The following is a 136,648-nucleotide window of genomic DNA, read 5'->3' on the forward strand; positions in this document are numbered from 1 at the left end:
AATCAACCCTTCAAGATATATTCCTATCCGTGTCAGCCTCCTAAATGTACCTGACTCAACTTTATTTTTCGACACATCCATGCAGCGCGAAGTGCGTGGAATCCCGGACCACCTACGCTCTATGGAAATCCCAAAAATATTTTCAAGTAAGTTCAGGCATATTAACTCTGAGAAAATGTTTTACACGGACGGATCGCGAATGGAAGAAGCGACAGGGTTTGGTATGTTCAACAATAATGTTTCGGCCTCATTCAAGCTTCAAGAACCTGCATCTGTTTATATAGCAGAGTTAGCAGCAGTTCATTATAGCTTGAATGTAATCGTCACATTATCTCCAAACCATTATTTCCTCTTCACAGATAGTCTGAGTGCAATTGAAGCCATTCGCTCAAACGCTGCTGGCAAAAATGAACCGTTTTTCTTGGGTAAAATAAAACAGTGTCTGAACGACATATTGAATAATAATTATCTAATCACAATAGTTTGGGTTCCGGCTCATTGCTCCATTCCAGGCAATGAAAGAGCCGATATTTTAGCCAAACGTGGTGCTATTGAGGGTGAAATTTATGAGAGACCGATTGCTTTCAACGAATTCTATAGCGCGTCTCGCCAAAGAACACTTGCCAGCTGGCAAGCTTCTTGGGATAAAGATGATCTGGGTCGGTGGATGCACTCAATTATTCCTAAAATATCGACAAAGGCATGGTTCAGGGGACTGGATGTGAGTAGAGATTTCATTCGTGTGATGTCCAGACTCATGTCCAATCACTACACGTTAGATGCACATCTCCTTCGAATTGGACTTTCCGAGACTAATCATTGTGCTTGCGGCGAAGGTTACCGCGATATTGACCATGTTGTTTGGACATGCGTGGAGTTTCGTGATGTCAGATCTCAACTAATAAATTCCTTGCGTACCCAAGGTAGACTATCCAATGTCCCAGTTCGCGACATTCTTGCTTGTCGTGACCTTCCATACATGAAACTTCTTTATCATTTCATTAAATCCATTGGAGTTCCAATTTAAATTTTATTTTATGTTAAACTGTTTTCTCTTCCATGAGTTCAACCAATAGCCAACTATAGGATATTGAATATAAGTGGTGAACTGATACAAACAATCCTGAAATAGTTATAAGATCATGTACAAAATAAATGTATTTTATTTAATGTAATTTAAAATAGCAACTCGCTTGATAAAAACAGTGTTTAGATTAACTAATGAGTACCAACATACTAATATGATATTCGAAATGTATTAGGTTTAAACTACTATGTATTGTGGATGCCACGGCGAAGAAAAACTTATGTATATTGCCTATGAAATAAACGTATTTATGAAAAAAAAAAAAAAACTTTTGACATACAAGTTTGTCTAACTTATAAAATAATCATCAGATCTATAAACAAAAACTTGTTTTAATCCACCTGTACTAAGGAGTGTATCGATAAGTAGTTAGCAACATTCAAACAGCGAAAACTGTATAACAGGATTCTACAGAATGAAGACGGATGCATCCTGATCGACGACGAAACCTACGCCAAGGAAGACTCTCGAGCGCTGCCTGGACCGCAATATTGTACGAAATCGGTGTACCAGGACCTGGACGACGCTGACACCACGGTGGCGATGGAAAAGTTTGGGCAGAAGGTGTTGGTCTGGCAAGCAATTTGTACCTGTGGTTTGTGGCCGTCGATTTTCTTCACGAAGGGCACAATTAACGCCAAGGTGTACGAAGAAGAATGTTTGAAGAAGAGAATGCTGCCACTGTACAGGAAGCATAAGGCTCCTCCTCTCTTCTGGCCGGCTTTGACTTCAGCCCACTACGCCAACTCCGTTCTACAGTGGTTGTCAAAAAATAATGTACAATTCCTGGAAAAGGACATCAATCCACCTAACTACCCTGATCTTCGGCCAATTAAAAGGTATTGGGCAATTGTCAAGCGGCACTTTCGGAAGGAAGGTACAGTGTCCCAAAACATACAGGAGTTAAAAAAACTGGACAGCTGCCACCAGGAAAGTCACAAAAGTAACTGTGCAGAATTTAATGAAGAATGTCAAGTCCAAAGTGCGAGCGTTTCACAGAAACTAATATTTTCTTCAATATAATCATTGAAATGCATAAAAATGTAATTTTTCTACAATATATCGAAAACTGATGTCAAAATATGTTTTTTTTCGCTTTTTTATTCAATAATCAATGTTGCTAACTACTTTCGATACACTCCTTAATAATACTGTGGCATTCTTGAAAATAATTTTCCTCGATTCTTAAAAGAATAACCGAAAGCGGTTTTTTGACCGTCTACTGATAAAAACTATCGATTGGAGAAGATTTCAGGTCGAATTAGAGAACTTTTTACGGTATTTCGCCCTTTTCAGCGATGGTATACAATTTTTAACACACTTTATCCTATATTTCCGGATCCGGATGAAATTCAGGAATCACGTATGAAACCATAGGACTTTTCATTTGAACATAAATTTGTGAAAATCTGTCGCGCCATCTATGAGAAAAGTTGGAACACATATTTTCATTTTTTTGCACATTGTACCCCATAACTCCGGAACCTGAAGTCGGATCCAAATAATATTCAGGAATTTTATATGGGAATATTCTATACCTGTTTTGATACCTAAAACGTGATTAATCCACCTAGCAGTGAGATGGTACCATCTTTTATCAATCCGCATATGTTTTTTGCATGGATATTCTGAGGTGTTTTAATTCTCATGACATTATTCTAATTATCGTCGTTTTAAACGGCAAATGAAGATTTTAATCACTTATTACCCTGTAATGTCGAAACTGCAAATCGTATCGAACTTCAATCTTAACGTGTGACAATCGATTGAACATTCCATGAGATGTCGAAGTAAGTTCCACTTTAGAGTTTTTCGTTTCAGGAACTAGCATAACCCAAAATGATTCGAATGGCCATAAATTAATACGCCAAACAATTTACATCTTATATATCGGTATGAATTTTAAAAATCACCTGTAATTCCAGAATCGGATAAAACTCACCTATTTGTATGGGACCTTAAGTCCTTTAATTTGAATTTTTGTTTTTGAATTTTGCTTGTTGGATAGCTATTACCTTGTGGAATCTAAGTATAGAAACATATTCCGTTTTCAAGGTCAAGTGTGACAGATACTGTCAAAAAACTAAAAATTTTGACATAAAACTTCGTATAACTCAAAAAGTAAACATCCGATCTCAAAACCATTCAATAGCGTTCAGGGTGACGGGGAGACCTTTCATTTGCGACTAGTTGGATCAAAATCGGTCCAGCCATCTCTGAGATCTCGACCTCTTAGTTGGCAACACACATACACACACACACACACACGGATATTTGTTCAGTTCGTCGAGCTGAATCGATTGGTATATGACATTCGGCCCTCAGGGCCTCTGATAATTTTTCTAAAGTTTGAGCGAATTCTATTCCTATTTTTTATATATATAAAAAAAAGGAAAAAAGAAATGTAAGGCCAAATATCATCGAAATAAAAATGAATTCTGTAACTTTCAGTAGAACTTTCGCCAATTTATTGCCAAAAAAACCACTACATTTTAGGCCTCGAGAGACCGCATACCTTTAAATACCTTCTCAAGATCAAATACTGCCAGTAGCAAATTTGACGAAATCCAACAGCGGGCATGCCTCATTAGAATGGAATTCATGCTGGATTATGGATAAGTATAGTGCAGTAGGGTAAGGGACGTATTTTGGTCTGACGCTTATAGTTTTCCTTTCCAATCGAGTAAGTATGTTATACCAAATTCTTCTCACCTTACTATTTTATTGATCACGTGATCGAGAATCTATGAATTGCCATTCAACAAAGATAGCATATAGTTTCTATAAGATAAGCCGAATAAAGCTGTTTATGTGATGATGACAACCGTTACCCTATACATACAATTAGTAACAGTAAACCTGTCGAACAGTTAATGATTTATTGAAACTTAAAATTGATATTCGCTACCAGCCAATCGACCAAACGGTTACCGAGCTATCGATGCTAATGAGTATCACGGACTAACCGAGGCGCACAATCACTTTCCATCATAACAAACACGACCTACCTGTCGATGGGTCAGTTAGCCTTCATCACAGCTGGGTTATGGTCTTAATTCCTAAACCATGAAAAAATTCGAATATGCAAGCACACTCCACTTCTCCCACAGTGGAGTCTTACTGATTTACGCTTAACAATAATCAATCAAATCTAGACTGATCTTGATTTTTTTTTCAACCAAGTTCACCTGTCATCCGGAAGGAAGAAGAAGTTTAAAAAACATGCTGCTGACAAACATGTCTCAACGAGGACAATCGGTTGATCTACTCGGAATCACGCGATGGTGTTTATTCATGGGGTTATTTTGTGTAATCATTAAGAAATTACACGCTCATTCAATGTTACTCTCAAGTGAGTAATTTGTACTCAGTTTCAGAGCTAATAAAAGTCATTTTCATTGACTGAAAAGTAGACAAAAATGACAAGAAATTACTGTCACTCTCAGCTTCGCTTGCAAACTATGAGAACGAAATCCATGTCGAGTCAATGACATAAGCGGGACAGTAGTTTCAAAATTGTGTTTTTTCTCTCATTTGCCCTTTCAGTCATTTGCAGTTTTCAGTGAAAAACCCATACTATGCAGTGTCGATATTCAACCAAAGCTGTGAGAATTGAAAACGACAGAAAAAGGTTTCACAATAAGTTTTAACTGTTGGTGCTCGAATTTGTAGTAGTTTTGGTTTCCAAAGAAGTTCTGGGATGTGATTACTTCGATTTGCCATATTTAAATCACTTTTTATAGCCAAGCGTCACATATTTTCAATACATCGATGAAAGAATGAGAATTGAAATTGGTTTGGTTTCGTCTTGTCACAGAGGAAAGAGTGACGTTGACAATTAAGACTGAGTTACTTCTTCTCAGTTTTTAAATTGACAACAAGTTTTACTCACAGTGCTTTGAAAATGTTGTGTGAAAATTTACGTTCACTGAACTTTTTCCTTTGTCGGAGGCGGAACCAGATTATAAGGGCACATTATCGAAATGGTTACTATACACCTTAAAGCAATTCGTGCAGATTGAAGACGGTAAGAAAGTTAATTTATTTTATTTATTTTTTCTGTATAAAAATACATCAGAACATTTCTACGAATGCTGTACAAAATGCCAGTACATGGGCAACGTAGGAAGGCAGACGGATCTTTTCCAATGACCGATGAACAGGTAGCGGCTTCCTTCATTCGTTGGATAGAAGTAAGTTAGTATTTGTTTAAGGCAAAGAATTCCTTATTCAATTCGAATGAAATTGAGTAATATTTACTAACTCGAGCTAATTTTCCCATTTGTAGCACTGAGTAAATATTACTCAGAATTTGACAAATACCATATTTATTAAAAAGTGAGTAAACAAGCTTTACTCACTATAGAGTAGTTCCACTTTCAACGAAAGTGAGTGAAAGTGTACTCACGTTAGAGTAACATTGAACGAGCGTGTAGCATATGATTTGAACTCAACAAACAAAACTTTTCTCTGGTATACGGTATCGCAGACTATAGAGCGATTCCACGCCAAATCTTCCGGAAATGGCAAAATTCTTGCACGACCCTCTTGGCTCTTTCGATTATTGTGATGAGATTAAAAAGATTTTGTTTTATTTCACTACTCTGTTTGAAAGTTGAAAGTTTCGGGTATCATTTTATGCAAAGAGTTGAGTGATAAACGTGGAAACCGGTTGGGAATTAATAGAAGAGAAAGTAAAAAAATAAAATAAATCGACTTTTTAACCGAGGCCCGGACTCAGCTCGACGAACTGAGCAAATGTCTGTGTGTGTATGTATCCGTGTGTGTATGTAACAAAAATATGCACTCACTTTTCTCAGAGATGGCTGAACTGATTTTCATAAAACAAAGATTCAATTGAAAGGTCTCATAGTCCCTTAGCCTGCTATTGAATTTCATTCCGATCCGACTTCTTGTTCCGGAGATATAGGATGATATGTACCAAAAAAGTGAAAAAAATATGCACTCACTTTTTTCAGAGATGGCTGAACCGATTTTCACAAACTTATAAGTTTGAAAGAAAAGTCTTACAGTTTCATACGGAATTCCTTAATTTGTTGTGGATACTACTTTCGGTTCCGGAACTACAGGGTAAACAGGTTTTATAGAGTTTGTGAGATTAGATCCGAACAAATTATCCTATTTCTATTCAATAAACAGTTGTTTTTGCGAATTTCACGATTATATTTATGATGTAATGAGTAATATGAGAAAGGCATCATTAAACCACTAGGTGGATTAAACTAGGTTTTTTAATTTTATATCACAAAGAACGTCAAGTTACAAGAAAACTAATTAATGTTTTAGAAAGTTGGAGAAATGATAAATAAAAAAGTTTCCCGCGGCTAAACTTTTTAACAATTTTAGATAAACGAGTCATTTTCAGTGATAAATGAGGAACTAAATCGAGAAATTTGATATATCATGAGAATACGCCTTTTTTTAAATTAGTCTGGGTTCTTCATCGCCAAATTTATTATTTTTGTAATCTTCATGAAATTTTGAAAAAAAAAAATTCTTTGACATCAAAACGATGCGAGCAGCTGTTTTCGAGATATTTTGAAAACAAAATCGAAGAAAAATCGATGGTTTAGGGGCTGTCCATAAAAGACGTCACACTTTTTTTTGACGATTTTTGACTCCCCATCCCCCCTTTGTCACAAATTGTCACAGAAGCAAAGACCCTCCACCCCCCCCTATGTCACATGTCACGAATTAAAAATAAATAAAATTCATCTCAATTCATTCTCAATATGTATGACAAACCATACAAATATGAGGGAAAAATCGATTTATTACATGCTGTCATTAGATTAAAAAATATCCCTAAAACTACAAAATCATCGGAATTATTTTATTAATATTTATTATAAAAATAACAAAAGTATTTGGTTGGAATTGATGAAACATTTAAATCATCTGTTTTATTCCTTCTAGGGGTACACAGATATATTATTGTTTTAGGTAAAGAATAATATTTCCTTAGTGTAGTGCATAACTTAAGTTAAACCGTTTGAAGGCATCTTTTTTACTCATATTAGGCAAAATTTATTAATTTCGCTAATTTACTCGCTCCTCCGTGCACTTTTGCTGATCACAACAGAAATGATTTCCTGCATCATTCATTTCCGAATTTACAAGAAGAAGCTTTTACATCAACAAATACACGTTTTTCTATAGAATGTAAACGTTTATTGTGGGGTTTTTTTTTCCGAAAATAGGACAAAGCAGTAATATAATTAAGTATTTCAAAAATGCGCTCATTGAAGATATTGGACGTCACATTCCAAAAACCTCCCCCCTTCCCCCTGTCACAAAAGGTCACGTTTTATGAAACACCCCCCTCCCCCTAGCGGCGTGACGTCTTTTATGCACAGCCCCTTATAAAAACACACATCTATCTATCTATCTTCTATCTATATATATAAAAATGCAGAGATCATTCTTTGTAATCGCATCACGTAAGAACGGATGGACGGATTGAGATGCTTTTTTTTTGTTTGATCAGTTTTTACCCCCACCGGGTTCGTACATCAAAAAAATTAGGAAAACTTACCGGAAAAGTGGGAAAAACCAATAAAGTTATTTTGTATGGACAATGGAATTTTCCACTGAAAAAGTCGCCAATGATTGCTAGATCATTGATAGGTGTTTGGCGCATAACGAGTTGCATAAGTGTTTGGCCGTCGAAGAAAGGAATACTAGATCGTTGAAAGAATCTTTTGGCGCGCAACGAGTAGATTTGGGTGGAGATTTTACATGCATGATTGATTCGTCATTTGGAAACACGTGCTTATCGTGGGTATCAAAATCATTACTTGCCAAATGACTGTTTTAGCTATACCGTAAACAGAAGCACAAGTTCTAATGTAATTTACCAGTAGATGTAGTTAGATGAATTATGTTGGCCATCGTGGGCGTGAGTTGAACAAATAAAATTATGTAACGATTTTTTTACGTATCAATGATAGGATTCTGCTGTTGAAATAATGAGTTCAGATGAAAATATTTTCCTTGCATTTAGCATGCTGAAGTTTGTTCAGCCGATTCGGGTGTGAGTTTTCAAGAGTGGTTTACTTCAAAACGGATGGTATTCATGACATTTGTAAGCTGCTTAAGTCAAATCATTTCATTTTCCGAACTTTGGATTATTTGACGAATTACCATATGGGAATCGTGAATATCATATCTGAAGGAGAAATCGTGGCATGTAAGAACCATTAGTTGTGAGATCTGCTGTTTTATACATTGGCAACGATAACGATAAGAAGAATACTGGTATAATCACTCCTCATGTTCACTCCGCTAGAACAGAATATTGATTCTCAGGACTGAATACTAAGACGAAACGATGTGGTGGCTCGACGAATGAGAGACCTTTTGATACAATTCTTGAACGAATCCAGCGTTCATGTCAAAGTTAATGGGCACAATATTTAAGAAAAAGGGTAATTTGAACTTTCGAATGTCCAAGTATTTTTCATTTTATCGCTAATTCGTTAATCGAAAATTGATCCTGTCATTATCCTGCTACGAACATTCATCAAACACGACTAAATAATATCACTAGCGGTGAAGCAAGTTATGGACAACCGTTCAAAATTAGTTTATTACTTTCGATAATCCCTAAGAATTTGCTATTAAATTAAACGTCTTCAGTACAAATAAGTCTTAACATTCAATGACAAACAACCATCCCCGAGGGCTGCTTTTGGAAAGTATTGTGGGGTCAATTTAAAGTATTTATCTTGGTCATCTCTTTTTCATCCATCTGTTGATTTGTTTATTTGTTTATTTAGGAGCAAGGGAAAAGCCTGCTGGAGCTGAGATTTTGGTTCTCCTTCTCCAGCCGGCATAAAACCTTCTCATCTTTTGTATCAACAGATAACATTTGACCAAATGATACATAACGAAATCTTTAGTTACCCTTATTTAAACTATACAAAGCTAACTAACAACTATTCATATCGTCTAATTATGTAAATAAAACTAGCGGGAAAAGATTCGGAGATAACGGGTTTTAATGGTGTTACGAGATAAATTGAAATCAAATTCATCAGATCAAGTATTGAATACGCGGGGCACATACTCGAAAACGGTTCATTGAAGCCATAGTTCATAGTTCTAGCACGAGGAATTCTGAGAAAGGGATTAAACCGCAAATTACGCCGAAGAATGTCAAAACTTAGCTGTTGTAGGAGATCTCCACTATCAATTCGACATTGGATGTGGTCCGCGACGAAAACAGCTTTTTGTGTGGACACGGCGGACAGATAGCAAATCGAAGTGTATGAGCCTACAACGATTTTCGTAGCTTGGAAGATTAAATGGATCTCTCCAGGGCAGGCGACGCAAAGCAAAACGAATGAACTTGCGCTGAACAGTTTCAATGCGCAGCTTATCAGTTTGGTAATATGGTGCCCAAACAACAACAACAGCATACTCCAGTGTAGAACGAACTAGAGCGCAATATAACGATTTCAGGCAGTATATGTTATTGAAATTTTTTGAGATGCGAAAGATGAATCCTAGAATCTTCAATGCTTTAGAGGTTATATGTGATCTTTGAAACTAAGTTTTGAATCCAATAACACTCCTAGATCCTTATTTGATGTCTCCCCTTTTTGGTACAGCTTGCGAAATAGTGTAATCATACATGATCGTGGTTCGTTTACGAGAGAAGGAGATAACGAAACATTTGAAGGCGTTTATAACCATTCTGTTGACGTTGCACCAGTTAAAAAATACATCCAACTGTGACTGCAAGAAGTTTGAGTCTTTCAGATATTTGATGAGATGAAACAGCTTGAAATCGTAGGCGAATGATAGCTTCATGCATTGCATGCGAAATTTAGATCATTTAGATATAGCAGAAATATGAATAGTCCTAGATGGCTTCCCTGAGGAATGCCAGAGCTGGACGATGAATGATGGAGTAACGCAGTCGCCAATTTTCACGGTCATACTACGACCAGTCAGATATGATTCAATCAAATCCATCATCCCACATGTCAAATCTTTAGTTTGAGAGAGATATACAATCTCTGTTCAATACACTGACTCGAAGGATGAGATGGCAATTGGTGCATTTGTTTAGTTTTTGCGTAACAAAAGCATTGAACATATCCACAATAATTCATGATGTTGGATATGAATTTGTCGTAATTCGTTTATTGTAAGCCAAGTTCACTTCAGTAAAATAATGGAAAGAAACATTAACGTTTGACAACTCTGCTGTCCGAAAACACAAATTTAAACAAATAATTTCAGGCGAGACGAAGTTCGACGGGCCAGCTAGTATTTTATAAATTAGGAGTGGTTATCCATTAGCAATACCAAAGCGGACTGTATTCAAGTTGCAAAGTACGATATAGAAGATATAATTTGCGCAAAATTATAAGACAAATATCATTTTGCAAACCAACTTTATTATTTCCAATCGGCACCTATACTCATTACAGTTTTCATGTTTTGAATATCTTAATAATAATAGATTTTAACTTTAACTAACCATTAAGCTTTATCATTTGCAGTTTTATATATAATATGATAGCTCGTTTCTGTGTCTGTTGAAAATAATTTTTCAGCAATCTTATTTTCTGGTACTGGAATGAAGCAATGATATTTTTGTGTACCTTGAATCATTTTTGTTTGTTGATCAATATCTTTCCATTCTATAGCACCATCGTCATATTCCTCTTGTAACAATGAAAACGTGCAGAGTAATTGTGTCATGCTTCAAGACTTCGGATGTTATAACGAACCTCATATTTTTAATCCTGTTCTTTATAATATATTACAAATAGATTGTTGCTTGATCATTGTTCCAATGATGACTTCGAACAGCATCTTGAAGAACAAATCAATTATTCTCGGAAAAATCACAAATGACAACCACTTCTTCTTCAGTTAATGAAGATTTTGTGTCTTTCAAACATTGAGATTGTTTTTTTTATATAGCCATAAGTTACAAGTGTTAAATATACTACAGAATCATCAACTGGTTGGGATTCCTAGATTGCATCTATCAGTAGTCATTAGTGTTTACAGACCTCTTCGAATCGTTGAAAAGTTTTCCTTAGACTTGAAAGAAAAAGCCGTTTCTGAACTAATTCATGTCCACCATTAGTTCTGATAGAAACGTAATCTCGTTGTCTTGGCGTAGTTCTGTTTATATCATCGTCGTTGAAAAAATGTAGCCACATTTTTTTGTTAGGAACGGCCAACACTCCTTGCTCCTTAACCAGTTCTTTTACCAGTGAGACCGTGTATTTATTCACATTAAATTTTTTCAGCGCCATTGAAACAGACCACGAGTTGGGTAAAATTGAGAGGAACCCTATTTTGTCATCTCTTGAATAATCTGGTTCGGTTGATTTCGCCTGTAATTTATCAATGATTTCATAGAATGCTGCGCCTTAGTTTTCACTGAATACTGACGATAGTTGTCAGATCTGAGGGTTCAAACTGCTATAAGAGATACATTAATTCTAGAAATACCTTCATTACATACCTCAACATTTTGATTCCTCAAATCATCCGTTAGATCACTGTGTTGATGTTGAGACGAGTGAAAAGCTGCTGATAGTATTTCTTCTAAATCATATCTCGATGTAGTTAGCGGTAATTCTTCTAAACTATTTTCCGATGTTGCTGTTGTATAATCTGGCATCTCGTTGTCGCTGGAAGCTATAGTTGTGCTCGGAGAAAATGATCTTAGTTCCGGTATGAAGTTTTTGACTGCTGTTTCCGATACTTCCGGAACCGGAAACTGAAATTTTAATCAAGATCCAAAACCGAAAAAAGGCTAAGACCATTCAAGAAGAAGTCAATTCCTTATAAATGGTTGATAATATTTTCTAGTTAGCCGATCTTGTAAGTTGATGGCAATAAAAGCTATGTTTAAAAAACTGAAAACTAAAACGGAATCAGCACATTTGCAAAATGGATCTTGTTGACAGCACACCAATCCAAATCCATCTTGAAGTAGTGGCAGCTGATCAAATCGTACCATTGGAAAAATCGAACCTAGCACAAATGACTGTTTCGAGAGTATTTTTTTAAAGCGGCTATACTTTTCTATGCACTTTGTTCAATTTGCTAGTACCAATTTTTCGACTTGATCATTTGTTGCTCACTCTTCTCACTCTCGTTTTTCACCGAATTTGTTTTGATCCGTTGAACAGCTTGGTCATGCGCCATCCACTACATTGCATGGCGGAATTGTGCACATTACCTCATTACACCTTTTTATGGCCAGATCCGTAAACCGTTTCGGATGCATCATCGCAAAATATTTCCCACTTTTTTTTCCTTCAGAGCTTGCTCGCGGTTAATGGCAAGCGCAATTTTTTGGCACAACGCGCGAAGAAAGTAACAATTACCTTCATGGAAGGGAAGATGGAGTTGTATAGCCACTCCTAATAAAAGTGCTAAAACAAGAAGAATCTAAATTTTTTTTGGTATTTAGTTAAATAATTGATTTTATAGTTTCAATCACATTTATTGTCGAAATATATTGTTTTTAGATAAGTGATCATGAAAACTAAGGAGTTTTTATTTCACATTCGATTCAATGTTCAATAATTGCTTTGATTGTTGTATCGAAAATTTCGATGACATTCAAGCGTTTAATGTTTCAAGTGAATACTCCCAACAATATTCAATAAGGTTCATTGCTTCATGTTTGCATTTGTACACGTAACTTTTTCCTTCTGATTTTCTTACCCTGTTTTCCCCTAATCGCAATGTTTCATTGCGTAACAAGATATACATTGTACGTTACGTACACGGCATGGACCAGAAGCGACTCAGCGGAATCGTGACTCAGCGGAATTTCGAATGTTTCCTACATTCGTCCGACAACCGTAAAGAAAGGCATGATCTTCCCGGGTTGGGCTGAACTTTGCCTTTATGGTCAGCTGATAGTTCAGGGAGGACTAGCTGGTTTCAATGTCGCATACGGCAAATTGTGAAGTGAAGCCGATTAATACCCGTCTGATTACGGTGCAGACTGACTGATCCTTGCGTGAATGATTATGCAGTAAAGAGAGTAATGCAAGAAAGAGATAAATCACTTATTTTAAATATTGAAAGTGGTAGTGAAGGATTAATAATGAGCAACGTTGCGTTTTAAATGAAAACCATATTGAAGGACATATTAAAAAGATTCCAAAGAGAAGCCAAGTAAAATACCACCATATTGACGTAATGTCATAGCTTGCTATAGAGAATCTCACTGATCAAGAATGATTGAATGATCACAGCAGGCATGGATAACAAAAATAGTACACTGTGTTCTGCTTTAGTCTAACATTCGTGGTAATATGAAAGTATAATCGAATCCATTAATTTGGCCCCATGAAAAACCCTCGCCTCTCAACTTTGCATAGTGGGCTGAACGAAACGAAACCGCCTTTCGATCTGTACTTCAAAATTAACGGGATGTTTTTTTTTGCGGGCCGTAATAATCCGTAAGAGAAAGTGAACAATGGTAGGCTTTCGCTTTCTGTTCGGAGCGGGCGAAAAAGGAAAAATAAAACAAAGAAAATTCTTCATTTACAAGTTTCATCCTATGAAATTATTTTTCTTATCATATTGGGAGCACTTATTTTCTCGAAATTCAAAACTTTGACAGCAAATGGTTACAAGTTTAATATTCAAAGTATTGCTATCCACTGCTGTTATCTAACTTTATGGGAATTCATGGATTCCATTTTTGAAAACTTCGACCGGTTTGGTCGCAATGGAATGAACCCATTTTCTGATGGGGACGGGTATAGCGTGATGGGTAAGTCGATGTCTTTCCCGCAGCCCACCTTGGTTCGATTCCCAACCCCGCACATAGGCTCAGAAAGTTTTTCTGGCCTGAAGAGGTGAATGACCTTAATGTTAAAACCTTTATAAGCGCAACAAAAAAGTGCTAGTTGGTCAGGTCAAGCTGCATCGATTGATACATAGTAATAGTAATCGGAAGGAGCAATGTCTGAGCTATATGCGGGTGGAATAGGACTTCCCGTTTGAGCAATTCTAAGTATGTTTTACCGGCTGTGCAACATGTGGGCAAGCATTGTCATGTAGCAAAGTTACTTTGTCGTGTCTATCGGTGTATGGTGGCCCTTTTTTTTGCAATGCTCAGGCCACTCAAGTCTCTTTTCATGCGGTTACTGTTTTGTGTTACTTTTTTAAAACGGATTTTCAAGGTTATGCGGTTTTTTATGCAAAACTTCAAAATTATGCGGTATTTTCATTCGAATTTTCAAAATTATGATTTTTTATACCAATTTTCAAGTTATACGTTTTTTTGTACGAATTTTCAATGTTATACGTTTTTTCTTTAATTTTTCATGCGGTACTTATCCCTCGTATAAAAAATACTTGAGTGTATTTTGAACGACCGTCGATTATGATGCATGGTCGGGGTATCCATACGTTGCTCGACGTATTATCGGATTATCCCGATGAACCAAGTTTTCATCGTCATTAACAATTCGATGCGAAAAAACTTTCCTTTTGTGCCGTTGAAGCACTTGTTCGCTCGCGGAGAAAAACGGTGTTTCATGTCCATAGGCTTCAACTCATACGGCACCCAATTGTTTACCCTTCGGAACATTCCCATTGTTATTAAACATTAGCAAACGGCTGGCTGAGTAAATTCGAGTGATTTTGTAAGTCTTTTCTGAGTTTGCCTCGGGTCTTGATTGATTGATTCCTCCAATTCTTTATCTACAAACTTTAGTGGCGCTTACCGCTTTTAAATTGAAAATGCGATGAATTTTGACGGCAGTTTTCGTCATATTGAAATAATAGAAAACTCCTTGCAAAATCATTTTATTCGTCACAAAACTCGACATTTTCATGGTAAAACTACAAGGATCAGCCCCATGGGGTTGTTCGAGCCATTGATGTGGAACAATGCAATCAAAATTTCTAGTGCTCCAATTCAAGCTTCAGATCGTTTTATGGCACTTTTTGTCTTGCTGTCTAGCAACAACCTACCTCTAGCATGCTACGCGTAGAACTGAAACGTTAGCTATAATTTCGCTTCTATTTATAGATTCGCGTGCTTCCAACAGCTTCGCTTTTGAATCGATGGACCAATCAGAGCGATGCTTTCCCTTTGATATATCGCTTACTCCTTCAAAACCGTCGTCTATGGCAGGGAAATCCGATATGCCGGAGATTTTTAGCAGACAAAATTGGACACTGTTCGCTACAAATGAAAATTTCAATCATTTGTATTTGAAAATACGTGGTTTGATACATTCAAATCGAAACTAAGAAATATTTCCAATCAAATTATGAAATAGTATTAATAATTGATACAAAATATACTGAGCTGTCTACGTGTATTTTTCGTTGAGTTTTTGATTTGCACCCCTATATTGAAAATAAAGATGTGTTCCACATAAAAGAAATGTTGTTTATTTTCGGCTTTATGACACGTACTTGTGCGACAGTTGTTTTTCAACGCAAGTTCTGTATTGTAATGATAACAGAATTTATATGTAATGATATTGTCTCACCCTATCAGGATTCAGAACAAATTTGCGTCCTTTTGATGCACACTTAGGAAAAATCCAAAAAATCAATTTCACTCGACACAAGATCTTATAAACCTGTAAGTTTACCATGTATTAATTTCAGTCGCGTAAAATTAAAATAAGACCAAATTTTACACAATGAGACATAAGTTTACGTTCTCTGTAGTTAAAATGTACGGTTTCGTAATGAATATACGTTGCATGTAATTCATTGATGCTAGCGAAAGAAATGGTTGTTTGCATTAATGAAAAAAAAAAGTTTCATTTGTAAAGATATTTTTGCTTTTCTTAGCAACATTAAGGTCTATCCACACTATGCTGATCCGACCGATCCGAGCTCTCCTAAACCGACTTTTTTATGCGGATTGATTAAAATCGAATCGGTCTAGTGAGAATAGACCTTTACACGGATTTACCCAAACGATTACTCGAAATGTATGATTTTCGTGCTTATATAAACACACTTAGAAAAAGTCGTATATACACAGTTCGAGAAAATCTTGTGATTTTACATCTTTTAAGATGCACATAAATGGAGCGTTGTATTTCACACAAATTTATATTCACGAACATGTGAAATCATGTGATTTGAAAATAAAATGACTTGAATTGAATGAAATAAAAAACTAGGGATCGATAGCAACAGCGCGACTTGAACCAAGAACCATCAGATCACAAAGCACGCCAGTTAATCGACTGAACCACAGAAGGCCATATCTGATTGATGAATAAATAATTCTCGATGAACATTAGAAAAGGTCCCAAGTGCAAATGACAGTTTCTCTTGGTTTACATTCTCTTTCAATTATTACGGCAAATTCCAGTAATTTCCAACAAATTCTACAGTGCATATCGAAAGTTTATGGTTTTTACTATTATCCTATGTGAAGTGTTAGATGGAAAGATTGCTGATTGGACTGTAATACTCGAAAGAGAAAGTAAACAAAGAGAAACTGTCATTTGCACTTAGGACCTTTTCTCGTGTTTGTCTTCAATTGATTCATATAAATTCATACAGCGTCACTTGGTAGCCGTGTGTAAATTACATTCGGATCCTGTAAAACTCTGTACGAGTGGAATATTGCGTCGTTTGAAAAGTTAAGTAGTTATAGATTGTATCGTTTGTAGAATTATATCAGCTGTAATTCTCATTTTTTTCTGTTTATTTACGTCTTTTTAGATGCACATAAAAGAAGTGCCGCAATCTAGTTATATCATTACATTCCCTGCTAATTTAGCTGAAGTTTACATCGAAAAAGACACAACATTCAAGTGTAAGTTTCATTTTTTCTAAGAGTGTAGATGAAACATGCGACCTGTTTACAGTTCTTAAGAAATCAAAGTGTGATCAGAGATAGCCTCTATTAGACGTTTAATTTCTCGCTACTGTTGTCCTTAGCGTGTTGCATTTGATTTGGGTCCACTTATTGGAAGTATTTTGAGAAAGTATTCTTTGATGAATTCCGTGAACTTCGATGTTTGGTTCATATTCATTTATATACGTACACAGCGAAAATACACTCTTAGAAAAAATTAATTTTATCTTCGACGTAAATTCAAGCATGCCGTAATTTCTTCGGTGATGACACAATATTACATCTATTAAACCATGATTATCACAAGTGCATTCGTGACATCATCTTTCATAACTTAATAAATGAAAGTGTATTTTCTAAGCGAGTTCATTGGTTGGAAAGTGCATTATTGATATCATATTTAGATTTAAAGCTATACAATATTTAGCTCCGAACGATTGGGGTTTTAAGTGAAAGTGTGTTATTTCGATTATTTGTTTATTTGCTTCCGTGTTCAGGAAGCATCACAAGTTTCATGGAAAGAGTGGTAAGTTAACTAGTATACCTCTGAGAACAATGTTGTTTGGAATACCATCTGATTATACATGTTAGCAGTTGATGATTCCAGTGAGTTTCTTTCACTTCAGTTTCAATAGCTACCAATGATTGAATGCGTGGAACTAATTGACTTTTATAGTTTTGATCTCATTCTGAAAGTGTCAATTTGTCTAATCTCAAGGTTGTTGGTATAAGTATGATTTGGTGATGTGCGTCTGATTTCATACAAGTGAGCAAAATACAGATGGGGTCGATAAAAAAAACAATAGATTTCATTAATCAATTCAAGAACATTAACATTTAATGCCTTGTTTGCTGCCGACTGCAACACTTCAGTCATTCCTCTTGTTCCACTTCTCCGTCTGTTTGCGTGATTGATCATCGCGTCACTCATTGGCTCAAAAATTGATTTGCTTCCGAAATATTGACATATCAAATAATTTACCACTACGGTAGAGTAGACAGGGTGGCACATTTTGGCAATAAACCGTGGCGTGCGATTTGCACAGGCGGATGGCGCCGCCACCTTTTTTGCCAGTTTTCTCCTCTTTGTCCGAATCAAAAATCAAAGAAGGCTGGTGAACTGTGCGTCCAGGCGGGGCAGTTCGCTGGTCAGTCTGTGTTGTTCGCGCGAACGGATTACAAGTGAAACGTAGCAGGGTCCGTTGGCTCCGGCATATCGATCAATTTTGCATGCATTCGTGTACCGGTTGATTGACAGTAAACACAAATGAAGCTAACTTTTACTTTACTTGTTGGGTCCTATGCGTGAGGCTTCTAACTAGGTCTAGCATCTATTGGAGGAAACGAGTTTTCGAATTTCGGGTAATTATTTATAGCTTTGTAATTAAATAGTAGAGAAAAGTTAGTGTGAAAATCAACCGTTTTCAAAAAAGAATTGTAGCTAATAGAGTGTGGGTTTGTGTTTGAGAATATACTGCGACTTGAATAATGAATTTATATTTGAATATTAAAAAAATTGTTTTGACCGAATAAAGTGACTAGCAAAATTTGACAAGTATATTGCAAGCAAAGATCGAAAGATATCTGGCGTGTAAAAATGTAGGTTTGGGTCCCCGATTGGAACGGCCCTCCGTGAGTGATGGTGATGAATTTGCGGAAGAAAAGGAAGGAAACAGAGAGAAGTGAATGTTGTGGCAAACGGGATGGAAAAAGGATGACCGGAAAGAGAAAGTACGCGAGCTTGTCATAGTTGGACAAGATTCTGCAGATGAGAAAGATATCCTCCCAAGTAGCACAAGTTATTACATTTCAATAACAGTAACTTATACACGGAAAGACCAAAATCAGCATCTGGCGAAAAAACTAGTTGATTTTCTGATTTTTTGAGCCAACTAAAAAAATCTTACTTTTGCAAATTTAGATTTTTTAATTCTAATTCCCTAGATAAAAATGAAATATTTGTTGAAATGGTTATTTTTTTAGTTGAATTCACCAATTAAACTTGCTGTCATTTCTTAGCTGAGGCACACTTCATATCCATTCAACTAATTTTTTAGTTGAATTAGAAAAATAAAACTTTGTTTTCAACCAACATTAATTTTTGAATTGGCTTCTGCAATTTGCGGCTATATGGCACTCTGTCACCGAGAAAATGTTAACACCGTAATGACTACTAGCCACTAGATGGCACACTACTACCGAAAAAAATTTCAGTCCCGGTTGTCTTCTCTATATTGGCAGGTATGAATACGATGTTGTATTGGAGAAAAAGACATAAATGAAACATAAACTTCTTTTTAAAATTTTTCTTCTTAATCGCTGTTTTCTTCATTCGACCTCGCAAAATCGACTCTCTCACTGAAAATTTTGAGCACTCAGAAAACAAAAACCGAATACAAGTAGTACACCGGACGGCGTAGCCCGGAAGGTTGAAAGATACAAAAAACATCATTTGACATATACAGTTAGAGTGCAACATTCGAAACTCACTTCGCTGTTCCGCGTAAATACATTATTACGCACAATGCACACTTTCCACTTAGAGTTTACGTCATTTTTACAAATCGGTTTAGAAATTTATATATGGATATTTCTTAACTTATGCGAAAAACATCTAAACAATTTGGAAGCCGTTTCAACAAAACTGTCCTCATTTGCTTTTTAATGGATTGTTTTGCTTTAACACTTCTCATGAATTTTTGGCTAGTAAACTTTCTAATAAAACCCATTTCATTTTTGTTTTCTTTGTGCTGTCCTTCAGTAATGATGGTGATAGATAATTAGAAACGAATTTTCTGATTTTAATAACAAAATTAGTTGTCAATGAGAATTTCGTGTTGGATTGAAATATTGCTGATTTGTGTCCAGGATATTCGCCAACTAAACACATTCTCTAAAAATAAGAGTTTATTTTGTTTTTTATGAGCAAATTACAGATGCTACTTGGGCTGCCACTGAATCCCGCACATACCTATTAAGGACTAAAAAGACTAACGCAAGTGCACTTCGAGTAGATGTTTGGCTGGAACCGTTATTATACACCAGAGAACAACATGATTACCCGACTATGCACAGTGGTTGAGAAGCCCAATTTTACACTCTTAATTGATACACGTTGTAAACGTGATTTTCGAGCTACAGTATCTTCAGCAATGTTACTCAAAATGATAGCCTAAAAGTGAGATAAATATATTATTTTAGGTCACGGTTAACATAGGGGCTAAGTAGATTCGACCAATTTGTGCAGAAAGTCACTTCAAACAAATTTGCAGAAGTGACTATCCCGTAACATAAGTGAAATTCATGATACAAAGTATTTTCTGAAAAGGGTCTCCTAAACCAAGCTTTTGTAAGAAAACTTATATAGGTATTTTTAATTTCTATGAAAATTTCATGTTATACAAAGTTATTTATCATTAAAACTACACAACTTATTCAAATATACTATGCTCTAACATTTCAGTTTAATGAAAGAGAGCGATTTTTCATATTTTTCACATAATTCTAACTAATTAATCATCAAAAGGCAGAAAAAGATGCAGATGAAACCACTTACATATAAAACTACTTCAAAAGAGATTTCATACCGTGACTGAACTACTTGTCTGTGATCGTCTTTGGAGAGATATGATCTTCTCAAATATCCTTGTCCTTGCCAACCTATGGGACTATGAGATTTTTTATTTTATGAGTGACATTATTTGACACATACTCACATACATACATACATACACACACACAGAGACATTGCCCAGCTCGATGAACTGTGTCGAATGACATAAAACACTTGGTCCTACGGGCCACAATTTTCACCAGTCAATTTTTCAAGTTGAAGCATAAACCTTCTGTATGAGAAAGGTAATAAGTGTAGATTTACAAATTTAAGTACTTTTCGCATAAAAATATAGATATAAATTTGGCAACCCTGCACGCTACACGAAATTGAACAAAGCACGCTGCGAACGGAGCAATCCCGAATGTACCGACGCGTGTCAGTTTTGCATCGTCATTTTGAATGACGATTTGAATGTTTTGACACTCATCGCCCTATAATTTCGGAACCGGAGGTCGGATCTGGACAAAACTGCACAGTATATTTTAAGACAACGAGAGCAATAATTTGAATCATGATTCATGAAAACCGGCTTAACCGTTGCTGAGAAATCGAAGAGAGTTCCGTTTTTGGAGCATTTTTTTCACTATTATCGGTGCTTTCGGAAGCGGAAACCGGGGATTAGTAGTCCCAAAGTAGTTTTATATATTCACTAACAAATATGATCTGCCAACTAGATGAATTTAGCAGTAAGTTTTATAGAAATGTGCACGTCATTTCGCCATCGCTTGTGAAGCAATATACTCATGGAATTGAAATGTTTCACTAATTGCACTGTAATACCAGAAACAGAAGTCCGTTCTGGATCAACTTTTCGGCTACTTTTTAAATAATTTCAAGACCTTTTATTTGCCTCTTAGTTTGTGAAAATCGGCCCATAAATTTCCGAGAAAATCGACATTTTTTCATAAATTTGCACATATTTCCTTGTAACTCCGGAACCGGAAGTCGGATCCAAATGAAATTCAGGAAAATTGGATAAGACCTTTCATTTTTTTTTTCCATAAATACGTTTATTTCTTAAGGCAGTTTACATAAGTTTTTCTTCGCCGTAGCATCACTTTTACATAATATTCTTATCCTAATTTAATTCTAACATAGTCACAACGTTTTGAATTTATTAAAACATATTCTCTTATAGCTTAAATATCATCTTAGGTAACTCGTCATTAATTATGAAATCTACTCGGAAATATTATTTGAACCAAATGATTAACTTCTATAAATTATAAAATAAGCTGTTATTTTCAGACATTTTGTTGATAATTTCATAAACTGTTTCGAGTTTGTTTGTATCATTACATAATTTTTATTCTAATTTAGCTATTGGTTGAACTCATGGACGCAGCTGGGATCAGAACTAAGTCTTAAAAGGGGCCTTTATTAAATTGAAACTCCAATTTTCTTTATGAAATGATAAATAAGTTTCATGTATGAAAGGTCACGACAAGCAAGAATGTCTCGAACTGGGATATTGGATAGTTTACCTTGGGTACGCAAAGAATTTATTAGTTGAGATCTGACATCACGATACTCCACGCATGTCCAAACGACATGATCAATATCCCGATAACCTTCTCCGCAAGCACAATGATTAGTCTCGGAGAGCCCAATTCGAAGGAGATGTGCATCTAACGTGTAGTGATTGGACATGAGTCTGGACATCACACGAATGAAATCCCTACTCACATCCAGTCCCCTGAACCATGCCTTTGTCGATATTTTCGGAATAATTGAGTGCATCCACCGACCCAGATCATCTCTATCCCAAGATGCTTGCCAGCTGGCAAGTGTTCTTTGGCGAGACGAACTATAGAATTCGTTGAAAGCAATCGGTCGCTCATAAATTTCGCCCTCAATAGCACCACGTTTGGCTAAATTATCGGCTCTTTCATTGCCTGGAATGGAGCAATGAGCCGGGACCCAGACTATAGTGATTAGATAATTATTATTCAATATGTCGTTCAGACACTGTTTTATTTTACCCAAAAAAAACGGTTCGTTTTTGCCAGCAGCGATTGAGCGAATGGCTTCAATTGCACTCAGACTATCTGTGAAGAGGAAATAATGGTTTGGAGATAATGTGACGATTACACTCAAACTATAATGAACTGCTGCTAGCTCTGCTATATAAACAGATGCAGGTTCTTGAAGCCTAAATGAGGCCGAAACATTATTGTTGAACATACCAAACCCTGTCGCTTCTTCAATTCGCGATCCGTCCGTGTAAAACATTTTCTCAGAGTCAATATGCCTGAACTTACTTGAAAATATTTTTGGGATTTCCGTCGAGCGTAGATGATCCGGGATTCCACGCACTTCACGCTGCATGGATGTATCGAATAATAAAGTTGAGTCAGGGGCACTTAGGATGCTGACACGGATAGGAATATATCTTGAAGGGTTGATTTCCTGTGACATATGGTTAAAATATACTGTCATAAATTTTGTTTGAGATCGAAGCTCGACTAGTCGTTCGAAATTATTAATTACCATGGGATTCAGCACCTCACATCTTATTAGCAGGCGTGATGAAAGCTCCCAAAATCGATCTTTTAATGGAAGAACTCCCGCCAGAACTTCAAGACTCATTGTATGTGTCGAGTGCATGCAGCCTAAGGCAATTCGCAAACAACGGTACTGAATTCGCTCAAGTTTGATAAAATGAGAGTTTGCAGCGGAACGAAAACAAACGCATCCATATTCCATCACTGAAAGTATCGTTGTTTGATACAATTTTATTAGATCTTGCGGATGAGAACCCCACCAAGATCCTGTTATTGTTCGAAGAAAATTTATCCTTTGTTGGCATTTCGTTATCAGATACCTAATGTGTTCTCCCCACGTGCATTTGAAATCAAACCACACCCCAAGGTATTTGAAAGTCAAAACCTGTTGGATCATTCTTCCCATCATATGGAGCTGAAGCTGCGCGGGATCATGCTTTCTTGAAAATACGACTAACTCTGTTTTCTCCGCAGAGAATTCGATACCAAGATGAACAGCCCAAACGGACAAGTTATCTAAGGTATCTTGCAATGGTTTATGCAGATCAATAGCTTTGGGCCCAGTAACTGAAACCACGCCATCATCTGCCAATTGCCTTAGTGTACATGGGGTTACTAGACAGCTGTCAATGTCATTCACGTAAAAATTATAGAGGAGCGGACTGAGGCATGAGCCTTGAGGGAGACCCATGTAGCTAATTCTGAATGTTGCCAAATCGCCATGTGAAAAATACATGCACTTCTCTGACAAAAGGTTGTGCAAATAATTATTTATAACCGCTGGAAGTCCATGTTGGTGGAGCTTGTCTGAAAGAACATCAATGGAAACTGAACCAAATGCTCCTTTAATGTCTAAAAATACAGATGCCATTTGTTGCTTTTGAGCGAAGGCAATTTGGATGTCAGACGAAAGTAATGCAAGGCAATCATTCGTCCCTTTATTTCTACTGAAGCCAAACTGAGTATCTGACAACAAACCGTTCGTCTCGACCCAAGTGTCGAGACGTCGTAGAATAATTTTTTCGAACAATTTTCTGATGCAGGACAACATCGCAATGGGTCTATATGAGTTGTGATTGGAAGCTGGTTTCCCCGGCTTTTGAATGGCGATAACTTTCACTTGTCTCCAGTCAGGCGGAACAATATTTTGCTCAAGAAACTTGTTGAACAATTCCAACAAACGTCTTTTTGCGAGGTCGGGCAGATTCTTCACCAAGTTGAATTTAATTCTGTCCAACCCAGGGGCGTTATTGTTACAAGACAAGAGTGCTATAGAAAATTCCATCATTGAAAATGGGTTATTAATAAAACCATTATTTGGAGGAGATTCCCGTATAATGCTTTGCGTAGGAACAGAATCTGGGCAAACTTTCCTAGCAAAGTCAAATATCCATCGGTTCGAGTATTCATCACTCTCATTGCCCACGTTACGATTCCTCATTCGTCTGGCCGTATTCCAAAGAGTGCTCATTGAGGTTTCTCTTGACAAACCTTCGACAAAATGTCTCCAATAGCTACATTTTTTGGCTCGAAGTATGCTCTTGTACTTGGTTTCTAAAACCATAAGTTTTTCAAAATTCTGAGGAGTTCCTCCTCCCCGTTTTAGAAACGACTTGCAAGCATTTTGTTTTGCGAGTTTAGCCTCTGAGCACTCTTTGTCCCACCAGGGGTTGGGAGGCCTTCTGTTAGTCGTTGGCCCAAGAAAGCGTTTAGTTTGGGATTGTTCTGCTGCCTCCAGAATCGAACAAATGAGGAAGTCATATTCTTCAAGTGGAGGGAGCTCTTCCATTGAATTCAAAATACTAGAGATTCTACTTTGGTATTTAATCCAGTCGATATTTTTTGTCAAATCATATGGAATACTAGCTGAATTAGCAATACATTTGTTACAGCTAATTGAGATGATGATTGGTAAATGATCGCTACCGTGTAAATCAGGCAATATTTTCCAGGTGCAATCTAGTCGAATTGATGTTGAGCAAAGAGATAGATCTAATGCACTTGGGCGTGCAGGAGGTCTTGGGATCCGTGTCATGCTACCCATATTTAATACCGTCATGCTAAAATTGTCACAAATGTTTTGTATTAAAGATGATCTGCTATCATTGTAAACGGAACCCCACATCATTCCGTGCGAATTTAAATCCCCCAGAATCAATCGTGGAACAGGAAGGGCTTCAACCATTTCATTAAGCTGTCGCTGTCCAACTTGTGCTTTTGGAGGAATATAAACCGAAGCTATGCAAATATCTTTGCCTTTAATGTTTATTTGGCAAGCAACAACTTCTATACTAGAAGTTGAAGGGATGTTTAATCTATAGAAGGAACAGCATTTCTTAATTCCCAAAAGCACTCCACCATACGGAGAGTCTCTATCGAGACGTATAATGTTAAAATCATTAAAATTTAAAGCTATGTTTGAAGTAAGCCATGTTTCGCATAAAGCAAATACATCACATTTTTGACTATGCAATAAAATTTTAAATGAATCAAGTTTTGGCATGATGCTTCGACAATTCCACTGCAGGACAGTGATTGTATCATTTGCGGCGGGTGATAAATTATCCATCAAAAGATTCAAAACCTGAGACAATTGGCCATTGAGCTGATAACTGCTTCAAAAAATTTCTAGCTATTGGAAGGAATGCCATTATGAGGGTCTTTAAGGGTTCAGATATATTGAATGCTGAGAAAATCCATTCAACAATTTCCGAAAACTTCAGTAATCCTGTTGGTGGCTGTGAAATGGAGCCCACAGGATTATTACCTTTTTCTGTGCTAGATCCTGGATTGGTTTGTGAATTTGACAAACCAGGAGGCACAGTCTTTGGTTTTGACTTTTTTTGTTTAACACGGGGATCTTTTTTTGAAGATGAAACTTTAGGTGTCTTTTTTGGTAATTTGGAAGAAGACTTCTTTCTCTTAACTGACCCTTGGGTAGTGAAAAACGAATTACCTTCACTATTTCCGTCAGAGTCAGAGTCCTCTGTTTCCTCTAGATTTGAAAACCCGTTTTCGGTTTCCAAAGGGGGGACATCAATGACCGTTTTAAGCATTTCTGCATATGTGCGCTTAGACCGTGCTTTTAAAGAAAGCTTAATTTTGTCTTTATGCACTTTAAATGCAGTGCATACTGAAATATCCTCATGAGGACTTTCCCCACAATAAATACATTTTTCAATTTCCTTGTTGCAATCATTATCTTTATGAGGTCCTTCACACTTAATACATTTTGGTTTATTGCTACAGTAAGTAGCTGTGTGTCCGAATTTTTTGCAGTTCGTACAATTCATTACATTTGGAACAAAAAGCCGAACAGGGAGGCGAATTTTATCGACATAGACATGGGACGGCAACGCAGACCCGGCAAATGTCACTCGAAACGAGTCTGATGGGCGATAAACTTTTTTTTCCTCTTCATGAACTACTGAGTACAGTTGTTTGCACTCCAGTATTTTCACACCCTCAAGCATAGAGTTCTTGAAACACCCAACACCATGCTTGAGTAAATCATCTACCGAAAGACTCGCTTCGGTAACAACACCGTCAATTTCGACATCTTTGGATGGTATGTAAACTTTATACTCTTTAATGAAATGTTCCGAAGAGACAATATCATTCGCGTGTTTCAAATTATTTACCACAACACGAATTTTATCGTTATTTACTTTTATGATCTCTTTGATTGAAGAGTATCGTGATGTCAAACCTTTAGAAATTTGGTAAATGTTTAATGGCTTTGATATACGTCTAAAAAAGACTATCCAAGGCCCAGAAGAGCTCTCCTGATATTTTTTCGTTCGTGGGGGTATAGGATTCATGCTAGGATTTACGTCCATGGATTCATCCATCACATTAAAATTTTTAATCAAACTTTAAACTAAAAAATGAAACCAACACTACACAGTACTCAATCAAAAGGAAAAGAAAAAACTTCTACCTTGAAATTGTTGTCTATCTCCGTTGCACTGCCGTGTAGATCCTCGTTGCTCTAGATGTTCTTGTTGGATGTATCTGGACGTTGATACAATGCTGAAGCTCACTGTAGCGATAGAATATGATGTGATGCTACTGCTACCTGACATCCAGCACCACTCGAATTCCGATTTGCTTTCGTCTTCGCCAGCTGTAACCAGCGCAGGTCACCGGTGTATACCTGCGTGTTGTATGGCAGTGGAAAGACCGAGTTGTCTTGTCTCCTTCTTCCTTGTGCTCCGCACCGATATGCTTCTGCACCGAAGTGCCTTTGCACCGGTGTGCTTTTGCACTCTCCTGCTTCTGTGTGCCTTTGCACTCTTCTTCTTCAATGTGCCTTTGCACTCTCCTGCTCAGCACTTGTGGCTGTATATTGTGGCCTGGGTAGAGCTTGGGAAACGCCCTTTGTTGTTTCCTTCACCAGCTTGGCCCAGCACTAGGGCTCTCTTATGCAGCACGATTTTACGTTTTAACGGCTGCTGCCAACAGGTTTCTACCTGTAGTTCAACCGTTGTCGTATTTAACGCGTGTAAACTAATCAGCGTTATTAAACTGTACGCTTCTATACACAACCTTCTCGGTTGAACGGCTATTACTGAATGATTCCTTTCATTTGTTTTTATGTTTCTGGAAATCGGTTCACCCATCTCTGAGAATCGGGTGTGACTATTTTTTCCCCTATTTTTGTGCATATCACCCTGTAATTTCGGTATTAGCGTGGAAGTCGGATCGGGATAAAATTGTATAATATGACCTTTCATTTGATTATGAGTTTGTGATAATCGATTCAGCCATATCTGAGAAAATTGAGTGACATTATTTGTCACATACACACATATATACTTACACACACACACACACATACATTTTGTGATCTCTGCGAACTGAGTCGAATGATATATGACACTCGGCCGTCTGCGCTTGGAGGTGAAGTCGATTTGCACAGTGGTTGCATAACCTTACTATATGAGAAAGGCAAACACGTTTGATACGAAGCTGACAGTGTCAAAACTAAATAAAATAGAGGTCAAATTCGGGGCAAAATAAACGACAATAATAATAAGACACTAAATTGTACTAGATGGCCGGAGAGAGAAAGTTCGCGAGCTTGCCATAGTTGGACATGATTCTGCAGATGAGAAAGATACCCTGCCACTGGATCCCGCTCATACAAGACGAACGCAAGTGTACTTCGAGTACATGTTTGGCTGGATTCGTTATTATACACCAGAGAACAACATGATTACCCGACAATGCACAGTGGTTCAGAAGCCCAATTTTATGCTTTTAACACGTTGTAAACGTGATTTTTGAACCACATAATGTGGATTGATTTTCAATTTGACATTTGGTTTAAGAAAAGTTTCTGTCACAATGGTAATATGAATTTTGTGAACTTTGAGGAAATTATAAAATTCATCTTCAAATTCAATTCAGCGAATGGCATTGAAGGGATATTGGTAGGTAGACTGCCATTAGAAGAAGATGATTTGGCCGATCTACCTATTAATAAATTGTTTTCGTTAGAAGATGAACTGCAAGGCGGTCCTGTGTTTTGATTATTTACATTAGAAGAGTTAAATGGTAGATTTCCACCTGTTACACTAGCGTAACTGACATTAGAAGAATATGATGACGATCTATCTGTCAATAAATTGTTTTCGTTAGAAAACGAATTTTAAGGCGTACCGTTTGTTTTAAATTCGAAGAAATAAGTGCCTTAGAAGAATTAGGCGTGGCATTTGTAACGGTTTTTTGATTTTCAGGTATGTTCTGTAAATTTAAGGTCGTTGATTTGACTTGTTGTCTAAGCGAACGAGCGTTTAAAATTTTCTCCCTGACAGGACATTTCAATTAATGGGATTTATGATTTCCGTCGCAAATTGAACATGCAAATTAATCAGTGGTTTCATTCATTGGACAAACGTCTTTCGGATGCGATTTACCACAATTCAAACACCGTATATCCATATGACAATTTTTGATTCCATGGCCGAAGCCTTGGCAACGACGACATTGCGTTAAGTTTGCAATACGATTATGCCGTTTATAATGTTCCCAATGAATTTTAATGTGGGAAATGAAACGTACTTTTTCTAAAATTTTCAAATTGTTTACGTCACTTCGATTGAAGTGTATTAGGTAAAGTTCATTGGAAATTCCAGAGCGTGGTGTAGAAGTATCACTCGCTCTTTTTTCATAAGTATTACTTGGGAAGGGGCAAAACCAAGCAATTCTTTTAGTTCATTTTCAATTTCATCAGTACTTTGATCATTTGATAAGTCTTTCAAGACTGCATTGAAGGGCCTGTCTGATTTTATATCATATGGATAAAATGTATGAAGTTTCTCGGACAAATATCGGATAAGACGTTCGTAATCTTCCAATCCATCAACCAAGACTCGACATTCTCCTCTTCGTCCGATTTGAAATGGGACTTTTACTTCCGGGAGAAAAGTAGAAAGCTCAATTCGGAATGCTTTGAAGTCGGAAATCATCACCGTCACTGGTGGCATAGATTGATGTTTCTTCCCAGAACGACAAGCGTCCACTTTGGGAATTTTTGAAGAATTTTCTTCTATGTCGCTACAATCGGATTCAGGAAGAATCTCGAAAATATTGTTAGACGGCATAGGATCAACGGAAGGGAAATCCGTCCGTTGTCTTTTATTTTTACATTCAGATTCTATAAGATCGTGAATGTTATTAGAAAAATGTTGAATAACGGATTGTGATTTATTCCGTATTGAATTATTTTTAGCCTTAGGCTTGTTGCCTTTCCGATTGGACGCAGGCATTTTTGAAATGAAAGAAATTTTAAATTAAATTAACTAGGCTAAATTAGTCTTCGGTTAGACTCCTGGTTTGGAAAAGTCTTGATAAAGACTGATTTTGTGGTAGTCTTAATAAAGACTGATTAGTTTGAAGAATAGTTCTTTGAATAGCTAGCCTTAAGAAAGGCTTATTAATTTCTTAGTCTTGAAAAAGACTGATAATATTAGAATATCACTCTTTGAATTGCCTTGAGATAGGCTGACTAATTGATAGTCTTTAAAAAGACCGTTAGTGATTCAGGTAGCCTTGAAAAAGACTGAAGCCTTGAATCAATGAAACTCTAGGTAGCCAGAAAAAATTTCTAGGAGCCAAGAGCAACACCGACTTACCATGTTTTTTTTATCCTTCCCTTCCCATCAGAAAAAGGATGAGAAGCCACGGCAAGGCACAAATCTCCAAATAACTAGGGAAACGTGCTACTTGAGCCAATTAATTCTGATCACTTATCATGCATTGTTTTTAACAAAAAAAAACTCATCCTACCAGCACTAGGATGTTGCTAGTTATTGTCACAGACAACGTATTCGGGATAATGAAATGTTTGACTGAATGGCACTAACCCTTCTGGGTCTGAACTGTACACAAATTGTTTACTTTTATGTAGTTTCGGTTGTGATTATTTCCTCATATCCCAGCCAATGCACTGTAGATTCCGACAAGCTTAAAATTAATATGTGCATATATTGGTTGAATGTCGTTGAAGTCAAATCCTTTTTAATTATCTTGATTATTATTATTGAGCAAATTTTGCATTTTAAATACTCCACTCAAAGGTAATCTGCAAAAAATGAATAACTTGCAGCCGTTAATAATTTAAGCTTTTCTAATTAATGTTTGTAGCGGACCACTGTGCAAAACAACGTGATGTGAAAGGCATCCAATGAAGGGCAACGTTAAGCCTTATTCAAATCGTGATGGAAAAAGTTGGACAAAATAAATTAATCCCGTTATTTATCTATTCACGATTGTGCTTCTGTGCTCTAAAGATGTAGTTAGCTAAGTTGAGTTCTTTCACGAGTTTCTGATTGATGTCCAGTGTTCCCATAGCCAAATTCAGACCTGTTAGCTCGAAGTGTTTCTTCGTTTAATGCACGGGCTCATACTGTAGGAAGACTAATCTAAGCTACCCATTATAAACCAGGGGTTCTCGAATTTGAACCAAATAATCTGGTGTCATCAATTCTATCAGTATGAATCTTTATATAATTTTTATCCCAAACGAAATTACACCAAACCTCAGTTTACGCGCCTTATATATTTATTCCTCAATTACGGTTAATTCTTAAGGAAATTTACATAAGTTTTTCTTCGCCGTAGCATCACTTTTACATAGAATTCTAATCGTAATATAATACTAATATAGTCACAACGATTTGAGTTTAATAAAACATATTTCTCTTATTTTTAAATATCATATTATTTGAACAAAACGATTAACTGCTATAAATTATAAAATAAGCTGAAATTTTTATACATTTTGTGGTTGATTTCATAACCTATTTCGAGTTTATTTCAGCACATCATTTTTTTTTTAAATTTTGCTATTGGATGAACTAATGGACGCAGTAGGAGTCAGAGCTAAGTCTCAAAAGGGTTAAATTAAAATTATTAAATTGAAACTTCAATTGTTTTTATGAAATGACAAAGAAGTACCTTGTATGGAAGGTCACGAAAAGCAAGAATGTCTCTAACTGGGACATTGGATGGTCTACCTTGGGTACGCAACGCGCCTTACCTTCGTTTCGATTTTTAGCAAGTACCTGCTGGGCCGCCATGTTTTTGTGACCATCATCTTTTCCGCAAAGACGAAAATAACGTAGAAGTATGTAAACATAAATAAAAAAAATTTCATGCTATATATCTGTGATTTGTTGAAACAAAGTTAATTTTTATATGTTTTATTGTGATATCGTTATGAAACGGGCGGTGCCAAATTGCAATACTGACTTTCACAATCGATGAAGTGTTGTATTTGTTTACTTTGCTCTCACTGACTTGCTAGCTTTGAAGGCCCCGAAGGACCGACGTGTTGGTTACTATAGCACTGGCTAGAGCGCTTTATTGTTGCCACCGGGCTTATTTTTAGCGGATTGTTATTGATAACATAATTAATGTATACATTCACGTTGTAATAACATCATTTGATCCCATTTCTTAATTTTTTTAATGATTTCCCAAGTAGATAACCAATTTCCAAGAATTAACTGTTCATCAGGGATATTTGTCTATTAAAAATAGATATAAAATAATAAAAATAGATAAGGTTAACTATTTATTCGAAAAAATACCAGTGTATCTTCCCATACTACCAATGGTTTCGAAAATAGGATTCTTAGAAATATTTTGCTTACTTTTCCTTGGCATTTCTGGGAACTACAGGTTTGAAAAATAAGTAACACGTTGAAACTAGTATGAACTATCATCTAAGGAGTGTATCGAAAAGTAGTTAGCAACATTGGTTATCGAATAAAAAAGCGAAAAAAAAACATAAAATAATAAAAAAACGAAAACAAACATCATTTTGACATCAGTTTTCGATATATTGTAGAAAAATTACATTTTTATGCATTTCACTGATTATATTGAAGAAAATCCTAGTTTCTGTGAAACGCTCGCACTTTGGACTTGACATTCTTCATTAAATTCTGCGCAGCTACTTTTGTGACTTTCCTGGTGGCAGCAGTCCAGTTTTTTTTTAACTCCTGCATGTTTTGGAACACTGTACCTTCCTTCCGAAAGTGCCGCTTGACAATCGCCCAATACTTTTCAATTGGCCGAAGATCCGGACAGTTCGGTGGGTTGATGTCCTTTTCCACGAATTGTACATTATTTTTTGACAACCACTGTAGAACGGAGTTGTCGTAGTGGGCTGAAACCAAAGTCGGCCAGAAGAGAGGAGGAGCCTTATGCTTTCTGTACAGATGCAGCATTCTCTTCTTCAAACATTCTTCCTCGTACACCTTGGCGTACCGAACCGACGATCGCAAACCCCAGGTACAAATTGCTTGCCAGACCAACACCTTCTGCCCAAACTTTTCTATCGCCACCGTGGTGTCAGCGTCGTCCAGGTCCTGGTACACCGATTTCGTGTAATATTGCGGTCCGGGCAGCGCTCAAGAGTCTTCCTTGGCGTAGGTTTCGTTGTCGATCAGGATGCATCCGTCTTTATTCTGTAGAATCCGGTTATACAGTTTTCTCGCTCTTGTTTTGGCCTGAACTTGCTGTACCAGGGACTTTTTCGGCACCTTCTGTTTCTTGTACGTTTTTAGGGAGAACCGAACTTTGATCCGTTGAATCATCCCGAAGCTGGTGTTGAACTGCTTGGCCAATTTCCTACCGGATCGGGGCAAATTCTTCATGGAAAGGGCCTTACCGAACTTCTCGATATTATTTTTGACACTGGTGTGGTGCACTTTCACCCGTTTTGCAATTTCGTTGTACGTGACACCACTTTCTGAGCACCAAGTGTGCAGAATTTTCTTTCGCGTTTCCGGATCAATTGGACTCATCATTGAAACGATAAACCGTACCGAAACCAATCGATTGCGCAGCTGTTATTGACATTTAAACAAACATGTCACCACAAAACACGTTGCAAAAAAATTAAGCCATTTCAGAGTAATAACTGTTTGAATGTTGCTAACTACTTATCGATACACTCTTTAGTGTTCTAATATAATCGGAAATTCTTCCGATAATTTGTGGTGTTGTTCGGATTAATGAGATAGATATAGTTGCTATAGCACTAACCTACAATCCGCTGAACAGCGCAACGAAGATTCTCGTAAAATAAGAAAAAATGTTTCATGACCCCCTTGCTCCCTGTTAAGGACACTCCTCTGAAAATGTCCTTATAACCATCTCTGAAAAGCAAAAAGTTCCTGTGCCAAGTTTGGTAGCAAGTAGTGTCAGAGTTATGCCGTTACACCCCCCCCCCCCTTTTAAAGGCACTTGATACATCCACTCTCCATATAATCATATCTAAGGTAAATTAAATGTTTCTATGGTCTTCACAAAATTACGTTTCGTCTTGGACTAATCAGTGCGTGGCAGTCTATGCGTGTATTTAAATATGTGTGTATGTGACAATTAATGTCACTCAGATTCAAATAAAAGATCTTATGGTCCAATAGATCGCTACCGAATTTTATCCTAATCCGACATCCTGTTCCGGAAAAATTTTCATTTTCATTTTCATGAGTATTTCTTCACAAGTGATGGCGAAAGAAGATGCGAATTTTTATAAAATTTACTGGTAATTTCATGTAGTTGGCAGACCTTTTTTTATTTAAAAGATAATTTTATTCAGGCCTATTTGCGTACAACCTTTACGTGCCCGATTGAGCTGGGGTTTTAGATAAAATTTGTTTTGTATTGGATCTCGTTGTCACCCTTTTCTAGGGGGAGAGGAGCTTCCATTTCCCTCCTGCGAGGATTGAGGGGCAGTTTGTTCGTAGTTCGTCTCATCATCCATTGCCGCATCGATGGTATTTTTGTCGATTTCCGTCTTCTTTTCGTTGCTAGTTGCTGTAGCTGCACCTTGTTGTACATTGGTTGCAATTGCTGGTTGGTTGGAGGGTAAGTTGTTAAATGCAGCTGGTGTACTTTGTTCTATAGGGGATGATGTGGATTCTTTGAAGGGGATGCTTCATTGTTGTTAGTGGCTATCACAGGTGTACTGGGGTTGCTTGGGGTTGGTGTGAAGGAAGCACCGTTGTCCTTTGGTGTAGTTGTCTCCTTGTCCAGTTTATCACATGGCTTACCGTAGTGAACAGCTTTTTGGCAATATTGACATGTGGCCATCTGATTGTCATAGGTGCACGGAATTCTTGTATCCTGTCCGAAAGTCACATAAGAAGGTACAGGCCTCCTCGAGCGCATGCGTAACAAACGTACGCCATTTAGAATACCGGGGAAAAAGTTCTTCCACTTTTTTTCGATAGAGTGAATCTCTCCGTATTGGGACATAGTTTTGCGAATATAAGGATCGATGACGCTTGAGGGAAGATCATGCACACGCACTTCTATAGCACTATCTTCCATATATACTGGAATGTTGTACTTAATGTTCTCGTGCTCCACAAAATGAACATTGTTATTGTCTTTTGCGAATTGAATTGCATCCAACTCTTTATAGAACTTGATGTAAACAACATTATTCGTCTTATTGCATTGAAATAAATGCACACGTTGAATGTCAAGATGCATTTGCACCCAAAGCAAACCTTGAAGTTCTCGTATCGAAGGTCGAATTTTGCACTGCCTGGAGTCAACAACAATTGTATTCTTTCGTGTCGGCGGTAGCTTTTGTTCGTTTGGTTCACTCATTTCGAGGTCGTTCTATTGTTCACTACACAATACTGTACTTAGTTCCTTCCGTCCCGAACGTAAGCGGTTTTGTTTTATCGACTGACTTGGATGAGATGTGAAAGCGAACTGTTGGCAGACCTTGTTCGGAACTCACTTCGATTTCTCAGCAAAATTTAACCGATTTTCACAAATCATGATTCAAATTAAAGCTCTCTTTGTCTTAAACCAGTGATTCCTGAACAGGTGATTTCCAAACTAATCCTTCAGCTCATTTTCAGTGGGTAGTAAACTCAAAATTGTTAACTGGTGGGCAATGAGTCGCAAATAGTGGGCTTCGATACTTAAAAAATCCTTCTGAGGAAGGCGATGAGTTAAATGTATTCCTGACAAATTTATGTACACATGTAGGTAATATATCATTGCGAAAAGCAATTCCGAAAACGAAAGTACGAAGATGAAAATTTAAGTTCTGTTACTACCAATAATTATTCAAACAAGAATGAGTGTAAATAGTTTCAATTTTTTATTGGAAATTCATATCCTGTTTATATTCTAATCTGAATTCATACAAAATATAGAAAAAAGCTTGGTATACAGACCCAGAATTCTTCTTCCCGGTTCAGAATTTAGGTTCAGATCTAAAATTTCTGTCCGGAATTCAGACCCAGAATATAGGCCTGGGCTAGGAACTCAAGTCCAAGACACACGAAAACTATAAAAGACTGTCCCAGAAAGTATAGACGCACTTTGATTTCGCTGTAAATAATTCACAAGTGTTAGATATTCAAATTTTATTCGATATACTGATAATATTAGACTACAACAACAGAATATTATTCTCAACATTTGCTACTTAGCCATTGTATACTAGCTGGTGCACCTTCTTGCGAACGTTCCTCATTAAATTCCGTACAGACTTCTTGGCGACAAGTTTTGAAACTTTTTTCCAATCTTTTTCGAACTGTTGAATGGTTTCGGCTGCCGAGACATGTTTCCTAAGATGTGCCTTCGTTAATGCTCAAAATTTCTCAATTGGTCGAAGTTGTGGGCAATTTGGTGGATTCATGTCTTTTGGGACGAAAGTGACATTTTTGGTAGTAAAAGTAGTACTCTACCGTTGATTTCGAGTAGTGGCAAGAAGCAAGATCTAGCCAGAAGACAACAGGATCCTTGTGGCTTCGAATCATGGGTAGAAGTCGTTTTTGTAAACATTCCTTGATGTATATTTCGCTGTTCATTGAAGCAGTGGTGATGAAGGGTTTCGAAATCATACCGCAGCTACAAGTTGCTTGCCAGACCATAGCTTTCTTACCAAATTTTTCGACTTCAATTGATGTCTCGGACTGGTTTAACACTTGCCCTTCTCGCGCCGTATAATATTGTGGTCCCAAGGATTTGTAATCGAGTTTCATGTAGGTTTCGTCGTCCATGATTATGCAGTTCAAATTTCCAGCAAGAATCGTATTGTACAGCTTTCGAACCCTCGGCCTGATCGATGCTTCTTGTTTCGGACTACGTTTTGGTTGTTTCTGCTTCTTATAGGTTCGAAGATTCAAACGTTCTTTAGCACGAAGAACATTTGACTTCGAAGTGCCCACTTTTTTGGCCACATCCCGTACTGAAACCTCCTGCTTTTGCTCGAACGCCTTCAGTATACGTTTATCCAACTGAGGTTTAGCAGGACCTTTTTTTCGACTCGTTTTCGGTTTATTGTCAAAGGTGTTATACTCACCAAACTTCCTGATTGCATTTCGCACGGCTTTTTCACTTACTCCTTCCCTTTTTGCTATCTTTCTCAGTGACAGTCCGCGTTCTGTGCACCATTTGTACACAATTTTTCGACGTTGTTCTGCTGAAAGTCCACGCATTTCGAAACAAACTAATGAAAACGAATAAACAACTGCACAAGTGGTTAGAGAAGAGTGTAAACAATAGAACGCAGCCATAAAAATTGACAGATTCTGAACCATTGCGAAATGGCAGCGGTTTTTGGTTGCGTCCATACTTTCTGGGACAGTCTTTACCGATCGCGAGTAATCGTGACCACGCTCTTATGTTACAGGCTGTAGCTATCGGTTGGTTTTCGCAACGTTATGATAACGGAAATGAAACCTAGAAAACTTTTGTTGTATTGAATATGGCGATAACTAAAAACACTCGAAAACGAATATATCTAAAAGATTCCCTTCTATTTTAGAATTTGTAACAAAAAATTGTATAAACGATCGACGTCATTCTGTACAGAGCTATCTTTCCCTTCTACCTTGTATGCTCTGTATCTCATTAAGCTAACTATAACTTTCTATCTCCGCTGATAGTCAGATAGTTTCCAATCGATCCGTTAACCATGGTAAACTTGGCATCCAACAGCACCGCCATCATTACCGCGGTGGGTAAGCCGAATGCACGTGGAACACCGCAGTTGGAAATGGTTCAAACAATCACCGCAAAATACCCGACATTTCGAAACCTTGCTCTCAAAACTGGGTACCTTTGGTTGGCAGGAAAACGACGAGACGATGGCGCCGAAGGTTTGTGGCGAATTCACGATACGCTGTACGATTTAACGGAGTTTGCTGATCGACATCCCGGCGGTGCCGATTGGATCCGACTGACACAGGTGAATTCCGTCGAAAAACTTTAGGGTGATAATTTCAATCGAGAATCTTAAATTTCAGGGTACAGACATAACGGAAGCATTCGAAACTCAACACGTTCGAAACCATGCAGAACAGTTGTTACCGGCATACGAAATTCGCCGGGCGCAGGTTCCACGGAATGTTCGGCTGACGTTCAGTGAGCAAGGATTTTACCGAACTTTGAAGCGACGTGTCGCTGACCGATTGAGTGATTTGGATCAACGGCCTGCGAGAATTTCGGAATTTATTCAGGACTCATTGTTGGTCACTACCTTTGCCCTCGCATTCGCGGCCGTTCAGTTGGGTAGCTATTTGGTAGTGGCTGCATGTGGGCTGTTCCTCGCTTGGACAATCATTTGTGCACACAATTTTTTCCACCGAAGAGACAACTGGCGGATGTTGATTTTCAATTTAACCTTTTTCAGCTACAGGTCTGCTAAGCATTGTTGATCAATTGAGAAGAACGCAAACTAGAACAAAACCCATTTATATTCACAGGGAATGGCGAATATCGCACGTGATTTCGCATCACTTGTATACGAATTCTATTTTGGATTTAGAAATATCTTACTTTGAACCGTTTCTGTGCTGGTTACCCGACGCTTCCCAGAAAAACCACTTTCAGCGTTTTGGAGCATGGATCTACGAACCGCTCATTTATGTTGTTATGTTTTTCTATGAGCTTGGAAAACGGTAGGTCTGATATAAATTATCGTAAAAATTTGAAACGAATTTAATTTTCCTTTTTATTTAGCTTGATCGATACGCTGTACTACAGAAGTAATACATTCTATGTGGAAGATCTGATTGGTTTCGTGTTGCCAGTTTTTATGTACGTCACGGGTTCCAGTAGCTTGAAAACGGTGCTGACCATGTGGTTTTTCATTGTTTTGCTAGCAAGTTTTGCATTCGGAACTATTAGCATAAATGCGGCTCATCATCATCCGGAAAGTGTCCACTCAGGAGATTTGATTCCGTAGGTTTTCAATTGTCGAATAGCATTGCAAATCATTGTTACCCTAGCAGTAATTGTTTTACAGTAAGGACATCGATTTCGGAATATATCAGCTAGCAACGATCATCGACTGTTCCGAATCGAAAGGTTCTCAGTTTAAGTCGCTTACCAGATTTGGGGATCATTGTTTGCATCATCTATTTCCGACTTTAGATCAGGGGCTACTGCCCCAGTTGTATCCAGTATTCTACGAAACATGTTCCGAATTTCAACTGAAATATCGAGAGTTCCCCTGGTGGCGATTGATTATTGGCCAGTTTCAGCAACTGGCTCGTATCGAACCGATGACCTACGTACCGTCGAAGATGTCATCCAGTCATTAGTATTCTTGTAGTCCGAAACGTCTATGTACATAACAACAATCGTAAAACCTCATGTTAATGTTTTGGAATGCCTCAAAATTAGGGATAAAACATTTATTCCATTTTACTGTAGTATGTTTGGAACACAAAAAAGGCTGTGGTGTTATAATCTTAGAAAATACGTTTTAACATAAAATAAAAAAAACACAAACAAAATATCGTTCGGTGTATTATTAGTAATTGCAAACCTGTTTGGGCTTAGCTCTTGGTATAATGCCGCTTCTCTTTTACAGTCGTCTTATGCAAAAAATGCATTGTTTCGATCTTCAGGAAGTACGTCAGTGTTTTGATATCGTCAATGGACCGGTCACAAACCGCGTACTCAAAAATTTGGTCCACCCTTCTCCGAAAGTCCACATAGACGTTTCACAAAACATGAAGAAAATAATTCCAAATCTATTTCCTGAGACAAGCACTGATGAAAATAAAATGATCTAGGAAAATTTTAACCAAATGTTGATGTAGGTACATTCCGAGAACACTCCAAAATTCGGGATTTGTACTTAGCCTATTGTTGATTATGTGTTATATTAAATGTGATGTAGCGCAAATAAATGTATGTAAAGACTGTCCCAGAAAGTATGAACGCACTTTGATTTCGCTGTAAATAATTCACAAGTGTTAGATATTCAAATTTTATTCGTTATACTGATAATATTAGACTACAACAACAGAATATTATTTGCTACTTAGCCATTGTAGACTAGCTGGCGAACCTTCTTGCGAACGTTTCTCATTAAATTCCGTACAGATTTCTTGGCGACAAGTTTTGACACTTTTTTCCAATCTTTTTCGAACTGTTGAATGGTTTCGGCTGCCGAGACATGTTTCCTAAGATGTGCCTTCGTGAATGCCCAAAATTGCTCAATTGGTCGAAGTTGTGGGCAATTTGGTGGATTCATGTCTTTTGGGACAAAAGTGACATTTTTGGTAATATACCATTCTACCGTTCATTTCGAGTAGTGGCAAGAAGCAAGATCTGGCCAGAAGACAACAGGATCCTTGTGGCTTCGAATCATGGGTAGAAGTCGTTTTTTGTAAACATTACTTGATGTATATTTCGCTGTTCATTGAAGCAGTGGTGATGAAGGGTTTCGAAATCTTACCGCAGCTACAAATTGCTTTCCAGACCATTTTTTTCATAAATACGTTTATTTCTTAAGGCAGTTTACATAAGTTTTTCTTCGCCGTAGCATCACTTTAACATAATATTCTTATCCTAAATTAATTCTAACATAGTCACAACGTTTTGAATTTATTAAAACATATTCTCTTATTACTTAAATATCATCTTAGGTAACTCATTAATTATGAAATCTACTCGGAAATATTATTTGAACCAAACGATTAACTTCTATAAATTATAAAATAAGCTGTTATTTTCAGACATTTTGTTGATAATTTCATAAACTGTTTCGAGTTTGTTTGTATCATTACATAATTTTTATACTAATTTAGCTATTGGTTGAACTCATGGACACAGCTGGATTCAGAACTAAGTCTTAAAAGGGGCCTTTATTAAATTGAAACTCCAATTTTCTTTATGAAATGATAAATAAGTTTCATGTATGAAAGGTCACGATAAGCAAAAATGTCTCGAACTGGGACATTGGATAGTCTACCTTGGGTACGCAAAGAATTTATTAGTTGAGATCTGACATCACGATACTCCACGCATGTCCAAACGACATGGTCAATATCGCGGTAACCTTCGCCATAAGCACAATGATTAGTCTCGGAAAGTCCAATTCGAAGGAGATGTGCATCTAACGTGTAGTGATTGGACATGAGTCTGGACATCACACGAATGAAATCCCTACTCACATCCACTCCCCTGTGTGATATTCCTATAGAAAACTCTAATCAAAAACAGCACTACCAATCAACCACATCTTTATTCCTCCTGTTCTCATATCCACACCCCCAATCCCCTGACCTCTCACTCGACACTCAGGATCCCACATCCTCCATTTACAACAAATAAAAACAATATCTATCTCGTAGTCCTGCACATGTGAAGATAACGCCTCGGACGCTTTCTATCTCTGACACCACGTCTGGGGATAACTTCTTCATTGGTGTATGATTTAACCGAATTATCTAACTCATTAGATGCACGCGGCTCATGCTGCTTCTTTTCCGCAAAGTTTCCTGACTCAGTTGACTTTGCTCCCGTTAATACTGGATTGTCGTCCCGCTTGACATATTTCTTCAACATCTTGACATTACGCTCATACACTTTATTGTTTGTCATATCCATTAAAGTTGCTCTACCAGCTCCAGACAGGTTTATCACTTTATGTATCGCATTTTTATAAACTGAATCTGCTTTATCCTTTTTTTGTTGCATCACTAACACCATATCTCCTACCTGAAATTCATTCGCATGTGCCCGTCGTTTCTTGTCTTCCTTTTCATTCCGCTGATATTTTGAAATACGGTCACGATCCCGTAGCTCTTCATCTAGTAATTGTGCAGAATTAACTTTGATATTGGGCAAAAAACTTCTTACGACTCTTCCGAACATCAATTCTGCTGGAGGAATTTTTGTTACATGGTGCGGCCAGGTATTATATGCGGCAACATACTCAGCCAGTGCCTCCTTCCAATTCTGTCTCGTGAGTCTGGCTATAGCAATAGTTTTGTTTATACCTTGCATGCTTCGTTCAACAAGGCCATTTTCGGTGGGATTAAGTGGCGTACTATGTATTAGTTTGATACCCCAAATATTATTCAACCACGACTGTAAATCCGAGCTATTGAATGGGGGCCCATTATCGGCTTTCAAAGTCTTAGGGACGTGGTAAGTATTGAAAATACGCTGTAGAACTCGTTTCACCGCTTCTGAATCGGTTTTCTCCATCGGTATTGCCACGAGGAATCTTGAATAATTGTCTACAAGGACTAACGCCTTCCAATTCATAGTATCCGAACATGAAGCGAAATCCATGGAAACGTACTCCCACGGATTATTAGGGAGATCTGTCAAAGTAATTGGCGTCGGCTTACTGCTAGAAATGACGAGTTGACATTCAGGACAACTTCTTACGAAGTCTTCTACATCGCGGTCCATACTAGGCCACCATATTCCCTGCCTCAAGAAGAACTTCATTGTGGACATCCCTGGATGGCAACGATGAGCTAGAATCAAGGCCCGTCTACGTAGAGTAGCAGGTAACACTAGCTTCTCTTGCTTTAAAAGAATGCTATTTTGAACATACATATCGCGTTGGAATGGTTGAAACTTGGCAATATTTGCAGGCCATTTTTCATTTTTGTTTAGCCATTGAACAACGGTCTGAAGCTCCTCATCTTTTATTGATTCTTCCTGAACTTGTACTGTGGTTAAAGCTAACATTTGCTCATTGATGCTGTTTATGTTTGTATGAACAAAACATAATTCATGTGGTTCTTTTTCCATTCCAAATTGCATATCATCACGTCGCCCTCCAATTCGAGATGCTGCGTCAGCAATATTATCCCTTCCTGAAACATGCTCGAAATCGTAGAAAAAATGGTCCATCCTCATAAACCAACTTTCTGCACGTGACATAATCCTTTTGCCTACATCCTTCCTTTGTTTTCCTTTAATCATAAACATAAGCGCTTCACTATCTGATCGCAACGTAAATTTGCGTCCCAACAAATAATACGTAAATTTTTCCATGGCCCAAACAATTGCAAGGGCTTCACGATGCAGTTGTGGATAGCGACTCTCCACATCGGTTAAACTTTTCGAGGCACATGCTATTATTCGGCGCTCACACGAGCCTGTGTCCTCTTGAGTCAGTACAGCGCCAAGCCCCCAGGGAGAGGCATCTGTATAAAGTATTGTTCGATCATCACTCTTAAAGTATCCTCGTTTTATCAAATCATTCTCCGTCGCCGCTTTTAAATCATCAAACGCGATCTGTTGTAACTGGGTCCATTCAAACTTACTATTCTGGCGAAGTAAATCACGTAAAGGCTTAGACATGTGAGAAAAATTTTTAATAAATGGGCTGATAAACGTAAGCATGCCCAGAAAACTTTTAACTTCGGAGGAATCCTTAGGTTTCTCAAAACACATTATATCCGAAATTTTCTTTTGCGCAGGTAATATTCCACCTCCGTCCAGAGTAAATCCAACAAAATCTATAGTTCTTTGATTATATGATGACTTTGATTCATTTATCGTTAAATTATGACTACTAAGCACGGATTTAACTTCACTGACCTTCCTTTGAAGTTCTTGCAAAGATGTCGCGAACACAAGAATATCATCAAGGTAAACAATGATTCCTTGGCAATTCCTCAATATCATTTCCATCGTGCGCTGAAATAGCTCTGGGGCACATGAAAGTCCAAAAGGTAGTCTCGTGAAGCGCATTAAACCATTGGCGGTCATAAAAGTAGTAATATGACGGACATCTTTGTGTAACCCCACATGAAAATATGCGTCTTTTAGATCCAATTTCGAAAAGAACATTTCACCTTTGTTCTGTGGAATATCTGTCCATATCTTCTCCAACGATGGCATCGGGTATGGCTCACGAACTATAGCCTTATTGACTTCTCGATAATCGATCACAATACGGAAATCTTTTGTACCTTTTGGCACCAACACCATTGGCGACACAAACGTAATAATGTAATTCTCTTTATCGGCCCTTTCAATAATTCCTCTTTTTTCCATGCTTGCAAGTCTCTCATTGATCGCGTGTTCAAAAGCTTTTGGAATGTTATAACGGATTATTTGCTTCGGAATAACCGAAACGTCTATCTTAAATCGTACTTCTTCAACGGCTAGCTTTGGGAACTCACTATCGTTTGCATTATGCATATGGTTGGAGACTTGCATTTCGCATGAATTAACATTTTCCTCCCGAAAATTCGGATATCCTATTCGGATTAAATTTAACTTTTCAGACGTTGAATATCCAAGTAGAGACAGCTTTGTTCCATTTACTACGAAAAATTTTGCCAATACTTTTACTCCTTCTTGTCCTTTGATCGCTATGTATGCGTTAAATGAACACAATACGTCCAAAGGCTGCGAATTGGCATAACCTCTCAATACTTCCTCAGGCTGAACGGTAAGATCACGAATAATGGTGTGACAGTTACTTTTAATCATCTGTCACCCTTGATTCGTTATTGTGTTCACAGTGGCTCCGGAATCTATCAAAAATTTGATATTTTCGGACCCAATTATACAAGTCGAGGATCACAGTTAGAGTCAAAAGCTATCGATGCTGAATTACTACGCCCTGCGATCATCTGCGGAAACAAAAAAAGAAAAACTCTAGGTAACGAACAGATTTATTGTTTATTTCTTCCACGCAAAATATAACAAAATTACTCTATTCAAAATAGTTTACAAAGGCTCCATGAATACCTGATTAATTCTCTCAGTTTCCTTTTTAGTATTCTTGTACTCATCTATTTTAGAGCTGCTTACTGACGAACGACAAAACTCCGCGTAATGTCCGATTTTGCTGCATTTAAAACATCTTACTCTAAAAGCAATGCACTGTCTCGGCCCGTGCCAGCGGCCGCATCGTGAACAATTACCCTTATTATCCTTATTGAGGTACCAGTTTTTACGATCGCGTAGATACTTCACATCAGTCCCGTTTGAAGTTGAATGATATGGCGTAGAATGAGATTTCTTGTAAGCCGAATTCTTCACTTGCAAAGAACATATCGGTTTCCACTCTGATTCCTGCGCACTAGCACTCGAAGCCTCAATCTCACGTCGCTTAGTCGATCTGTTACACGTTTCCTCTATTTCTCTTTTTATATAATCAAGGTGTTTACCATGGCTAATTATTCTGTCAACATTGTTTTCAAAAATATCCGACATTTCATAAAGTTTGTCAGTAATTTCCGGAACCGATCTTCTTAACATCGCTTGAATCAGTTCTTCTTTTCGCTGTTCTTCTGTAAACTCACAGAAATGGGACTGAGACTCCAATCGTAAAACCCAGTCCGCAAATGCCTCATCCGATTTCATTTTCATGTCACGGAACTTCATTCGCTCTTTTGTAGCATCGCACATTTCGTGAAAATATTCATTTAAAGTAGAAATAATAGTATTGTATACATTTTCTGCTCCTTTAACAATTCCACTTGAAATTCGTTTCTCCTGCATCTCGATAATACCGAGTAGATAACTGCCGGCAAAGATTTTTAATCCCGTTAGTCTAGTGGTCGCGTCCACCGGAGGTTTAACCGAAACGATTCGTTCAAACTGATCCCGAAAACGGATCCATTCAGCTTTACGTTTATGTGTAGGCAAGGATTCGTCGAATTTATGCAATGGCCATGATCCTGATAACCATTCCGTCCTGCGTTTTCTACCGCCAGCTAATTTTTCCTTCACATCCGAAATGGTCAAATATGGAACAGAGCTTTCTGCGCCACCGTCAGTACCAATGTCACTTTCATGCCAGTATCCGCTCATTCTTTTCGAAATAAATCAGAAGCGCTTGGCAAAATGGCGTTCAATGAATTTTCTTAATTGACAAACGGCTGCTCCAAAAGTAATTTAATTGTTGTACATCAATACATATATGACGGGTAACTCACGCTCTTGTATACCGTGCTAGCATCTTGACAGTCGTTTTCTAGGCAGTGCTGGCAGATATATTATGTTTATTTTATTTATTTTTTTTTTATATATAAATATTTTCTCGAAAAATTTTTTTTTCTGAAACTAAATTACTTGTTACTCTGCTAATTATTTAAATTTGCCTTTGAGATTTATTCGCTGCAATCTATCCATTAGTTATGGGTTTAAACCCCAACCGCAACCGTTTTGTAAAATGTTTGGCAAAGAACTTGAACTCCACTCAAACAACAATATTGACCATGAGCTTAACTCGGTGCAATGTATCATATGTTGGCCATGGGCTTAACCCGACGCAACAGTAATTCTATTTTTTTTTTTTTTTTTAACAATGACCATGAGCTCAACTCGGTGCAATGTATTATATATTGGCCATGGGCTTAACCCGACGCAACAGTAATTCTATTTTTTTCCAATGACCATGAGCTTAACTCGGTGCAATGTATCATATGTTGGCCATGGGCTCAACCCGACGCAACAAATGTTTGGTAATGAGCAAAACTCTACTCAAACTTGAATCCATTTTTTTTTTGGCAACCCAGTTTCTCTATTTTTTTTTTTTTTTTTTTTTAGATGCATTAATTTTTTTTTTTTTACCACATATTTTAATACAAACCTAGAACATCTCGCCAAAAGAAAGCTATTGTGAAATAATGTTCATAAATACCTTAATTTCGGATTCAACGATCATGGCAGGATCGCCAATGTGATATTCCTATAGAAAACTCTAATCAAAAACAGCACTACCAATCAACCACATCTTTATTCCTCCTGTTCTCATATCCACACCCCCAATCCCCTGACCTCTCACTCGACACTCAGGATCCCACACCCTGAACCATGCCTTTGTCGATATTTTCGGAATAATTGAGTGCATCCACCGACCCAGATCATCTTTATCCCAAGAAGCTTGCCAGCTAGCAAGTGTTCTTTGGCGAGACGAGCTATAGAATTCGTTGAAAGCAATCGGTCTCTCATAAATTTCACCCTCAATAGCACCACGTTTGGCTAAAATATCGGCTCTTTCATTGCCTGGAATGGAGCAATGAGCCGGGACCCAGACTATAGTGATTAGATAATTATTGTTCAATATGTCGTTCAGGCGCTGTTTTATTTTGCCCAGGAAAAACGGTTCAGTCTTGGCAGTCATGTTTGAGCGAATGGCTTCAATTGCACTCAGACTATCTGTGAAGAGGAAATAATGGTTTGGAGATAATGTGACGATTACACTCCAACTATAATGAACTGCTGCTAGCTCTGCTATATAAACAGATGCAGGTTCTTGAAGCCTAAATGAGGCCGAAACATTATTGTTGAACATACCAAACCCTGTCGCTTCTTCAATTCGCGATCCGTCCGTGTAAAACATTTTTTCAGAGTCAATATGCCTGAACTTACTTGAAAATATTTTTGGGATTTCCGTCGAGCGTAGATGATCCGGGATGCCACGCACTTCGCGCTGCATGGATGTATCAAAAAATAAAGTTGAGTCAGGGGCACTTAGGATGCTGACACGGATAGGAATATATCTTGAAGGGTTGATTTCCTGTGACATATGGTTAAACTATACTGTCATGAATTTTGTTTGAGATCGAAGCTCGAGCTTTCCAGACCATAGCTTTCTTACCAAATTATTCGACTAATGGTGTGGTCCCGGCAAGGATTTGTAATCGAGTTTTACGTAGGTTTCGTCGCCCATGATTATGCAGTTCACATTTCCAGCAAGAATCGTATTGTACAGCTTTCAAACCCTCGGCCTGATCGATGCTTCTTGTTTTGGACTACGTTTTGGTTGTTTCTGCTTCTTATAGGTTCGAAGATTCAAACGTTCTTTAGCACGAAGAACATTTGACTTCAAAGTGCCCACTTTTTTGGCCACAGCCCGAACTGAAACCTCCTTCTTTTGATCGAACGCCTTCAGTATACGTTTATCCAACTGAAGGTTAGCAGGACCTTTTTTTCGACCCGTTTTCGGTTTATCCTCAAAGGTGTTATCCTCACCGAATTTCCTGATTGCATATCGCACGGTTTTTTTTTCACTTACTCCTTCCATTTTTGCTATCTTTCTCAGTGACAGTCCGCGTTCTGTGCGCCATTTGTACACAATTTTTCGACGTTGTTCTGCTGAAAGTCCACGCATTTCGAAACATACTAATGAAAACGAATAAACAACTGTACAATTGGTTAGAGAAGAGTGCAAACAACAGGACGCAGCCATAAAAATTGACAGATTCTGAACCATTGCGAAATGGCAGCGGTTTTTGGTTGCGTCCATACTTTCTGGGACAGTCTTTACTCACATCCAGTCCCTGAAACCATGCCTTTGTCGATATTTTAGGAATAATTGAGTGCATCCACCGACCCAGATCATCTCTATCCCAAGAAGCTTGACAGCTGGCAAGTGTTCTTTGGCGAGTCGCGCTATAGAAATCGTTGAAAGCAATCGGTCGCTCATAAATTTCACTTTCAATAGCTCCACGTTTGGCTAAAATATCGGCTCTTTCATTGCCTGGAATGGAGCAATAAACCGGGACCAAACTATTGTGATTTGATCATTATTATTCAATATGTCGTTCAGACACTGTTTTATTTTGTCCAAGAAAAACGGTTCATTTTTGCCAGCAGCGTTTGAGCGAATGGCTTCAATTGCACTCAGACTATCTGTGAAGAGAAAATAATGGTTTGGAGATAATGTGACGATTACACTCAAGCTATAATGAACTGCTGCTAACTCTGCTATATAAACAGATGCAGGTTCTTCAAGCCTAAATGAAACCGAAACATTATTGTTGAATATACCAAACCCAGTAGCCTCTTCAATTCGTGATCCGTCCGTATAAAACATTTTCTCAGAGTCAATATGTCTGAACTTACTTGAAAATATTTTTGGGATTTCCATCGAGCGTAGGTGTTCCGGGATTCCACACACTTCGCGCTGCATGGATGTGTCGAAAAATAAAGTTGAGTCAGGGACATTTAGGAGGCTGACACGGATAGGAATATATCTTGAAGGGTTGATTTACTGTGACATATGGTTAAAATATACTGTCATAAATTTTGTTTGAGATCGAAGCTCGACTAGTCGTTCGAATTTATTAATTACCATGGGATTCAGCACCTCACATCTTATTAGCAGGCGTGATGAAAGCTCCCAAAATCGATTTTTTAATGGAAGAACTCCCGCCAGAACTTCAAGACTCATTGTATGTGTCGAATGCATGCAGCCTAAAGCAATTCGCAAACAACGATACTGAATTCGATCAAGTTTGATAATATGAGAGTTTGCAGCGGAACGAAAGCAAACGCATCCATATTCCATCACTGAAAGTATCGTTGTCTGATACAATTTTATTAAGTCTTCCGGATGAGCACCCCACCAATATCCTGTTATTATTCGAAGAAAATTTACTCTTTGTTGGCATTTTGTTATCAGATACCTAATGTGTTCTCCCCACGTGCATTTGAAATCAAACCACACCCCAAGGTATTTGAAAGTCAAAACCTGTTGGATCATTCTTCCCATCATATGAAGCTGAAGCTGCGCGGGATCATGCTTTCTTGAAAAGACGACCAGCTCTGTTTTCTCCGCAGAGAATTCGATACCCAGATGAACATCCCAAACGGACAAGTTATCTAAGGTCCAGTAACTGAAACCACGCCAACATCTGCCAATTGTCTTAGTGTGCAGGGGGTTACGAGACAGCTGTCAATGTCATTCACATAAAAATTATAAAGGAGCGGACTGAGGCATGAGCCTTGCGGTAGACCCATGAAGCTAATTCTGAATGTTTCCAAATCGCCATGTGAAAAATGCATGCGTTTCTCTGACAAAAGGTTGTGCAAATAATTATTTATAAGAGTCCATGTTGGTGGAGCTTGTCTGAAAGAACATCAAGGAAAACTGAATCAAATGCTCCTTTAATGTCTAAAAATACAGATGCCATTTGTTGCTTTTGAGCGAAGGCAATTTGGATGTCAGACGAAAGTAATGCAAGGCAATCATTCGTCCCTTTATTTCTACGGAAGCCAAACTGAGTATCTGACAACAAACCGTTCGTCTCGACCCAAGTGTCGAGACCTCGAAGAATTATGCTTTCGAACAATTTTCTGATGCAGGACAACATTGCAATGGGTCTATATGAGTTGTGATTGGAAGCTGATTTCCCCGGCTTTTGAATGGCGATAACTTTCACTTGCCTCCAGTCAGGTGGAACAATATTTTGCTCAAGAAACTTGTTGAACAATTCCAACAAACGTCTTTTTACGAGGTCGAGCAGATTCTTCACCAAGTTGAATTTAATTCTGTCCAACCCAGGAGCGTTATTGTTACAAGACAAGAGTGCTGTAGAAAATTCCATAATTGAAAATGGGTTATTAATAAAACCATTATTTGGAGAAGACTCCCCAAAACGCTATGCGTAGGAACAGAATCAGGGCAAACGAGTTTTCCTCACTCTCATTTCCCACGTTACGATTCCTCATTCGGCCGTATTCCAAAGAGTGCTTATTGAGGTTTCTCTTGACAAACCTTCGACAAAATGTCTCCAATAGCTACATTTCTTGGTCCGAAGTATGCTCTTGTACTTGGTTTCTAATGTCAAGAATTTTTAAAATTCTGAGGAGTTCCTCCTCCTCGTTTTAAAAACGTCTTGAAAGCATTTTGATTCGCGTGTTTAGCATCTGAGCACTCTTTGTCCCACCAAGGGTTTGGAGGCCTTCTGTTAGACGATGGGCCAAGAAATCGTTTAGTTTGGACTTGTTCTGCGACCTCCAGAATCGAACAAACGAGGAAGTCACATTCTTCAAGTGGGGGAGCTCTTCCATTGAAGTTAAGACACTTGAAATATTACTTTGGTATTTAATCCAGTCGATATTTTTTGTCAAATCATATGGAATATTAACTGAATTAGCAATGCCTTTGTTACTGCTAATTGAGATAATGATTGGTAAATGATCGCTACCGTGTAAATCAGGCAATATTTTCCAGGTGCAATCTAGTCGAGTTGAAATCGAGCAAAGAGATAAATCTAATGCATTTGGACGTGCAGGAGGTCTTGGAATCCGTGTCATGCTACCCATATTTAGTACCGTCATGCTAAAATTGTCGCAAATATTATATATAAAAGATGATCTGCTATCATTGTAAACGGAACCCCACATCATTCCGTGCGAATTGAAATCTTCTAAAATCAAACGTGGAGCAGGAAGGGCTTCGACAATTTCATTAGGCTGTCGTTGTCCAACTTGAGCTCTTGGAGGAATATATACCGAAGCAATGCAAATGTCCTTTCCTTTAATATTTATTTGACAAGCAACAACTTCTATACTAGAAGTCGAAGGAATGTTTAATCTATAAAAGGAATAACATTTCTTAATTCCTAAAAGCACTCCACCATACGGGGAGTCTCTATCGAGACGTATAGTGTTAAAGTCATTAAAATTTAAGGCTATGTTTGATGTAAGCCATGTTTCACACAAAGCAAATACATCACATTTTTGACTATGCAACAAAACTTTAAATGAATCAAGTTTTGGCATGATGCTTCGACAATTCCACTGCAGCACAGTGATTGAATCATTTGCGGCGGATGATAAATTATCCATCAAATGATACAAAACCTGAAAGAACTGACCATTGAACTGATAACTGTTTCAAAAAAGCTGTAGCTGTTGGAAGGAATGCCGTTATGATAGTCTTTAGAGGTTCAGAAATATTGAATGCTGCGAAAATCCATTCTACAATTTCCGAAAACTTCAGTAATCCTGATGGTGACTGTGAAACGGAGCCCACTGGATTATTGTCTTTTCTTGTGCTAGTTCCTGGATTGGTTTGTGAATTTGACAAACCAGGAGGCACAGTTAAGCTCTGGGCTTATAAGGAAAGATAATTAATTTTGTTGTTATCGTATTTAGTGCAATTTTCCGTTTTGTCAGATAATCATTAAAAGAGAAAGCAACAGATATGTTAGTTGAATAGGTAAAGTTCTAGTTGAAACAGTCAGAACATGAAACAACAATTGAAATATGGCATTTGATTAATCTCAGAGACCCCGAAGTAAATCCGATTTGTTTATTATTATCTTACTATTTGCCCATGTTTACTCGAATTTATTAAATCTCTGATTTCGCGCTGTTTCATTTTTCTTCGTCAACGCCGCTGATTGAAGATCTTTGCGATATGTGGAACAACGCCATGTCGATACTATTAGTAAACCCTTCAGCAAAACGATATTACCCAAGAACTTACATCTGCCAGCAACGAGTTTGCTAATACCGCAGTGCCTAAAATCCATTTTTGATGTGCCGAAAACCACCGGTGATGGACAGTGCGAAAGCGAATCCGCTGATCAGTCGTTGCTGATCGATGTGCCCGGTTAGTTCCTAGTTGAAGTTTGTCCGTTGCCAGATACCGTGACGTTTTGACGTATTCAGTTAAACTTTTTTCCCCCGTCTATGTGTCCGGTAAGCATGTGTGGAACAAGCGTGTAATAGATTTTTGATTAGATTGCTCAAATTGTGTACGACGCGACGATTTATCGAGCCCGCCGCTGTAGGCAAAGAGATCGCGAGTGTGAGCTGTTCAGATATTGAAAAAAAACTCGTACAAATGAAACAGAACAGAATGTGTAAAAAAAAAACAGGATGAAAAATGCACCCTTTTATGATGCCGTCTAGTGATGCTGTTGAGAGCGAAAATCAGTTTTCTATGACTCACCGAGTTATCGTTTGTTCTAGGCAAATCTGCGTTTATAAAAGATCCATGTTTATAATTTATAAATTGTATGATGAATACAATGTCTTAGCTTTGTGATAAATTTTAGAATAAAAAAAGAGTATCTCTAAAACCCTAAAATATCAAAACAATGTAAAAACTTGCAACTTGAACTGGATCGAATAAAGTTAAGTTGAAGTTGGTTCATGAAGTGAAGTGAATTGAATTTCATACAAACTTTAACTCTAGAATCTAGAAAGCGGACAAGGAATCCAATCCCAAAATCGGAACAAACCTGCATTTGTTGAGAAAAACAATCATTGGTAACGGTTCAAAAAAAATTATCACGATCGAAGCTTCGATTCGAGAGTTGTGAAAGAATCAGTGCAATCGTTTCCTGTGCTTTGTTTACTAGACCACTAGAGCGTCCATATAACAGAATCAAAAGTTGTTTGGCAAACTAGTTTATTAGAATTTTTTAATACAGAAAGATGAAGACATTGAGAGCAAACCCCAAACTTGATGATCTATGAAGTGTGGAAAATTCATTAAGGAATTTTTTAGTGCAAACACCGGACAGCCAGAAATAATTTTTGCAGTGTAGAAGACGACCAAAAATACCGTTGTTTTGAGCACCGGATAGAAAAACGTCTTGAAATATAAAAACTAAGTAGAGATGGTTCTATTTGGCTTTAGCATTCTGAGGTCTGAGGCCAATCATCGCTGCGATGAAGCATGGTTTGTCGGTTTGTTACACGATAAAGTGGGTACAACTAGAAATGCTCGCTACTGCGGTGCACTAATGTCTCTTTTCGCACGGTCTTTTTTCGCACGTTTTTTTTAGTACATGGAATTTTTTATACGGTTTTCGGAATTTACAAGGTTTACTTTTACACGGTTTTCGCAATTAACACGGTCTCAGAGAAGAACTTAGAAACTAGTTCATTTAAAAAAATCTACTTTTTGGAAAAGGTTTTTTCTTGTATCGATTATATGAAAGTGAAAATAAGGAGTGTATCGAAAATAAGCTATCCACATACATTTGTGTTGTACGCATATATTTGTGATGGTTTTTTATGCTCAGATCACAGCAAGCTGTTCGTTTGGCTGTCAGCTTTCGTTAGTTTACTTGTTTGTGCGGTTGAAATTCTGCGTTTTCAAAATGTCGCGTATTGAAAAAGAAGTGAAAATTAAGGTTCTGGACACATGGCTGAGTGAGAAGGGCATTACTATGCGAAAATTGGCGAATCGGTTTGGAATTCATCATGTCAGTGTTAAAATCATCATTAATAAGTTTGGGGAACACTATTTTTTGGATGAGGAAGAGGCAGAAAACCCGGTTCTTCCAACCCGAAACTAGATTAGAAAGTGGTATCTCTAATCAAGAAGAACAAATCAATGTCAATACGTGATTTGGCCAAAAAAGCAAGAACGAGTGTCGGAATGATCCAGCGTACCAAGAGGCGAAATCACCTAAAGCCCTACAAGAAGCAGAAAATCTCGAAACAAAGTAGAGAACAGAAGAAGCGAGCAGCAACAAGGGCCCGGAAATTGTATTCGCGTCTTTTGCAGTGTCCGGATGCATGCGTTTTGATGGAAGATGACACATATGTAAAGGTGGACTCAAAAACCTTTCCAGGTCCACAATTCTTTGCTGTCATCGTTGGGGAGGATGTGAGCGATGCAGACAGGTCGATTCAAGTGAAGAAATTCGGTCGAAAAATACTGGTATGGCAAGCAATATCTTCCTGTGGTTTGAAGTCAACCATTTTTTACATTACCGGAACTATAAATGCAGAAATATATCGATCTGAGTGTCTCCAGAAGAGATTACTGCCTTCATATAAGAAGCATAGTACACCTCCACTGTTTTGGCCGGATTTAGCGTCGGCTCACTATGCCAAAACCACACTCAATTGGCTTGCGGAAAAGGGTACAAATTTCGTTGAAAAAAATATCAATCCACCAAATTGCCCTCAGCTTCTACCCATTAAACGTTAAGGGGCAATCGTAAGAAGGTCTTTAAGAAGACTGGTAAGGCAGCTGGGAACATGCAGGAGTTCAAAAAAATTTGGGCTCAAGTGTCCAAAAAATGCGATACAACACTTGTCCGGAACTTGATGAAAAGCGTTCGATCAAAAGCTCGAAAATTCGTGAAGGAATAACTTAAATTTCATTCGGTTTTCATTATGCTCAAGTTGAACCTCGTACAAAAAAGGATCTATTTTTAGTTTGAATAAAATATAGTTTTTATCATAATTCAACAGAAAAAATTGTGGATAGCTTATTTTCGATACACTCCTTATGGGATTTCAACTGAAACTCGAAAATGACGGAAAGGGCAAATGATAGAAGGAACACAATTTTGAAACGACTGTTCCGCTTTTGTCCTTGACTACACATAGATTTCGCTGGCATAGTTTGCAAGCGAAACTGAGATTGCCATTAATTTCTCATCGTTATCGTCTATTTCGTGTGAATGAAAATGATTTTTATTCGCTTTGGTTTGTTTTCTGATGAACGGGGAAGATGTTTGGATATATAATGCTGGTCGTGAGGCGGCTAAGATTTATAGATATGTTCAATGTACGCTTACCAGACCGTGTCTACCACAGCTTAGGGTGGCGAAATGGTACCACGTAGGCACGGATTGCATAAGAACGCAGGTTCGAGTCTTGTCTCTGGGTGTATCTTTTTCCAAAAAAAAATATCTGTTCTGTGAGCTTCTCGTTTATTTGGCTTCTCTAAGTTATTCCAAAACTGAATTTAGTTATGGCGGCTTCACGTAAAATCAACTAAAATTAACAATTCGTCGAAATTTAAGTTTTTTCACATGTTTGGAAACAATTAGAAAAACTCACCACGCTTGCTTGCCTTTCTCGTACCTGACGTAGATGGTTTTGATGGTAATCTGGCACATATCGATCCCGATATTCTGCTAGTCGAGAATAAAAAGTAAACCAAGGTCGAAAATCGATCATTTCTTCTTGTACTGCATACGGAACTGGATGTCGTGGTAATAGCTGATTATTACTAATCGCATTCAGCCTCTGAACACTGAATCTAGATTCGGGAACTGAATTTTGGATTGGATTCAGAAACAAAATCCCAGAACTGAGTTCAGAGTCTGGATTCGTGTCCACTTTGAATTCTGAAGTTGATTTCTGGTGTAGAATTTTATTTCAGAATTCAGATTCAGAATTTAGATTCAGATTACTGGTTCAGAAAATAAAACTATGACTCTTGAACTATGTCCTAATTCCTGATTCTGGAACTGACTAGGTTTGGAAACTGAATTTATTTCCTTAAGTTATGCTTGCTCTCTAAGTTATGCTTTAGAATTCTGGAACAAAATTCAGGATATGAATTTTAGATCTGGACTCTGGAACTAAATGTTAGATCTAAGCTCCGAACCTGAATTTTGTTACTCAATTTCAAACCAGAATTTATCACTCGAATTTTTTAATCCTAAACTCAGTTCTAGAATTCATTTCCAGAATTTAGAGCCTACATGCAAGAATTAAATTCGGCAGTTTGATTCTGGAACTGAAATCAGTTTCTTTATTCAGGAATTCAAGTTCAGCATTTCGCTCTAAAATTTCTGGATTCTGAAAATGAATTCAGTTTCATAATTCTAAATCTAAATTCGTGTACTGAATTCTTGATCTGGATCCTTAACCAGAATTCAGCAATTGAATTCTGAGCCTGTTCCAAATTTCCAATTCTGTCCTTGATTCCTAAATTCTGCTCCAGAATTAAGATTCTGGAGTAGATAAATAAATGATAGCAAAAAGTACTCAACTGTTGTAAACATCAGATAATCTACGCAAGTCGGTACTGTTAACAAATCCACAAAAACAGTTCATACACTCAATCAACCAATACGAACGATTATCGATATTCGGAAATGTGAAAAAAGCATGTTAGTTTTATTCGCATTCACGTGCTCCAGTTTTGTTTGTGACATTTGTCATCCGCCTTTTTATGCTGCTTTCTCTATGGTATTTTATTTTGAATAAAAGTTTTGGAATTTGTACGTTTTGTTTTGTCTTAGAAATGCATGAAACATCAGAATCTGTTTTTTTCTCGAAAAATACTTTGAAAAAATCGTCCTTCTTCGACTCTTTGAAAACGATATCTGGAACTTACAGGAGATTCTGACGTTTCACGCATTTCCAAGACATCTGGCATCAAATAAGCAAATTCGATTTCGAAAATTCATACATTTTCGAAGCCTCAGAGAGTTGACTTTTTTACGCATTAACGTCAAAAGTAAAGTAATGTCACGGACATAACTGGAGGACGTCACTACGAATAAAACTCCCTCAAAACCGTACGAGAAAGGCAAGCAAGAGTGATGAGTTTTCCTCATTGTTTCCGAAAGTTTGAGGAAAGTTAATTTTTCAATTATCTATGATTATGTCATAAAGTATAAAATTCAATCATAAATTGCTGAACATATTTTTGATGACATGGAGAATGAATTTTGTTGTTGGGTTTAATACAACTCGAGTTATTCACGATTAAGTTCTGCTCATTCTTCCACGGTGCGAATTTTGAAAATGCGCACCATAGTAAAGTAAGACGTATTCTCGTCGAAAAACGATTTCGGAAATCTTAAAATATTGTAATAGTCCTAGAGAGTCGATTTTTTTTTCAATTCATGCATTTCTGAGCAAGGGTAGCGTAAAATCACTTATGAGGCTCATTTTCTTCTATTCATCAACTCACCTCATGATTTAAGATGCAATCCGTAAAATGATGATAAAGATGACACTCATCACTGATCTAAACAAACACTCTCACCTACTCAGAACATCACTGACACAAAATTGTGATGGTATTGATTTCATAGTACCTAACTCTCATTCCGAATTTTAAAAAGTGAGTACTGAGTTTGGCACCACCGTACTGAGCTACGCTTGTAAGTGTAAGTTTACCAGTGCCGTAGTGAGGGCGAAGGGAATGAGGCGATCACCTCGGAATTGAATTGGAATTGAATACCATGGAATTGATAACAATTTGTTGCACGATTAATTTATTAAAAGAAGATTTGTGAAAAACTATTTAAATTAGATTAGTATTGTACTGTTAGGTAAATCCGATGAGATGTCACCGTAATCATAATCATTTATTTTCATGAAAGTGCAACTCTACAGCCATTTAGAATACAGAACTGCCATTCAGCGACGACTGTAACAATTATCTTTCATGGCGAATCTCTGTTGGATTGTAGTGCATTTGCTGGTGTTTACTGTCGTGGAATGTGACTAAAGCAGTCTTATTCACTTGGTGCATACTGTACTGTGTTTTTCAAGCAGAAGTTTACGCGATTCTGTGTGGGATACATGCGGCACTTCAGCAGAGAATCTGTGGTAAACGATTTTTTTTTTGTTCCGACAGTCAGACAGCTTAGTTTAATTCTTATGGGTATTCAGCAGTGGCGTACCGAAGAAATTTGTCACCCGAGGCAGAATGAGACTTGCCGCCCCCATCGTTTAGTGAGCAATAAAAAAGTGGCACTCCATCTCTGGACGAGCGAAAGAAAGGTCTCAACACGGAACGACCGAAATTAGCTCAGCGTCTAATTTGTATTACTGTTTTTGGATTAGTGGATTTTAACAACAAAATTTTCAAAATAACTATGAAATTAGTTAAAGTTGAGAATTTACTTTGCTGAAAAAAACTTTTACTTTTAGAGAATGTGTTTATTTGGTGAATATCCTGGACAAAAACCAAAAATATTTCAATCCAACACGAAATTCTCATTGACAACTAATTTTGTTATTAAAAAATCAGAAAATTTGTTTCTATTTATCCATCACCATCATCACTGAAGGACAGCACAAAGAAAACAGAAATGAAATTGGTTTTATTAACAAGTTTATTAGCCAAAAACTCAGTGAGGGCCAAAGCCAAAGCAAAACAATCTATTAAAAAGCTGAAAATGACAGTCGCTCCCTTAAACACGTTGCGCCCGGGGCGAATTTCATGTCTCGAGCTAAACACAACTGATTACTGAACCGAACACGATGTGTAGCATACGAGAACATGTGTTGAGAGTTGGATTGAAATGACATCTATTCGAACATCGATCGCTCATGGAAACTCTGGTGGGTGGGAATACAAACGAGACAGTGTCATAAGAATCCGATACAATGTGTTAATGTCACCAAAGAGTCGTATATTTTGTATTTTTTATTTAGAGTTTCGCGCATTTTAAAAACATAAAAATTCGATTTTGGAAGTTTTACAAAATTTCTGAACTAGAGAGTCGATTTATTTTCGTAAGAATTTAAGCATTTCAGGAATTTCCAAAACATCCGACGTAAAATAAAATCGAATATGGTATTATTGAATTCCCGAAGAGTCGATTTTTTTTTCACAAAAAATATGCATTTCTAAAACATGTGGTAAAGAAAACAACATTTCGATTTCAGAAATACCAATAATTTTTCAAAGTTCTGAGACGTTATATTTATACAAAAAATGCGGGTGGGTAATGTCAGAGACATAACTGGATGTCGTGAATACGAAAACAACTGACATGTTCCCTAACACTTCCGAATATCAATTAGTTGATCAATTGTATGAATTATGCAAGCATTTTCCTTTGCATATTTTTCGCAAAAACAAAGAAGGCTTCACTTTTTGTTGAGAGGCTTGTTTCTACCTGATTTCGTTTGTAGCTTTTTCACTAATGGGCGGTCCTAACGGCTATAAAAATAGCCGCATTCAGAATTTTAATGTTGATTATTTCATTTCAGATTTGCATAATTTATTGAAACAAACTATCAATATGCTGAAGGGACTTGTTTCTAGCATTCAGAAAGGTCAAATTGCGTAATTCTCTACGACATTAAACTCTGGAACATTTTTCGCAAAAACAAAGAAGGCTTCACTTGATCTCGTTTACTGTGAGTTTCACACAGCGAAATGTGCACAAATCTAACCAAACTGTTCTAGATTTGCAGTAAACTGAGGATATTTCCAAACGATTTGCGAACAACAAATCCTAATAGTTCTTTAGAAAACTTTTAGAGCCATTAGAACGGCAGATTTTGTGCAATGCTCTCCACAGCTGTGACGTAATCGCTCTTGTCGAAAGCGAAACTAGCTGTGTAGACGACACAAAACACATCTGCTCGCAGTGGCGATAGAATCCAAACTGATTTAATTTTTGTTAAGAGATTTCCTTTTATGTGATTTCGTTTGTAGCTTTTTCACTAATGGGCGGTCCTAACGGCTATAAAAATAGCCGCATACAGAATTTTAATGTCGATTATTTCATTTCGGATTTGCATAATTCATTGAAAGAAACTATCAATATGTTGTAGGGATTCGTTTCTAGCATTCACAAGGACCAAATTGAGGAACTCACTGCGATATTCACCACTTTTCGGAACATTTTTCCCGGACGATTTGTTGTACAGCAGCAGATATTTAATACTCTTCCTTAGAACGCGTTCTGATTGGCTGGTGTTGACATGGGTCAATGGACATGGACAGGTTTTTCAATAGTGTACTATTGAAATACTTCAACGCTCTTGCTATACACGTTTAAGTTGAAAAATTTCGATTCTATTGGTAGTTAGATTATATAAATCCTTCCACAGATCACTGAGCTATGAGCTTTCAAAATACGAGAAAGGCAAACGCGCCATATGAATTATCCTCTTTGATACTCGTTTATACCAAACATTTCAGAAAAGTTTAATTTTGAATTATTTGAGAATATGTCACAAAACTGAAAATTTTATCATAAAATTGTGATCATATTTCCGATGGCATGTCGCAAGAATTATGTTGATTCATTAGATACAACAATAGATATTCACGATCAAAAACTTATCACTCTCTCAGAGGGTAAATTTTGAAAAGGCACCCCATAGTAAAGTAAGTCGTATTCACGACAAAATTGGTTTTTCGAGATAACTTATGATCTTTGAGTTTCTTGCATTTCTAAGGCATTAAAACAAAATTCAGGTTGTCTCAAATTTTTCAAGTTCTGTTTAGTTGATTTTTTTCTAAAAATAATTATGCATTTGATGACATCTGCTAACAAAAAAATTGATTTTGGAAAGCTCAAAATACGTTTCATGCATTTTTAAATCACCTACCATAAAAACAATCGATTTCATTAATTCCACAGGGTCGATTTGTTATAAAAAATTCGATCATTTCTAAGCCATATGGTAACAAAACAAATCCATTTAGGAAATCTCCAACATTTACTCAATTTCAGAGAGTCGATTTTTGCATACAGAATTATCCATTTCATGCATTTCTAGGATATCTGACAAAATATTGATTCCTTTTTCAAATTCTCGAAGATCCAGAAAATAATTTTTTTTTCTCAAAAAAAAATATACATTTCTAAGACAAATTTGTTTATTCGTCCGTGCAAAACAAATGCTTTGCCACACTGAAGATGTGTATTTAGTTCGGCCAACAGGACTTTCAACAGTTCTCGAAGAAGTAATTCCTAAATTTGGATGAAACATTAAAACGCAAAAATTAAATTAATTTGTATAATTCTTTTGAATTGTTGCATTACTAACGAGCTACTATGAATGGTATACATGTTCTGTTGACGTCAATGTGATATCTTGCACCATCACAAACGCCTAAACCCACTAATTATTTTAGGAAATGAATGAACGGCCATCAACGTTCGAGGCTCAAAGGTAGCAGCAAAGTTGAGACAACTTTTTGTTCCTGTTACAAAAATAGTGTGCAGAGTGTGGATAAAAATAGCATTACGAGCTTTTGGAGAATCACTTGTTCGCATGTTCGTGTGTCAATAATTGGGAGTTTAAGCAATTGAGTCATGCATAAAAGCGAGAATGATTCAGCTGGAGTACTTACCATAGGTTAGGTGCATCTGTTATAGTAACATAACTGTATTTTTTATTCTGGATGACTAACTGAAACAAAAATAAACTCTACACTGACAGGGCCGGATAAAGGTATAGGCGAAGTAGGCGACCAAGTTCAAGGGTGCGTCAAAATTCAGAAATGTGGAAAATGTTTCTTTCTTTTACTTGAATTTTTGAAATATGGAAAGTGAAATGGGCAATTTTGGCAAACGGAATTTTTAACGCGTAGACGTTAGAAGGATTAAAGCCATGAAGGATCATTTTCTGTGATTTATGACCCTTTGCGGGAAGATCAATTAGGTATAGACAGTGTCAAAATTTGTGTACACCTAAAATGAACCTTAAGTCGACCCTTTACATGGAACCAGAAAACTAACTAAATTTCAGCACGTTTTTCTTAACTCGGGGGCTCTGTTCAGTAACTTAATTTGAAGGGAACTGATTTCATATTGCTTCCATACGGCCAAAGCAAAAATATTCTGAAAGGTGAGTTCTATGTTCTCAATAGTAAGCTACATTTACTCAACCGTTGGTTCAATTTCAGATTCAGTGCAGTTTTCCTAGTTTAAACATATTGAACGAAACTCTTTATCTTAGTGTTTCGACAGTAATGTAAAGAGAAAATTGGAAACAACTCAATATTTTGTAAAATGTTATCGAATAGTATGAACTTTTACGCTCAGATATTAGGAAGTCATTAAATACTCTTCACTAAATGAGGCCGGGTGTCAATTAAATAATGCAACATAGCCGCGTAATCTTTTTCTGTCATAGTTTTGAACGATAATAACTCAGTCGTTATTTGATGGATTGATATAGCTTAACAACCAATCGATTCGGAAACATTCAACTTGAACATGTTTGACAACGTCGACCTATGTTTGCACGAGCCAGTCACAGTAGGCCATCCACCTGATTTCTCTCACACGGCCGTTGGTTTCGATCGTTGATTCACAACTCGCATTTCATTCAGTAGCAGTTCTGCTTCCATTAGTGTAGGGAGGATTAGCAACATGCATGAAAAAGACAATTAATTTATGTTTTCACATTAAGTTTCATTGGGAAAAAGTAAATGTGCTTTTAATTCAAAGAGATATATGCACTGAAAAATGTGAATTGTAAGTGGCACACGCCACTAAAGCAGAGCTTGTATTGTGAATCCTCAAACGAACGAAGCAACAAAAAACATCTACTGTGAACAGGGGACGGGTATAGCGTGATGGGTAAGTCGATGCCTTTCACGCCGCCCGCCTGGGCTCGATTCCCAACCCCGCACATAGGGTCAGAAAGTTTTTCTGGCCCGAAGAGGCGAATGACATTAATGTTAAAGCCTCTATAATTAAAACAAAAAAAAAAATCTACTGTGAACACTTTGCTTGACATAAATGAATGAGAGACCTACATTAGAGATAAACTGGATGCGTGAGAGTATATGCTACTGAGCAGACCAATTCCCCTTGCCAAGTAAAATGTCTGTGCTCTCAGTCTCAGTTAACACATGAACTAAGCAATCCATGACAATGTAATGAAATGAAGGGTTCGCTCTCGTTAGTATTGTACGAGAAAGAAGACGGCGTGCTACAAGACGCGAAGCAAAGTCATATAGGCAATGTTTACGGTTTATTTTTAAAGTGTAGGTATATAGAAATCATTTTTAACCCTTATGCACTCGAATGGGTACCCGGGTACCTTTTCGAATTTCAAAATAAGAAATTTCTGAGTTAGGTTTAAACTAAGATTCTGCAATTCGGTCAATTCCAAGAACTAGTTGGACCATAACTTCTCATGCTTTGACTTTTCATTTTACAGTAAGGGGGGTCGAATGGGGGGGCTCAAATTTTTTTTATTACGTAAACACCCGAATGGGTACCCGGGTACCCACAAATAAAAATGCTTGTAACTAAGGCAAATTCCATCCGATTTGAATTTTTTCAGTACGGGTAAATTCAGAAATTTATCCACTTTTCGATGGCCGTGTATATTGCTGTAGTAGGTTCTTCTGGTTCCCGTTAATCCGGATTTCCGTAGAATGTTCCGACACTTGTGTTTTCCACCATAAATGTCATTTACTAATTTGAAACTTTTCCAAACCAGCTATTTGAGAAAGGCCGTACCAAAATGAACCTTTTGTAGAAAAATGACGTCATCTAAAGGGTAGTTGGCCTATTCTGGACTTACTCTCATAGAACGAAAAAAAGGAAATATAAATGAGAACGAAACTGTTTGGGAAGTAACTTCGTGATGTTTCGAAATGTTTGTTGCCAGAATTAAAAATTGTATTGCGTGCTCCTCGCAATAGGCCTGAAGTACATAATAATTTTCAAACTGAAGATAAGAAAGTGAAGTATATAAGGGAACATACATAAAGTACGTCACGCGTTTAGGGGGGAGAGGTTTCAAAAATACGTGACAATACATGGTGAAAAGATTGAGAAATGCTCGACAAAGGGGGAAAGGAGTGGTAGAAAAATTCAAAATTTTATGTTACGTACATAACGGATGCCCCCTGAAATATATAAACATAACAACTCAGCATAGCACTTGATTTCATATAGCAATTCTTAGATAAGATTACAAAAATACGTGAAATCCGTGTATAAATGCCTCGATGTCGGAACTCATTTAGGATATCCGGGTTCCTGGGAACCAGGAGCACCATGTCCATCTTTATGGGTACCAATCCCAAAGAGCTTAAGTTCCTGAATCCAACAGTGCTAAAATTACTTCAATCGGTTGAAAAATGCTCAACTTACAGCGATTTAAAAAAATGGGTACCCGGGTACCCGGGTACCCATTCGGGTGGTTAAAGGTGTTTTTTTTTTCGAGTGCACAACGGTTAACATAATGTTCGCATTCCAAGACCAAATTTGATCACATTTCAAACATACTTTGAACATTTTATAGTAGAAATTTTGCATTTGAGCCCATTTTCAAGACGATCAATTTGTTTTTTTTTTTGGCAGTTTACACTGTGTATATATCCTAGAATCACTAAAAGCAATGTTCTTTAAATTAATATTCATCCGAACTAAAAGTTATGAATCTAGTTTCCTCATAGGCATCTACAATATGAGAACCATTCATCAAATGCTAACCTCATGAAGCATAGGTCTCAGCAAGCGGGCATATTCATGAACTAATGAACGAACGAAGCAGCTCTCCTTGCTTGGGTTGCGCTGTGAATTCTACCTGACATACGAATGTGTGTGAATAGCACAGATGGTGAAACCCTTTTGTTAATATTCGTTGCTTCAATTTGCAAGCCCTGCACTAAAGGAGAACCGTAATTAAGAGCTCATGTCATTTAATTTTGTTAATATATTTTATACATAAGAAGTGATCCACCCCTTGGTATGAATCTTCGCACCAAACGAATCTATAAATATCAACTCCCCTTTTGTTGTAAAGGCGCTGTTGTCAACAGCATGTTAAGCTAAGTTCGTACAATTTTTATGCACACAGGATCATGAAAATGAATTTTTGTCTAATACTGAAATCATAAATTTCTCAATCCGAAACAGAGGATTTAAAATTAGAAGAATTTGCATATTATTTTGTCAAAATCAATACAATTCAAACATGCTAAGATTGCGTTGCATTTAATATAAATATAATTCTAACTTTCTGTCCTCTGTACAATTGTTAGTTTGATTTTCCTTCGAATAAGGAGTGGAATCCTGTTTATTATAGTTTGCTTATATTCTTGAACACTGCTTAACACAGAGGAATAGAACCAAAGAACCAAAAGTGTTGGCTCCAAACCAGTTGAACACAAATGACAATTGTGCCACCGGAGTGATAAATATATGCTCAGCACAATTTCCACTTCAGTCGTCTGCGATCGAAACAGGTAGCTTGTCTCGTGTGGGGATAACAAAATTGAAAATAACGCTTTTTGCACTGTGTGTGGTGTGTGGATGCCATTTGCTGTCTGCTGCACATTGTGTTCACTTTAGTTTATTAAATATCAATTACCGATTGATTTTGATTCTCCGGTGGCTAATTTTCTAATAAACTATCTGCGGTAGACTTTTCGAGCCTAATTTGAAGCACTTGTATTTCGGTGATTGGTTGATGAATTTGCCACATTTAACTTGATTCGAAAAAGCTACTTCAATAGTGCACACATAAAAATGGATTCATGCACACTGGAATCTCCATTTACGAACGAAACCGTGGTTCGTTAATGGATTTAGTTGAAAATTGTGTTACACAATTAATTATTAACTATCTTGTCAATCAAATGTGACAAAAAACAACAATTAACTAACTTTCAGCCTACTACACGGTCTGATCGAGCAAAATATTTTAGTCTGTTGCTTAATGAAAATCTTGCTTTCAAGGATCACATACAAGGCATTCAGACTACCGGGAATGAAACGCATCAAAAGATTCAGAATAAAATTGTCAAAGTCATGGAGAATGTAAATAAATTGTTAAAGTAATCTTAAAGCGGCCTCCCAGGTTTAATATAAATAAGTTGCACAGGACTCACGAACACAGAATGTTTTAATGATTTAATGTTAGATTGGCTTGTATTGGATTTCGTAGAAAGACGATTTCTTGCAGCAGTTTATCTTGAGACAGCTCAAAACTGAATAAGGCATTTTAATATTTCAGGTTAGTGGAACGAACTCAATACATCAGATTCTTACAAAATTTGGCCTTCTTCTTCCTATCAGAAATCTGAATTGGTCACAAAATGACGCTCAACAATTCCTGTATAGTTCATACTTATAATTATAATGAAATTTCACAGTAATACTAAATGCTACTTACAATCAGTGATCAGTGATTGAATTTCAATTCAAAATCCATTCGCGGGATACAGCAGTAAAATAAAGAGAAATGATATTCGTATCTAATCCAACAATTTTTCACGTTTTTTATCTTTCCGTTTGACAATTTTACTTTGTTTCCTTCTACGCATCCAGTCGTACCGTCAACCGCACCCGCCGTGTATCTCGTCAGTATGCCGCTGTCAGATAACTTCCGAGGGACTTCGAGTACATTGCTACACTGTACGCTAACAGCTTGAATTTTACTGGTTTCGACTTTAACTTGCATTCTGCTAGTAGATGCGACTGTATGAATCAAAATGCACCTCTTACCAACCAAGCAAATGTTTGCTTCTGTGGATCAGTCGATTAACAGACGTACATTTTGACCCAATGATTCTCGTTTGGAGTCGCGGCGGTCGCTATTAGTGTTCATTTTTTTTTATTTCTATGAGTTCATGTCATGGAATTTTAGACACAATATTGAATGTTCTTCTACGTAACTATGCGTGAACTGCGACGCTCCATAAGATGTAAAATCACGGTGTTTTTTCGAAGTGTGTAGATGATAGAATTGTCGTTAGTCATATAATAATTTCTGGAAAGGGTAGAATCATTTGCTATGAAAGAATCCAATCGTCAATTTTCTCATTTGCAAACAATCTATGCGCTTTGACTAGAATAATTTTTCAGTTAAGTGCAAGTACCAACATGAAAAATTTGTATTTATTAAGTTATTAAGTTATTCATAGTTTCAGAATTGGTTAGTTTTTAATATCATTGTGTGTATTTCAGAAATGAATTTAACCCATATGCATCGAAAATTATTACTTTTATTGCGATATTGAATCGTTTCATTTGTTCTGGTTTATATAAGTTTATATAAGGCTGTTCGAATTTAAAATTGATGTTTTAAGTAAATTTTAAATCATATATGATGACTTTCTGTTAGAGAATATTTTTCGAAAATTTTGCAATATTTAAATTTTGGGAAAGGGATCAAAATAAAATCATTAATTACGAATGAATGTAATTGTCATTTTGCTTCGGCAAAATTTTTTCTCGAAGATGACTCAACGAACTTCGACAAGCTCAAGTTCATTTGCAAGCTAACAAAGTTGATTAAATTTGTATAGGTTAAGAGCTGAGGACAGTACCGTAAAGTGGTAGTTTTTTTTGCTATTTTCCCGTTTCAAATTAAATTTTCTTGGAAACGGTGCAGAATATAGAAAAACCCACCTGACAATGTTTTCGAAATTTAGTTGAGAATATTCTGTGAAATTTTCAGAATGATTCATTGAGTTTAGCGGTCGTGTTGTATTTTTTTCTGACTTAAGAACTGCTGAAAATTGGAACGCTCGGAAATGCATACCTCTACTTGTTCATCGAATATCTCGGCTTTAAAGACTTGTATCATAAATCTACCGCGACAAAGTCTAGATAATTTAGTTTAGATGCGATTAGTACATAAAAACATATATGTTATCGCGATAAAAATAAAGTCTTGTATTTTTCTGTGACACAAAGTCAGTTTCAATTCATCCGCAATTTTTTCGCTATGGTTTTCTGATAGCATTCCGAAAAAGGAGAGACAAATAAAATTGGCTCGACAAGGCTGCCAAACACACAGACATTCAATCGTTGTGATAGTTGAATATTTTTTCATTGTTCATTGGAATCCATGTAATGTCCAACCCATACGATAGATTAATGTGATAAAACTTTTCTTCAAAATAATAAAATGTATGCTGGCAACCCGGTACAGTTTGCTCATATACGAGAGAGTACAAGAGAAATACGATGCGTAAAGGGAATTGAGCGAGCCACGTGGTCGATTTAAAACTCAACACGCGACCCTCTGTCCTCAGACCTTAAGTGCTTTTTTATGCACCCTGATTTCTCGAAGATGAAAGAATCGATTTTGAAAGACTTAAACTCTTTTGAAAGTCACTATTAGGTTATTTGAAAACTCACAATACCAATGGCCGAAGTTGGAATTTTGCAAACGTTTTGATGAGACTATTTAATTGGCAAGAGAAGGTGCTATCACTCCACTAGGTGGAATCATCAGTATTTTTCTTAAACACCATCGAGAAAAATGTCCGCTAGTGATCTTTTCACAACCGAATCTTTGCTATGTGAGATCGGTCCCAATGAGCATCATGCATGCATAATATCAAAAATTTTCTGATCAATAATTTTCTATCTGAGAATCGTTACTGAAAAATTTCAATCGCGATTTTCGAAATTATGATTTTCTCCCTACCCTGTTCTTCGCATATGTCGCTCTCATTTTTCGTACGAAACAAAATAATCTAGCTAGTGGCTGTGGTATCCAATAGGAGATTGATAGTATCTATTATATTTCTCCGGACAGGACCAGTCTAGAGATCGTGTAGCTAATAGTAGATCTTCTGGGTTCCTGCTTCCATATCGTAAAAGGCCACAACTGTAGAAGTTCTTCTTTTCCTATTTCCAGTGACCAAAGCTGTTTTACCTTTCTCATATAGATAGGCTATACAATCACTGTGAAAACCGACTGTTTAACCGAGACCGTCAAATACCATTCGATTTAGCTAGACGAACTGATCAAATATCTGTGTATATGTATGTGTGACAAATATTGTCAACAGCTCTTAGTGTCATCTAAAGAACTATTAAGATTACTTCTTAGAAAATTGGAGGTAAAAATCATCAGTTCAGCGTAAATCAAGAATAGTTTGATTAGCTTTGTGCATTTTTCGCAGTGCGGAATTCGCACCAAACGAGTGCACATAAAGCTAGCATTTGGCATATATCAGATATCAGCAGGCTTCTTCTACGGATCCGTAGATTCTGTACTTCTAGAAAAACAAATACGTAGCTCTACGACGAAAACAAAATTAAATCAACCCACTAAAGTTGTAGTATTCATTCTCTATCGAATTAAAATTCTAGATACTCGCAACGGATCTGCCATGGTGAATGGGGTTTCCAGTATCGCCTCTACCGTCACCGTCACTGCAATCGAGCCAGCAACCCCGACTACATTAAAATCGAACGCTGCAACAACGGTGACAACCATTACTGCAAAATATCCTACCTATCGAAGTAGTTCCCTGAGAACGGTCAACAATTGGTTGGCAGGAAAACGACAAGACGATGCCAGCGAAGGCTTTTGGCGGGTTCATGATTCATTGTACGATCTAACAAACTTCATAGATCATCATCCGGGCGGAGCCGATTGGCTTAAGCTGACGAAGGCATGTTACACATTATACCTTAGATATGAAAAAAACACTGATTACTGGCCGTTTCTAGGGAACCGATATAACGGAGGCTTTCGAAAGCCATCACATCACCACTAAAGCCGAACTGCTACTGGCGAAGTATCGAATACGTGCTGCCCGGGAACCTCGAAATGTTCGATTGACGTTCCACGAGCATGGTTTCTACAAAACTTTAAAACGGAGGGTTCGGGAAAAATGGAACGATCTTGACAGGCGACCGGCGCAATACTCGGAATTCATCCTGGATTGTTTGTTGATTGGCGTTTTCCTGTTGCTATTCATTGCCGTAATCCTGGATAGTTATGCGGTAGCAACCGTCTGCGGGTTGGTTCTCGCGATGACAATGATCTGTGCCCATAATTTTTTCCACCAAAAAGACAACTGGAGAATGTTGGTTTTTAATTTGGCTTTCTTGAGTTACAGGTGAACACTTTTATCGACTGGGGGTTCAGTTATAAATACGGTTTCCTTGCAGAGAGCAGAGAATATCCCACATACTTTCTCATCATTTTTACCCGAATTCAAATTTGGACTTGGAAATATTTTTCTTTGAACCTTTTCTATGTTGGCTTCCACGATCATCGAAAAAGAAAATCAGACTTCAGCGGTTCGGATCGTGGATTTACGGGTCAATTGTGTACGCGTTGATGTTTTTGAATGAATTTGTCAAACGGTGAATTGGATTTATAGTAAAATTTCAATAAAATATACTAATATACGTATTTTATTACTTCAGTCAAGCGGAAATGTTCTTCACTAGGAATGCATCCTTCCATTGGGATGATCTTATAACATTGGTAATGCCAATTTTCATGTACACTACAACTACCAACAACTTGTGGGCGGTACTGAGGATGTGGATTTTCATCGTTTTGGTTGGAAGTTTTACCTTTGGATTCATTGCTATCAACGCAGCTCATCACCATCCGGAGATCGTCCATTCTGGAGATTCAATCCCGTAATTATTCGAATATCATCGATGTTCAATAATCTTTTTTTTTTTTCAAACTATCTCGATCGGCCTACAGCGCGGATATCGATTTCGGTATTTACCAGATGGCCACAGTCATCGATCGGTCCGACAGAAAAGACTGGCAGTTGAATGTACTGACCAGCTTCGGTCACCATTGTTTGCATCACTTGTTTCCGACGGTGGACCACGGAATGCTTCCGCAGCTCTATCCGTTGTTTCTGGAGACGTGTGCTGAGTTCGATTTGGAACATCGACAGTATTCCTGGTGGCAGATGTTCGTTGGACAACACCAGCAGCTAGCACGCGTAATTCCGATGACGTACACCGGCGGAAGGACGAAGAACTACTAAATAAAGAATCTTGTAATAACAAAAACTACAGTGACAATGTCTGTTGTAGCTTTCTATATCGGAAAAGCAACAATAAAAACTTAACTAAATTTCCGTATTTTTTCACTTCAGGAGACCGAACAACATTTCTTTTTTGGCAAAGATATATTTATTAAGCCACAATGCGGCTAGCTCTATGATGCCAAGGGAATATTCTTCCAAATCTTTGGAGCAGGTACATTTTTCTGAAACTTGCTTGAGAATTAATCGTTGTTTCACATTAAGTAAACCTCATTGATCCCTGCATGCTGATCAATACAATACGAATGCCTACTATGGAAGAGGCTCACCGCGTTTTTATTTGTAGCTCGTTTTTAAAGAATCAGTCGTACGTTACAACTATTCGTGAGTTTAATTAACAGTTTAAACTAATGCCGAAAATGCCGGTGCCTTCGCATATTACTTGTAAGCTGTGGGTGAAAAACTTTGTACAAACTGATTCTGTGACCAAAATAAAACCTCCGGGTCACGTCCGGACTGTCCGGACTTACAAGAGAATGTTGAACGTGTTCGATCCGCTCTTGTGAAGAGTTCCGCGCGTTCGTGTAAGAAACATGCGGCTGCTCTTCAAATTTTTCGTCGTTCGTTTTCAGTTGAAACTGGCGTGTTGTTTGCGAACCAGACGCTCGAAATGCCAGGCCAGCGACACAATCATGAGCAACGAAGCACACTTCCACCTAGACGACGCGGTAAACAAGCAAAATTGTTGTTATCATGCCGAGATGAATCTGTTACAGGTTGTGTAGAAATCGTAAGAATAATTTAAAATGTTTATGAAACTCACGAATAGTTTTAACGTACGATTGATTTTTTACAAAATGAGTTAAAAACAAAGACGCGGCGAGCGACTCTCCAGTGCTCCATGATGGAAAACTACTAGACGAAAATAAACCTTAATTATACAAAATGTGTCAGGTTCCTTTGCGCAACCCTGTACTAGAAACCGACCCCTCATTTCGATCCCCTATATTTTTTTCGTAAGAAAAACAAAGAAATAACTACTTTAAATGAATCCTTCATGCTTGCAGCGAGACACAGTGGATGTAGAATTTAATATTTATAGTATGGACTACATTTGTACTTCGTGTAAGTTATTTAAAAACAACGTTACGCCTCCATGTAACTGCATGATGGGATTCTTCTTTCTATTCTGCGATTCATTGAAATTTTGTTTGAGATGTTGAAATAGAGGTTTTGGAAGTCAATTGAAATATTTATATTTGCGATGGACAGATTAAATTTGGAATAAAACAAATTTGATGTATGCCAGTGTTGGGAAAATCATGATCAGAAAAAAAATCAATTCACTATCACTCATGAAAACATCCGATCAAGAGATTTTCTAAAAAAAGCACAGTGGCTGAATAAATCACTTCCGATAAATAAAACAAATCGATAAATAATTTATTTATTCATGAAACAAACTCTGAACCTCGAATATCATAAGTGATTTTTAGTGTCAGCGAAACTTGATGAGAAATTTTCACCCACAGAAATATCGCTTAAGAGATAATCGAAAGGGAGAAAAGCTTCCGATGATATTTCAATGCCGAATTTTCACTGCGCTTCAGTTCATTATTATATTTTCATCAATCAAAAATCTCTACTAAATAAATTCGCAACTCAACCGCAACTGAAAAATATTAATTGCGATATTCTCGATGCACGGAGGGTGGTCAATATGAACAATAATATTTTTCCACATTCCAAACAGCAACGAAAGGCTGTTTTAATTCCAGCTGTCAGATTTCACTGCACTATCCACATTAAAAATCTAATAAAACGCTATTTAGCATGAATTTTATTCATAGAAATAACAGTAGCGCAGCATTGTCAGCATGTATCGAATACACAGTAGGCGCAGTGTTTGAATGGCACGTTTGAATTGGCATAGCGGTAGTCTGCGCTCTTGTCACTTCTGCGTACGTTATTATTGACTAATATTTTTAAATCAGCGGCATAACATGATTTGTGATTGTTTTTAATAATGTTTTAATTATCATTCTAACTATTATTAATCACAGCACTTGCTGCTTTTATTAATGATATTACTCAACCACCACGCTAGTGCCGAATAGATATCAAATGCATCACCACTATTGATACACTTATCAACCATCCTACGGATACTGAACATTTTCAAAACGGTTCAGTTTATGTTCATCGGCGAATTTTTTCGTCATGTATTCTTAATGCTCCCATTTTTATCTGTCGAAAACTAGTACATTTTTCATAAAAATCAAGAAAATACAGTACAACGACTTTGAAAAACCGTACATTTTTCCCCTTTTCAAGCATTTTTAGTTAGATTAAAACTTTAAAAAATGCACTAAACTCCACATTGTTTTTTTTTAGAAACGGATATTTTTAACGACGTGATTTAGTGTATTCTTTGGCTTTGGTGGAGACATTTTTCTTTGTTTTTCATAAATATTTTTGCTCTCTGAACAAGAATGAATAATTGAAAAAGCGGGTTGGTAATGTCACAGACGTAACTGAAGGACGTGAATACGAATAAAACTGACATACTTTTCCATAGTTCCGAATATCAATAATCGACCATGATTCAGGAGCTAGAGCTGAATTCAGAAACCAAATTCGATATCTGGGACAGGCTTAGATTTCAATTCATAAATTTTGTTCTAGTTCTAGAACTGATCTCATTTTAGATCTAACATTTGGTTCCGGAATCCAGACCTAAAATTCATATTCTGACGCTCGCTCCAGAGATCTGAAGTTGATAACCTATGTCCGAACTCTGGATTCGAATTCCTAGCATAAAATAAGAAGCCAAATAATTTTTATTTCTCTAGCCAAAGTACGTACCGGAAGATCTGGTCTCTTCTGTAATATTTGCTTCATCTTCGCGTCTTTCTGATGGTTCTTGAGGTCCGGTATTGTTCCGCTCTCTACCTCCCTGACTGTTGCCGAACGTTTATTGAAGAATTTCAAAACGTTAAGGACACGTCTTGCAGAAAAATCAAGCTTTTCCGAAAGTTTTTCTACTGGCAGATCCGGACTTCCATTGCGACCGCACACACTTGCTTTTCGCATTTGCTCTTCTCTTGACACCATCTTCGGCTAGGGATCACCCTCTGGTGGTCGGTTCCGGACAACCAAGTTTATTTTCGCAAAATAATTTACCCTTTTTGTCGGAACGATGCATAAGCTCAAAACCACAGTTTATAGTCAAAGCAATAACGAATCGAAAAAAACCTACCTTTTGTGATAATATGAAGCACTGTTTCCGCAATTTTTCTCCAGTTCTAAAATAATCCAGTTACCCTACCCTAACTATGGTTTACTAAAGACTGTCCCAGAAAGTATGGACGCACTTTGATTTCGCTGTAAATATTTAACAAGTGTTAGATATTCAAATTTTATTCGATATACTGATAAGATTAGTCTACAACAACAAAATATTATTCTCAATATTTGCTACTTAGCTGGCGCACCTTCTTGCAAACGTCCATCATTAAATTCCGTACAGACTTCTTGGCGACAAGTTTTGACTCTTTTTTCCAATCTTTTTCGAACTGTTGAATGGTTTCGGCTGCCGAGACATGCTTCATAAGTTGTGCCTTCGTTAATGCCCAAAATTCCTCAATTGGTCGAAGTTGTGGGCAATTTGGTGGATTCATGTCTTTTGGGACGAAAGTGACATTTTTGGTAGTATACCATTCTACCGTTGATTTCGAGTAGTGGCAAGAAGCAAGATCTGGCCAGAAGACAACAGGCTTCGAATCATGGGTAGAAGTCGTTTTTGTAAACATTCCTTGATGTATATTTCGCTGTTCATTGAAGCAGTGGTGATGAAGAGTTTCGAAATCTTACCGCAGCTACCATAGCTTTCTAATCAAATTTTTCGATTTCAATCGATGTCTCGGACTGGTTTAACACTTGCCCTTCTCGCACCGTATAATATTGTGGTCCCGGCAAGGATTTGTAATCGAGTTTCACGTAGGTTTCGTCGTCCATGATTATGCAGTTCAAATTTCCAGCAAGAATCGTATTGTACAGCTTTCGAACCCCCGGCCTGATCGATGCTTCTTGTTTCGGACTACGTTTTGGTTGTATCTGCTTCTTATAGGTTCGAAGATTCAAATGTTCTTTTGCAAGAAGAACATTTGACTTCCAAGTTCCCACTTTTTTGGCTAAATATCGAACTGAAACCTCCTTCTTTTGCACGAACGCCTTCAGTATACGTTTATCCAACTGAGTGTTAGCAGGACCTTTTTTTCGACCCGTTTTCGATTTATCCTCAAAGGTGTTATCCTCACCGAACTTCCTGATTGCAATTCGCACGGCTTTTTCACTTTCTCCTTCCATTTTTGCTATCTTTCTCAGTGACAGTCCGCGTTCTGTGCACCATTTGTACACCATTTTTCGACGTGGTTCTGCTGAAAGTCCACACATTTCGAAACAAACTAATGAAAACGAATAAACAACTGCACAAGTGGTTAGAGAAGAGTGCAAACAACAGGACGCAGCCATAAAAATTGACAGATTCTAAACCATTGCGAAATGGCAGCAGTTTCTGGTTGCGTCCATACTTTCTGGGACAGTCTTTATTAGCAATCTAAAATGAACAAATTCAAACATTTCATTGCATTCAAAAACATTATATTTTTCATATTGATCGTACTTGCATCGCAAATATATCTCTTCTCCCTTTCGATTATTTCTGTGAGTGAAAATTCGTCATCAAGTCTCGCTGATATAAAAAAATACTTATGAACCGAAGGTTCAGAGTTCGGTGGATTCTTGTTTCATACTTGAAATTTTTTTCCAGTTAATGACAGTTTTTTAGAAAATGTCTGGAGCTGATCTTTTCGCGAGTGTTAATGAAACGAAATTTTTCTGGTCATAATTTTTCCAACATTGCATCAGATAAATATTTCCTCGAAAATTTTGTTGATTTTCAATTCGTTGAAATAAAACCATTTTCACATTTCCTTTGGTAATCAAAAGAATGAGCTTCTGCTCTTGTGCCAACCCTTTAAGCAACATAATTTAGTTCATGCACGGTACGAGTATTTTCTTACTTACAATCTTTGGAAAACAGCCTGGATTGAAAAACGCAAAAGTAGTGTTCTCCTCTACTGCTTGATGAATCTTTATAATAAAAACATCAGTTTTTTGGAAACTAATAAAACAAACTGATAATTCTGTTTTGACGTTTATAGGTCTATGGAACGATTTTTGATAAATCGCTCTGTAGGAAAATGGGTATAATTCAATCGTAAATATCTCCTGTTTCAACAGTTTGAGATAAACGTAAATAACGAAAGAATTAAGTTTTTCAACATTTTTAGAAACAATGAGTAAAACTCAAGCTTGCTTGCCTTTCACGATCCGTATGCTGGATATGGACTCAGAAGCTGAATTTTGAATTAGATTGAAGAACAGAATTCTAAACATGAATTATGAACTTAATTTTAGATTTCAAATTTAGTTTAAGACTTCATTTTCAGAACTTGTTTCCAGATTACAGGTTCACAATTTAACACTAATACTCTGAATCTGATTCCAAATTCTATATTCTGGAACTGGTTTCTTGATTAGGTTTTGGACTAGAATTTGATCCTTTTATTCAGTTCGGAATTTGATTCCAGAATTCTGATTCAGGAATTCAATTTCCAAATTCTTGAACAAAATTCATGATATGACTTCTAGATCTAGATTTAGGAACTAAATTATAGACCAGAACTCCAAACTTATTTTGGAACTGATTTCTGGACCAGAATTCTATTCTGAAATTATGTTCTAGATTTTACGTCCCGAATTCAGATTCACAGTTTAGTGTCTGCATGCAGGAAACAAATTCGGAACTTGAATTCTAAAACTAGATTTTGGGACTGAATTCAGTTTCTTAAGCTAGGCTCGGAAATCAATTTCGGGACCAGTTGTAGCGTTTTGGGTAAGCCGATGCCTTTCACGCTACCCGCCTGGATTCGAATTCCAACCCCTCGCATAAAGCTTGCTTCATTTAGAATTGGAACAAACTTTTGCTCATATTGTGCCTCCTGGTGGACATATTTGGAAATTCTTGGCGCCCACGTGTCGGGAATTTTGTCAGCTTCACGTATGATTTTCGACATTCCGCAAATCGACTGTACTTTGTAAACAATCAACATGGAAGCCGAAAGAAGGGAAAAAATTGTGCACAGTTATTTGGAAAATCCATTGTGGTCTGCATCTAGGCTAGCTAAACAGCTGAAATTGCCTAGAAATACCGGATGGCGCGTTATCAAACGGTATAAGGAAACATTGACGACGATTCGGAAACCTCAAGCCAATCGTCGGAGTGGAACTGTCGACCGGAAACTGCGTGGTAAGATTTTGAACACGGTTAAGTGGAATCCTAATCTGTCGGACCGTGATTTGGCCAGAAAATTCGGTGCTGCCCATAGTACCGTGAGGAACTCGACTCCGGGAAGGAATCAAGTCGTATCGAGGTAGCAAACAGCCAAATCGGACTCTAAAACAGAATAGTGTGGTCAAAATTCGTGCTCGGAAACTATATGATCAGGTGCTGATCAAGTTCGACGGGTGTCTTCTGATGGACGATGAAACCTATGTCAAGGCTGACTTCGGACAAATCCCAGGTTTCAAATTTTACTTGGCAACGGCTCGGTGGGATGTTCCAGCCAAATTTAAATTTGTTATTGCCGACAAATTTGCAAGAAAATTTATGATATGGCAGGGCATTTGCAGTTGTGGCAAAAAAAACGAAAATTTTCGTTACAAATAAGACAATGACATCGGAACTATACTAAAAAGAGTGTCTCCAAAAACGAATTTTGCCGTTCTTTCGATTCCACGACCATCCCGTAATGTTTTGGCCAGATTTGGCAAGTTGTCATTACAGCAAAGTCGTTCAAGAAAGGTATGCACAGAAAGGGGTCCAGTTTGTTCCGAAAAACCTTAACCCACCCAACTGCCCCCAGTTCCGCCCTATTGAGAAATACTGGGCAAGCATGAAGAGGAGACTGAAGGCAAAGGGAAAGATTGTCAAAGACATCAATCAGATGACGAACTGGTGGATAGTTAAGATAGCTAAAACGATGGACGAAGAAGGTGTGCGCCGAGAATTCCTTCGAAACCGTGACGAATAATTTTATCCGTATTTTTTCCTAAAAGTATGAAGAAAACGCTACATTTGTATAAAAAAAGATCTTGAATTCAATAATACCATAACTGAAATACAGACAATTGTCTTTGTTCCAATTCTATCTGAAGCAAGCTTTAGAGTCAAAAAGTTTTTCTGGCCCGAAGTAGCAAACCTCTATAATCGAAACAAAAAAAATTCTATAATTAAATTTGGATAATGAGTTCAGTTCGTTAATTGTTGAATTAGATTCATAAACTGAATTCTTAGTCTGGATTCCTAATCTGACTTTTGACAACTGAATTCTGAGCATATCCCATGTTCCGAAAGTAGTCCTTGAATTCAGTTCCAGTTCCCAAATACAATTTCCACAATTTGGTACTTTACAAAACCATTAAAATTTCCAAAGAACTATACGAAGTTTTCCAGGAAATCTGCAAAAAAGCATTGTTTTTTCTCATTTGTTCCGCGTGATGGAATATGTCAGTTTTCAAAACGATAAACATGAGTATATAAAGTACTACTTCGTTACAGTTCTGGAAGCGAAGTAGTGAATGTTGCAAACTTAACTTAGACAAACAACTAATACGAACGGTGATCGATTTCCGGTAGTGTGAAAGAATTATTTAAAACTCGTTCGTTTTCACGTCCTCCAGTTATGTCTGTGACATTACCCACCCGCCTTATAAAGACTGTTCCAGAAAGTATGGACGCAACCAGAAACCGCTGCCATTTCGCAATGGTTCAGAATCTGTCAATTTTTATGACTGCGTCCTGTTGTTCACCCTCTTCTCTAACCACTTGTGCAGTTGTTTATTCGTTTTCATTAGTTTGTTTCGAAATGTGAGGACTTTCAGCAGAAGAACGTCGAAAAATTATGTACAAATGGTGCACAGAACGCGGACTGTCACTGAGAAAGATAGCAAAAATGGAAGGAGTAAGTGAAAAAGCCGTGCGAAATGCAATCAGGAAAGGATCGGCGAGGATACACCGAAAACGGGTCGAAAAAAAGGTCCTGCTAACCCTCAGTTGGATAAACGTATACTGAAGGCGTTCGAGCAAAAGAAGGAGGTTTCAGTTCGGGATGTGGCCAAAAAAGTAGGCACTTCGAAGTCAAAAGTTCTTCGTGATAAAGAACGTTTGAATCTTCGAACCTATAAGTAGCAGAAACAACCAAAACGTAATCCGAAACTAGAAACATCGATCAGGCCGAGAGTTCGAAAGCTGTACAATACAATTCTTGCTGGAAATTTGAACTGCATAATCATGGACGACGAAACCTACGTGAAACTCGATTACAAAATCTTGCCGGGACCACAATGTTATACAGTGCGAGAAAGGCAAGTATTAAACTAGTCCAAGACATCGATTGAAGTCGAAAAATTTGGTAAGAAAGCTATGGTCTGGCAAGCAATTTGTAGCTGCGGTAAGATTTCGAAACCCTTCATCACCACTGCTTCAATGAACAGCGAAATATACATCAAGGAATGTTTACAAAAACGACTTCTACCCATGATTCGAAACCACAAGGATCCTGTTGTCTTCTGGCCACATCTTGCTTCTTGCCACTACTCGAAATCAACGGTAGAATGGTATACTACCAAAAATGTCACTTTCGTCCCAAAAGACATGAATCCACCAATTTGCCCACAATTTCGACCAATTGAGGAATTTTGGGCATTAACGAAGGCACATCTTAGGCAACATGTCTCGGCAGCCGAAAACATTCAACAGTTCGAAAAAGATTGGAAAAAAGTGTCAAAACTTGTCGCCAAGAAGTCTGTACGGAATTTAATGAGAAACGTTTGCAAGAAGGTGCGCCAGCTAGTCTACAATGGCTAAGTAGCAAATGTTGAGAATAATATTCTGTTGTTGTAGCCTAATATTATCAGTATATCGAATAAAATTTGAATATCTAACACGTGTGAATTATTTACAGCGAAATCAAAGCGCGTCCATACTTTCTGGGACAGTCTTCAACCACTATTAGATAATCACACAACATACATTGTGACAATTTATGAAGTGCATATTATATAAATTTTATGCAACAAGTGAAAACTAAGGAAACGAATTATTAGTCTAGGGAACCCGTAGCTTCTAACATTTTTAAATAAATCATATTGTGTCTTTTGTATTTTGTTATAATGAAGCATTTCAAGAATGTATTGTCAAGTTTTCAAGTCAATCGAAGCAGAAATCTTGGGCCTGTGTGCCGAGCTCTTACTTCTTCGCAGTATGAGATAAGCAAAGATAAACTCCAATAACTTGCTGAGTTTTGTTCCGATAAGCTTGAAAATTTAACAGAATATTCTTGAAATGTTTTACTATAAGAAAATACAAATTAAAATATAAATGATTTTTCGAAGGTGTTAGACCCTACCCGCCCCTTAATGGTGATGCTGCTGGTATTTACGGTGGAGAAACTCCATAGATTAGTGAATGAAAATTCAAATCATCTCACTAGTGAGACAGTAATGAAGTAATGAAACATACCTCGTAGCTAGTTTATGATCCGTAGAGATATATCCTTGCTGTTAGTTGAATAAGCTGTAAGTTGATTATATATAAATGCGAAAATTTTCGTAGAACTGCTTGGAACAGCTAATGAATATCGAGAGTATAGGATCGCAAAATTACAGTTAAAGAAAATTGTATCTCTTCTTCTTTCTTGATCAAGATTCCATGTACGCTTCCCAAAAATGTTAGATGTTATCATACGAGGCCAATCTAAAACAATTATCAATATAGTGGTCTTCCTCAATTAAACGGGGGAAAATTTATTAATCCGTTATTTTTATTATGAGATATAGAAGAAATACGATTGTAGGTCAACAAAACGGGCGTTTACGGCATTATCTCTCGTATGTCTTTATATTAAATCAATTTTAATTATGAGATTAAGGCAAGTGTACACTAGGGTGGGACAAAATATTGATATCAGCTCCACCAAACTTTTCGTGTTCCTTTTAGCTCCCATAAACCTCATGCAAAATTTTAGCTCGATCGGAGAAACTATATTTTCGCGCCCGCGGTTTAAAGTTTGTATGGGATTTAGTATGGAGAAATTCACTTTCAACAAAAAATCGGCTGGAGATCATCCTATGAACTCTAAAAATCAGTGCATGTGTTATTTGCGTAAGAAATTTATCGAGTAGGAAAACTTTAGAAAACCGCAAAACAATCCGACATTTGTAGAAAAAGTTATTAAAGGAAAACCGATTCAAGTTCCGGACAATGGCTCACTCCTCAATATATCTAGCACCACTGCTGCTAGTGGTAATAATACTATTTTACTTTCTTTTATTATGCTATAACGGTTGATTTGAGTTGTTTGATGTCTTCACAAAAGTTTCTCAGCTTAATATGAGGATTATTTTTAGGTGACAAGCCATGTTCCAAAACTCACTGTAAAGACACAAAAAAGTCTGACTTCTTTATTTGAAGAAATAGGTTCTTGAAATCTTCTACAATATATTAGATAAACTGAAATCCAATAACTTTGCCGAATATATAAGCTCTTTATCTCTTATAGTTTAGAAGATATAGATGGTACTATTTTATGCTAACAAAAACACAATTTTCATGACTTTTTGTGTCTTTACAGTAAGGTTTGGGTCATGGTTTGTTATTTAAAAATAATCTATATACTCTGCTGAGTAACTATCGTGAAGATATCAAACAACTCGGATTAACCGTTATAGGGACCGTGCACGAGGCGGCGAGTGGAAAAAATAATGCTACCATAGCATAACTTGTAAACTGAGTTTGAAAATACTTTCTAGTGTATTTTCTCTGCGGATTTTTTTTCCAAACCCAGGAACTATTCGCGTGTGGTGCGAACGATCGTTCAATATCGACTGACTATTAAATTTTGAATCGAATTATTCATTCTGTATCTAAATACGGCCACGTCATTCTCTGTCATTGCAATTGGATTTGTGTATAATGTTTGTCATATTCACTCAAACTCAAACACTCAAACGATATTCTCAACACATTAAATGATTTTTTAATCGACTTGATCGGAAGCACTGAATTTCTTTTTATACTTTCACTCAAAGAAAATACCTCAAAAAAAGGTTTAAACATTTTTTAAATGAAGTAAGTTTATCTCGAAGTTATTCTTACTTTCGATGAATTGCAATTATTACACCACTTGCTATTACTTTATTTTCAGAGCAAAATAGACCCAAATAACTTTCCATCCGTCAAACTTTGAAATGGGCCACACAGTTTTAGATAAATTTAACTACTCGATAAAAAATAACTGCCCGATTGTCAAATTTTAACTAAAAGTTTAAATAATTCGCAGGATGGTCCATACTCTTAGAATGGAAGAAGAAAATAAATTGCAATCGTAAAAATGCTAGTCATCTCACGAGTAGCCAGTTTGACGTATATTGAAAATACGAGTCACGAAACTAACAACAAATAATCATTTTATTGAAACGCTAAATGTTTTGCCTTTCTCATATAGAAAGGTTATACAATCACTTGAAAATCGACTAGTAAAAATTGGCCGCTGTTCCACTCAGTTCGTCGAGCTGAGCGATGTATCTGTGTATGTGTTTCTCGAAAATGACTTAATCGATGTTGACCAACTTAGATTCAAATGAAAGGTCTATTGGTTCTACACGGAATTATTGAATTTCATCCGGATCCGACTTTCGGTTCCGGAATGATAGGGCAAAGTGGGTTAAAAATGGTGTACCGTCACTTGAAGAGTCGAAACGAAAAAAGTAGAAAGTTTTCTAAATTGGTCTCGAAAGTATTCCCGGTTTTCGAATAACGACGCAGATAATAGTCATACACTCAAAAAAGGATCTCACTTACTTTTACACTTAGTCCGGTATTCCTAATCTTAGGTTCAAATGAAAGATCTTATGCTCCTACCGGAAATTAATTTAATTTGAAGAATCGAAGAGAGATTATTTTAATAGTATACCAGTATTATATACGAGAATATGATTGATATGAGACAGGCATCATCACACCACTATGTTGTATTAAAACAGGTTTTTCACTATTTTATTCAACGTGAACATATGGTAACAGTGTAAAGCTATGGTAGAGTGTTTTCGCCTATTCGCCACTAATGGCGCTACTTGTTATGGTCCCTATAGCATATTAAAAGGAAGTCACATCATATTTCTTTCACTAGCAGCAGCACTAGATATATTAAGGAATGAGCCATTGTTCTGATCTTGTGCCGGGTTTTCTTAAATAACTTTTTCTACAAATGTCGGATTCTTTTGCGGTCTTCTAAAGTTTTCTTCCTCGTTAAATTTCCTACGAAAATAACACATGCACTGATTTTTAGAGTTCATAGGGTGATCTCCAGCCGATTTTTTGGTTGAAAGCAAATTTCTCCATACTAAATCCCATATAAACTTTAAATTTCGGGCGCGAAAATAAAGCTTCTCCGATCGAGCTAAGATTTTGCATGGTGCCTATGGGACCCAAAAGGAAAACGAAAAGTTTGGTGGAGCGAGAAAATAAACCTTTTCATCTTTTTCCCATACATCCTTGTCCCACCCTAGTGTACACCTCAGCGAAATGACTCTTTCGGCGAAATGACCCTTTCAGCGGAACGACTTTCGGTGAATCGACCAATTCGACGAAATGACTCGCTCCCGATTTCTGTTTCAGTGTGCAAGGCGAGGTACGATTCAGAAGATCCATCATCTTCCGTCACAGTCAACCACCGTCACCGTCAAGAATTATTACCTGCATTCTTTTGGAGACATTCATACATAACATCACCGTCACGGAACGTCTTGACGGACGGAACGTGTGAACGTTCCAGTAAAGAAAGTATCAAACTAATTTTGACGGAGGCTGACGTTCCGGCGACGGTGACGGAAGGAGACATTAGAGTTCATCACAGATTCGAATGGTACAACAAGGTGAGGAGCGCAGCGGGTAAAATGGTTGGGCGCCACACAGGATGGAGAGCGGCAGTTTCAAACAACGTATTGTGGCGTACTATATTTGGTTGTGTGTTATCTTAAATGTGATGTAGAATAAAGAAATAAATGTATAACAGTTCGACGCAAAGTTAACAGGGTAGCAGTATAACGGGGAAGGAGCATTTGACGACAGGCAACACTGAAAATCTGATCAACAAAATTTTTAAAATAAAGTTTGATTTATTTTTTAAGGATTTTCTTTTTCACACATATACATTTACAATAGCTTCCTTCTCTCCAAGAAATTTCTGATTTCTTCTTCATCTTCTCTATAGGACAGTACTAAAGTCAAATACGAATCAGGTTGGTTGGTTGCTCTAATTTTTTCTAGTGTTTTTCCTTTTTTTGTCTCTTTCTCTCTTTCGACGTTTTTGTAGTAAAGTCGTGAAAAAGGATCGTTCTCAAGAGTCCTTGCGGTTCGCTTCTGGGCTTCACTGGAGCTGGCATTAAAGGCCGCTGACAGCCATCGGACTGTAACCGACGCCAGTTTCGGATGACATTTGAACGGGAATCAGATGACAATTCGGTAGCGGAACGATCGAACACGTAGCCGTCATCGTTGATCGTGGCACGACGAAGGTCCTTCTTCGTTTTGGTAATGTTACTAATGGGCTGATGCGGGATGTTGGTTTGAACGTGTCTCTATTTTGTGTTTTGCCTAACAAAGATCTCATTTTTTTCTAGTACAGGACTGTGCTAAACGAACTACGCATTGTAATCGTATCGGAACACGGTCGGTTACAGCTGAGGCTAGCAATCGGTTTAACGCATATTCGGATAGTTCGTCTGCGAAGCGTAATTTTTTTTTGTTTCATAGTAAAAACTAAATTAATTCCATTTTTTTTTTAGTTCGAATAGTATCTTATTTCGTTATTTTAATTAATAAAAATAAATACATTTTTTATTAATAAAATTATAAAAGATTCAGAGCGAAAGTACAAAATAAAATAGAATACAAAAGTAAATAAAAACTAAAACATGATAACTTAGAACAATGTTTCATTATCATTATGTTTTGATGGATTGCTTTCTCTCTTGTTGATTTTTAAATTGTTTTTCGATGACTGACGATTTTCTCTCTCATATTCTTTTTTTTTGCAGCACGTGCCACTTCGCGTGACGTTCGCTAGGAAAGCTCTTTGGGTACGTATGTTAAGATAATCTTTTACATAGTTAGTGACACACAGGTCCGGTTTCACCTCTCACACAACACAAAACAATACTACTTGTCCGGGCTGAAACAAATGTGTATGTGTGGGCGTTTTTGATTGTTGTCGGTTGTAAAATTCTCTCTCTCTCATTTCATATTTCGTTTCATGGTGGCTTGCTGATCGTTCGACGACACACTGGCGATTGTGTGTGTGTGTGTGTGCGTGTGCGTGCGATAGACTGAAAACGTGCCGTGTGACGCTGATTGGCTCTGAAATCTTTTGTTTATCCTTCGATGTTTGTTGGGACGTCCGCGAATGCTCGTGTGTTTTAAGTGTAAATAAAATAAATAAAACGTGTAGCCTTTTCTAACAATAAGTTTTTTTTGGTGTTTTAGTATTTAGAAAGCATGGTCGTCGAATGTGGGAAGGTTAAAACCTCCAAATCCGGGTAAAGCAGATGGTTGTCTCTGGGGCTGTGGAAAAATAAACAGAGAATAGTTTGTTTTTGTTAAGTATTGGTGTATCGTACTGATTCTGGATGATTTGCACGTTCGCAAACAATGGTTTTGGAGTTATTGTCGAACAATGCTGAATAATTGCGTTAAATTTATGTTTATGTTCGATACTGAGCTCCCATGAATATAATCTTTCATTGTTTATTTTTTGTTGATGCTTGAGTGCAGAAATGTTTTTCGAAAATCACTTTTTGTAGTGACTCTTGTATGGAAAAGGTGAATTCGATTTGCTTTCCCGGAAATCGTGAAAGTGCATGTGCTAGATTATTTGTATGACTGCAATGAGAACACAACAAAGAAAGAAAAACAGGTAGGAACAGAAGTTACCATCTGTGAATGAATAGACATATTAAAACGGAATAGTCAACAACATAGAATAACATAGAATCGTCGTTAATCAAGAGATGTTGACCGAACGGAAAGAATGAGATACACAGAAGGCTGGATTATTGGGGGGAAATGTGGGAAAATACACTCTTTCATTTCTGATAGGCTACTCTTTGGAACACTTACAACTGCGAACGGATAGTTTGGTTCATTCGATTGTAAGATGGATAGAAATCTATCTTTGGTTTTCTAGCAGCGCTCTTACGCTCTGACGACCGAAGGCTGAATTAACACAAGAAAAAGTAAGAATTAGGCTCAGTTTTGAATCCACGTTTCCAATGTATTTCCTTGCAAATGTATTAAAAGTTAACCGTAATAGTAGGGATATTATATCTAATAAATAGTCATTTTGTCATCGTTCCCTGTTTCCGTGGGCGTATAATGTCATTCTTGTGAGCAAATAATAAAAAATATGACTTCTCGAAAACAATATTTCCTGGCTGGCTTTCTCACGGTAGGCCATTCAGCAAATCTCGCGATTTTTTGTTTTTCAGTGACGATGAATGCGATAGAATAGGTAGTAGATAAGCGGGTGCGAAAGTTTAAATTGTACTTACTGCTGGGCTAGCACCACGCTGCACTGAACCGGCACGTCCCTTGGTGCGGAATTTGGTGGCAGCTTGTTCGGCGATGTCGGCACGTTCCTCGGCTTCCTCCAGTTCTTGCTGAGCCTTGCGGAATTTAGCCAGATTCAAGGCGGCGATTTCCTCGGCTTCCTCAATCTGCCTCTTGTAAGTCTTGATCTTCTGCTGCAGTTTGTCGACGAGGTCCTGCATGCGTTCATGATTCTTGCGGTCTTCCTCGGACTGGAAGGTCAGTTCCTTAATGCGGCGTTCGGATTTGCGGAGGTTCTTCTGGGCATCGGCGTGTCTTCTCTGTTCGCTGTCCAGCTCGGATTCCAGCTCACGTACGCGCTGTTCCAGTTTCTGGATAGCCTTCTTGCCTCCCTTGAGGGCGTTGGATTCGGCTTCGTCCAGGCGGACCTGCAATTCCTTAATCTGTTGTTCAAGAGCCTTGCGCAGCTTCTCCTGGGTCTGGGCATGGTCCTGTTCGGCACGGAGCTCATCGGCAAGACGAGCAGCATCAACCATAGCCTTCTTGGCCTTCTCTTCGGAGTTCTTGGCTTCGTTCAACAGTTCATCCAAGTCGGAGTGCAGGGTCTGCAGTTCAGATTCGAGCTTCCTCTTGGCAGCGGCGATCGATGCATTCTGGGCAGAAACTTCGTTCAACTGCTCATGAGCATCGCCCAACTCCTGTTCGGCCTGGCGACGGCCACGATCGGCCTGCTCCAGAAGGGTGCGCGATTCCTCGAGTTCGTTCTGCAGGGCATTGGCACGGCGTTCGGAGATTCCGAGTTGTTCACGGGCATCGTCACGGGCACGTTGCTCTTCTTCCAGGGCGCTCTGGATGTCCTTCAGTTGTTGTTGGTAGCGTTTGATGTTCTTCTGGGCCTCAGCGTTAGCCTGCAATAAGGAAGTAAAACAAAAATTTCAGTAACAAATGCATTTCAATTTCCGTCGACGAATATCACATTACCTTGTTGGCATGGTCCAAAGCGATTTCCAGTTCGTTGATGTCGGCTTCCAACTTCTTCTTCATGCGCAGGGCCTCAGCCTTACCCTTGGCTTCGGCTTCGAGGGAGGCCTGCATAGAGTCCAGGGCACGCTGGTGGTTCTTGCGGGTGTTTTCGAATTCCTCTTCCTTCTCCTGAATGCGTCTGTCAATTTCTTGACGGACCTGAGACAGTTCAAGCTGAGCACGGAGAACCTTGTTCTCCTCCTGTTCCAGAGCGGCTTCAGCTTCCTCAAGAGCGGCCTGCAGCTCGTCTTTTTCGGCTTCCAGGCGCTTGCGAGACTTCTCGATCTCATGAATGTTGCGGCCACCCTCGCCGATCTGGTCCAGAAGATCCTTGACTTCATCGGCCAGATTCTTGTTCTCACGGCGAACGGCTTCAAGCTGTTCCTGGCCTTCTTCGTAGGCACCCTTGAGACGGAACAATTCGGTGGAATAGTTACGACATTCCTTCTGGGAAGCGTCCAGCTCAGCAGCCAGATCGTCGACCTTAAGCTTCCATTCTCCGATGATCTTGTCGAATGCCTTCTGTTTCTTCTCGGCGGCATTGGCAATCGAGGTAGCACGGTCAACCTCGAGTTGCAGATCTTCGACCTCGGTGGACAGGCGCTGCTTGGTCTTCTCCAGGGCAATGCACTTCTGGTTGAGCGACTCAATGGTCTCCTCGGCTTCGGCGAGACGAGCCTGGAGCTTCCTCTTGGCTTCCTCGAGCTCCTCGGCACGGGCAACACCCTCCGACTCGTACTTGCTACGCCACAGCTGTGCCTCGGCGTTGGCTTTGCTGAGTTGGCGCTGGATGTCTCCCTTACCCTCAGCTTCCTCCTCAACCTGTTCGCGGAGGTTGTCCAGGTCGTGTTCCAGATTGCGGAACTTACCGAGAAGGGTGGCACGCTCGCGTGATTCCTCATCAGCCAGACGCTTGGTGTCCTCGAGTTGCTGGGTGAGCGAGATCTTGATCTTGCTCAGCTGCGAAACCTGAGATTCGGCATCCTCCAGCTGGCGGAGCAGGTCGGAGTTCTCAATGGACAGCTTCTTCTTGGAGGCATCGAAGTCGTTCAGAGTGCGGTTGGTTTCGTCCAGCTTGCCTTGCACCTCGTTCAGGGTGTGCTGCAGCTGCTTGGCGATCTTCTCTTGGGCGGCCTGTGTTATTTTTGGTTTGCCAACGTGAGATGATGTCAGGTTTGTTTTTTTTTGACGTGATCGAGGACAAGAAATAAAAATGGATTATGATTAGTAATCGTTGCGTGTGAGATCGTACCTGGCAGAAGAGCGGATTTATGCCACTCGATTTACAGAAGCTGAGGCTGTGCATGTTGAGATTTCTCTCTTCTCCAGAAAACGAGGTGAGTATTATTCTAGGTGATGGTTTAATTTTTTTTTCAATATGATTCAACGGTGTGAGAGGGATGAGTAAGTATTATTGGTGCTTGAGATGTGTGACTGGTGCATAATTTCATCTTGCTATAGTTACAGTAGTGTTGCAGTCGAGTGAAAAGGAAATGTGAAAATATTTTACAGCTGTTTAGAATGTGAATTTACCAGAAGCTATTTTTAGAGCAGTACTCTTCTACTGGAGAACGAATTTAGCAAATTATTAGCATTCGTTTTTATCACCGGTTTTAGAAAGCAGCGTTTTGATTAAATAACTTTTACTTTGTGACTAGACTAGAAAAGTTTCAGATTAGCTTGAGCAGAACAAAAAAACTCCAATTCGGTTGTGAAAGCTGCAATTCTTCTAATACCTTTTCATTTGCCAAATGATCTAAGCTGATACGGGAGTCGTTCATTTCAGCGAAGTATTGACTTCTCTCTTTTTCGGCTCTGAGGAAATAGTAACGATAAACGTTCAGTGGTTAGATTCGGAAGTCTGTTCAGTGGGACGGAAACGATAAGATTTCGGTTTTTTTTTATAGAAAGGTATAAATCAATTGCCGCTTCATCTGCTCGTAGCAGAGATGGTGGTGGTGGTGATGGTAATTGGGTTCGCTGAGGTGGCTGGTTGGATGCATGTCTGTGTGGTTCTACTTGGATTGGTGTTGTGGTAGAAGACCATGCTCAGTCATCAACTGTCTGTTCTGCCCAACGCAAATTGATTGCAAAGCAGAATCGAAAGGAAAGAAGATACGTTACCTTTTCACGAGCAAGCTGATCACAAGCGGAGCGAGTGTTGTTCAGCTCATTGTACATGTTAGCGCGATCGTGTTCAGCTCTAGTTTATGTTTGGAATAGTTTCCGCGTAGATTAAGTTCGCAAGAAATGAAAGGATAAAAAGAGATGCATTTAGAGAAAACGTTGGAAAACTGCCACACCCATTGCTGCATTTCAGCCATCGAACCACGGAGACCTGTGGAAGAGAAAATACAAAATACCGCCCTCGATAATACTCACTTAGTCTTCAGCTTGTTGAGTTGATCGACCTGTTCGGCCATTTCGGCGACGGCATCGTTGTGCTTCTTGCGCAGATTGGCCAGAGTGCCCTCATGCTGGATGTTGGCTTCTTCCAAGTCACGACGCAGTTTAGCAAGCTCGGCCTCACGCTTCTTGTTCAGCTCAATCTGGGCCGAGGTGGCACCACCGGCTTCCTCAAGACGCTCGCCCAGTTCTTCCAACTCACGAGCCAGATCGGCACGCTGCTTCTCAGCCTTGGCACGAGCTTGACGTTCGGCTTCGACTTCCTCCTCCAGCTCTTCGATGCGGCCCTGCAGTTCCTTAATTTGTTTCTGCAGTTTGCCGACCAGCGATTGCTCATCCTCAAGCTTGGCAGAGAGGGCGGAGATCTCCTTGTCCTTGCGCAGGATGGTCTGCTCAAGTTCCTTCTTGTTGCGTTCCAGATCGGCAACGGCTTCCTGAGTCAGTTTCAGGTCACCCTCAACCTTGCGCTTGGCTTTCTCAACATCACCGCGCAGTTTCTTCTCACGCTCCAGAGAATCCTCCAGCTCATCCAGAGTCTGCTCGAGCTTGGCCTTCACTTTGTTCAGGTGGTTAACCTTGTCTTCGGCGGCCTGCAGTTCCTCGGCGGTTTTCTGGTTGACCTCACCCTGCATCTTCTTTTCCTTGTTCAACTTGTTGATCAGCTCGTCCTGGTGGGCAATCTCATCGTTCAAGTTGCGGATCTGGTGATCCTTGGAGGCCTTATCCTGCTCGATCTTTTGGATCTGCAGTTCCAGATCTTCGGCATCCTTCTTCTGGCCGGAAATTTCCTGCTCCAACTTCTTCTTGGTCTGGAACAGTTGGTTGCGGGCATCTTCCTCCTGAGCCAGGCGCTCCTGGGTGTCGCGCAGCTGGTTCTCGAGGTCGTTCTTCTGGGCGGTTAACTTGGCCGACTTCTCCTGGTACTCCTGGAGGGCACCCTTTTCACCGGACAGCGAGTCGAGCAGAGCGGTCTTCTCAGCCAGCAGCTTGCTGTTCAGAGACTCCAGCTCCTTGCGAAGCTTCTCTTCCTTCTCGAAAGCCTCCTGAGCCTTCTGGGCCTTCTCTTCCAGTTTCTGCAATTTGGATTTAGAACTCTTAGCACTGACCACTGCGCTTTCTTCGTCCACGACGACACTAGCGACTACTTTCGGCACGGTTGCTTTCCTAGTTGGACGATCGGTTGCTTCGACAGATGCATCGGGGGCATCTTGACAATTAAAATTGAACGTAACTTCCACTTCGGGTTCGGTTGGATTTTCCATTTTTTTAAAATTTTGATTCGATTTAATCACTTGATAAAGGGATAGGTTTCGATTTGAAATGCTTCTAGAGAAATGCTACTGGTTCACTGCTAAAACATTAAATTGCACTGCTGACTAAATACTGATTAATAGGAGGACTAGTAACTCGTTGGACCACGTAAAGCTCAGGTAGAGGTCCGTCTACTGTACCGTACTGTACCGTACTGGACTGCAGACTGAAGCAACTCTCCAGCCAAAGGTGTGCAACCGAAACACGACGATGTCGCCCGCTTCGGTACACCTTCGTGCTCCCAAAATCCGAAAACATACATAGTTGGGAGTGGTTCCTGATCGCATCGTCTCCTACGCGAAAATATTTTTATTTATTTGCTTCCGCGAGGGTCATGAAAACATGCAAGACATTCGCCGTTTTAGAATTTTCCAGAGTGGTGCGATGGTAGTTGCGTTTCTGCTTCACAAATTCAGACACAGATCGGAGCGATTTCCTGCCTGGCATATATGTTTATAAATGCCATGGAGAAAATTTTGTTGCGGATAAAAAAAAAAACGTTCAGAAATAGCACCACGTAGCACCCGTCTCTGGTGTGTTTCCTCCCGTTGCGGATTTTTCCGCTATCGGAGAAAATAAATAATTTTGCAACACGCGAGGATCATCAGCGCGGACCGAGGTGTGCTTCTTTTCTATCGCCTATTAGGCGCGGGAATTATTCGTGGAAGTGCAAATGATTTTTATGTCCATTAATTTCCTCCTCATCAGCGCTCGGGTGGCGAATGTTTTCGTAATATCTTCAGGTCGGCAAAGGTGATGTGGGATTATTTTTAGAATCACTTGAATCATCCGAACCGAATCGGGTGCTCGATTCCACCACTCAAATTGGTGGTTAATTATTGCGTCAGGTGAAAATCAGGGCTAGTGGGTGTGGTCGAATCAAAATGGAAAATTAATCCTCACCGATGAAGCGAAAAACAAAGAAAAAAAAAAACTAATCGTCCAAAACACAACAACGTCCGCAACTCGTAACCGCCGGTGTCGCCGTGTCACGGTCCGATCCGATCGATCGATACTTACGGCAATCTGATCCTCAACGCGGGAAACGTTAAGCAGAGGCTTGACCTTCTGCCACAGTTTCCACCAGGCCCAGGTACGCAGTTTCAGGTACTTGCGCAGATTGCGCTGGACAATCTCCAGGGCGACACGCTGTTCCTGCATCTTCTTGAACTCCTTACGGGACAGGTAACCACGGCACCAGGACTGCATCCAGGACATGATCTTGGAGAGACGCTCGTCACGGAATTCCTCCATTTGACCCAGGACACCGGCACGGAAGAATACCTATGGGTGGGCGTGCGAAGATACAACCGTTCCGAGGGGGGGTTCGGAAGAAAACGAAAGCGGCGGTTAGATCTGGAAATGATTCGTTCGTCGGATGGCGGTTGATCTTCCGAAGGAAGACCGTACACAGAACACACAGAAGTATGTTGGAATAGGATAGAATGAGAGCGGTTGGAAGCTGTATACACATAGAGATGAAAGCGACGGTCCCGGAGGACACATCGGATGATGACAACACATAGATGTGTTATTTATGGATGAGCAGGAGCTGGAATTTGCGATATATATATTTGGATGGGTTGAAATTTTACAATGTTTGATCGGTGTAAGTGTGCTATTTTTAGTGTGAATTTTAGAGCGTGAGCAGAAATTTACCAGAATGAGTGTAATGTGATAAATATTTATTCTTTGTTTGGGTGAGATCGATTAAAAACAGGAAGATTCTATCGGTTAGAGAGCAAGACACACGCAACAAAATCCAAGAACAGTATCGTTGGCATGTTTCGGGTTTTTAGGCTGGCAGTCACTTGGAGGCAAGAAACACAGAAATTTCCACGCAACACCCGTGCATAGATCGCCCAGTTATACCTTGGTCTTGCCCATGCGGAACTGCTCTTCCGGTACTTGGATGTGAGCCAAAATTAGCTGACATGCCTTTTCGGCTGGACATGGTTCTTTAATAAGTTGCGAGCACAGAATTTTGTATCTGTGTTGGGAGGTAAAAGTATATAATACAGGGTTTTAGGTGGTCGATTGCGGTTATAATACAATGGGTTAGTAATGTATTTTCCTGTGGCTCCGACGGAGAAAGACTGTGGTCTGAGTTATATTACATATGAGGTCAGTGTCTGTATCTACTGGGGTTTGTCGAATCGTTCCCTTCATATGGTGAGTGAATGATATTTTTTTCTTTTGATTTGTACAGATGAGCTTCCTAGTTGACGACTACATCCCGTTGACTAAGGAATCCACGGATTCGGTCTTGAACGAATTGCTAGGAATTCCTACAGGATTTCAGCCTACTGCTGCAACCGATCGGCTATTCTATACTACGATTCTAGATGATCGACTACTGAATTCAAAATTTAGTGCAAATAGTTGCCAATTGGTTCTACTGATCGGTCGTGCCTTGGTAACGCCTAGTCGGTACAGATCTTCGTTGAGCTGGACGTGATCGATGATGATTTGTGCAGCTGATCTTCCATCCTTGATGTTCTCTACTTGTTTGATGCATAGGATTTTATAACTGTTTACGTCATGATTCAAGCAGGAAATGAAGGGGTCAAGGGGAGGTGCATAAGAAAAATAGAACAACCAATTGATAGATTAGCATTCCAGGTGAATGTTGTGGGTTGGAACGAATTTTTCTGTAGTAGCTGAAATTCGATTCCCTTTTTTGGTTGGTGCACCAGTGTATGTGTGTGTGTGTGTGTCGGTGTGTATGTGTGTAACAGTAGAGTGCAAACAGTATTGTGGTGGAAAACCAAGCGGGTCTGAATCACTGACATTCGACTTCGGTTCACCAAGCGTTCAAAAAATTCGTGGTACACAAGGATCAGACATCACAGTAATAGGAAGGAAAAAAAATACTTAGGGTAGATAAACACATAGGATATTGATTTGGGGTTCATGCCTTGGTGTTGCCCAGACGGTACATTTCTGTGTCAAGACCGACGGCATTCAGAATACATTCGGCGCAGGCCTTCGGGTCTTTCTTCGTTTCGACTTCCTTTGGATTAAGGATCTTGTAGCTGTTGGTGGACGTGGACAAACGCGTGTGGTGAATGTGTTCGTGCGAGATATGACGGGGCATACAAACACAAAGATAGGTACGTCACATACGAGGTGCATGGATATTGGAGAAACAAAAAAAAAACAGAGATATGTGATGAATTGGACATTGCTATAGACATCAACTTCCAGGTTGAGGTTGTTCCTGTAACAAATAAACGGATTGATCTGTTTGGTCTGTTTTGCGGGGTTCGTGATGACTCCGGACAGTGGTCTACGGGTTGGTGTGATGTTTGATACAGACATTAACAACTGAAGGCTGCGGTTCTGAAGAAACGTGTTCTAGGGAATGACGCAAACAAGACGATTGAACATGGTGATGGTGATTGTCGCAGCAGCTGAAACGGCGTTCTGAAGTAATTTCGAAGTCAGTTCTTAGTGGCATCGGAATTTCGGAAGATCCATTCTTGTTCCAAAACAGTTATTATCTAATCCATCATCACTATTTAGGATGAGGATGGAATTTTGATTGAATAGCGATGTGGGAAAAGGGTTTCGATTGATCGATCAGAGCATAGTATTTTAATTTTTTCAGTTACATAAAGCCAATTGTCGTGTGTTCTAGCCCCGATTTTGACAGATTGGTAGTGTCAATTGGATCGTAACGCAAGCCATGCAATGATTCTGTACGCTCAGAATCGACTGCAACGGCTGTTGAAACGGAAGGTCAATTTCCACAAAAGGAATTATGTAATACTTTGCTTTCGAATCAAACTCCGAAACACCTTGATTCCATGTGAATATGTTCAGAATAAGTTTCGAAACCAGGGATGTGGAAAGATTTCTATTGAAATAAATTAACCCATCGAAAGAAGTTGACAGCACCATCTTTTGGTGAATGGTTGAAACTTGATCAATTTGAACTGTCTTCAAAATCGCTTCGCCGCCTGCTTTGACCTCACGGTGGTGTGCGTTCACAAGGTGATAACGATTTTTTGGTCGGACAAAAAAAAAACGACACAGGAGAACACGGAGACATTGGAATAGAAATTGGTAGATTCTCGCCTTGGTATGTCCGATACGGTAGGAATCGGGATCCAAACCAATAGATTCGAAGCACCTCTCAGCAGCCTTCTTCGGTTCAGATTCAGCCTGCATGGCGGCAGGAGCCAAGATAAGGTAACTACAAGTCGAGAGAGAGGGAGAGAGTAAGTCCAGTTATTTGAGGAACTGTCGAGGGAAAGGCTAACACCTGGGACCTAATGACGCTGTGGGTTTTGCCCATCTGTAAAGTAAGTGTATTCAAACTGTCAGACAGTTTCCGATACTTACCGCAGCTTGAAGTCAGGATACATCATTCGGTTGGGGAAACCTTTACGGCAAATACGGATACCTTCAAGTACACCGTTACAGGTCAGCTGGTGCATGACCAAGTGAGCATCAATCAGACCGGTCTGTTTCAATTCGTTTGGAATGATACAACGGACGAAGTGAGGCTGAGTAGATTTCAGAGTGGTCATCAGGTTGTTCAACTGTTCCTTGTAGGATGAGGAGACAGTGGCGAAACCGGCACCCTTCTTACCACGTCCACCCTTGCCGCCACCGGCATCTGGAGCAGCGGACTGTCCGGGATGATCGGCGAAGATCTCCACCAGCAGCAAGTTCTGACCCTTCTTGAACTGATCGACGACGGTATCGTTCAGGGGATCCTTGTTCTTCTCAAGCCATCCGGTGATGTTGTACGAGACAACACCAGCGTAGTGACCGATGGCAAAGTGAGCAGGCTGGCAACCTGGCTTTGGTGGTTTGGGCTTCTGGAATGGAGGAGACTTGCCCAAATGGTTGGTCATCAGCTTCTCGGCAAAGGTTTGATCAGTAGCTTTCGGGAACATAGATTCTTCCTCAAGGATGGAGAGGATACCCATAGGCTGTAGGACGGCAGTAACAGAAAGAAAAAAAAACAGAAACATTCGTTAGAAAGTGTTTCTTCGTTGATGGATTGACACTCGCAGTAGAGTGTCCGATACGCGAATGGAAGCTTGTTAGGCGATCAGACAAAAAAACAAAATATACAGGTTTAGCACGAAACAAAATATCTCTTCGTGATTATTTCGCTTTAAAAAAAAGCAGCTTACCTTGTGAGATCAGCTAAGTGCATTTCACAAAAGTGCCGGTAACAAAAAAAAAGATGCTGCCGAAAATTTAAAACAAAATAGCGTCCTGTAACACATCAAAACAAAAATATCCTGTGTCCCTTGGTGGTACAGTCAGTGGTTGGTTTCAGTGCTGCCGTTTGGTTTGTACCTTCTCGATCAGATCGATCGTCGGCTGGAGGTCCAGCCCGAAGTCTATGAACTTCCACGTAATACCTTCGCGTTCGTATTCTTCCTGCTCGAGGATGAACATGTAATGATTGTAAAACTGTTGCAGCCGTTCGTTGGAGAAATTTACGCACAGTTGATTGAAACCATTGTACTGTACCAGGCCGGGCGGTCGGATCATAGAGAGTGGTGATTGATTGGTGGAAAGTGAAGATGTGGTGAGAGTTAGAGTGAGAAAAAAAACACGGAAAACATCTAGGATGGAGTAGAAGTAAATAGATAGAGGTAGAGTTAGATTAGATTCTGAATGGAAATGTTACGGTGCGCATGTAACGTCTTGTGGTTACAGTGGCGATTCTAGTGATAGTTGTTCACAGCAACCGGTTATAAAACAACAACAACAAGTTCACTGCGAGCTGCTATTGAGAGAGGCTTCGACGACAGAGAACACTCCCGAACAAATGGGCGTTCTACCTTCTCAATTAGTTCAATACACTGCTGCAGATCCATGCCGAAATCGATGAAGGTCCATTCAATGCCCTCGCGTTGATATTCCTCCTGCTCCAGGACAAACATGTGGTGGTTAAAGAACTGCTGCAGCTTCTCGTTGGTAAAGTTGATACAAAGCTGTTCAAAGCCGTTGAACTGTGTAGTGGTAATTCAACGGGATGAGATAAAGGGTTAGTGACTGAGGAAAAAAAACATATATTTTGATGGAGATGTGCAAAACAATTTTCGTATTGTTTTCCTTGGTCTCCAACGGAGGAGGTTAAGTTTGGAATGTGCAGCTAGTATCCGTTACAGTAGCATCGTTAATACAGGGGGGAAATCTACACTCGGATTGTTCATAACTTCCCGCATGAATCAACGAGTCCAGGAAACGGCACTAGCTTAGCACCAATGATCAACATAAACTGACATTAAAAAGGGAGAATGATGGCGCTGTCTCAGGGTATCGAGCCAAGTTCTCCTGGGTGATTATCGATCGGACTAGGGATATCGATATGGAGTTGAAGTTCGTCGACGTCGAGTTTTTCTCGGGTTTCGGCAAACAATGTGTTGGAAGCATCAGTGATGTACGCAGCCTTCAGACGGTAGCGATGGGTTGTACCTTTTCAATCATCTCAATACAGGCCAGCAAGTCCATACCGAAATCGATGAAGGCCCAGTTGATACCTTCCCGCTTGTATTCCTCCTGCTCCAGAACGAACATGTGATGGTTGAAGAACTGCTGCAGCTTCTCATTGGTGAAATTGATACAGATCTGCTCGAAGCCGTTGTACTAGGGTAGGGGTGAGGGCGTCAGGGCGAGTAACAGTTGTTAGTTAGTGATAGACAAACATCGAATCCCGCGAAACATATATATATATATACAGTATGGTGTATTCTCCGTTCTCCCCAGGAAAAAATGGGTGTAGTTTGATGTGATCTGATCAACACAGCTTCAACGAATCCCACGGCATCGGCATGGTTCTCTGAAAAGGCCTTTTCATCGGAATCGATGAGGGCTCCACAGTGAAGCAGATCGGTGTCGGAGCACTGTGTTAGCTGCGTTAAAAGTGAACACTTCTGACAAGGACAAGTCTTCGAACAAGGCTAGTGAGAATCGTTGTGTAGCGCAACTATGGGGGCATCAATGGGCTTTAAGGAGGATGTTCCAGGACGAACATGGGCTTACGAATTTATACACAACTGCTCAAAGGCGTTGCACAGTAGTGAAAGCTTTCTCAAGCTTCAAGGGATTTGACAAACATCGGTAAATTCTCAACCAAGACCGCAAAAATCTCCGTGAGAAAGCTTTCAGCTGTTTTGGTTTGGTTACAGCGGTACACTGGTGCTATTGTCGCCTACTACGATTTCTATCGATTTCTATTGTCGATTTCTATTGTCGCCTACTACGATATTCTATTCTAATACCTGGACAAATCATCAATTGTTTGTATCATGGACGAATGACTGGAAAAAGGCAACAGTACAACAGTGAAGTTGAGAGTTTGGCTCTGAAAACTAACTAGATAAGCATTCAACACGGTAACGGTGAGGCAATGTAACAGGATGAAACAAATAAATACTACTACAACTGTGGTCGAACGGGGTAAATACAAAATATACCTTTCGCTGTTGTAATCCTTTCGCTGGGGCTAGTCAACTTGAATCGTTACTGGAACTTGAATCGGAACATGCCATTTCGAAACATTTAACAGTGGATTATCCAACATATTACTGGGGTACTACGTTACGTTAACAACATTAACAAAGATAACAGTTGGCACGGGGGATTCGATAAAAACCTTTTCAATTAGATCGATACAGGCTAGCAAGTCCATACCGAAATCGATGAAGGCCCAGTTAATACCCTCTTTCTTGTATTCTTCCTGTTCCAGGACGAACATGTGGTGATTGAAGAACTGCTGCAGCTTCTCATTGGTGAAATTGATACAGATCTGTTCGAAGCCGTTGTACTACCGAAGAGAGGTATAGTTTCATACAGAGAAAGACTTGGGGTGGTGTTGTTGGCCACGATAGGCTAGTGTCAGTAGTCTACGGGTGATTTTTTCAACAACATTTATCAATCGAAACTCGTATTGTGTCAGCTCGTGTCAGTTGATCATTTTTCGAATTTTTACTTGGAGTCCTGTGGAGTCCCTGTAGTTCGTGTGATACCCGGAAGCCACGTCCTAGCGAAGATCTCCTGCTTTGCCAGGCGGCAGATCTTCCGGGCATTTGGCTCCGGATCATCGCACCCCCCAGTGTCCCGGTGTGTCTCATACTTACGTCGAAAATCTCGAAACCAGCAATATCCAGTACACCAATGAACTGAGCACGCTTCTGCTTGGTATCCAGAGTCTCGTTACACTTCTTGACCAAATATTTGAAGAGACGATCGAAGATACCCTTGCAAAGGGCACCGACGGCGTTGGTGACCTGGTCCTTGTTCTGACCCTTGGTGACGAATTCGGTACCGACCTTGATACGTGGCTTCAACAGATTCTTGTACAGATCCTCAGTGACGCAACCCAGCAGCTTGGCGACGCGATCACCCTCCTCGGTACCGTCGGCTTCAGCCTGCTCTTCGCGACCCTTTTGCTTGAACTTCATGCCACCCATATGCATGACAGCGGCGGTGATACGGTAGATGTTGTCCTTCTCGTCCTGAGTGAAACCCAAAACGTTGAAGGCTTCCTGTTGTTTGCGTCGTGTGTTCGTGGGAGGGAAAGATCGAGCATTAGAGTGTTTGTCAAGATTCAAGAGTGGGTCGACAAACGTGAAAAATCAGGCACGAGTTAGATCGATTTTCCGTTTTCCTTTCTTTTTTTCTTTTTGAACGGGAAGATCGACCAAATTCATTGTTAGTGGGGCTACAAAGGCAATGAAGCGTTATTTGATCAGTTATTTACATGAAATATGTTTCCAATTTAGGTTCGACTTTTGATTCTGATCTATTTAAAACCAATCACGGCGTTGTCTTCCGAAGGGTGTCGTAGATTTTTTTTTTAGTGTTTGTTTCAAAATTTTGGTTCAGTGGTTTTTTTTCGGAGTGAAGAACTGTTTCAGACAGATTTGCTTCGGCGGGGTGCTTTCGTCCGGAAATAGAGTGCTAATCGGAGATGACTGCGGAGATTATGTACGGAGTACGGATAACTTGGTGGGTTGATTCGGGATACGTTTAACAGATAACTTACGTCCGTCAACGAACATTCTTCGCCGTCGTCGACGTTGGGAATAGTGACTTTACCCTGAGAAACGTTGAAGTAATCGTAGATATCGTTGGATAGGAAGCACATCTCTGTTGTTTTTAGTTTTTGCGTTTACGACATTTCGTTCCGAATCGAGGAAAAAACAAATTGAAGTCATTAGATGGATTGTTCTATTCTACTGCTCTGCGACCAGATGTCATTTTTCGTACGAAGTTCTTCGGAGTTTTGTTTTCCATAACCAGTTCATAGTTCTTGTGGTGAATATGTGCTGCATTTGCGTTGATATGTTAAACAGCAAAAACAAACAACATGAACGACTCTCTCTCTCTCACACACACAGACACACAGATACGCACTAATACTAACACGGACAGAACAGTGAGATAGACTAAGGTGCGACTAAGGGCGCTTAAGCATAACAATTGCAGTTAGCGGCCGCGTGACCAAAAATTCATACATTTTGACAGTTCCAATTGGTGTGGTGGGGACACGCCCCCAGCATATTCATTTGTTTACAGCGGCGCGAAGGTATCTCGTTATAGGTTTGTTGGTTTCTACAGTGGGATCCGCGAAGAACCGGTTTATTACAGTCTGTTTTATAATTGCTATTTACGCTCTGTACAAGGATGATTGGTGGTAGATCGTGCTGTAAGGTTGGAAAATCACGCGGGTTTGGTGACCAGACTTACGTCCAAACATTCGAGCTCTTCCGCATCGTTAACACCGGGGATGCGTGTCTTGCCCTGGGTGATCGTCGGATAATCGCTGATGCGCGTACTGAGCATCGTCAATTCTGTCCGGTTTTGGGACCATATCAAAATGTATGCATTTCAGGAGGTTGAGAAGAAACAAACACTTGTTACTTCGAGGTTAGGATATCGTTATGGTTATGACAGTTAGTTTAACGTTTCGATGTTCATGTATATTTTTTTTTGTTTGCAGATCAGGCCAGTCGGTGGACAAGAAGCAACAATAAGTTGTCCAAATTTACAGCCGATCCTTACATCGGTCGCCAACATTTCTTCCGAATCATCGATACTCGCGACAGTGACCTTTCCTTGGGCTACATTGTGGTAATCGTAGATGTTGTCGGAGAGGGTACACATTTCTGCAGGATTGTTGATGGGTTACACAAAATTGGATTATTCACAGAGAATTGGTTTTCTTTGTACACGTTTGGGGTGGGTACGTTGGAGGGTAGTGTTGACAGATTGGTGTGGTGATTGTGGTTTTGATGGCTAAGGTAAGTTTACTCTAAAATGAGGATGACTTTACGATACGTTCCTATTCCAAGTTCTACTCAGAAATTCATCTCTAGGAGAACCGAATCTCAACTGGTTTAAAAACAAATTTATTTTGGTCCCTCATTAATAGCCTACTGAGATATGAAATTTTGTACGGAAAGTTTTCAGCCGGGTACTAATGGCAACTATCAACAACGGTAGTGATAATTTTTCAAATGGGCTTACAAGCAAGTGACAGTTACTCTTTGTTTACTTTCTCTTTCGATTAGTGAGATGCGGCTATGAAGATTTTCATTACTTTCCCAGTACTGGCCAAAAGACAATCGTTCCGTCTATAGTTGAGACGTAAACTTACTAACAGCTCAGTAATAAATAGAAGAGAAAGTAAACAAAAACCTTATACGCGAACATTTGCAAAATTCACCGAGAATTATTCAATTTGACAGTTCAGCTGTTTTTCAAGGAAGGGCCATTTTTCACTGACAGCAAATGGAGGAGAATATTGAGAAATGTTTCAATTCTTATTTAGAAGTTATCGTATATTCTCAGATCAATTTTTGATAAATCGATAAACTGTTAATTTATCTTTAAAAGGTGTGTAATTTTTTGCGCTTTTTCTCTACATCCACTGAATAAAGTAATATAAAAAGGGTATCGCTTTTTTTCGATTTGTTCACTTCTATCAAAGACATCATATTAACAAGATATCTAGCTCTCACGTTTACCGAACAAATCATTGGCAACATCCTTTTTTGCGAACATGTCACGCTCAAGCGAGTCCGCATCGAATCTCGTACATAGAAGTATAGGAAAGAAATGTCAAATTCGTGGTCAATTGACATGATATGTTGAATGTGATGCCGTACGATGGCGTTGCTGAGCTGAAGATTGGTTTCGCTCCAAGCTGACGGGATCTGCTTCTATACTCCCTGTGTGAATCATGAACTCGCATTTTTCGTGAAACTGACTGATTTCCGCGACTAAGGCAAATCGGCGGGTAATTTTATCGTCCCATATACTTTTTCCAGTAGTAACCAGTACGGAAACCATCGAAAGTAATGGAAATAAATAGTTTCGCCCTTCTTTTCTAGCAATTGAAGTATCGCCCGGTTTGTTGGCATGGAACACGGAAGGCGAAACCTTCGTAAACAAATTGAATGGCAGTTTCGCGCTTTATAGTTGTTTGTATTACTAAGATTGAGATTTTTGTAGAATCCGACCAAGATTGTAGGATTTTGAAGCATTTATTCGTCGGAGAGAGAAACTCGATTTATTTACTTTTGTAAGTTTCGCCCTTCTTTGAAAATCAGCTGAGTTATTGTACACGCTCATTCAATGTTACTCTCAAGTGAGTAATTTGTACCCACTTTTGTTTATTTAGTGCAAATGTCAAAAGTGAGTAATATTGATTTAGAAGACTGAGTAACTTTTACTCAGTTTGTAAATTGACAACAAGTTTTACTCACAGAGCTTTGAAAAAGTTGTGTGAAAATTTACTTTCAATGATTTTTGTAGAAAGGAAATTTGAAAAAAATGAAGCAGATTGGAGCCGTGGTAGGTGAAGAAGTCTATCAAAAATTGAAGGTAATATTGCTATACCTCCTAATCCTAATAATGATTGAAGTTTTTCGTTGCCACATTTGTGCAACCTTCGTTCCAGGATACGTGAGGGAGTTTAAAGAACATTTTCAACTTCTTATGGAAAAACTACAAAATGTAAATAAGAGAATTAAGAAAATATTTAAAAATGTTGCATTGTTTTTAATTTACACGCAGTTTTGATCAAAATAAAGAATTCTTTAGATAATTCGAATGATATTGGGTAATATTTACTCACTCGAGCTAAATTTCCCATTTATAGCACTGAGTAAATGTTACTCAGAATTTGACAACTACCATATTTACTCAAAAGTGAGTAAACAAGCTTTACTCACTATAGAGTAGTTCCACATTAAACGAGAGTGAGTGAAATTGTACTCACTTTAGAGTAACATTGAACGAGCGTGTATATTTGCGCTGTCAAAATTTGCCCACACGCTTAGTTGTGGCTACTCGATTTGAATGTGTCACCGACTTTCAGTGACATCCGTCGTACACCGGCCAATTTTTTCTTTTTACAACTACTCAATTTTTGGGTAGGTATGGTTTTTGAAAAAAAAATGAGTAGCTTGTACCCAATTTTGCTACAACTATACCTACCCAAAAATGGAGTAATTGTAGAAAGAAAACGTTGGCCGATGTACGACGGATGTCACTCAAAGTGACACATTCAAACTGAGTAGCAACAAGTAAGCGTGTACGTCATTTCGGGTTTTCAATTTTTATGTAACACAACGGAATTTAATTTCCGTTGAACTAAAATATGAAGTGAGGGTTTGAAAAAAAAAGGAAACCAGAAACTCTGTTTCTGATAAGATCTTGGAATTAGTGACAGTTTGTGATACGAACAGTGTGTACTGAAAACTTGCTGAGCTTGATTTGGACTACAATTTTTTACTGTTTATGATCTCAAATGGTTATCAACTGCGACTTGTGGCCAAGGATGGTAAATCGTTGTGACAATTTCGTTACTTCAAATTTCAACTTTTCAATTATTCGAGTGTATAAGTAAAGTGACATTTTTTATCAGCATCATTCCAAACAAGCAATCGACTTGTCAAATGCACTATAAATCCTCAGAAATTGTCAATATTTCAGATGATTTTTTTTCAGTTGTTTTCAGGGTCGTGAGATCTATCGAAAGTTTTTATTTGACAATGTTGACATGGATTCACTTAAATTTTTTTTAAAGCTGAATAAATTTCCCAGCAATGGGTTGAAGAAAAGTATCGTAAAAATTTTGTAAATCATTAGCAGGTCTACGCTAAAGTTAAGCTTCTCCTCTAAACGGAGTTTTTCGTTTTTTTTCAAGTATGATTTGGAAAAAAATTGGATGCGTAACCTTCAAGTTTTATGTAGTTATTCTTCTTTACTAGAGTTATTCTACAGTGCAAATTTTTTATTGTTCCTGAGATATGGTTTCTCAAAATGGGACATGTTATTTTCGCAGAAGTAAACGGTGTGCTTTGTCGAGCCTATTATGTAATTTTCGTTCGAATTCAAGCTTTATGAAACGTTTATTGTTATAATTTAAATGTTTTAATGTTTAAATAAAAACAGGTTCGCTGTTTTTCAGTTTTCATGCCCGCCAGCGGGACATTTTGTCCCACTTTGAGCAGCCATGTCTCAGGAACATATGTTATTTATAAAATTTATACTGTAGCAGTTTCCAGTAAAGAATAGTTACCACTTGAAAATTGAAGATTAGGTATTTCAAAGTCTACTTTAATCCACACTAGAAATTAACCTACGAAATAAATCAATTTACAGGACAAACTCCCCTTAATCGAAATTGCACTTTGAGTTTTCAATACACACTGAACGCAAACGATACATTGAATGGGAGTGTTGGTGATGTTTTACAAATGTCATTTAACACAGTAGATATAAAGCGCTGACCGGGAAAAACTTCTGTGGAAAATTCATTTTGTTTTAATACTTTAATACTAAAAATTTGACGATGGGTTGAAATTGTTCAAATTGTTCGGCCAGAAAAAATACAGAAGCTGAACCAAAAACAATTACAGTTTCAGCTTAATACTAGCAAGCCAAATTTGTTTTATAATATTCAAAATTTTCGATCACATCTGTCTGCTGCTTCATATCTACTGTGGTTAATCTGTCAAACTTCGTTCAATTGTTTTCAATGGGTTGGTCTTTTTTTAACTTAGAACTCCGCTTACTTGGATGCATACCAATTACAAATAAATGAAACAAGATGCACAATTAATTGATCAGATCCGTTGGGTGGACCTTTGACGGCTAGGTTATGTTAGGTTCGATACCTGCCCAAAGTTGGTCAGAAGCGGTTTAGAAATAAACGGAAACTAGAATAACACAGCAATCCCGGTGGTGATTTCGATTTCTACACTCTTAGAAAAAGATGAAAACAAAAACTAGGTTGAACTTATACTGAAGCTTATTTATTAATTGAAGTTTGAGGAAGCCTGAAGTTTAATACTGTAATGTAACGGGGATTTTTTTCTCAAATCTTTACCTAGAGTTTCAAATTAATAACTAAGATAAAAAAGAAAAAATAAATTGAAAGAACGGAAGATCATTTTTTTCTAAGAGTGTAACGCTAAACAAAATATGATGGTCCCAATATGTTTGTGCCAAAAAAATCAGCACTCAAATCAAAATGAATTTTGAAGAGCAGTTCATGCACTAAGTCACCGAACCGATTGTCCGCTGTCTGATGTTTGTGACGTTTCCGGGCAATCGGTAGAGTGTCAAGCTCACAAGCTTTTTTGTGTAGAAGTTTACTTTCACAGAAAGTCGACTAGGTTAATCCAATTTCGAATAGTACTGAACATATTGAGGTAAGAACATCCTATTCATGGCAGTTTAATAATGGCAATGAATAAATATTTAAATGGTTGACCACATACACGCTAAAAAGTTTCCAGCGACAATGACGCGTAAACTTTTATTCACTGTTCTCGGAAGCGGATCGTATGTGATTGCCATTAATCAATTCAAGCACGAATTTAATCGAACTGGTACAAACTAAAACAAAGTAAGCTGTGACCGTAGTTCGTGCGCCTACTGACGCATAAATGAACCCGTTTTGTTAGTCTGATCAGTAGCTCTTGATCCGTGTTTTCAAAATGGCTGAAATGACAGGCCCCGTTTGTTCGGTCGAGGTCAACCACCAAAATCACGGCACTTGGTGGTGTGTTAGGGTTTTGTCTCGGTGGGTTGGTTGGCTGCTAACCAGCCGTCGAATGTTAGCAACGGTTAGACTATTCTACACAAAAAATACACAGGAATCGACTCGGCGTCGATTTTGCTGTAGATTCTGGAGTGGCATTGCGTATTCTAATGAAAAAAAAAAAAAAAACAAACGCTTAAACAAAAATTCTTCCAAGTTTCACAATGCGACTCCATGGTTTAGTTACAAGTTATTTTTAGACACGACCGTCGAAAAACAAAATAACGCAGTTTTTTTTTACTTAAAACGGCGATTGGTTAGATGGTTACAACTGCTGTTTCTACACTGCGTTGAAAAACAAAAAAAAATGTAGTAAAACAGTAAAACAGCAATCCGCCAAACACGGTAGGCAACGGAACCGAAATCTTACATCGGTCAGTCCCATTTCTTCGGCATCATCGACGGATGGAATGGTGGTTTTGCCCTGGGCAATGACCATGTAGTCGTAAATGTTGTTACTCAGAAGACACTTTTCTGGTTGAGTTCATCACAAAAATCAAAGATTAGTTATACGGTTCTGTTGGTGTTTGACTGTGGAATGTGGTAGCAGTAGGAATTAACAACGTACTTCTCCTGCCCATGTTCCAAATCGGAAGGAAAAGTCGTGCTGTGCAATGAGTTTCAAACAAAACAAAAACAAAAGTGTCGCTGTGCAATTTCCAAATTGCAGTCACGGAGGTTCTACCAAACTAGTCTACGGTTGGTGGGGGGTAGAGGGTCAAACTGAGTGTAGGAGAGATAAAGACAATTGTCCAGGTCCACGAAGAGTCATGTGGTTGTTCGTATTCAAAAGTCGGATCCTTCGTAGGTCGTCCACTGGTGAGTCGAATTATATTACCTTTCAGTCCCTTAACAGCACCGGACATGATTTGGTAGAAGATATGGTACGAGCGTTCCAGAGACTGCTGGGAAATGACACGGGCCTTCTCCAGCAGGTAGGTCTCAATATCAGCACCAGCCAGTTTACCCGATCCAGTGAAGTGGATACGGATGAACTTACCCTAGGGTAGAACAACAGAACGTGAACGAATTAGTGTGTTGCGCCGACTTGGGCTGTATTTTGGTAACTTACGAAACGGGAAGAGTTATCGTTACGGACGGTCTTGGCATTACCGAAGGCCTCAAGTACGGGATTGGTTTGGACGACCTGATCTTCCAGGGAGCCCTTCTTCTCAGCGGATTCATCCTTCTTGCCGGACGCGCCAATGGTGGCGAAGTACGCAATGACCTTCTTCGTGTTCTCAGTCTTTCCGGCACCAGACTCACCGGTAATCAACATAGACTGGTTCTCGTGGTTGGTCAACATGTTAACGTAGGCACCGTCAGAAACGGCGAATAGATGGGGCGGCACTTCAGCACGACGCTTACCACGGTACATCTTGGCGACACGCATGGTATACAGCGGCCAACGCTTGTAGGGATTGATGACAACGCAGAACAAGCCGGAGTAGGTCTGTGGGAGTGATGAAAGTTCGATTAATGCCCAGCGTTCCGCCCAGATGATCGACGACAAAATACGGAAACCGGGCCCGGACAGCACATTTCTTCATGTTTTTGTCGGTCCGGGACGTGACGGTTTCTGGAATAGAGTTTTTTTTCGTTCTACGCTATACAACAGTAAACGGTGAATTGTGAATGATCCCGGGACGGTTCGTCCCGAGTTTGATTGGAATTTAGATCAAACAAGTGATGAAAAACGAACCCATCGGTCGGTGTATGTGCGAGGTGTGGTATTTGGTGCTCGCTGAGGCCACGGCCGTCTAGTGGGCGCGGGTTCTCTGAGGTGATACAATTTTCCGCAAGATGAACCAAACGGTTTTGTGCCAGGTGCAGTTTTGCGTGACTTTTCCTTTTTTGAGGAGGTTTCGCGATCGCAAAAGCTACGGATGTGCAGGATGGATAGTTTTCCGGATGGTTAGGTTAGGTTAGGTTAGGTCGGAATGGTAAGAAATGGGTTAGGAATAGAGACTGGTGGTTTGTGGTTGGTAGTAGTGTAGGGCTAGTTTAGTCCAGGATTCGATGGTAGGCGTAGTTAGCGGGTTAATCCTCACCGTAGAAGCCGGATACTTACGTAGATCAGCTTGGCCTTATATCGCTCTCTCAAGTTATGCAATACAGATGCATCGTTAAGGTATGTCAAATTGGACATATCCTCGCATTTCTCGTATTTGGGTGGATTGACCTGGCCGACCAAATCCTTCTTGAAATCCTTGGTCTGCAGGTCCAGATCAAAAGTGTACCCCGGATGTTTACCACATCACAATCATCATCATCAAGCCAACAATTTGGCGTTTAAATTGATAGGAAATGGAAGAGAAGAAAGGAAAACTCGTTAATCTCGTCGTCATCCACTTACATAGATCAGTTTGCTGCAGTATCGTTGGCGCAGGTTGTGCAGTACGGAAGCTTCGTTTAGATGTGTCAAATCGGCCATATCTTCGACTTTTTCGAACTTGGGTGGATTCACTTGTGAGAGCAGATCCATTTTAATGGTCCTTTCCTGCTTGTGTGAAATGGGAAAGAATGTACAGTGTTAGGTGCGTGTAGTGTTTGTTGCGAACGGGCTGATCTTGTCACAGATTAGCTAGACGAATGCAATCAACTGATCCCGGCGGATCAGCTAAACTGACTCGTGAACGCTGAATCTACGACCGGAACAACCCATGTTCCATGTATTGGATGTCCAGTTTGTCTCCTTTTGTAACGTTGTTTTGCGCTTTCCGTTTTAAACCCATGTACCAGTTGGCTGGCAGTTTTATTTTATTTGACTGGAATCGAACCGATGCATTACCTCACCACCGGGCAGGCCTACGGTGACAAGATCGCCCTTGGTGGCCTTGATTTCACCCAGCACGAAGCCCTCCTTCTCATCCGGAACCCAGCAAGCCTTCTTGGCATCGTACGGCTTGCTTTGATCGATACGCTTCTGTTCGAGCGAGATGAACAGCCACTCGCTTGGATCGGGATCATCGCCGACTTGGACGACTGGCTTCGGCATCTTGAGCTTGTTTTAATTCGAAATGAGACGGGGGCTAATCAGAGACACGTTAATTTAGTTTTGAGAGAATTTTGCTTCAGCCCGTAGTTGCCTTCCTGTGGGGGAGATTTTTGAAAAGGAAAGTATAATTAGTGCTTTGCTAGGGTGATTTGTCGAGTTAGAAAAGGTGTTTTTTTGGCTGTCAGTTTCGATCGAAAGAGGCTAATAGTATTCACCACTAATTTCTTACAAAAAGCCAAACTATACGGGTTGTTTGAGCTATTGTTCATCGAACGTTTCTAGACTATTTTTCCAGAAGGTTTTTTTTTTGGGATTTCAAAATTGACAGGGATGGGATCTCTAAAGATCTATCTCTTCTTTTCTTCAGCATTTAAATTAAAAGTTTTGAGTTGAATTCTACACAATTGCCAAAATTGATTCGATGAATGATTTTCAATCAAAACTCAGTAAAAGAGATGATTCGTTATGTTGGTTGGCTTTGTACTGATATATCGACAGGTTTGAAATACTCAACTAGTTCACCAAAACATATAATAATATATCGAGCAAAATTAGGTGCGTTCAACGAAAATACATTTTTTTAAATTAACTATATTTCAATCTTTCAATCGAAGCCATGCTCAGAGTGAAAAATATATCAATATCATTTGCTACTGATCAAAAATTGTCCTTTTCGCCGTCCGCTGAGACGGATTTTAGTTGGATGTTTATTTTATTCGCTATTAATAAGCATTCTAGAAAACTTCTTAAACATCTTCGATCATAACAGAAACAAATATCCAAAATAAATTGAATGGACGAATGTTTCCTAAAATGTTAATATTATTTTATTATTTTTCTAACAAACTTTTCAAAAATGTGTTACTTTTCAACATCATAAAACAGAACACAGAACCACTCTCATTCGTAGCAATAAGGGTTGCCAGGTTTTCATTACGAAATCAACGTTTTACGCAGTTTTTTTCTTTGCACTTTTAGTTGTTAAAAAATAAATGTACCGAAAAAAGTAATTCTAGCCTAAAATTTTAGCTAGGTTTTGCTATGAAATCGAAGGAACTTAGTCCGGTTATTTTTTCAAATCTTTGACGAGCTTTGAACAGCTGACCTACCGAGCATTCCCATTCTACTGATATATCAGCAAAAATGAACATTTGTACCTTGAAGTACTGCTGTGATGAACCGTTGTTTTTATTGAAAAAAAAATCGGCTACCGAGGTTTACACAAGTGAGATTGACAATTCAATTTAAGTGTGTAGATACGCCTTACGTTTTTACTCGGAGATGAACAATAAAATGAATGCGTACCATTGATTTCTATCGTCTATTACTCCCTTCCTGGAGTGTAAAAATACTTTAATTCACCTGAATATTATGCTTACACATAAAAATGGCAGCAAAACTCTTTGATAATCCAGCATCCAAAATCGAACTGTCGAGTAAAAAGTGTATAGGTAATGTCAGCGACATAACTGGTTGACGTGAATACGAATAGAACTGACATGCATCTTTCATATTTCCGAATATTCGTGAATTTTACAAACTTTTTCGAAAATACACAACAGTTCATTAGTCATAGGACTTCTAAGTAAAAGTTGGAAATTAATATAACATAAATTTCAGCAAAAGTTGAATTTGCTAAACCCGTCAACAATTCACTGAGTGATAGGAGTTATAGATCCTCGTTCGTACTAAACATTGTAGAAAAACTTAGTTTTGATACTGAAAATTGTATCATAAATTCCTGAACATAATTCTGGTGGTATGGGAAAAAAAGGGCTGCTGTTAAGTACAACAAGAGCTATTTACGGTATAGTTCTACCAATTCTTGACTAGGGTAAATTTTGAAATGGAACCTCTTAGTAAAGTCAGACGTATTCACGTCAAAATTCATCGTTCAGTCAATGTAGGAAATGAGGCATTGCTAGAAAGATCCCGCATTGAACCGCAATAAATATTTTATCGTGTGACCGAAATCGAACGGTTTGAGCACTTTTTTGTTGGACTGTTTATTATTTATTGGATCAACAGCACTTTTCATTGAACAATCAACTGGATGCGTACATTTTCCAATTTGTCAATTTGTTTTAGTGTCCATCATTCCGGTATTTCACAGAAAAAAAAGAATTGGGTAATTTTATATCGATCTTTTCAATCAGGTTTCATTAAGGAAGGTATAACAATAGAGAATTCGAATAGTTTTCATTATTTTTTGAAATGCTGAGTCTCATACTGTGACATTCACCAGTGATCAGATCGGAGTATTCAACTTCCAATTTGCTACGAAATAAATTGGAAAGTTCCAAAAATAATTATCCAGAATGTGGCAACCACATGAGCATTATTACCGTTTTAAACCTATTTCAAAAGTTTACTGTGTTGAAAACGTTGTACTGCAAGTATTGCATCTTTTGAATGCAGGTTTTCAATTGAACTGTCAACAATTTATGAATATGTTAGCAGAAACAATCGTTGGCAGAGGTGCTGTATGGTACCGCTGTAAATAAACGTTTTTAATAGAATAGAATTTATAAAAATAATTCATTTAGGTAACGGCACTCCCATTTATTTTTTTGCTGCTCTATAATAGCCGACAGTACTGCAGATCTGCCTAACTAATTGCTTTGTGATATTTCTTCTGGGAATCGAGCCAATCATATTGTATCGAGTTTTATCACAATTCGTTGATTGGAAGTAGAATAATTCGCAAAATAACTTGAGTACTGGACTATTATCAAATACTATAAATCTTTTAAAAATACGCCCTCATTGAGTATAACCCGAAATGAGTGACACGTCACTCAATTTCATAAAAATGCGTGTAGTCAAAATTAAAGTTTCCACCGATTTACTCATTTTTGAGTAACGGACGACGTTGTCGAAATTTGAGAAATTTTTACTCAAAATAGAAAATAAAATAAAAACTAAATAAAATCTCAAATTTGAATGCGCTTAACTCAAAATTTAAGTTCTTTGCACTAAAATCAAGAATCACTTTTTCGCTTATATTTATATATATGAAATCCCTAGTTAGAGTATTTTTTTTCAAATGTTAATCACATGCAAGTAATTCAAAATCTTTCGTGTTCAGAGGCAAAATTAAACGATTTTGATACTTTTATGTTGGATTTCTCATTAAAAATTTCTCACTTAACATAATTGAAACTACAAAATTTCTACTAAAATCATCAATGATTGATGGTTGATCGTTTTTAAAATAGGATCTAGTATGCCATTTTGCATCGGAAATCGATTTATTCATGCATTTTTAAAATTCGATAAGAATGTTCCAAGAATGGAAACGCACTGAATAGCACAACGCGGTTGAAGCATTATTCCTACTCAAATGTTCGAAAACTCAACGCCTACTCCAATGTATGATTAAATGCGAGAGAACTCATAGCTTGAGTAGGTTTTACTCAAACCCATACTCAAATTTTGGCGGTAATTGCTTCAATTTGTGAACTCGTGTAGTCGTAACCCAAATCATGAGTTATGTTCAAAGAGTGTGTACACACCAAAAAAAAAAATTGAATTTTCCAGGTGACCTAATCCCTCATGCCATGTAATTCATAAAGACCTAATTTGACAAATGACCGATAATTTCATTTGTAATAACGTAATGTTAGATTAGCTTTAATTTTACTGATTGCGACTGTAAGTTGCATTCTGCCACCAGGTGCGATTTTATGAATATGCACCTTTTACCAACCAAGCAGATGTGTGCTTCAGTGGCTCACTCGATTGGCAGAAGTACTTTGCGATTCATCGATTCTCGGTTCAAGTCGCGGCGGTCGCTATTAGCATTATTTTTTTTATTTCAATGAATTTCACGTCATGAAATTTTAGACACAATATTAAATGTTCTTCCATGTACATCCACGTGAACTGTAACGCTCCATTTATGTGCATCTTATAAGATGTAAAATCACAGGGTTTTTTCGAAGTGTGTACGTATATCGCAGCGAACCAACATTGCTGGTCCAGTTCACTCTAAACACATCGTTTTGTGGATCGTAGTTGACAAACACGATAATTCTATCACTTCGAAACTGATAACAGCCGATTTTAGCACATTTTCTAATTACCCACTTTCGAAAACCATGTAAATTTACATCTTCTAAGACCGACATAAACAGAAAGAAAAGATAAAACTTACACAACATTCGAACCGATAGTACTATGAAATAGACATCAGTTGAAACGAAAATCTGATTTAAAACCATGATTGATGTAAAATTGCATTAAAATTCATTTAGTTTTTCATTAAACAAGATTGTATATTTACGAACCGCTTCGTTTTGTAATGTAAATTTCCATTCAATTGCCTGCTCCAAATATGTGCATGGAAATAAATGTAAAATCACAAAATATTTTTATCTGTGTATTCGAGCGTTAAAGATGACGCATTTTTACAGTTGATTTGACACAGTATTCATGCATTTTGATAGGTGTTTCAATGTTGAGGTATGTATTTTTACGTTCCTGCGTGAAAGGCTGAATAGGGAACACAATTAAATTAGTTTTTTCGATCTCAGCGAATCAAACCTCGGTAGCTGATTTTTTTTTGTTGAAAATATCTTTTCCTAACAGCGGTACCTCAAGGTAGGACTTCCGATAAAAACCCTCAACGAGTGAATACTTTGTATCGTGTTAGTGCGGTGAAAATTTTAGTATTTCGCGAGAAGGAAAGGATTTACATCCGTACTTTGGCGTAGTCCAGTGAAAAGAAAGTCCATAGGATTATAAACAAAAATTAACTGGCAATATAGCCTAAGTTGCTGTGCCATCAATCGTTGTCATCTACAGTGAGGTGGCGCATGCCAGAAGTGAAGAAAAAGAATTACCTCGAGGTACTCTGTTATTGGTATATTAGTATAATTAGAATGTTTGGTAGTTCGGCTGTTCAAAACTCGTCAAAAGATGCAAATATTACCGAACGAATTGCAGGGTGTACACAGATAGAGATACACACTTAATTTCCTTTACCGAACTCAGCAATATTTTTACCGACTTTTACACAGCTGAACGTCCCGCAATCAGTTCAGTAATTTATTTATTGACGAACGTTCAGTAAAACTGAAGTTTGTTCGAGCTGTCATTTTTAACCATACTGATCAGTAATTCATGATGAGGATTCGGTAAATATTATACTGTTTGGTCAGCACGGGAAGATTCTAAAACAACCGATTTGTTCAGTAATTTCTAAAGCTCAATTCAATATGAAATAAATTTTGAATTTAATTTAGTTTAATGTTTGAAATTTCAGAAAACTAAAAAGAAAATAACTGAACTTCGAATGCATTTTACTATTTAATTGAAAATATATGTTATTTTTATATGAATTCCAACCTTCGTCGGAAACATTCCCAAGTTGTAGTTAGCTTTCTGATTCCAAATATTGCATTTATTATGAACAAATTAAACATTTTATCTGCAGGGTGGAACCAAAGTGCTTGAGGAGCATCGCTAACTAAAGCCTGTGCTACCATATTTGTATAGAACGAAGAAGGGCGCCTGCGGAAAAGCACCATAACCATAATCACTTTAATCATCATTGTGCTCAACTTATACTTATAATCCATAATTAACTCGAAGATAATCGCATAACATGAATAACATATAACGAAGCATCTCGACATTGAATTTTGTTTAAAATTAACTCCATTTTACTCAATTTTGACAATTGACAATTATTACTTTTGATTTACATGTCGTGTAAATTTGAATATTTTTTTCTGTGTAGATTTACGACATTCTTGTCAATTTCAAGTCACTAAACCATTTATGGTTTTATAAATGGTGTCATTTGTGGAATTACTTCACTTGAAAATTTTATTTTGCAGTGTAGTAGTGGTTTTCCTTTAAAAGTGGTTTGTATAAAATGCAAATATAAATTTAAATAATTCTTGTAAAATTCAGTCATTTTCTGAATTATTTTAAATAAAAACTGTAAATTTAATTAATTCGTCAGCAGCACTGAGTTTGTCTCGGTAATCATGGTAACTTTTTACACGATTTCTACGACTGAATTGTTAAAAATGTGAAATTCAATGCGTGGTATCGCTGTAACAATTCAGTAAAAGTCAATGTTGCTATCGCTTGATGCAGAACTAAACTCAATTTTGAAGCCTACTATTGTGAAGCGGTAGAAAAAAGGTTCATCGTCTACGGGGTTGATTTGATTGTTAAATCGTAGTAGGCAACAGTTCACTGATTTTTTTATTTCTCTAAACCAAGTATTTTACTATTGCAGGTACAAAATTGACAAATAAAATAATTCTATCACAGCGAAACAGACAAAACCAATTTTCACACCTCGTGCTAAAACTAATGATTCTTATCTTATCGGTAAAAAGAGGGATAGAGAGAGAGAGAGAGAGAGAGAGCTGAAAGTCTTTTGATTTCTTCCTAACCTAAAAACAGTTTTTAAATAAAACATTCTAAACTATTTCCCCGCACTGACCAGAAAACCCACGCAAATTCGTCAAGCTTTCAATCGAACTGGGTAAAATTTCTCCCGGACCGCTTGCTGCGATCGGTCATTTTGAAAATATTTCTTCATCGGGAGGAAAAATTTCAATCCTACGCAGAACACGGCAGCAGCACCCGAACTAAGCTTATGCAATTGGTGCGATCATTCCTAGCACGTAGCCAGAAGCGGTGCGGACACACACACACACACTGGCTTCTATATTTAGGCCGCCCATTTCGAACGAGAGAACGAGAGAGAGAGAGATTGCACAAGACCGAATTTTCTCGGGCGCGCAAAACACTTGCTGGCCGTTTTTCCTCACCACTTTTGCCTAACCCTGATTGGAAGAGCAGTAGACTCATTGTGGGGGGGGGGGGGGGGGGGGGGGGGGTCAGGCGAATTTTCGCGCGCGCTATGAAGGTATTTTTAAACTTTCAACAGATTTCGATCACTTGTCTGCTACTAAGCAGAGCTAGGCAGAAATGACGATGGCATTCACTGTTGGCTTACGGAAAGCCACATCGATTGGTTGAGTTATTTGTCCCGCAGCACAGCTTTGCTCGTCCACTGTAACCTATCCCGACAGGAAAGGTGACAAACAGCTAGTCGAATTTTCTCGGCCACGACGAATTTAAAAAAAAATTCTGATTCCAATTTTGAAAAATAGATGACCGGGAAAAATACTGTTCCGAATGTTTTGACATTCTTGGAAAAATTCCATTCCCATTCATACTCGAAACCACAAAAAAAAAGAAAACTAGTCAATCACTTTCAGTTTCCGATTTACCTCGTCACTAGTGAAAAAGTTTTATTTTATGATTCACTCAGGCTCACTCGTGAATACTGCTCTCAGGAAAGTCACTCACTTCCTTGATAACTACTAGCACCGTAAAAAAAATTAACTAAAACTAATCAGCCACTTAATTAGAGAGAACAAAAAAAAAAACGAACTGAACTCAGCAAGCCTTGAACGAGACGAAGGATGCCTATCACTAAACGCGATCTACAACCGTCAACAATCGTGGTCGAATTGAACAGGCCCTGTTGTGAATCGGTTCGATCAAGTGGCCGCGGAATAGTCGAGAGCACGAAGTGTTACCGAACGAAGGATCACACTGTGAGCCTATGAGTCATCGCCTATGTACTAATCGCTCCCGCTCCCAGCCGAAAAGGGGTTGAGGACACGGACACTCGAACGCACACACACACACATACATGCACGCACGTACATAGAGATGTGCCGGATCAAGCTAACCCTGCGGGGGAAGGGTCGCGGTTCGCGCTAGGCACGACGATGCGTTTCGGAGTTTTCTATTTCTGAAGGAGGTCAGCCCAAATGGGGCAGCCAGTGTGTGATATCTATTTACGTAACCGGGCTCGATCGCGGTCGGTAGATTTCTTCCACCGTGTCTGGCCCGTTACGGACATTCGGGCCGTTACCCGAATTGTTGGTTGTACGCGGGTACGCGTGCGCAGAGCACACCGCACACGTGTCCGCGACTACGCATGACCGTGCACGTAACGTGCAGCAACAAAACACTCGTTTGGCTTTTTCAAGTGATTTGCAAATTATTTTCCAAGAAAATTTTCCGAATGCTAGACGGATGTGTGCGTGCCCTGCGCCCGAGTGCGATTCTGGATCGCACTATATATGGATTTCAATTCATTGGTGCTACTGTTTTGGACAGTGAGGACAGTAAAACAAAAAGCAAACTTATTCACATTTCACTATCAGATTTGATCAACATTTTGCAACAATTATGTAACATGCAAGGAATGTTCATGTAATGTCCCATTTCAATGTAGTCGAATGTAGTTCAAAAAGCGCCTACTATCACTGATTTTCTAATGTTTGCTTTTCACTATTCGGCACGTACGAATCACTCATCACCAAATGAAAAGTCCATTCGATTCCACTTTCAACTCCAAACAGACACTTTCTGATTGTCCTTCAAATATTCGTTTTCCACCAATGAAAAACCATCACTATCCCAGGTAATCCACAATAGTCCAACATATCCAGGTGCACCACAAACGAAAAACAATAAATTTCCCTTTTTTGCACACAATCGATGATGTAATCCCTTATCAATAGGTCCCACGAAAAAAATAGGGGTCACACACTGATCCTCAACCGCAAATGAGCAGGTGCAGGATTTTTTCCTCTCTCTCTCTCCCTTTGATCTTCCGATATGACTCTAATGGGATGAATGGGTTTGATGTTATCACTTACGCGTTCGAAAGCCGTTCTAACCGAAAAATGTGTGGAACTTGCTTTTTATACGGCGCAATTTGATCGCCTGTTGAATGCCCGGGACTAGGCTCCCGATTTGGTTGCACACCAGTGCAGTTCGCTATGTACCGCACCCACACACCGACAGGCTATACATAGGACCCGAGTACGCACACAAATCGGTCGACATGTGCGGGGACTTACGCTCGCATAGATTTTCGCACATTTTCACCGCCCGCGGCGCAGGACGACGAAAACCACCGTATACGTCATTCGTGCGTTCGGTAGTGGCTCGGAGTCTAGTCACCTCTGAGCGATCAGCTCTCGGGGCCTACCCACACACACACACATACACACACTGATCGTGCCCACTACATACCCATAGTTTTCTAGTTTTCACACAACGAACCACTGACTTGATTCCAAAGCACCCAAAAAGCATTAGCAGGTTGGGAAAATGTCCCAGCAAAATCTGACTAGCAGTGGCAGGCCTAGCCCACGCTCTGATGTTTGCTGGCGGTCCATGCTAGTTGCTTTCGTTCCACTAGCGCGAGCTGACGCACGGTGATCCTTGTGTCCGTCGATTGTGAATCACGCCTTTTTGGAAAAATACGCCAAAACTCACTGTTAATTGCTTTCGAAAACAAAAACTGGAAATCATAGAATTTCTCTAGTGGTTCTCGATTCCGTCTGCCCTCTCACCCAAAATCCAATACCCAAAAAAAAAGTGATCAAATCAGCCATCACCCGTAACCAGGAGTGACCAACAAACGGCCAACATAGCTAGTAAACACCTACAGCATATGACACACGTAACCGGTAACCTCAAAAGAGGGGGCTCTATTTTTATCGTCAATTCGTCCCAAAAAAACGTCGGAACGCCACCACCGGTTATTGTTTGAATTTGTTTGCTTCTTGTGGAATGCATGTGCGAGGATACCGATCAGCAATGCGGCCAGAAATAACAGAAGGTACTCGACGACTCTGTAGAGCAGCAACGCTGGCATAGTGTAAGTGCTGCCAGCTCGACCGACCGATGACCACCCACTCACTCACTCGGCGAAATAGAAAAGAAAAGCACTGCCATCCGTACCGGTCGCCGGCTATTGGCAGAAAAGAAGAAAATTTCGAAAAAGTGTTGATGATGACCGCATACTTGAGCGATGATTACCAACCACCGTTCGCGCCGTACGCCGTCGCACAGTATCTATAGTGTCTTTTCTAAATATAACAAGAGAGATTTCAACAATTCGTAATTTTGAATTGTTTTCGAGCATCGTTGAAAAGCTTCAGTGCTGCAAAGTTTCCGTCATTGTTGCATGAGCAAGTTTTGAAAATCACAATTGAACTTTGAAATTTGCGGGGAACGAAATAGCTGAAACACAATCAGTAGAATGATGCCTTTTTCGCTTGAGAAAACTGAAATTGGTCTAGGGTAGTTTTTTTTCGCTTGATGCCAAACCTAACCCAGTTTCCACCCTAACTGCTGTCAAACCGTTTGTTTGAAACCAGTTTCGAACCTAGTTTTAACGTCATTGAACAAAAAATCAAGTCAGTTTCGAATCTGATTCTGATATCGGGTTTGCTCACACCCACAATACAATTTCGTGGAAAGTGTTTATTTGATGAAACTACCCTGGGTCAGTTTGAGTTTCCTCAAGCTAAAACGACGATAGATACATGGTTTTTATCAGTGCCTAGCTGAATAACCCGGCGTTGCTCGGAAATGTTTCGTGACAGCAATCCCGAAAGAAATTCTAGAAATTGTACTGCCCATTGAAATAATCTGATTGTTATGAAACAGGCAATTTGATTGAACAATACTCCGTTCATGTTCAGATGGCGAATGATCAGTGTCCCATCTCAGATCTCTCAATAATCATTTGTTTTATGTTTGGAAATGCACCATGATTGTAAGATTTCGTCAATTCAGATCAATGTTGAGAATACCTATTCCCCCTCCCTCTTGTGAATATTTAGTTGCTGGAAATATGCTGTACTCGTAAAGAAGTACCAATTTTCCCTTACACTTTCCATGTTCGGGGCACTTGGTACAATCCCTCACCCTGAAAATAACCTTATAATCTATTTTGATTTAACTTCCCTTTTGTTAGTGAACGTACAACAGATCTCCTCCATGATTACCCTGAGTAGTATCTGTGCTTTTCAAAAATTTTCGATTGCCAAACTTGGTGGCGATTTGTTTAGTTGTTTCGTAGTTATGCTGAGACTTAAATACACTCGCGTTCATAGACAGATAAAGATTGTTTTTCCTTAATTCATTGAATTCCTCGGTAAAATGGAACCAGATCTTTTGAAATTATTCAAAGAAAACTGCGTTGCAATCAAATTAACAACAGTAATACTATCTTCTACGACCTTGAAATTCTTGTCACTTTCTTGTTTCACAAAAAATGGGAGATGAAAATCCATTTTCAAATATCCCTCCATCCATGTTAAGGATATTTGCTACACATTCTTCCTTTTGAAAATTTTCTAATGATCATCTCTGGAGAGCAAAAAGTATCTGTGCCAAAGGCTATAGCAGGATAAGCATGTGAAATCTGCCCCCAAAGGGAATTCATATTGTTATACCACATTCGAAAGGTCATAGGCTGGAAACAATTTTCTCAAAGTTTCAACCCTTTAACTGCCATATTGACGGAGCTAGGGTGGTTCTATTGATTTTTATTTTATTTGATTTTTGAAGAAACTGCTCCTCCGAAAAATTTTAAAAAAATCAGGTATGTTTAAGGTATTATGGGGATGCTTTACAATTTTTTTCAAAATTTTTGAATATGTATTTCTTTCATTAAAAAATACTAGAAAATTTTGAAACATATTTTTTCTTGCTTTTGGATGAACTAATGGACGCAGTAGGAGTCAGAACTAAGACTCAAAAGGGTCAATTATTAAATTGAAACTTCAATTGTCTTTATGAAATGATTAAGAAGTTTCATGTAAGAAAGGTCACGAAAAAATTTCTGTAAATTATTGACTGTATTTTTCATTTAAATAGGAAATGGGATAAAAATGTTATAAAAATACATTGCTGTTTCAATGCACACATTTTCACTCTGATTCTTTTCGTTTATTCTATAGAATTATCATCGTCACTTGGTAGCTGTTCTGATTTAAGCATTTCTGACAATATTTTCGCCGGTCTTACAATTCTGGATAAAAACCGAGCATAAGGAAAGGTAGTGAATAATGGCGGCCTCGTGTGAACAGCAACCAACAGTTCTATTGCCAATAACGCATTCACAGCAACGGCGCTGGATTCCCAAATATCCAGTCGAATTTGTAGTGTACTCGATATAGTACTTGTAAGCTTTTAAAAATGAGACCTATTACCGGCCCGAATAGCTTTTTTGTGATCTGTGTGTCTCAATTGGGTCATCTCGTGATAAAGCTTTAAATCCAAAATTACTTGGCAGAACATCCTTTTCAAAAGCTTCTATTCCAGAGCTACGATATTCCGATACTTGTTGCTCTCGTTCTCGGATTGATAATATTATCTTATTAGAACTTCCCGTTCGCAATTTGAACAAAATTATTAAACCTGTAAAAACCTGGAAGCGTTCCTCTGAGAGTGAAAATCACTTACTGAGTTAATTATGTATTCTCAGATATTTTCTGGAAAATATGGAGCTTTCAACACAATATGCCCAAAAATTAAAGAGATCGATTCAGCGAATCAAGTTTTTAATAGACATGGTCGATAAATGCTTGATTTGAAATTATGCAAAGGTTATAACTCAAAAACGAAAAATAACGCATCACTATTTTTTTATATCTGTTGTTGTTTCAAATTTTAGAATAAATATAAAAATATATAGCGCTATCAGTCTACAAACCATGAAAACCATCATGAAGATATTCGATTGACGTTTTCAAACACAAAATTCCAACTTTATCTTTATCACACATTTATCCAGAAAACTATAGACATCCCTCGATAACATATCTTCATGATAACTTTTGACGCTGTAATGAAATCTTCATTCTTTCTTTCACTATTCTTTCATTACATCCATCAGCAACACATAAAAAATGACACCCGCTCTTGACTGCTGTAACCGAACTGCATATGTGTGATACTCGCGACGTTCATATATTACTACCATTCATATATGAATCACATAACAGTAAGTTCTTGCTTTGTAGCTTTCTAGGTTGTACCCGAAGTATGATCGTGTATGTATTATGCAAAGGTTGAAACTCATTTCCTCCTTTTCGTTACTTTGATTTCTAAGCCCTGCGCTTGAGTTGCATAAACTACTAAAAAAAGCACCATGCGTTTCCTTCTCTCAGAATTTGATGGGGACGCATGGTCGACTGTTATTAATTTTTTAGAAAAAAATCAAATTTTTTGGTCGTCCACATTTTTAAAAAATATGGAAACATACCACTTTAACATGTCCAAAAATTCTTTATTTATCACTAAAAAATCCAGGGTGGTGCAAAAATTGGAAGAGGGAAAAAATATGTTTCAAAATTTTCTAGTATTTTTTAATGAAAGAAATACATTTTCAAAAATTTTGAAAAAAATTGTGAAGCATCCCCATAATGCCTTAAACATGCCAGATTTTTTTCAAATTTTTCGGAGAAGCAGTTTCTTCAAAAATCAAATAAAATAAAAATCAATAGAACCACCCTAGCTCCGTCAATATGGCAGTTAAAGGGTTGAAACTTTGAGAAAATTGTATACAGTTTATGACCTTTCGAATGTGGTATAACAATATGAATTCCCTTTGGGGGCAGATTTCACATGCTTATCCTGCTATAGCCTTTGATAGCAATAGTTCAGTAGTTTCGGAGTTGTGCCGTTACAAACATTACACTCTCTTTTTAGAGGCACGTACTACATCCACCCCACACGAATACATTAAAGGGTATTCGTGTGGGGTGGATGTAGTACGTACCTCAATAAGAGAGTGTAATATTTAAGTTGCGCAAAAAATATTCATGGTTTTCAAAAAGTACCGATTCTCGTCAAATTAAATAATTTTTTTCATGCCCCCTGTTAAGAACGCTGGCTACGCTCACTCCCCCATGAAAATACCCTTAAAACTATCTCGGAATAGGCATCAATGCCAAATGTGATAGCAATCCGTCCAGTAGTTTCGGAGTTATGCCGTTTCATCCCCTTTCACAGGCACTTGCTACATCCACTCCCATATATATCATATCTAAGGTATGGAAAATGTTTGCATGATCTTTAAAAATTATCGATTCTAGTCAAATTTTTTTTTTCATGACTCCCCCTGTTATTGATATTTGCTACGCTTCCTTCCCTATGAAAATACTTTTATGACTATTTATAAAGAGCAAGGAATACCTGTGCCGTTTTATAACAATTCATGTAGTAGTTCCGGAGTTATGCCGTTACAAACCTCTCTACCATTGAAATACCCATATGACCATTTTAGAAGAGCAAGAAGTTTGGTGGCGTATAGTCATATCTGAGGTATGCAAAATGCTTCTATGGTCTTCAAAACGTATCGATTCTCGTCAAGTTATATGAATTTTTTCATGACCCCCCATTGTTTATGACACTTGATACGCTCCCTCCCCTATCAAAATACTCCTTAAACCATCTCTGAAATGCAAGAAGTACCTGTGCCAAGTTTGGTGGCAATCCGTTCAGTAGTTCCAAAGTTATGGCGTTACAAACATACAAACTTACATCCATTTTCACACACATATATATATATATATATATATATATATATATATATATATATATATATATATATATATATATATATATATATATATATATCTATATATATATATATATATATATATATTTATATATATATATATAATATATATATATATATATATATATATATATATATATATATATATATATATATATATATATATATATATATATATATATATATATATATATATATATATATATATATATAGAAGATATTTTGAATCACGTTGGTCTGCAGTTCTAAACAAAAAATATGCAAAATGCTTCTATGGTCTTCAAAACGTAATAATTCTCGTCAAGTTATATGAATTTTTTCATGACCCCCCCTTGTTCATGACACTTGCTACGCACTTAAGCTTATTCGGTAACTATGCCATCTTGTGACGAGTTTTGAACAGCCGACCCAGTAAGGAAAAATTCTATTTCGATCCACTCAGTGGTGTTATGATTCCTTTCTCATATTATTCATTATCTCCTATATATTACAGAAAGATCCTAATGATTCTAATAGCGATGACAGAAGCATTCCCGACAACTTCTACTGCTGCTCTAGAGGCGCTACTGTGCATTAAACCACTACATGTGTTCCTAAAACAAGAAGCATTATCTTGTGCATACCATCTTAAGGTTACAGGGCTTTGGAACAGTAACCCATTAGATTATGCTACCAGCCACACTCGCTTGTGGTCTCAAATGGTTACTTGGGATGAGTATTTACTTCGTGAGGAATGGTTGTCTGGTTATTTGGAACGACAACTTGTTATAGGGGCGGTTTTCTATTGGATGGCTGTGAAGTATACTATGAAGTATGATGTGAAGTAGAGATGGTCGGGTCTCGGGTATTTTAACCGAAACTCGACCCGTACCCGTACCCGACGGGTTTTCGGTCGGGTACGGGTAAAAATTTTTGTTTTCAATCGGGTACGGGTCGGGTACGGGTAAAAAAAATTTACTGCTTACTCGGGTACGGGTAATTTTTTTCTGATCGATTACCCGACCATTTGTACTTCACATAAATATGTTTACACGTTGACGAGAATTTTTTATTGGAAAACAGTTCTTCCGAAAAATAAACAATTTGATTCAAGGGGTTTTGACATTTGCGCCTAGGACCAGATCTGTCCGCTGGCATCTTTTTCCAGAAAAAACATTTCCTTTCTTCATTTAAAAAAAATCGATCAATCATAGTTACGTGAAAAGTTATGTGAATATTTTCCACTCTACTTTTTCCATAACATATTTAATAAAACACTGCCTTAGCTCTAAGATTTTGCGGTCAGACCCTTCTTTTCACGTAGGTTTTGAGGGGCGGGTAGGGTCTAACACTTTTGAAAAATCATTTATTATTTTCTTTATATTGTCTTATACTAAAACATTTCAAGAATATTCTGCGAAATTTTCAAGCCTATTGGAACGAAACTCTGGAAGTTATGGACCTTTATCTATGGCTATCTCATTCTGCGAAGAAGCAAGAGCTCGTCGCACAGGCCCAAGATTTCTACTTCGATTGAATTCAAAACTTGACAAAACATTCTTGAAATGTTTCATTATAATAAATTATAAACGAAAAAATATGATTTTTTGAAAATTTTAGATTCTATGGGCTCACTGGAGTAATTAATTGTTACCATTAATTTTATAGACAAAAAACTTTAAACGCATTTTTCTCGAAAGCAGGTTTTGAAAGTCCGTGTTCATCGTCATTCAAAAACTACTGCACCATTTTTTTCAATTTTTGCACACATTTTCTACACATAAAAAACCAGACCCCAACGTTTTCCTTTTCGTTGTTTGTTACTTTGGGGAGGTTTCACAGCTACAAAATGACGAATTTTTTCATGAAAAATCGTAGTTTTCACTTTAAACAACCACCAAAAATTAAAAAAATAAAAAACAAAAATCAAACAGAAACGTTGGGGTCTAGAAAAACTTCTTCTTTAACTATGCTGCGTTCCTTTGTTCACTTCTGATTAGTCTGCGCTGAGATACAGTGGCAACCGCATATCATGATTTTTAAGAAGCGTCCTCAAAAATATCTCTTCACCGACTTATTTCTCAATATTTTTGCAAGAAAAAATTACAAAATGTTGTTCGAATGATGCTTTTTATCATGCAAAACATTTGAATTTATTTTGTTGAACGATAGTTCAGGAAAAAAATCGCTAAAATGAAGATATTTTTCATCGTTTAAACCCTACCCCCCTTAATGGACTGCCATTTTAAAGCTGTTTAATGCACAATCCAGTAAAAATTATTTGATTCATATATAAAATGTAGTGTAGTACTCATATTACATTCAGATACCAGAAAACTTTTATTTTAAATATTGGTTGGAGATTTTCTAAATTTTAATCTAAATCATAAGGATTCTAACCATAAAAACATTAACATTTATTTCAGAAAATCTGCATAGAAGTTTTTCTTATTCTTTACTTCTGGGTGGTGTCACCGCACTTAAAATGACACCGATTGATGGCACAGCAAGTTGGGCTATATTGCCAGTGAATTTTCGTTTCTTTTCACTGGACTACAAGTGAAAATCTCGATGCGTGACAACATGGAGTCGCAAAAGTACGGGTGAAAATCTTTTCTCGCGAAATACTCAAATTTTCATCATGTTCACTCGTTGAGGGTTCTACCGGAGGTGGCACAGTAGCTCAATTGCTGTAAAAACCACCAGCTACCGTTAGCATCGTGGGTGTGGGTTTGTAAGCGTTACAAAACGGGCATATTTGACAGATTAATTTAAATCAAAATCATAATTCATTTTGCTTTGTAGTAAAAAATTGAAACCAAAAAAAAATTTCGCACGAATGTTCAAACTACTTACACTTGAAGGACTCACTGTTCACCATTTTCAAAATTGAATTTTTCACACCGGGAATACGCGTACATTATTTGATGGTTGGTCAATTCACGATGATGATTAACATATCGCATCATAACATAACAAATGTCTACATAACATTGGGACACTGTGAACTTTGCTGGAGAAACATAACAAAAACGAGAGAGACAGCATACTTTTTATGGCCGTTTATATACTTTCCCAGAAATAAGCAATCTTGATTTGCAATTTAAGTAATAATCTACTCTAATGTGTGTAGAAAAATACTGCAAAACGATACCAATCTGATGAGCAGCAGGCGCTGCCAGTGATTACTTTACTTCATTGATTTCCTCGTTTGGATTGTGGGTGGAAATAAATTCAGCATGCCTACTTCGTTCATTCTTGCAAAGGTGTAAAATAGAACGATCTGTCAAAAGTTGATTTTTTCCTGGTATGTCGAGTTCACGGTTTGTTCGAAGTGTGTAAAGCTCATATCGCGTCAATAAATGTTATATTATTAACATAAATTTGATAATTGAACAATGTTCTGAGTTAGTTTCCTCAAGGTGAGGTTGAAGTTGACATCAGATGCATATGTTATGTGAAAATAATATTACTTTCATGATTCACACTTAACGTTTCCCCTGCTAAGAACATTTGCATATTATCTTATATCGAATAAACCGATTGCATTGTCAGGAACTTTTCAACTGATTGTGAATAATGCGGTAAATGTCAGTCAGTTGAAGAATAAAATGAATGAAAATTTTGTGGTTGATTTTGAACTTGGTATCAAACATGTGGCTTACTTATGCGGTATAGTTATGCAAATTTAGAGAAAATTGTGCTGTGTGAAACCGATCAAAAACAGGATAAACACAGTACACGTAGTAAACAGAGCAAACAGAGTAAATAGGGTAAACAGAGTCAACAGAGTAAATGGAGTAAACAGAGTAAAGGAAGTAAAGAGAGTAAAGAGAGTATAGAGAGTAAAGAGAGTGAAGAGAGTAAAGAGAGTGAAGAGAGTAAGGAGAGTGAAGAGAGTAAAGAGAGTGTAGAGAGTAAAGAGAGTAAAGAGAGTACAGAGAGTAAAGAGAGTAAAGAGAGTAAAGAGAGTAAACAAAGTTAAACAGAGTTGAACAGGTTTAAACAGAGTTAAACAGAGTTTAACATAGTTAAACAGAGTTGAACGGAGTTAAAAAGAGTTAAACAGAGTTAAACAGAGTTAAACAGAGTTAAACAGAGTTAAACAGAGTTAAACAGAGTTAAATAGAGTTAAACAGAGTTAAACAGAGTTGAACATAGTTAAACAGAGTTAAACAGAGTTAAACAGATTTAAATAGAGTTAAACAGAGTTGAACAGAGTTAAAAAGAGATAAACAGAGTTAAGCACAGTTTAACAGAGTTAAACAGAGTTAAGCAAAGTAAAACAAGTTAAACAGAGTTAAACATAGTTAAACATAGTTGAACGGAGTTAAAAAGAGTTAAACAGAGTTAAACTGAGTTAAACAGAGTTAAACAGATTTAAATAGAGTTAAACAGAGTTGAACAGAGTTAAACAGAGATAAACAGAGATAAACAAAGTTAAGCACAGTTAAACAGAGTTAAACAGAGTTAAGCAGAGTTAAACAAAGTTAAACAGAGTTGAACATAGTTAAACATAGTTGAACGGAGTTAAAAAGAGTTAAACAGAGTTAAACAGAGTTAACCAGATTTAAATAGAGTTAAACAGAGTTGAACAGAGTTAAACAGAGATAAACAGAGATAAACAGAGATAAACAGAGATAAACAGAGTTAAACAGAGTTAAACAGAGTTAAACAGAGTTAACCAGAGTTTACCAGAGCTAAACAGAGTTAATCAGAGCTAAGCAGAGTTAAACAAAGTTAAACAGAGTTGAACATAGTTAAACATAGTTGAACGGAGTTAAAAAGAGTTAAACAGAGTTAAACAGAGTTAAACAGAGTTAAACCGAGTTAAACAGAGTTAAACAGAATTATACAGAGTTAACAAGAGTTTACCAGAGTTAAACAGAGTTAAGCCGAAGTAAACAGAGTAGCAGAGTTAAACAGAGTGAAATAGAGTTAAGCAGAGTTAAACAGAATTAAACGGAGTTAAACAGAGTTAAACAGAGATAAACAGAGTTAAACGGAGCTATACAGAGCTAAACCGAGTTAAACAGAGTAAACAAAAGAAATTTAGAAAAACAATAACGGAACAATGTTTGGTTTGAACGCCAAATCGACTGAATATCAAAAAAACACGATCTCATGCAAAACTGAATACTGTGATCTTTGAGAATGTCGGAAAAATATGTTCGTTAACTTCAAAGATCATTGATCAAAGAACCAATTGCCTTTGCATTCCTTTGAATGACTGTCCGCCCGAGATTGCACACAGCGCTCGGATCGGGCATGGGTGGTGTGACTCAAGCCAAAAACAATGATTGAACACGACGACGACGACGGCGGCGGCGCTGAATTTGGATTTTGGGTTAGATTGCTGACTGAAATAGAAAATAAAATACTCGAAACAGTGGTGGTGCGTGTTGCTCTGCTCTGGGCACTAGTGACAGACGGCGAAAAACCAGGACACAAACGATCTCGTCGTTCGTCAGCTCGGTCGTGTTGTTTTGCAAATAGGATCGAAACCGAAAGCAACCGCCGGAATGATGAATTATGTAGGAATGCCAATGTTTTTCCATGCAACGATGGTAGGTAGAAAATCGGTCAGTTCATTTTTTCAGCGAGTTTCCATCAAGGACTACCTTGAACAAGGTATTTTTGGAATTTAGTAAACATATTTAAACATATAAACACGAGATAGCTGTTTCAAATTGGGAATAGGCTTTCCTGGGCGATTGTTCTTCATGACGTTCCGGACATTATTCTCCGTCATCATGTCCTAACTTGGCTTTTCTTTTAATTTTAGTTGTCACAGAACTGAACAAATAAGTAACTGCATCACAGCCGACCAAATAAATAATTCAGTAAAATCCAGAAAATGGGTATTTTTCAACTCTACTAGCAAAAACCTTCTCTCTGTCCTTGTAAATTAAACACTACTTTTTTACCACAGGGTGTTACAAAAAAAAACTTGGGCAAGCTCAACATTTCTATCATCGTGCATTAAAAAATCCTTCACAGGCATCATTTCATAAAATCCGAACTATTCCAATGCAGACAAATCAACTTTTTTTTAAATTTTGTATTATTTTATTTTGTTACCTTTCCCATATAGAAAGGCAATGAAACCACTGTGAAACCCGACTTTTTAACCGAGGCCCGGTGGTGTCCGTGTGTGTGTGTATGTGTGTTTGTTTTACAAGGTGAAATACTTTATGTACTTTCCCAGCTCACGCGCTCGGTAGTTGTCAAGCTACCGCTATTGTGAACCAGCGAGTGGGACTGGCTGAACCTTACCCATTAAAACACCATGGACATCTTGCCTCGATCCCCCCGGAGCTAAGCTAAGCTCAATACTTCGGGGGAGGCTGTGCTCATGCACTTCTTCGTTTGGGAGAAAATGAGCTCCTGCGTTTCTCTCTTTATCCATATCGATCCACCTTTGGCGCCTCGACGACCCGATGCCGCTACGTCGCGCCAGACTACTCGACTGATCCCCGACGATGGAAGTTCTCCCGAAACCTGTGTGTGTGTGTGTGTGTGTGTGTGTGTGTGTGTGTGGAACAAAAATATACACTCACTTTTCTCAGAGGTGACTGAACCGATATTCACAAACTAAGATTCAAATAAAAGGTCTTTTAGTCCCATAGCCTGCTATTGAATTTCATTTGGATTCGACTTCCGGTTCCGGAGTTACATGGTAATATGTGAAAATTAGAAAAACTATGCACTCGATTTTCTCTGAAACGGCTCAACCGATTTTCACAAACTAATATTCAAATGAAATGTCTTATAATTTCCTAAAAATTTGCAGAACATTTTATCCGGATCTGACTTTCGGTTCCGGAACTAAGTGGAAAATTACTAATTTCACTAGTATTTTTCACGAGCGATAGTAAAAATATAGGTGCAAATCTCATAAAAATGTCTGATAAACTCTAAGCTTGTTAGTTTGTGGACATAAAAACTTAATTCGGAACTACTGGTCCCCCTTTTTCCTGTCCCGGAAGCACCGAAAGTTGGGAAGAAGAATTCCAAAAATAGAATTCACTTCGATTTCTATGCGATGCTTGAACCGATTGTTACAAATCTTGATTTGAATGATGGACAAAGTTAAAAATTTCGATTTTGAAAAATCGTAAAAATTCATTCCTGAGACTTAAAATTTAGAGATTTTCTTTGATGCCAAATGTTTAAGAATTATATGAAACGTCAAGATTTAGTGTTATATCAAAAAAAAAAAATTTTTTTCATCTCGACTCTGGGAATAAATTTTTTTTTGAATTTCCGAAATCGATTTTTTCTGTTGTCATTTCTCAAGGTTGAAAATTCTTAAACTTTGACCGCAGAAGGCACCCCTTACTCGTGTCCTATTTAGCTCAAATTTTACATAGGACTTTTTTTGAAGTGCTTAAACTTTTGATCACAACCGCTTAATGAAATTTGAGGTGATTTTGGAATACTGGCACCCTAATGAACATGAATGCATGAATAAACATTTCGTTTTTTCCCTTCTGAAATGGGAGGAATGGCGTCTGTTACCCATGTTTGGGCGGCTCGAAACAGCGTCTGTTCTCCATGTTAGGAGCGGCTGATTACCGTCCTTGTGTCAGTGTGGGACTCTAAACAGTGCTGACACGATGGCCCTCCGGCGAGACAGGAGGTTGATGCAGGCCTAACAAGCCGCCCGGAAAACACTTGTTACGAATAATCAGGATATAAATACGACTCGGCATAATCGGCAAAGACCTACGCATCGAACAAAAGACTACGATTGGAAGCTTGGCACATGGAACTGCAAATCGCTTGGCTTCCCAGGATACGACCGAATGCTCCATGATGAGCTTCAAATCCGCGGCTTCGATGTCGTAGCACTGCAGGAACTTTGTTGGACGGAACAGAAGATGTGGAAAAGTGGGCATCGAGCGGCTACCTTCTACCAGAGCTGTGGCACAACCAACGTTCTAGGAACGGGATTTGTAGTGTTGGACAAGATGCGCCAGCGCGTGATTGGGTGGCAGCCAATCAGTGATAGAATGTGAGTATTGAAGATCAAGGGTCGTTTCTTCAATTACAGCATCATCAATGTGCACTGCCCACACTTGTCTCATGTGCACATCATAACCTTGAGAAGATGACGGAAACCTACATCGGACTGAAAGCTGAAGCTAGGCATATCGGACTGACCATAAATGCGTCGAAAACAGAATACATGAGAGGAAGAGGCTCTAGAGAAGAAACACAACGCCTCCCACCACGAATATTGATAGACGGTGACGATATCGAGGTAGGTGACGAGTTCGTGTATTTGGGCTCACTGGTGACCGCCGATAATGACACCAGCAGAGAAATACAGAGACGTATTTTGGCAGGGAATCGTGCGTACTTTGAACTCAGAAAAATCCTTCGATCGAGAAAAGTTCGCCACCGCATGAAATTGACCATCTACAAAACGTTCATTAGACCGGTTGTTCTCTATGGCCACGAGACCTGGACTATGTTGGCAGAGGACCAACGCGCCCTCAGTGTTTTCGAAAGAAAGGTACTGAGGACCATCTATGGCGGAGTGCATATGGAAGACGGAACGTGGAAACGTGGTATGAATCACGAATTGCAACAGCTGCTAGGAGAACCACCCATCGTACGGACAACTAAGAAAAATGAGCAAAATGATTTGATTAAACCGTCTTAACAAAGAATGATAGTTCCTTTATAAGTCAGTCTGACACTGATGAAGAACACAAAATGCGTTTAGAAATACCGGTATCTGGTCATTCACTATTACGTTAGTATCATAACGAAATAGTTTTTTATAGTGAAATCCACAGGAACCTATCAGTCTTTTCAAGACGGTTTAGTTTCATTCCACTAACCGCTCGAAATCCAAATTTGGATGATTTGATTGTTTCAGATGAAATATAATCGATTTGCATACATTACTGATAGATGACGTCCACGTCTTAGGAAATGCTTCATGAAGCGAAAACTCGAAGAATATTTCCCTTAAATTTCTCTATTTTCCATCACATTACGGACAAAACACTGAAATAAAAAGGAAGTATTTTTCATATTTTTACTTGATTGATTACGATTAGAGATGTTTCATAGGATCTTAGATGATTCTTAGATTTTATTTGAATTTTAGATCGGTTTACCCATCTACGAGAAAAATGAGTTACACAATTTTCATTTCGTTTCATATATCATCCTGTAGTGCCGGAACCAGAAGTCGGATCCAAACATTATTCAGGAACCTTTTATTTTTATATATTGTAGAAAAATTACATTTTTATGCATTCCACTGATTATATTGAAGAAAGTCCTAGTTTCTGTGAAACGCTCGCACTTTGGACTTGACTTTGTTCATTAAATTCTGCACAGATATTTTTGTGACCTTCCTGGTGGCAGCTGTTCAGTTTTTTTTAACTCCTGCATGTTTTGGGACACTGTACCTTCCTTCCGAAAGTGCCGCTTAGCAATTGCCCAATACCTTTCAATCGGTCGAAGATCCGGACAGTTCGGTGGGTTGATGTCCTTTTCCACGAATTGTACATTAATTTTTGACAACCACTGTACTGCCCATACTCGCATATCAGTCCCATATCGATTTTTGCCAATTTTGAGTTAGTTTCAGGAATGAAATCTATCCTCAATATACTCTCAGAAATTGCAATAAAAGTTTGGGGTTTGTTCTGTAAAATGGAAAAAAATATCAACTCATGTCTGTCCTATATGCAAAGCATATCAGTCCCATTCAGTGCAAATTTCATTTGTTACAATATTCGAATAGCAAAGGTGTATTACCGATTTTTCATTTAATAATACAATGATTTAGCATTAAGTAGCACAATAAATCAAAAAATTCGGAAACAAAATTTTGATCGTCTTTTTCTCGACATGCCGATTTTCCATATGGGACTGATATGCAAGTATGGGCAGTGTAGAACGGAGTTGGCGTAGTGGGCTGAAGCCAAAGCCGACCAGAAGAGAGGAGGAGCCTTATGCTTTCTGTACAGTGGCAGCATTCTCTTCTTCAAACATTCTCACTCGTACACCTTGACGTTAATTTTGCCCTTCGTGAAGAAAATCGACGACCGTAAACCACAGGTACAAATTGCTTGCGAGACCAACACCTTCTGCCAAAACTTTTCCATCGCCACCGTGGTGTCAGCGTCGTCCAGGTTCTGGTACACCGATTTCGTATAATATTGCGGTCCGGGCAGCGCTCGAGAGTCTTCCTTGGCGTAGGTTTCGTCGTCGATCAGGATGCATCCGTCTTTATTCTGTAGAATCCGGTTATACAGTTTTCGCGCTCTTGTTTTGGCCTGAACTTGCTGAACCAGGGACTTTTTCGGCACCTTCTTTTTCTTGTACGTTTTCAGGGAGTTCCGAACTTGGATCCGTTGAATCATCCCAATGCTGGTGTTGAACTTCTTGGCAAAATCCCGCGTCGACGCCGATGGGTTTTTCCTGATGTACTCAACCACTTTTAAGTTCCGGCCGGGCTGGCTGGGACCCGTTTTCCTACCGGATCGGGGCAAATCCTTCATGGAAAGGGACTTCTCGATAATATTTTTGACACTGGTGTTGTGCACTTTCACCCGTTTTGCAATTTCGTTGTACGCGACACCACTTTCTGAGCACCAAGTGTACAGAATTTTCTTTCGCGTTTCCGAATCAATTCGACTTATCATTGAAACGATAAACTGTACCGAAACCAATCGATTGCGCAGCTGTTATTGACATGTAAACAAACATGTCACCGCAAAACACGCTGCAAAAAATTAAGCCATTTCAGAGTAATAACTGTTTGAATGTTGCTAACTAATTATCGATACACTCCTTATTTAAAGGCACACTGCTTAACAAATTCAGGAACCTTTTGATTACGCTTGTTCAACTTATTTAGTTCAAATATCAAAAAGTGAGAAATATTGATTTGGAAAACTGAGAAACTTCTACTCTGTTTCTAAATGTTCTCTGTTTACTAAATTGACAACAAAGCTTTGAAAGCGTTGTGCGATAAAACTTTAAGTGTCAGATCGGGCTGTTCCGTCAAAGGTAAGTTTGAAGTCGTGCGACGAAAATTGTAAATATGTGTGTTCATGTTTAAATATTATTTGGAATTATCATTAGGACCATATTGTGCTTGTTGATTGATTGTAAATAATTAAATAATTTTAAATTTTCTTTTCTAGCACTGAGTAAATGTTACTTAGAATTTGACAAATTCCGTATTTAATCGAAAACGAGTAAATCTAACTTTACTCACTATATAGTAGTTCCACTTTTGGCGAAAGTGAGTGAAAATGTACTCACTTTAGAGTAACATTGAACGAGTTATGTAACTTAAGGCGAGCTTCTTCTGTAAACGGGGTTTTTCGTTTCTTAATTTCGAGCATTGATTAAAAAAGTTACTATGGGCTGCCTAATCTTCAATTTTCATGGAGTTTTTATTCTTTATTACACGCTCGTTCAATGTTACACTAAAGTTAGTACAATTTTACTCACTTTCGTTAAAAGTGGAACTACTCTATAGTGAGTAAAGTTACATTTACTCACTTTCAAGTAAAGACGGTATTTTTCTGAGTAACATTTACTTAATAGGAAAATTAGCTCGAGTGAGTTAATATTACTCAATATCATTCGAAGTATCTAAGAAATTCTTTGCTTTAAAAAACGGCGTGTTAACAATGCAACTTAAAAAAATAAATTTTACAAAAGTTATCTTTTTTACATTCTGTAGTTTTTCCATAGAAAGTAATTATAGAAACATGTCAAAATAAAGGAAAAACATCTTTGTTGAATATGAGCTTTTAACCCCCTCACGTATCCCGGGAGGAAGGTTGCACAAATATGGCAGCGAAAACCTTCAATCATGAAAACAGCTGCGCAAATTGTTCTTTTTAGGAGATATAACAATATTAACTTTTATTTTTCGATAGACTTCTTCATCTACCGCTGCTTCAACCTGCTCCATTTTCCTTCAAATTTCCTTTCAATAGATATGTAAAAATCAGTGTACGGTAATTTTTCGCACAACGTTTTCAAAGCACTGTGAGTAAAACTTGTTATCAATTTAGAAACTGAGTAGAAGTTACTCATTCTTCTAAAGCAATAGTACTCATTTTTTGACATTTAAACTAAATAAGCAAAAGTGACTCCGAATTACTCACTTGAGAGTAGTATTTCATGAGCGTGTAGAGGCTGCTGCAGTGTAAATCTGTTTTATTGTTTGTTTTTGAGTTCTCTATGGAACGCCGTTTTGTTATTTCTTTTTCAAATGATGTTTACAAAATTATTAAGAAAATCTGCAAAATTTTCGTTTCTTTTCATCAAATCGGTTTAGAAAATATGTGATAATTTTGGTTGATTATACTACTTACTTTAATATAGGCGCCTTTTCAAAATTTACCAAGTACTAGGATGAGGAAAACTGAACCCAACAACATAATTTTTTCTACAAGTTATCGGAAATTTGATCAGGAATATGTGATTAAATTTTCAACAGTGTGAGATTACCATAAATACCTCAAAACAAAGTTTTCTAAAACTTTAGGAAATAACGAGGAAAACTTATCACGCTTGCTGGCCTTCTTCGCACCTGGACGATGGTTTTGAGATAGTCAGACCCCATTTCCGATGTTCTACTGGACGAGTATAACATAAAACGTAAACTTTGATAGAAAATCGTTCATTTCTTCCAGTGTTTTTGACGGAACTGGATCTCGGGGTGAGGCTCTTCCACCAACATCAGTAGGAACTAACCAGGTATAAAGCGTGAACTCATTTGGACTTCGGACGTCGGGCGTCGCCAGCAATGAGAGAAGACCTTTTACGTGGTACAAAACCTCCAACGCGTGCTCTCGTTTCTGGGATTCTGGGTTCGGGTGCTGAATTTTGGATTGATTTATGTAAAAGAACTCT

At 38.2% G+C, this 136,648-nt stretch overlaps 3 protein-coding genes across 32 annotated transcripts; 2 read left to right on the forward strand and 1 right to left on the reverse strand.

The window, feature by feature from the left end:
* The first annotated feature begins 18,112 nt into the window (after nucleotides 1–18,112).
* Nucleotides 18,113–39,358, forward strand: LOC131430406 (cytochrome b5-related protein-like). Of its 2 annotated transcripts, none has more exons than XM_058595353.1 (6): nucleotides 18,113–18,308; nucleotides 37,505–37,806; nucleotides 37,865–38,256; nucleotides 38,324–38,518; nucleotides 38,580–38,801; nucleotides 38,866–39,358. In XM_058595353.1, exons 2-6 carry the CDS (start codon nucleotides 37,534–37,536, stop codon nucleotides 39,161–39,163), a joined length of 1,380 nt encoding a protein of 459 aa, XP_058451336.1. In that variant the 5' UTR covers nucleotides 18,113–18,308; nucleotides 37,505–37,533; the 3' UTR covers nucleotides 39,164–39,358. The 2 variants fall into 2 exon arrangements, with proteins under 2 accessions (XP_058451336.1, XP_058451337.1); XM_058595354.1 differs by having other exon boundaries at nucleotides 37,557–37,806.
* Nucleotides 39,359–52,180: 12,822 nt separating this feature from the next.
* On the forward strand, nucleotides 52,181–70,797 carry LOC131430408 (cytochrome b5-related protein-like). The gene is made up of 6 exons (XM_058595387.1): nucleotides 52,181–52,274; nucleotides 69,119–69,423; nucleotides 69,482–69,873; nucleotides 69,926–70,123; nucleotides 70,187–70,408; nucleotides 70,479–70,797. The coding sequence occupies exons 2-6, from the start codon at nucleotides 69,139–69,141 to the stop codon at nucleotides 70,771–70,773; spliced, it is 1,392 nt and encodes a 463-aa protein (XP_058451370.1). The 5' UTR covers nucleotides 52,181–52,274; nucleotides 69,119–69,138; the 3' UTR covers nucleotides 70,774–70,797.
* Nucleotides 70,798–84,055: 13,258 nt separating this feature from the next.
* LOC131430407 (myosin heavy chain, muscle) lies at nucleotides 84,056–116,836 on the reverse strand. 29 transcript variants are annotated; one of them, XR_009229524.1, is made up of 17 exons: nucleotides 116,592–116,833; nucleotides 109,126–109,427; nucleotides 108,406–108,549; nucleotides 107,407–107,787; nucleotides 107,173–107,335; nucleotides 100,263–100,366; nucleotides 99,355–99,762; nucleotides 97,691–97,861; nucleotides 95,591–96,186; nucleotides 95,324–95,441; nucleotides 92,264–92,527; nucleotides 89,909–91,005; nucleotides 89,651–89,729; nucleotides 87,485–88,660; nucleotides 86,506–87,411; nucleotides 86,075–86,170; nucleotides 84,056–85,519 (listed from the first exon to the last, which is right to left on the reverse strand). XR_009229524.1 is itself a non-coding variant. In XM_058595384.1 (16 exons), exons 2-16 carry the CDS (start codon nucleotides 109,330–109,332, stop codon nucleotides 85,445–85,447), a joined length of 5,889 nt encoding a protein of 1,962 aa, XP_058451367.1. In that variant the 5' UTR covers nucleotides 109,333–109,427; nucleotides 116,592–116,836; the 3' UTR covers nucleotides 84,056–85,444. The 29 variants fall into 29 exon arrangements, 28 of the variants coding, with proteins under 28 accessions (XP_058451367.1, XP_058451366.1, XP_058451364.1 ...); XM_058595384.1 differs by lacking the exons at nucleotides 86,075–86,170; nucleotides 89,651–89,729; nucleotides 95,324–95,441; ... (1 more) ...; nucleotides 100,263–100,366; nucleotides 108,406–108,549 and adding exons at nucleotides 89,263–89,341; nucleotides 93,116–93,233; nucleotides 97,054–97,224; nucleotides 101,282–101,385; nucleotides 108,691–108,834 and having other exon boundaries at nucleotides 116,592–116,836; XM_058595383.1 differs by lacking the exons at nucleotides 86,075–86,170; nucleotides 89,651–89,729; nucleotides 95,324–95,441; ... (1 more) ...; nucleotides 100,263–100,366; nucleotides 108,406–108,549 and adding exons at nucleotides 89,263–89,341; nucleotides 93,116–93,233; nucleotides 98,871–99,041; nucleotides 101,282–101,385; nucleotides 108,691–108,834 and having other exon boundaries at nucleotides 116,592–116,836.
* Nucleotides 116,837–136,648: the final 19,812 nt, after the last annotated feature.

Source organism: Malaya genurostris, chromosome 2 (assembly GCF_030247185.1).
Source record: "Malaya genurostris strain Urasoe2022 chromosome 2, Malgen_1.1, whole genome shotgun sequence".
In the NCBI taxonomy this organism is placed as follows: Eukaryota; Metazoa; Arthropoda; class Insecta; order Diptera; family Culicidae; genus Malaya; species Malaya genurostris.

Coding starts and splice junctions, on each gene's coding strand:
- LOC131430407 (XM_058595384.1), bottom strand. CDS start 109,332: ATGCCGAAGCCAGTCGTCCAAGTCGGCGATGATCCCGATCCAAGCGAG. Junction 108,835..109,125: donor TAGGCCTGCCCGGTGGTGAG/GTAATGCATCGG, acceptor TCACACAAGCAG/GAAAGGACCATTAAAATGGA. Junction 93,234..95,590: donor TATCCTGACTTCAAGCTGCG/GTAAGTATCGGA, acceptor CTCCCAACACAG/ATACAAAATTCTGTGCTCGC.
- LOC131430408 (XM_058595387.1), top strand. CDS start 69,139: ATGGTGAATGGGGTTTCCAGTATCGCCTCTACCGTCACCGTCACTGCA. Junction 69,874..69,925: donor TTGGCTTTCTTGAGTTACAG/GTGAACACTTTT, acceptor GTTTCCTTGCAG/AGAGCAGAGAATATCCCACA. Junction 70,124..70,186: donor TTGAATGAATTTGTCAAACG/GTGAATTGGATT, acceptor TTATTACTTCAG/TCAAGCGGAAATGTTCTTCA.
- LOC131430406 (XM_058595353.1), top strand. CDS start 37,534: ATGGTAAACTTGGCATCCAACAGCACCGCCATCATTACCGCGGTGGGT. Junction 37,807..37,864: donor ATTGGATCCGACTGACACAG/GTGAATTCCGTC, acceptor CTTAAATTTCAG/GGTACAGACATAACGGAAGC. Junction 38,519..38,579: donor TTCTATGAGCTTGGAAAACG/GTAGGTCTGATA, acceptor CTTTTTATTTAG/CTTGATCGATACGCTGTACT.